The following is a 129,325-nucleotide window of genomic DNA, read 5'->3' as shown; positions in this document are numbered from 1 at the left end:
ATTTCTCCTTAGCAGCAGAAGGAAGGAGATGAGCAATGCCAAATGAATCTGAAGCTTGTGAAAAATGCACAGAGCACTATGAGAAGCAGATTCTCACACATTGCACTCCATAGACCTGCTGTAGCCAATAAGGAATGCCAATCACCAGATAAGCTCTTTCTTTCACTTCTGTCAGTTACTGCTATTGTGGGCTGTGGAAAGAGAGGAAGCAAACAACCAAATAATAAAACGTGCTTTGTCAGTGATGTTCCCTCTCATTGTTTTCGGCACTGAGCATATGTCAGGTCTGCTGAGCGCAAACTTGAATGTTGTGAAAATTCTGTGCAACTTCCAGCGCGCATTTACTGTGAGTACTGAGGCTGTACCCACTTTAAGTTTTCGTTTTAACAGTGGTCAAGTAGGTTACTGTGGCTAGTTGATCAGAATGTAGGTCTACCAGAGTGGCCTACCATCAAAAACAATGGAGAAAATGCATCCCATAACATTTTAACATGGAAATAGCTGTTCTATCATTCAGCCTGCTCAGTTTGGCCGGTTGGCCAGCTCTAGGAAAAGTTTTAGTGGTTTCAAACTTCTTCCATTTAAGAATGATGGAGGCCACTGTGTTCTTGCGGACCTTCAATACTGCAGACATTTTTTGGTACCCTTCCCCAGATCTGTGCCTCTACACAATTTGCAAACATTTCAAAAAACCTGTTTTCACTTTTTCATTATGGGGTATTGTGTGTAGATTGAAGGGAAAAAACGATTTAATCCATTTTAGAATAAGGCTGTAATGTAACAACATTTGGAAAAGTCAAGTGGTCTGAATACTTTCCGAATGCACTGTAGATACTTTGTAGTCAGCAATAGAGGAGTGATGGCTTCCCACAAGAGCACAAAATGTGTACATCTCTAGATATCTTTGAAAAGTGAATCAAGTAAAGAGCTTTTTTTGGTCTTTATTAAAGGAGCACTGTTGTATTTTTAGGCTTGAATAAGCTAAGTAGCCAATATGCAGAGGGTAGCACAATTTGTCTGATTCTCTGTAATAATGGTATGGGAATAATAATGCATTTTATTTTGTAAAGTGGTTTCTTGCATCAAACATCACAAAAACATTTTCAGTCACCTCCTTGTCTGAAGAACAGGTGGATTAACAGGTTCATGTCAAGCCCTGCATGTTTTTTTCAAACGTCTCATGGAATGTTGGCCTACATTGAACACCACACATTGGCTGTAGAAGGGCCTTGGTCAGGGAGGTGACAAGAACCCGATGGTCACGCTGACAGAACTCTAGAGTTCCTCTGTGGAGATGGGAGAAGCTTCTAGAAGGACAACCATCTCTGTAGCACTCCACCAATCAGGCCACACGTTTGCAGGAGGAATACAGTAGATTGGAACATTGCCGTCATAAATAAATAGCATTCGATGAGAAAACATAACACAAAAACACAACTGGGCTATTTTTATTTTATGATTTATTGAGGCCTTCAAAAATACATGAAACCAAATGTGCAACATACTATAGGATTTGTCACAAGCAACAATTTAGTAACAGAGGACTGTATGTACAGTAGTGAATGTAGCTACATCAAAGTGCAATTTGTTTGAATGTCTCCAAATTATATTTTACTGCAAATACACTATGACATCAGTGTTGTAGGCACATCAAATACTGTAGTCACGTCATATAATATAATCAACAATTCAATTACACCGACAAATGTTCTAGAGAAAAAACATACAGTATATCCTTACCCAAGTTATCACTGACCATAGACACCCCTCCAATCAACAAACACACAGTGAATGCAGTAGTACAAGTCTAACTGACTGGTGAAAACACTCATGCATTGTTGCAGTGAGACCAAGTGGTTAGTAACAACTTTCACATGATGGTGTCCTTGTTTAGACACCAAACCATTGTTTGCCCCACGCCTGTCATGGTCACCACAGAGAAGCCCACCTTCTCCAGCTTGTCCAGAACCACCCAGGGAGGCTCTTCCACATGGTACTCCCAACTGGAAATGCAATGATCTCGTTATTATTTGCCTGAGAACACATTGCATTAGTACCATATGCAAATCCATGGCAGCCAAAGGTTTTACATTTATAAACCAACACTGTGGAGTTTGGGTATTTGTTGTAAATTCATACAGAAATTCAGTAAATGGAGTAAGCATAGTTAGGGTCCATGAAGTAACACTAAGGAATTTGTATGCCCTTTGAAGGGTATGTTGTTAACACATGTTTTACACTACACATTTTCTGTAGATTCTGAGCTTCATTTAAAAAGCAGTAAATGATGCAAATTACTCACAAGTTGTTGCCCAATTTTTTGGTCTTTCTGGCTCCTAAGTAGTTTATTATGGATTTGTCTGAAAACTCATCACCAACCATTGTTGGACCCGTCTCCTAAAGCACAGTGATAATGCAAGGTAAACTTAATTTCCAATACCAATTACTGTATATCTTGCACAAATTGTAGAAATAAAGCAAAGTAAAAGATGTTTGCCACAACTCATCTTTACGTTATATTGACCTAATTGTGTGGCTCTAGTTAAATAAACCAACACATTGTTGAAGACATACATGTCTCTCTCAACATATGCAAAATCAAAGGTGAAAATAGAAAATTGGCTACTGACCAGGTGGAGTAGTGTGCTGATGAGAATATATGGCATCTTTACAAAAGCTTCACAGATGTTGGACGTTTTGCTGTCTCTCTGTGTGGCTAAATAATGTTCTATGGTTTGGGGATGCTTCAGGTGATGGAGCTGGGTGAGTTGTGTGTGTACTGACTAAAATCAGCAATTTCCTGCATTGAGAAGGCATCACCAACACAGATACTATCTTTAACATCCTCAAGGCTGTGCTACAGAAAAATGACAGACAGATTAAACAAACTCTGTCTGTAAACTTGTCATTCTGTGCAGACTGCAGAGCAATATTACTGGACATTGGAAAACATGTTTTTCTAGAACCCTTTTATTTCACGCAACAAATGAATCAATGGTTTAATTAGCTTCAGACCGCAACTATGGGAGACTGTTGGGACATGGGGCTGACTTGTTACCAAGTACAGGAATTCCTCCACAGAGTTGCACTCAGACAAGTTTTTTAAATTAACCTCCGACTTGCTATGCGTTCGTACTTTAAAAAAATGTAGTCTGTTTTTTTTCTTGATTGTTTTATTAAACAATTTTTGATTAGCAAACTAATAAAACAACAGAAGACAAACATATGTACATGGTAAGAGTTTAAGAATTTACATTTTTTAAGTATCAACGCATAGCGACTCGGAGGTTCATTTAAATGACTCTAGTCTGCGCCCAACTCCGTGGAGGAGTTGAGGTACTTGGCAAATATTAGTATCCTAAAATGTATGATAAATGCACAAAAAAAGAAGAACCTTGCCTATCCTAAGACTGATGTTTGGCAATAATAAATAAAATAACTGTGAAACATAATTTTTGGTTGCATAATCTATCATTTCCCCAATGGGTCCTTGCTATCTGGGATCCTTGGGACTTTTAGGAACCTGTATGGAAACGTTGTTTCCCGAGGGAATTATTATTATGCAACACATTTTAGGGAATCCTGCATTTGTGATTCTTCCCAGAGAGGAAAAGAGAGGCCCAACTCGGAGGAAAATCTGTCTCCCTCCAACAAGAAAGGAGTTGTTGTAAGGACGTCAGTCAATGAGAGTGTTGAATTTGGTGAACACATTTTTTTTGGCTTATTTGGTATAAACAGTACTGACTCCCAAAATGAGTACCAGCACCTATTTCAGTCCAAGTCAAGCACTGACAATATGTCAGTTTGATGGAAACATCTCTGGTGGGAAAATGTGCATATTGTTTAATACAGATTTTAAAATATTATTACGAAAATCTGTTGCAAATTGGATGGAAACCTAGCTAATGTCAGGAGTACACATGTTGCCAAACCTAGCCAATTTAGTGGGTAATCTTTTTGGAAGATAATTAAATGTCAGTGCAAATGTAAGACCTCCCAACTGAAATACCAAATTGATTCTGTATTGACCAAACATATTTTTAACCAATTGAGTTTAAGTGTTATGTCATCAAAATCCAACACTTCCAGACCTCCTTCAGATCTCTTATTTGAGTATAGAGTATAGACTTTTTCAATTTGAGAGACTTAATTTTACAGATGAAGACAAGAAAGATCTTGTTAATCTCTTTAAAGGTAGAGTGATTTACAAATAAAGACAATGAGGGGTACACAAGACAGAAAGTCCCTCTGCCTTGGACAGAAGCACTCTCCCAAGTATAGATAGATCACTTTGTATCCAATTATTAAATATGTTCTTGATTTTCTACATTTTAGGAGAGAAATGTCTGCCTGAGGGAATTTTAGATGTATTCCTAAATATTAAAAGCAGTTCTATGAGAGGAATATTTTCTATTTCTTAATCATCCGAGTCATAAAAACATAAGATTTCACATTTAGAAACATTCCGTTTGAATCCAGACGCAATAGAGAATGCAGTGCTGGCATTAAGGGCATGGTCTTTGTCTTAAAAAAAAAAAAACATTGTAGCATCGTCAGCCAGCTGGGAAATTTTGATTTCTCTGTCAAAAGTTGATAAGCCATGCACATTTGCATTATTCAGAATATCTAGAAAAATTTCCACTACCAAAATTTGATATTTTAGTATCACAGAACTATTTATCTCTGTAAAACATGCAAATGATTTTGATAACATTTTCACCAAAACCAAACATTTTCAGATACCGAAAGAGAAAATAATGTTAAATTCTGTCAAAGGCTTTACAAATGTCTAGAAATAAAATAACAGCATCTGAGTCAATTGCTTCTGAATAGTCCATAAGGTCCTAGACTAAAAGAATTTTGGAACTTATGTTGAATTTTTAATTGTATCTATTCCTTTCTTTAATCTTTTGGCATAAACCAGAGCAATCAATATTTAATAAAGTGATTAGTCTCCAATGGTCAATGAGAAAGGGGTCTTTATCAGGCTTTAGAATAAGTGAAATAAGGCCCTGCTTCATAGCGGAAACAACTTCACAATTTTCAATGCAATCTTGAAACATATTAGAAATAGGGTCTTCTAGTAACTCCAAAAACTACCTATAAAATTCAACTGACAGCCCATCAGGGCCAGGTAATTTCCCTTTTTTCTCCTCGACTCCTTGACACAAGTGATTCGCAAACTGAGTGGAAATTGTCGTGGAAATTCATCACCGTGTCGTGGAAATGACCACCAGGGACACTCATAGTCGATCTTAAAAGAATCATCCGTTATTATCAGCGCACTGGAGAGTTTCCAACCAACTCAATGCACCATAGTACACATGTCAATCAGGAGCTCTGCTGGGGCAGTCCCATCAGTTGTCTTATATACGGCTATACACAGACAAGTTATATTTGCATGATTTAGCATAATTCATTCATCATTACCATTTTGTTTCATTCGTGTGACCGACCAATACTGGTTCATAACATGTGACATACCAATACCTCACTAGGCTTCTTCTCCCTAAGCTGAGACCTTGAAATGGAGATATCTTTGGTTCTCAAAACAAAGGTCTGGGCGTACTGCCACATTGCAGCTACTGATAGTGAGGATTCATTTAGTCAGTCACTTGCATGAACACAGAAAACGGTTATTAGAAAAGCACATGAATAGAACACTGAAATTAGTTATTAGAAAAACACAAACATAAAAAATGTCCAGCTCATTCCCTCCTCTTATCACTTAATCTGTGATAATCATCAATACATTTTAATGTAAGCATTTAGATGTTAGCTTCTATATCAAAATACATCATTATAATAAATCATAATAAAGGTTATACTTCCATTAACGGGAGTGAAATCAACACATAAAACCAGACACTTCATAATTTCAAGCCCTTCATTCTGGGTTATCATCAACAGAGGCAATGTGTTCGGCGAGATCAGTCACATTAGAAGAGTGATCTGGGACAAAAGTACAACGTTCATCGCTAATGATTGCACAAGTGCCCCCTTGACTCTGGTTTGGAGAGACAATTTACAGTTCTTTTAGCATTGCCAATTTTCTCTGTCTTTAGAGATCTCCTGAATTTGGTCTAGGGCACATGCATATTGACTTTCACAGGGAATAGAGAGAACACATGTTATAACAGCTTCAAACTAACCTTAATAAGAATGAGATTGGGGCAAGGCTAGCCCAAGCTACAATCTAGTGGCTCTCCTCACAATTTAGGGGCATAGGTTTGTCTAGAAGCCTCGGTATTAAGACTATTGGTAGTAGTAATAATTTGTCAAACAATAAATAATTTGTCTGGATTTCCTGAATCAGGAATGCCTTAAACTGTTGTTTTGGTCTCTCCTCTCTCGAGGTTATGGCGAAGGTGACCACAGATGGTGTCTAGATGCATGGAAGGGATAAATTGACCAAGAACAGTGTGAACCTCAACACCCCCTCTAACCAGCTGAAGTAATGGCCACAATTGCATTCAGTATGGTCCTTCACCACTTCTACTGTGAGACCTGAGTCCAAGCCAGCAACCTGTACACAGCATCCAGTCGAAGCTATCAACTGCCTTTTCTCTTAGGAGTGCGACATGAGTCCACGTGGAGTGAGCATGGAGAGAGATCCTGTCCAAACTTCTCTCATGCTGCTGGTGTACTGGTAGGAAAATGGACAAAGACCTAATGGACTGTAAAGGACAGTGGCGGCTCAGGTGAGAGACATTATCAAGAGCCATCCACTTTGAACATGTGCCATTGGGAGGACGAACTGAAACACTATCTGAAGAAGAACATGAATAAACACCAGAAGGATGAGTGCCGGGAGGGAAGGGGGTGGTCAAGCGTGCCCGTCATTAATTTAGGCTTATCCAAAATGGTTTATTTGGGGTATCAGGTTGATTGTGGAGGTCTGCACATTGTGAAATGTATAGTAATTTAGATTAAGAATGCATTGAGATACCAATCTGTCATTACCACAAGTGATGAGAATAGTTAATACTATAAAAATAAGATGAATATACTGTATGTCAATATAAATGTGCATTGAAGGTCTTAAATTAAAGTGAGAACCAACGTGAAACACTAAGAACTGTCATTCTAAATTTGAGTTGGATAATGTATCTTCTTAAAGATCCTATTTTCATTGGAAACATTAAAATTGTTAACCAAAGATATTTTTGTGTGTTTAGATTTGGGTCATGGAAGTAGATGGGAATTCTTCAAATGTAAAGTCAGAGTTTTAGCAATTAAACGTGGCAAAGAGCTGAAGTACCTTGGAGAAAAAGATTTAATGAGCAATCTTGACAATCTTCTAAAGAAAGATAAATTATCTCAAGAAGAACCATCTGTACTTAAATCTTTACAACTAGACTTAGAACAGTTTTACACAAATCTGACAAAGGGTGCTTTTGTCAGATCAAGAACAAAATAGATTGAAGACGGGGAAAGAAACACCAGTTATTTCTTTGAACTTGAAAAGAGAAACTAGTTCAGACATGGAAATGCCCTCTTTCACATTTTGTCAGGTGGACTTTTGCTTGGGGTCTGTGAGGTAAAGGAGTTGAAAGGACCTTGTCCTGGTCCATCTCGTTCTTTCTCTTGCTTGAGCTCACGGCATCCTGTGTGTCCATCCTGCTCTGGCTCTTGTCGTTGCTAGCTAGCATGCCTGCTGTCTTCTGTGAGAGTTGGCTATGTCATCTTCTGTTGTCTTTATGTCGTACTCTGCACCATTCAACTTGACAAACTCTAAACTTGCCATATATAGCTAAAACCAGATATAGTTAGATTCTTGCTACATTGATAGCAAATATTGGACTTTTAACCACCTAACCCTCAAAGTTGCTTGGACAAGTCAGAAAATAGTCCCTCTCACAGCGATTCCATCTTGGCTCTAGTAGCGTAGCATCTCTCACCATTGAATACAGGCAGTTGACGTCAACAATTTGTCAATCAATCAATTGTATTTATAAAGCCGATGTCACAAAGTGCTATACAGAAACACAGCCTAAAACCCCAAACAGCAAGCAATGCAGATGTAGAAGCACGGTGGCTAGGAAAAACTCCCTAGAAAGGCAGGAACCTAGAAGAAACCTAGAGTAACCAGGCTCTGAGGGGTGGCCAGTCCTAGACAAAAAAGGATTACAATAATGAGATGTATCCACCAATCCAAAGAAAGGATAGACGGGAGGTAGACAGCCTGCTGTGCCACTTTGTGGACAACGACTCATTGTTAGGGCGGAGAGACATGTATCTTGTCAGTATATACATAATATTTGGTGTTCCACATGAGACTGGTGCCCTGAGAGTCTGTAGTTTCGAGAATGAGACCTCGCCAATAGGGCACAAGGCATTTCGTGAAAATGTAGGTCGGAAATATGGCGGAAACGGAAGCACTGTTTGAGTCTGGTGGCGCGTTGAGTAAAGTTAATGGAAATGAGTGGAATACTGTAGCATTGAAGAATGGAGCAAAACAGGCTAAAGTTGTTAATGAAGATAGGCCTCGGACGAATAATTCCTTGTTGGAGTACATGGATAAGGATGTGTTTTTGGGAGATCCATTTGCGGTCAAGGAGATGGTGGAGGACGCACTGGAAAAGGTGGATTCAATCAAAGTGAACCAGGAGTGGTATAGTGTTGATTTATTGTATGTCAGAAGAACAAAAGGAAAGTGCATTGTGGCTCTTGGAAATATCGGAGTATGAAGTAGAAAGCCTTGATTATTTGAACAGGGCACCGGTAAAAGGCATCTCTGGCGTCGCTGTGGAAATTGAGGCTGAAAATCTAAAAGCACCACGCACCAGGAGTAGTGGTAGCTCTCAAACTCTAGGTGGCCTTCTGCCTTCTCCCTACAGTTCTCATTAGCATCGACCACCTCACGTGTACTACAATCCCAACGCTGTGTTTTAATGTCTAGGAAATGGCAATAATCATTGCTTGCGATATGGCTCTTGAAACATATGGCCCTTATCTTTCATCAGCGAAAAATAGTCCTTCAAATTAAAAAGATACAGTAAGTGTAACAGATTTGCAGAGCAATACAGCTATGGGTGCCTCCATCTGATGAAACTACACTTCCGCTACTCTTCCCAAGTAACGCTTACACACAGGTGTTTGGAGCACGCTAGATAGCTAATTAGCACAGGTGGTTTCCTCGTCTTCAGTAATTTTTCCACAAACAAGTGCTGTGACATAGAGATATGGCCGTGTGGGAACACTATCCCTGTCAAGATGTGTATCAACGTAACTTTGTTTTTCAATGATTTCGCGCTGATATGAAAGATAAGGTCCTTGTGCTTCCAATACCCTATCGCAAGCGACACGTATTAATGTACAGATTGAGTGTCGGGGTACTCCCCCCTAAAGAAGACGCCTTCCTCTAATGACTCTTATGTGTAATATAATGGAACTCAGAGTCCTGATCAAAGGCTAGAGTAATGGATGGAAAACAAAATGCCTATGCATCTGGTGGACATCGGGCTTAAAATGTGGATGTCAGCCGCCGATAAACCCCACAGAAGAAGGGGCGGGGACGACACCCTGCTTTTTCTCTTTGTTCTAGTAGCATTTAGACCGAGTGATTGCCCTTAGGGACGATGACCCACTGTTCCTACCTGCTGGGGCGCTGGTGTTATGAGGTGAGCCGAACAACAAGCTTTTTATCCTTAGTCAGTGTCTTATCTTGGAACTTGGCTGCAAAACAACAAATAACAATACAACCAATCCTATGCTAACTAAAACGTGTACCTGTTTTTTTTTTCTGTCGGTTTCCACTATTGGCTAGCTGGAGAGGAAGGCCGCTTTGGCTGGCTGGAGAGGAAAGCGGCAGCGGCCTTCCTCTCTGGCCCGCCAATAGTGGAAACCAACAGAATAAAAAAAGAACAGGGACACGTTTTATGACAAATCACCAACATCTACTCTCCACGAGGCCCTTGAAAACTTCCTCAAGGTACTTTTTTAATTGCCCAACCCCAAATAGACCCTTAACCTCGATGCAGAATAAAAAAACATTGAAAGATTAGTTGTCAGTTTTATTCTACCTTATTACCTTGTTTGATTTCAGGCGGAAGAACTGAACCCGGGATTCACTTTTACCTTTCGTTTCATTCTTTAGGACAAGGATAGTGCTAAATTGGAGGTGGAGCTGGCAGCCTTGATTGACAAAGCGACTGACACCATCCAGGAAACAGTGGGTGCCGCTGGATTGCCATTGGCCAACTAGTTCACTCGTCACAGGCCACCCAATCAGCTGTGTGCTATAAACAGCAACCACGCTGGGTAGATATACAGTGGAGTCGGAAATTGACACCCTTGATAAAGATGAGCAAAAATGACAAAAAATAAATAATTAATATACTGATATTGAATGCAAAAAAAATATTTTATACCAATTTAATTGCTCAGCAAAATATATTGTTTAAGAATAGTTTCTCTCAAAAAGATAGGGGTCAAAATACCTCACCTTGTGAGGATAGTGGCACTGAGGCTTTTCTAAAATGTTTTATGAGATTGGAGAACACATTGGGAGAGATCTTAGACCAGGGCTCTCCAATCCTGTTCCTGGAGAGCTTCCGTCCATAGGTTTTCGCTGCAACCATAATCGAGTGCATCTGATTGTTATAATTAGCTGGTTGATAAGTTGAATCATGTTAATTACAACAGGAGTTGGAGCAAAAACCTACAGGACCATAGCTCTCCAGGAACATTGTTGGAGCGCCCAGTCTTTACATTTAATTATTATTATTTTTTTTTAAACTAGACAAGTCAGTTAAGAACAAATTCCTATTGACAATGACGGCTTACACCGGCCAAACCCGGACGACGCTGGGCCAATTGTGCACCACCCTATGGGACTCCCAATCACGGCCGGTTGTGATACAGCCTGGAATCGAACCAGGGTGTCTGTAGTGACGCCTCTAGCACAGAGATGCAGTGCCTTAGACTACTGCGCCACTCGGGAGCCCTCGGGTCTTAGACCATCCCGCCATACAGAATCTTTCCAGATCCTTGATATCCTTCGTCTGCGCTCATGGACTGCCCTCTTCAATTCAAACCACAGGTTTTAAATGGGATTCAAGTCTAAAGACTTAGATGGCCATTGCAAAATGTTGATTTCGTGGTCAATTAACCACTTTTTTTTATGGATTTTGATGTGTGCTTGGGGTTATTGTCCTGCTGGAAGATCCATTTGCGGTCAAGTTTCAGCCTCCTGGCAGAGGCACCCAGGTTTTTGGCTAAAATGTCCTGGTACTGGGTAAAGTTCAGTGGAAGCAAAATAGCCCCATAACAAAAGATCCACCACTATATTTTACAGTAGGTATTAGTTTCTTTTCTGCTTATGCACCCTTATTTTGATGCAAAACCCTCCACTGGTGTGTGTGGCCAAAGAGCTCTATTTTCATGTCATCCAACAAATGTAAACGCCTGGAGTCTGCTAAACGGAATTGGCCCTTAAATTGGAAACGGTACTTTGGTCAGAGGCCATGAAAATAGATCTCTCTGGCCATGCACACCAATGGTGGGTTTTGCGTCGAAATAAGGATGCATAAGCAGAATCATATTTTTTTTATCCTCGCAAGGTGAGGTATTAAATTTGACCCCTAACTTGAGAAATATAAATACTTGTTAAACAAAATGTTTTTCTCTGAGCAATTGTATTAGTACAAAATATACTGCTCAAAAAAATAAAGGGAACACTTAAACAACACATCCTAGATCTGAATGAAAGAAATAATCTTATTAAATACTTTTTCTTTACATAGTTGAATGTGCTGACAACAAAATCACACAAAAATAATCAATGGAAATCCAATTTATCAACCCATGGAGGTCTGGATTTGGAGTCACACTCAAAATTAAAGTGGAAAACCACACTACAGGCTGATCCAACTTTGATGTAATGGCCTTAAAACAAGTCAAAATGAGGCTCAGTAGTGTGTGTGGCCTCCACGTGCCTGTATGACCTCCCTACAACGCCTGGGCATGCTCCTGATGAGGTGGCGGATGGTCTCCTGAGGGATCTCCTCCCAGACCTGGACTAAAGCATCCGCCAACTCCTGGACAGTCTGTGGTGCAACGTGGCGTTGGAGGATGGAGCGAGACATGATGTCCCAGATGTGCTCAATTGGATTCAGGTCTGGGGAACGGGCGGGCCAGTCCATAGCATCAATGCCTTCCTCTTGCAGGAACTGCTGACACACTCCAGCCACATGAGGTCTAGCATTGTCTTGCATTAGGAGGAACCCAGGGCCAACCGCACCAGCATATGGTCTCACAAGGGGTCTGAGGGTCTCATCTCGGTACCTAATGACAGTCAGGCTACCTCTGGTGAGCACATGGAGGGCTGTGCGGCCCCCCAAAGAAATGCCACCCCACACCATGACTGACCCACCGCCAAACCGGTCATGCTGGAGGATGTTGCAGGCAGCAGAACGTTCTCCACGGCATCTCCAGACTCTGTCACGTCTATCACGTGTGCTCAGTGTGAACCTGCTTTCATCTGTGAAGAGCACAGGGCGCCAGTGGCGAATTTGCCAATCTTGGTGTTCTCTGGCAAATGCCAAAACGTCCTGCACGGTGTTGGGCTGTAAGCACAACCCCCACCTGTGGACGTCGGGCCCTCATACCACCCTCATGGAGTCTGTTTCTGACCGTTTGAGCAGACACATGCACATTTGTGGCCTGCTGGAGGTCATTTTGCAGGGCTCTGGCAATGCTTCTCATGCTCCACCTTGCACAAAGGCGGAGGTAGCGGTCCTGCTGCTGGGTTGTTGCCCTCCTACACGTCTCCTGATGTACTGGCCTGTCTCCTGGTAGCACCTCCATGCTCTGGACACTACGCTGACAGACACAGCAAACCTTCTTGCCACAGCTCGCATTGATGTGCCATCCTGGATGAGCTGCACTACCTGAGCCACTTGTGTGGGTTGTAGACGCCGTCTCATGCTACCACTAGAGTGAAAGCACCGCCAGCATTCAAAAGTGACCAAAACATCAGCCAGGAAGCATAGGAACTGAGAAGTGGTCTGTGGTCTCCACCTGCAGAACCACTCCTTTATTGGGGGTGTCTTGCTTATTGCCTATAATTTCCACCTGTCGTCTATTCCATTTGCACAACATCATGTGAAATGTATTGTCAGTGTTGCTTCCTAAGTGGACAGTTTGATTTCACAAAAGTGTGATTGACTTGGAGTTACATTGTGTTGTTTAAGTGTTCCCTTTATTTTTTTGAGCAGTGTATAATTTCCCCAATTTTTCTTGGCATAAAATATAGCTCAGTATTTTACTTACTTTATGCAGTCATTTTTGCTCCTCTTTATTAATGTGTCAATTTCAGAAGCCACTTCATATCACGTCGCTGTGACATGGTTCAATATAAGCTATTATATTGCAGTCCCATTACAGCTCAATTGGTGTCAATACCTCGGAGATGTCTTTTGGTTAGATCGAAATATTACTTTAACATTTCAATACACAGTCCTTTCAAATGGATGTCATGTCAATTTGTGCAATTATGTAAACTGAGTTAAAATAACTTCTATGTAGTCAGGAGATCTAATGATAAAACAATTTTAATACAATGTGTCTTATACAGAAACTATGGTTCTTGAATGTACAAACAAACAGGGAAAATGTAGTAGTTAAGGGTGTCAAACCTTGTTAGTTAGGGGGCATGTACTGATGTTATTCTATTAAGAGCAGATGTTTGACAAATAAAGAGAATTGATCTATTGATGTAGTTGAATGTCAAATCCAAAGATGGTTTAAATGGAGAAAAAAAAAGGTAGAAAAATCAGACAACCTCGAAAAACAAAATCAAACAAAAATCTTCTAAATATATGTCCACCTCTACCAGTGGAGTTAATACAATTAGAAACATTATTTTACAAGTCCACTGGGTTGGTGAAAGATTTCACATTTCTGTGAAGCTGAGCTCCCTCTCGTTCTCAAAGCCTCTATAGGCCCATATACTGTATAATACAAAAATGAGTATCCAGTGTAAGCCTAAGCATGGGCACATCACTGTGCTCCTTAGGGCAATAGGCAACATTCTCTATGCAAAGTACCCTCTCGTACTGTAGCAATGCATTCTTCCCTTAGTAATGGGACAGTCCAAAATCGTATCCACCCAACAGTTAGGGCCAGCATCTCCCTATTAGTCATTTTCTTAGCTCTTACCTCAGGGAAGTGTGTACACACAAACACACAAGAGCGGCCATTGTGCAAGTCTATGGTAGCGGGTGAGGGGCATAGCCACATGACATACAGCCATGCTCTCACTCCCTGGTATGGTGCCAGCTGAGCTCAGTCCTTGGCGTCACCCACCCCATCTGCGTTGATGGCAAACATGGCTTCAGACTCTGGGAGGCAGGGCGAGTCGTAGATTTTGCAGATCCTCGTTTCGCCGCGACCTTTCCTCAAGTACAGTCTGAAAACAAGGAGTGGTTTTAGCTTGATAGCTAGCTGTATTCTTCTAGAACCCAGTGGCTTAACAACTGGTATGCTACATTTGAAACCATTAGAATGTGAACAAGAGGGAGTACAAAAGAGCCAATGGAGCCACTCACCGCGTAGTGGAGGCATGTGCCATGATGTTGCCCCCGATAGGTTTTTTAGGGTCTGCTGAGAACATGGCGGCGCCGTCTACCTGGGCCACCACCTGATTGGTTATCACCACAGCAACGCCAAACTGTGACAAGGCGAGAGCCAAAAAATGTTTTTAGCATTATGACCATACCATGAAGAGAGTTGTGCACATGCATAAAATGGATGTACAGAGAAGGGTTCAGAACGTTGCTGATAAACATATTGTATTAGACCGACACCAGCGCAATAGGTAAGGAGTTCAGCGAACAGACAAAACCCCTGTAATTCTAGCCCTGGACTTACCTCGTCTGCTAGCCTTAGCAGCATTCTCAGGAAGCGTCCCAGGTGGCCTTGCCGTGCAGCGAGCTCTCCCCTCCCGGAGTAGTCGGTTCTGTAGAGGGCTGTGGCACTGTCCACTATCAGCAGGGCATACCTGAGAGAGAAGGGGCCATATGTTTAGAGACCTATAGCACTGCAGACTGGGTGACCATAGGGGTCCTTTACTAGGATTTCTTTGAGGGTACTGCCCTTATTCCAGATCACTAATTCATGCCATAAACAATAGCATTAACATGGAAGGAAAGCAAGTAATATGAGAAATGGAAAAACATCTGAAGGGTTGGAAACCTCAGGAAGAGGGAGGGAGATGGGCCTGACCTGGACTCTGCCATCATGGCTGAGGCTTGGTAAAGCAGCTGGGTCTGGTGATCTGTGTTAAAGGCCCTAGCGTAGGCTACATTGTCCAGAACGTCACTCCCAACAAGTCCATACCTAATAAAAGACAACAGTACCTTCTGGTGTGATACAGCTTTTTGAAGGAAGTACTGCATTTGCAATGGTAACTCTCTGAACAGACAGAAATTGATGCCCGTTATTCCTGTAGTGGAATAGTGTGGCTCCAAATTTCAATCTCTGTCAGTGTCATTTAACCCAGTAGTTACTCCATTGTTATTGTGTTGGTCCATGAGAGAACTCACCTCTCTGCTACAGCCAGTAATCTCTCTGGTCTGAAGGTCCCCTCTGTATCAATGTACATGGCTTTGCCCTCTCCACCACCCTGGTCAATGGGCAACTGTGTTGGGGAAAAGCACAATAGATCAAAAACGGAATGTCCTGAGTGCTATCGTCATATGCTGTGAGCAGATGTGATTGGTATGAGATAAGAGTATACACCCAAGTCTGCCTTTATTAGTATGAAAAAGAATGGCATCATGACAAGTACCTGGCAGGTGACTGCAAGGGTGTGGCACAGCTGTGTTTTTCCTGTCCGGAACTCTCCAAACATTTCTGTGATGGAGCCTGTCTCTATCCCACCTGAGAGAGAGAGAAAGCCTTTTTCATACACACAACGACAACAAATACAACTGGGCAACTCAAAAATCATGTCCCGAGTCATGACAACAGTTCTAAAATCTAGGTAACTGGCAAAGATCCCAGCCTCACCCTGTAGCAGCTTGTCCAGCTCTTTGGACCCGGTGGAGATCTGGATGATTTCAGCTCGGCGTTGGTGGAACTCTGTCGCTGTGGTGAAGCCCATGGGCACTAGTTTGGCAGCTTCAGCCTGGAGAAAATACCATAGAGGAAGAGGAACATCAGCCACAGTCATAATATCAGACCTAATGTTAACTGTGGGCAACCCAAAATGAGCAGAAAATAAAAACTCAGATTGGTAAATGAAGGTGACCTAACCAGAACTTTGTCTGCTTTGGCCTCACTGATCCCCTTGATGTTGAGCAGCTCCTTCTTGGGTGCATAGGCCACTGCCTCAATGGTGTGGAACCCTGCATCCTCCAGCTTCTTTATGTCACTGGCACTGATGCCACATTGCTGTGTAGGAAACATTGCAAATGTAGGCCGTCATTGTAAATAAGAATTTGTTCTTAACTGACTTAAATAAAAAGGTAAAAAAAATAATAAATACACCAACACCTACCTCAAGTCTGCTCAGTAGCTGTGGTCCAAAGCTCTCCTCCTCCTCTACCTCTGCCTCTACCCTGGCCTCGCTCCTGACAGCCATCTTGATTTATGGACAGGTGAGGTATGTCTTTCAAAGGGGAAAATATTTGACGGTGTAAGAGTTATAACTCTATAGCTAGTAAACAAGTATTTTTCACTGAGGACAAAACTGCGAGGCAGATAGTACTTTCCATTGTGTTAGTTACTGAGACACACTTGATCAAGACTGGGGTTTTTTTTCCATTGGAAATGAGAAAATATTTTAACTATCAACAGAAGTTACACAACCAGCAATTGCAACCAGCTACTGTACAGTAACGTTAGCTGTTCAAGTTGTTGATGTTGACCTTTCCAGCCTGTTCATGCATCTAGTAATCAAACAATTATTGACTTACTAAGTGAAATAGAAGATTTAGCTAACTAGTTCACCTACTAGTAAGTGTTGTATTTCTTGTTTATTGGACTTGCAGTCTTTGAATTTGACTGATATGAAAGGTAACGTTACCTAGCATTATTAGGCTAATTTGTTCAGCTGAGCTACTGAATTACATGATCTGGCATGTCTGTGAGTGACTTGGCTTACATCCAAATATTTAACTCAAAATAGTAGCTAGCTCATGTTAACTTTAAGTTATGGGATAGGATTTATCCAACGTTGTAATAACAGCGTCCACTCACCTCTAGTTTGTGTTGCTTGAACTAAAATCTCCCGCTCGCTAGTCAACGTACTTGTTTATCAGGCTACGTAATTACGCTAACCCTTCCCTCGAGTGCTGGGATTGGACAGCGTTGGGCTGCATCCCAATGAAAAACATGTACTTCCTCACTCCCGTTTCATTCCCTTGATCTGCATCTGAAAAATCAATATATGGAAGCAAGCTAAATGTAGTGATCAGTAAGCACTATATAACCTACGCTTTTGCTATTTATAAAAACGTTTGGCTGGTGTGCCATCACCCATCTGAGCAGTCGGCTGTGAATGTCCTCACTGGCTAGTACAATTATGCTGACTGTGATTTGGTTTCTGACCCCCACAGGATGTGCGGTAAGAACAATGCTGATGCTTCTCTTTTAAGGGTTATTTCCTTTTCCTCTTAGCACACACACACACTTTTGGTCATTTAACATGAATCTTGACTGGGAGTGAATCTTGGTGGAATAGGATTTGTGTACAACATAACAGTATCAGTAAAGCGTAATAATTATGCAATATAGACAGGATATATGAACATGAATGAATAAGCATAATATTACACTATTATAACACAGCTATAAACAGGGCTATAATCTTAGTAGCATAAACATTAACCTAAAGAGGAACCTCTTGTCAGAGAAAGAGAAGCCTATTACTGAGACTGACAAAGTAAAGACTTATGGCACCCTAACAAGACTACATGAATGGGGTGTGTGCATCGTAATGTAAGTTGGAGGGAGGGCTATTGGATTTGTTTTTACATGTGTAATAATGGGTAATTACCACAAATGATTTAGTAACTTTGATCAGTTTGCAACCATATGTTCTATTGTAACGTTATTACTATTATTTCATGTTGGATTTGCCAATACTGCTTGGCATATTGTTCATAGTATGTAGCCTTGTGCCCATTGCCATACGTGTCATTGTTTTATTGGTAAACATAGTTTTCATATGTGCATGATACTGTAGTGTCTCTCCGGCCTGGTGCGGGAGCCTGCTGTGCTGAGGTCTTATCTGATCTGCCCTAGAGCCACAAGGTCGCAAATTACTCTGCGCATGTGCGACCTCCAAGACCCGCCTGGGAGAAGCGCAACAACCGCTTTAATTAACAAAGGCTACTATGGAAAGCACTACAGTATCATGCACATATGCTAACTATTTTTACCAATAAAACAATGACACATATCGCAATGGGTACAAGGCTACATACTATGAACAATATGCCAAGCAGTATTGGCAACTCCAACATGAAATAATAGTAATAACGCTACAATAGAACATATGGTTGTAAACTGATCAAAGTTACTAAGCCATTTGTGGTAATTACCCATTATTACACATGTAAAAATAAATCCAATAACCCTCCCTCCAACTTACATTACACACCCCATTCATGTAGTCTTGTTACTGTTCACAACAGTCCTCACAAATGTGTCTTCTTTCTTTGGACAACGATAACACTGACATGTGTGGGTGGGTGCAGTGTCCAGATGTGCCTTTCCAAGCACTCTGATTGGTTGGGAAAGGCAGCTATGGATTAATTTTTTTATTTAACCTTTATTTAACTGGGCAAGTCAGTTAAGAACAAATTCTTATTTACAATGATGGCCTACCCCAGCTGAACCATCCACTAACCCAGACGACGCTGGGCCAATTGTGCGCCTCCCTATGGGACCCCTGATTACGGCCGGTTGTAATACAGCCTGGGATCGAACCCGGGTCTGTAGTGACGCCTCTACCACTGCGACGCAGTGCCTGAGACCGCTGCGCCACTCAGGATCCCTTAAAACTAAGATAACTAAGGTAACGGGACTGTGAGGGAAATTTAGGAAGAGAGGAGGGGAGCAGGACAGCCTTTTTTACACTATTACTACACATTACAAATCAGAGAAGATGAAGGGAAGGAGACAATGAGAGGAGGCCACTGTAGACTATTGAGATGCAGCCATATGAGCATACCAGTAATTTCACTGAGGGTGTTCGATTAATCCCACCCAGGCACGCCAGTATAGGCGTGTTTTCTATCGGCTGAAAGTTGAGTAATTATTAGGATTCTGTTTTCCCATGCAAAAGGGATTGATTTTGATAAAAATGCTTTATCTGCCTTCCCAATGAAAACTAGTTAGAACATTCTAACATTTATTTTATGGGAAAGATATGCATGTTTCTAGATGATGCACCATGCTGTCTTGTTGACAAAATGACTGAGCAGCGCAGATTACTGTTTGATTTGAGAAAGGCGTGCCTCCCTCCCTGCTTTTGCCCAATTACTTAACGGGTCTATGCCCAGTGGCGCACGGATCAGCATAATGAAATCCGCCCAATGTAAAAATCCTGTTGAGTTTCCATACTATGAAATGATATACAGTACCAGTCAAGAGTTTGGACACACCTACTCATTCAAGGGTTTTTTCTTTATTTTTACTATTTTCTACATTGTAGAATAAAAACAAAGACATCAAAACTTTGAAATAACACATAAGGAATCATGTAGTAACCAAAAGTGTTAACATTTCATAGTCTTCAAAGTAGCCATCCTTTGCCTTGATGACAGGAGTGATGTGTGCTGCATCAGATGACCTGGCCTCCACAATCACCCGACCTCAACCCAAATGAGATGGTTTGGGATGAGTTGGACCGTAGAGTGAAGGAAAAGCAGCCAACAAGTGCTCAGGATATGTGGGAAGTCCTTCAAGACTGTTGGAAAAGCATTCCAGGTAAAGCTGATTGAGAATGCCAAGAGTGGGCAAAGCTGTAAAAGGGTGGCTACTTTGAATAATCTGAACTATATTTTGATTTGTATAACACTTTTTTTGGGCTACTACATGATTCCATGTGTTATTTCATAGTTTTGATGTCTTCACTATTACTCTACAATGTAGAAAATAGTACAAATAAAGAAAAACCCTTGAGTAGGCGTCCAACCATTTACTGGTACTGTATATATTTTTATGATGGCCAGATATGATCTGAAACACCCATTTGTTCAGAGAGCGAACTGAAGAGCCAAGTTAACAATTTTATGTTAAACCAGTGTTTGTTATCATAGAGAAAACATGGGTAAAAGTTGTAGTAACATTTTAATAATGATTCAGACAATTAACAAAGACAAAATGTTATGGTACTATTCAAGCTTTTTTCAGTTATTGTAATTCTTGCCATAGTTTTGCTAGAGGAAATACATCAATAATGGTTTGAAATGGCCAACTATTACTATTGATCCCTTATGAAAAAAATTATACAAGTGATCAAAACTTATGGTAGAAAACATGTAAAATTAACACAAAAGACAATGTGGCATTGAACATTAATAAATTGAATTGACAAACATATACACATTTTCATTTTCTACATCAGGGCTGCCCAACCCTCTTCCTGGAGATCTACTGTCCTGTAGGTTTTCAGTCTAACCCTAATTTAACATATCTGATTCAGCTAGTTAAGGTCTTGTTGAGCAGCTACTTAGTAGAATCAGGTGTGTTAAATTAGGGTTGGACTGAAAACCAACAGAACAGTAGATCTCCAGGAAGAGGGTTGGGCAGCCCTGCACTACATTGAACAGCCATTGACTGGAACTGGTCTCAGCACAGCAGACTTTCATGGATCCTCTTGACAATCTTGGTCAAGTAGTTCTTGGCTGGTGTTACTGATGATACAATGTCTTCCACCTGGTCTTTCCTGTTTAGAAAAAAAGTATTATAGTGTTACAGTTGTTAAAGGTGCACTGTTGCAACAATGTACAAATAAGACTTGAAACAAAATGTGTATGTGCGTGAGAAGACAAACATCAAGTCTTACGTTGTGTTTCCAATGTGATTTTGGAAGTTTTGCACATGAAAGAGACCGAAGGGGTAGGCGGAGGTAACGGCTACTGTCATCTCAAACTTGCTAAATGACTTGAGACTGGAGAACAGGATTCGAACTCTGAAATAAAGAGGACAAAACAATAATGACTTTTGCATTCAGAAAGCTGTTATATGGAACTATATCTATAAAATCCCCTAGAAAGGACAGTCCCATTTAAGTCAACATTCTCTGATGTCTGATCTGTCCAGTTGTATTTCTATGGTGTGTGATCTTACTGTGTGTCCACACAGCTGATGTCCAGGATGTCCAGCCTCAGAGCGCCCCACTTCTTCATCAGGTGGATCTCTTCTCCCAGGAGGCGACAGCGGCTTACCACCAGACCCACATCATGCAGCAGCTGGAGAGCGAGAACCAGACAGATATTATACAGCCAAAACTGAACCTCTGTGGACATGCAATGTGATTCTGGGATACATTTAAAACACCAACCCCTTTTCTGGACTTCACGTCATGTGGATCGTCCTTTTAACCAAGCCTCACACTTACCTTGGGAATGTATTGACTGGTGGGGTACTTCTTGAACCAAGTGGTTTCACTGCCTATGTACTGGCATAGAAGATTGTGTACAAGCCGAGAGTAGCACTGTGACTTTTCATCTGTAAGAAAGAAAAGGTGAGTTGGCAAAGAAAGAGTCCTGTGTGTGGCGAGAACCAAGAAAATATTCTACATTAAAGTGTCAGAGCTTAATTTCTCCCACCATCCATTTGGCGTTGAAATGTGATGTCCATGATGTTACGCTCAGTCTGTTCACAGACCTCTCCTCCTATATAAGAGAGCAAAGCATTAGAAAAACAGACATTTGTCTTAAAGCAACCCTTTGAAAAAAAACTGCAGAGCAAAACTACTATAAAACATAGTAACACATTTAGTGCAAGGAAAGTTATACTATCAAGGAATATATAGCACTATATCTTACCGTCAGGTTTCTCAAACTGCACCTCCAACAGCAAGGACTCGTAAAGAAAGCTGTAGACTGTCTTCCTGTCATCTTTCTGCACAAACTTCCATTCATTCACTCTGAAACCAAAAGAGGCCAAAAATGTAATTCAAAGTTGAATGGAATAGTAGGTGTATATGCAGGGAGGAAAAATGTATCCCTGTCTGGAAAATGAGAAACTGACCTATCCAGCATGGCAATATGTTTCTCAAGTTCCAGAGTTTCCTTTCGGAGTCTGTCCACTTTGTCCACAGAGTTTATCTTCTGTAGTTCCAATTCACACATTTGCCTGTGGAGAAAAACAAATGGTTTCCATTTCTCGGCACATCCAGCGGAAGGGAGTAAAGTAATACAAATTAAAATCTCAATAGAGACCGTAGCTCTGGCGACGACAAAGAAAAATCAAATTTATTTACACTAAATTATGATTCAAGCAATGTAGACTTACCCTTCACTTTTAGCAATTGCTTTGTTGACCTTCTCCAACCCTGATAGAATGTACTCAACATTAACATGTCAAATACCATGCACACCATTGATTAATAATTCAAAATGTAATTCAAAAAAGAAACCCAAGATTGTGGCGTCATACGTTACCTTGCTGCCTTGCTTTCAAGGTTGGCTCACAGTCCTCTACTCCTGTGCCCTCCACAGCTGCAAGTTCTGTGGCAGACAGAAGAAAGAATAAGCATGACAAAACCTCAAATTCAAAATCAATTACCACCTCTAATACCAAAAATTATCTTAACAAGATGACAAGCATGCATTGTGAAAAATGATATTAGGTCCCTTGGTTCAAATTGAAGTACAGTAGAGAATATGAAAGGCTCAAAAGGAGATGAACACAAATCCAATATACCAGCTTCCAAGTCATGTAGACATTCATCAAGGTCTTTCAGACACTGATCGGTCTTCTCAATATTTCCTCTCAAGTTATGTTGTGCCTCCTGTGAAGATGTAATGGGACATCAATAAAACAGTTTATTAGCAGAGTTTTACACACACACACACACAAATGTGGAAAGCATAAGTATTTTTCAGTCAGGTTACTAGCAACATAGTGAAGGGATTTTTGTTCTCATCAGGGGTCTTACCCGAGTTGTGTGCACAAGGTCAGAGTACAAAACTGCTTTCATTTCATGAGATCGCACTTTGCTTCTCTTTCTGAAGAATGTCCTCCTCTCTTTCAACTTTGAACCAAAAAGCAGCAACTGGGGAAAATAAGCCACAACATCAAGAGGGGTGGTCCAAATGGATCATTTCTGTATCAAACTGACTAGTAATAGCAAGAGGGAAATCAATAAATAACCAAAGACAAAGTTAAACACCTCTTCATCTGAAAAGCCCTTCACCGCCTCCCAAAGTGTTCCATTAACACTTTGCAGAAGACTGTCTTGGTCTCTCAGACGTACTTTCAACCTGAAATCAGAAAGTACACCAAAGGGATGAACATACATGGCTTGTTACTTACTAAGCAGGTTACAGATTTGAGCATTGTTTTTTACGTCATCTTACGGTAAATAAAATGCAACAAAAAGCATCACAGTGACATGCATAATTAAACATACCCCTCCACCATTTCTGTGAGTATCTGGCAGTCTGTCTCATACACCCTCTGTTTGGGACGGTTGATATGCTTCTCGATTAACAAGTCCTCTGTTTTGCGATCGAGATCCGACACAATCTATAAGGAGATGAAAATCTGTATTTAGCACCTATATTTATTGTGAGGGTCAGCAAGTATTATCCTTAATAATAATTCCTCAAAAGTTATTAGTAATGACAATTCTAAAGACAAAGGTTTAAGATTTACTCTCGCAGGCAGAATACTCTGTCGAGGTTTATGGATGACAAAGTCGATGCTGAAGAGTTTCAGGAACTCAGCCACTGTAATGCTGCCATCTTGGAGTTTCTGAAATTAAATGTGAAAGAGCAGTGAAAACACAGTATAATCGGAAATGGTAACAGGAAAAGTCAATATAAAAGGGAGTTGTTGACATACCTTCCGTACATCAGATGTGTAGTCCCCGGTGTTGTCAAGCAGGGACTCGAATTGGCTTTGTCTGTAAGCTGCAAAATGGCATCAAGTTAGTATTGCCTATCTAACCTAGACAATGCACTTTAAAAGGGATCAAGACAGACAAGGCTATGACGAATGTTTGAATGAGACAGTCAAAATAAGCAGTAGTAAAAGCGCCTCAAAACTCACTTGACTCAAATGTGCCCTCACATCGGAGGTTGGAGTTGCTGCTGGAGCCATCAGCTGCAGCTCCTGTACAGTTACTGTCCCACTGAACTACCTGTGTGTGTGGGATCTGTCAAGATAAAATGTGAAAAAAAATGTATTAACTCGTATTGAATACATTTAACAAAATAAATGTGAACTGATTAAATGAAAAACAGTATTTACCATTTCTTTGTTTTCTGTTGATGGCTTATTCCTCTTTACCTCATCCATGGAGTCATCATGGCCCTCTTCTGGTAGGGGCCTCTTCTGACATTGGGTAACAGTTGGGACCGGCTCTTTAAAGACCTCATGCGCCACAACATCCTTGATCACCTTGCCTAAGAAAAGATTTCCCTTGTCGTCGACCCCCTGAGGAGACTTGGTTTCCATAGTTTCTGATAAGTCCTCTTCACTGCTAATGTCTGGAAGCACTTCATCATCAATGTTGTCCATCGAGGTGTTGCTCCTCAGTTCATGAGTGCCACCCAAGCTATTCTTCTTCAGAAGTTTCCCAAAATCTGTCACGCTATTGGACTGGTTTGATTCAGAGGGTTTGGCTATTTGTGGGAGTTTGGGCAGGAAACCACCAAATGACAGTCGTGATGCAAGGCATTTACTTTTCAAGTTAAAAGGAGCAGTCATATTAGGTTTGTCATTGTGAATAATATGGTCTTCCAAGTTGACACTTGCTGGTTTCTCAGTCATTAATCCCATGGATTTAGACCCATAGTCTACAGTTGAAAAGGATTCTGTCGCTACACTGTGTTGGTCAGAGGTCCTCATCAAGTGAGATAAAGGTGCAGTGCAGCTACCCATCACTTCTGTGGATTCATTTATCATGCGGCTCATATGATTAAGTTTCAACTGCAGATCTGCCAAACTCATTCGACTGGTCTTTTCCTTCTTCGAAGGTACATTAACATCTTCTATTGAGACTGAAGAGGCAATGGGAGAGCTTTCTGGTCTGTTAGGAATAAAGGAGCAGTCTTCATCTTTCAGATCAGGATCATTTCGGTCTGCCAATCCCTTTAGGTCAAAGTGTTCTGTAAGGTTAGTGGGGATTTCTCTAGGGTGACCCTCCGGTAGACACAAGGAAATTGCATTTGTGGTGGATGAAGGGCCCTTCACATTGGTAGGTGCATGTTGTTCAATTTGCGTTGTGACAGCCTTGGTCATCTCCATTTCATGATCCTCAGAAAACATTTCAGTTTCATCTCTGGCCCTTTTCTCCTCCAGGTTAGAGGGTACAGCTACAGGATTATTTCTGCAACGTGTCGCTTCTACTACTCGTTTCACTTCCATATCATTTGCCTGACTAATTGACACATTCCCTAATGGTGGATTTGTTTCAGGGGAAAACATGTTAATAACTTTGGATTCAATTGCAACAGTCTGGCTCCTTGTCAGTTCCATTTCATCAGAGTCAGAAAATGTAGGTGCCTTTTTACTGCAGAGGCTTTCAACACCTAACTGAAACGTAATCTCACCATGTGCACTCTGCTCTGCGGGAGGAACCATCTGCAGGGTCTTACTCACACTGGATAAACGTTGCCTTGCTCTGACAGGGTCACGGTTCCCCATCTTGATGTTTTCAGACTCAATTACAGCGGTCTGACTTCTCGTTATATCCATGTCATTTGAATCCGATGATCTACGTTGATCGGTTTTGTGACCCACGTCCACGAAATGATTGCCCTTTGCTCCAGTGAAGTTTGTCTTTGAGATTGTGGACATCCTAGCTAAGTTCTCACCCTCATGGGCAGAATGTGACACATTTGTTAATAACTCTGCAGTGAGAGCTTGAGTCACCTCCATACAATTGTCATCCTCCTCAATAAGAGTTTTATTTGATTCCAAAAAGCTGACAAATCTTCCTCTACCACCTTGGAGTGAAGGAGTTACACCACCAAAACCTCTGGTGTCAATAACCCCAGTTTGGCTCCTTGTGATTTCCATGTCATCTGTACTAAGATCTGCTCTAATCAGGCTCTTCTCAAACGTTTCCTTTTGGTGTTTTGATATGGGGAACAATCTGCCAGTGGTCTCATCTGTCATGTTCAGACCATTTCTGTGATCTATAGACACAGTGAGAGATTTGGTCATGTCCATAACACAGTCATCCTCTGATATATGACTGGGTCTGTTGGAAGCTGACATGAAGGATATACTTTTCCTTGTGTTTTGCATGCGATTGACCATATTGAGGCTTTTGGTGTCGATGGCAACAGTTTGACTTCTAGTCATCTCCATGTCATCAGGATCCGATATGGCTACAGAAAAATCTTTCACCTGATCCAGCGCCCTCTTCACACTGTTAGCATCATCTGAGAAATTGCCATATTGCATAGATGGTGGCACATAGGATTGACCCAGGTCAAACTTGGTTTTCGGTTTGCTAAGAGAAGGCTTCTCCATCACACAATATTTGGAATCAATTACAGCAGTTAGGCTTTTTGTGATTTCCATGTCATCAGGATCAGAAGATGCAGGCTCCCATACTTTATTACTTCTCTGTCCTGAAGTCATCTCCATTTTAGTACTCCGATCAGAGTGAAAGGACATCTCTGTTGTGGGGAACAAGCTCTGTAGTGGCTTATTAATTGCTATATGGCTGTTTGACACAATATTTCCAGTGAGGGCCTCAGTCAGATCCATACCATTACCATCTTCTGAAAAAAACACACCTCTGTGAGAGGATGGCATAAAAGACAAACTTTTCCTTGTATTCCCTAGTAAGGGAATTTCCGTTAAGCCTACACTTTTGGAATCAATGGCAACCGTTTGACATCTTGTCATCTCCATGTCATCCGAGTATGGATAGGAGGTGCTATGAAAGGTCTGTTGATTTTGCTGAACGGAGGGCATTCTGTTTTCTGGGGGAAACATCCAGGGTGATGATTCGCCTTTCTTGGTCGGAGCACACACATTCTCCTGGAGAGGTACATTGAGAGCTGCAGTTAACTCCATGGCATGGTCATCGCCTGAGAAGATCTGGGTTTTATTGGGATCTAATGTGAAGACCACACTTTTCCTTTCAATTTTCTGGGAGGGATTTGGCCCAAACATCCAAATGGCTTTGGAGTCAATGGCAACAGTTTGGCTCCTGGTCAACTCCATTTCATCTGGATCAGTAGAGACAGATACCTGGCTGAAAGTGCTTCCCCTAAGCCGTTGCTCTTCAGAGCTTACAGTTTGCACACACTGAAAAACTCCTTCGCCATCTATCAAAGTTGTATGGCTTTTTGTCAGATCCATATGATCTTGTTCAGTTTGCGTCGTAGATGTATTCATGAACTGAGGCCCTTGCCTTTGAGGGATAATTGAGCCCACTGTACAGTCTCCGCCCGTTGTCGACAAAGCTGGGACCTGATTCTCTTTATCAACTCCTGACCTGCGGGCATTTAGCGCAGCAAGGAAACGTCTGTTGTTCGTTTTTTCTGGAGGGGATGCAGCTCTGTGGAATGCCACAGTAGTTGAGGATTTGGGAGCTATTGGATTACACATGGGGCCACTTGACTTCGTTATACTGGCAAGGAAATGTTCAAACTCTGGATCTATACCTCTGGCTAAGTTGGAAGGGTTTTTAAACGGGGCACAATTCTCTGTTGAGTCCTGAAAACACCCAGTTTTACCTTTCTCCATTGAAAAAGTAAAATCCATGTTTCCACAGGTAGGTGTAGTCACATTGATTTCATTTGGCAGAACAATTGATGATTCTGAATCATTGGCGATGAGTATTGTGTGACTGTGAGTCATATCCATAAATGCTGTGTCCTCTCCTGTGAACATCATTGTTTTCTCCCCATAATCATCCTGGTTGAACATTACATTTTCCTATTAGGAGAAACAATGACTTTAGCGTCTCACGAATAGCTAAGTTCACAGCAACAACAATTAACACAGGTAAGAAGCGCACTGGCATGGTCAATGAAAAAATTGTCAATGTACCTTGGTTTTGGCAATAGTTAAAATACTATTTGTATTATATTTTATTGTTATGAATTTCTAAGTACCTATATAAACATGGGAAGAATGTAGCTACGCCAACTGAAAGTCTAATTTAAAGAGTCACATTTCTCAGTCATAGCTTACCTTATTTCTTTGTTGTGAAACATGGAGGGGAGCATTCAACAAGGTTTCCATGCCTACATTTACAAATCAAGGTGCATAACAGTTAAAGGCATCTTGGTGGTCACTGAGTGATTTATACAGTACCTATCTGAGAATGCAAAAAATCTACTTGATAACTAGATTTTAGGCATACCTGTGATTGGTTGAGCCCCATCAATGGAACCCGTATGAATGCTTATGTTTTCTGCAGCTGTTAAATCAAATAGCATTTTAGTTGTAAATACATTACATGAAAAAACATGGGCATTTTTTTAAAGGTTGGATAAAATGAAAGTAAAACAAACCCAACTGCCAGAGTTTATATTGTTATATAGTCACATTTTCACTGTTTAGCAATTGCAAAACCAGTCACGTAAAACAGTTCAGCCAATATGAAACAAACATTTGCATGAGTCTCCTCACTTAAATACACAGTAATGTGAAGCATCATATGCTGCTCTACATTGAGAAGAAAATGAGAAATGTCTCAAGCATACAGTAGGCTTACTTACTAGTTGTGAGGTTTTGTAGAGGACTCCGGACAGGGGAGCCATTCTTTACATCTCTGATAATCAAAAGGTAATAACATTGTTTATAAAAGTTTCTTATTTTCGTGGCATTGTAGTTTAAATTCCAAATGTGGCACAGCGAAAACGTTTTACTTTGAAAACAGTAGAACATCATTGGAAGTGGCGAAACTGACTCTTCGGGAGATCCTCTTCTCTACTGGCTTGACCACCTCCACCTTGTGAAGACAATAATGCATTTTGAGTCAAATGACATGTCAGAGACATTCACAATTTCCCCAACTGCTATTCATTTAGTCTTTACCCGACTCTCCTCTAGCTCTGGGCCAGTGAATTTGATAGATGTCCGTGGAACTTTCAGGATCTGATTAGATGTGGATAAAATATTAATTCAGAGACGTGCTGTTGAAATGGTTGACAAAACATCCTCAAACTAAGTAGTCGTATTAGGAACTGTTGTACTAACCGAAGAAATACGCCGTTTGGAGGATCCAACATGATCACTGCTGCAATTTAGAAAACAAACCCAAGCAGTTAACGTACCTAGTAATATTAACGCTATACTTGACATACACAGACACGTAACAATAATTACATTTGTCCTATTTCATACATGTTCAAATGTGTATTATTAAAACGTGTGAATTAGAATATAATTGTACATTTTGCATATCCCACTCCCCCTGAGACACCTTCGGAGAGTGAGGTCATGGCCAGCGATAATTTCATGGCTTAATAAAATTGGAAAGTTAGTGAACTACAATGGGGCTATCAACAAACACATCACTCACTCCGTCCTTGATGAAGCATCAGGCGGCTCCATCTTCGCCGACAGTTATGAAATAAATACATTGACATAAACACGTTAACTGGCTAGCTAGCAATCGTCGTTCACATTGATAACTGAGTGCTCGATGTGTGAAAGAAAAATACACAAATCTACTTAACTAGCCACGTTTGTTAATACAGCGAATGACAATTATTAAAATACTTAGCTAGCAAACTAGCTGGTTAGCTAGCTAACGTTAGCAAGAAGCGTTAACGTTAGATGTGTCACAAGTCAAGAGCTAACGTTAGCTAGTTAACTTAGCCATCTAGTTAAGTTGAACACATTCATGTTAAAACGTCGCAAACATAATACGTTGTTAATTTGCCACAAAAGTACTGTACCGTGTAGCTACTAGTTGTTCAAGTACAATTTTAAGATGCCAGCTATTAAGCATCAAATCTGTTGTTGGTTTTGAATTTAACCGCCCTCTCTTGAACATGCGCAGTCAGATAACCTTCTTCTTTACGCAGGCTGGGTTGTGTGGAAATGAGCGTTATACTGCCACCCCTGGACGTCAATAAATCTTCCGCCACTTTTACAGCGAAAGATGTAAATAAGTATAAACGTGTAAACACGTTGGACTCCACTTGTTATTTTAGCTCTACTTACTCCTAAACAACTCACATCGTCAGGGCCAGGACCTGTTTTTTATTCCGTTATTGCATTGATTATGTTCCCAGTTTATGTGTAAAAGAAACACAAAGGCAACAATAAAATGTTGATAATTGATAAAGGGTATTCTGTTCATTTGTTTCATCCAAAAAATCTAGTTGGAAGGGATCAAATCTGAACAACTGACAGGCAGAACCCAGGTGGTGAGGGTAGGCAACTACACCTATGCCATGCTAACTCTCAACACCGCTGAAGAAATTCGGCATGGGACCTCGGATCCTCAAGAAGTTCTACAGCTGCACAGTCGAGAGCATCTTGACCGGCTGCATCACCGCCTGGTACGAAAACGATGAGACAGTCTATAGGGAGGACAACAGAGACCTGGCAGTGTGGCGCCAGAACAACAACCTCTTCCTCAATGTCAATAAGACAATGGAGCTGATCGTGGACTACAGGGAACGGAGGCCAAGCACCCTCACATTCACATTGATGGGGCTGTGTAGTAGAGTTAAAATGGTTATTCCAGCAAACTTCAAATTATTAGAATAGTACACAACGCAGAACAGAACAATCAGGTTGAGGGTCAGTGGCCAAAAGCCCGCGAACAGGAATGTTCCAAGTTCAGACAGAAGGGGGGAGTCAGATCGCCAGGAACTTTACTTTTGGTTTCTAATTTTAATTGTTGCGCTACTGGTGATGCCTGTTGATGTTAGGTAGGCAGCTACAGTAGCTGAATGATGTTAACATCTTCAGGTTTTGTTTCATTAAATGTATTTTATTTTATCTGGGTGCTTACGTCACCTACTGACACCCTGGTACTACCCATAGATCCCGCTCTCCTCAGTCTGAGAAAACACTGAGAGAGAAAGGTACGGGTTGCAGATTACTCCTTTGTAGAAGTCCGTAACGTGAAATAAATAAACGTCCCAAGGTTAATGCTGTAGATATTGTTATAAGGGGATGTGAGACTATCGAAACACGTAACTTTCAGAGTTTTATTGTTGTTATTAATATAGTTACAGAGTGCTAAAAGTGTTGCTAGCTAGTATGACTTTCTTTCTGTGATGCAGACGGCTAGCTGAGCTGCCGACTAGTGATGGTGTTGCATTATGGGGGATGTAGTTTTGCCCTCTAAGGCGATTTTATGTTGTAACTTGTTTGTGTTGCAGTGGTTTTGTACATGAGTTGTTGTATTTTGCTACTATCAACACTGAAAGCACCTAGCAATGTATTGGGGATGTGAGACAGGATATGTGTTTTACCTTTCTTCATGCTCCTGTGTAGAACAACTTGTCAGGTGGTGCATTGGAGACTGATGTGTTCCTGTCCTGTCTTTTCATAATACTATTGCAGGTATGGTTCTATTGTCTAAGAATTAAGATTATACATTCTTTGTATTAAGGACTGGTTATTATTTTATACTATACATTATGGCTTTATGTATGAGTGTGATTGTGAGAGTCTGAGAAAACACTGAGAGAGAAAGAACAACTTGTCAGGTGGTGCATTGGAGACTGATGTGTTCCTGTCCTGTCTTTTCATAATACTATTGCAGATCGACATAAAAGCCTAAAAGACAGCCGTGGTGTTGCTCTTCATTTCTTGGTTCTCCTGTGGTGCATAAGAAACCCGCTACAGATGTAGTGGAGCGGTTCAAGAGCTTCAAGTTCCTCTGTGTCCACATCCCTAAGAATCTATCATGGTCCAAACACACCAACATAGTCTTCAAGAGGGCACGACAATGGCTCTTCCCCCTCAGAAAGCTGAAAAGATTTGGCATGGGCCCTCAGATCCTCAAAAAGTTCTACAGCTGCACTATCGAGAGCATCTTGAATGGCTGCCTCACCGCTTGGTATGGCAACCGCACCGGCCTCAACTGGAAGGCTCTACAGAGTGGTGGTGCGGGCGGCCCAATACATCCCTGGGGGCGAGCTCCCTGCCCCTCCAGTCACCCGAGCCACAGACTGTTCACTCTGTTACCTTTTGGCAAGCTGTATCAGAGCATCGGGTCTCGAACCAACAGGCTCCGAGACAGCTTCTACCACCAGGCCATCAGAATGCTATACAGCTAACTCTAGCTGTCTCCCTGCACAGACCTGCACCTCAGAGATTATTTGCACTAACTACCCACACATCCAACCCCTACACACACATTTACACACACACACAAACCCATAAACTCACACACACAAGCACCACTCAGAACTCTCTCACACACAGTAAACAGTGCTGTTATATTATATGTAATTTACTCTACTCCATGATCAAGCTACTACCCACTCTATATTTGTAAATACCGTGTAAATACAGTCCACTATTACCACTCCTACTACCTCTTCTATTACTTGTTATTTTTGACTTGACTCTTGTATTGTTAATATTGATATTGATTAATGAACTGCACGGCTAGCACATACTCATTTTTCTGCATCTTATATGTGTCGAATACAATTTGATTTGATTTTAAAGGGGGATACTTTTTTATCTGAGAAGCAAGATTATTTTACTGTAAAATGCGCTCTCTGTCGGGAATATTGTGGTAAGGTAAAAAAAAATAACTGGTGTTGAAACCAAGTGGTACGGAAGTGACGTTCCCACAATTTTCAAATCTTTGGGCTCTTTCAAAAAGTGAGTTTCTCTGGTTTTGTCATTGAGTACAATACACGGTAAGGAAGGGTTGTTTTATTGCTAATTGGATAAGTCGGAATAATTAACCATTAAGTATTGTTTTATTCTGTGGGTGTGGAGGTGTAAATGAGAGTTATCTACCTTACTACTTCTCCTTGATGCTGATGATAGTTAACGTTAGCGGACTAAACTCCACTCCATGGTGAAGGAAGCTTGTCGTTAGCTTGCTAGCTAGCTGTAGCCAAAATACTCTAAGAATTGAGCCACTAACGTTAGCAAGCGTATTAACTAGTTATGTAGCAGCTAGATAACATAGACCTAATGTTAGGACTATCAATATCTAACGTTACTGAACAAAAATAAACGCAACATGTAAAGTGTTGGTTTCATGAGCTGACAAAAGATCCCCAAAATGCACAAAAGCTTATTTCTCTCAAATTTGGTGCACAGATGTTGATGAGCGTTTCTCCTTTGCGAAGATAATCCATCCACCTGACAGGTGTGGCATATCAAGAAGCTGATTTAACAGCTTGATCGTGGTGCAGCGGTCTAAAGCACTGTATTAAAGTGTTGTGCCGTCACTACAGCCCTGGGGTTGGCCGTGACCTGGAGTCCCATAGGGTGGCGCACACAGGGGAGGGTTTGACCGGGTGGGCTTTACTTGGCTCGTTGCACTCTAGCGACTCCTTGTGGTGGACTTCAGTCGTCAGTTTAACCCACATTGGTGCAGCTGGTTTCCGGGTTAAGCGAGCAGATGTTAAGAAGCATGGCTTCGAGGGTCATGTTTCGGAGGATGTATGACTCGAATGTTAATTTCTCTACCATAAACTGCCTCCAACATCGTTTCAGACGTTTTCAGTACGTCCAACCGGCCTCACAACCACAGACCACGTGTATGGCATTGTGTGGGCGAGCAGTTTCCCATGGAGGTGGTGGGGTTATGGTATGGGCAGGCATAAGTTACAGAGAACAAAAACAATTGCATTTTATCGATAGCAATTTGAATGTACAGAGAGACCGTGACGTGATCCTGAGGCCCATTGACGTGCCATTCATCCTCCGCCATCACCTCATGGTTCAGCATGATAATGCATGGCCCCATGTCTCAAGTATCATACTCACCAGACATGTCACCCGTTGAGCATGTTCGGGATGCTCTGGATTTACGCGTATAACAGCATGTTCCAGTTCCCGCCAATATCCAGCAACTTCACACAGCCATTGAGGAGGAGTGGGACAACATTCCACAGGCCACAACCAACAGCCTGATCAACTCTATGTGAAGGAGATGTGTCGCGCTGCAGGAGGCAAATGGTGGTCACACCAGATACTGACTGGTTTAAGGTCTGTGGCCAACAGATGCATATGTGTATTCCCATGTGAAATCCATAGATTAGGGCCTAATGAATTTATTTCAATTGACTGATTTCCTTATATGAACTGTAACCCAGTAAAATCTTTGAAATTGTTCCATGTTGTGTGTTATATTTTTGATCAGTATATTTATCACTAGAAGTTGCTTTTTATTAAAAAAAAATACTGTAACACAGTAACGTTATGATGTCATCGAAAATTACTCGATGCGGACAGAGTAAGTTGAAGTTATTAGTTTCCTACACTTCAGTTCCTGCATTCGCACCTCAGTTTAAGCCCCTTTTTCAAATAGCAGTGTTTTCGGTGCTTGTCTTGTCATTCGGCAAAAATGTAACTAGCAAGAATCTAGATTGTCTTAATTTGACATTTCTTCTATTTCAGGTGTGTGACCTGATGGCAGTGCTGCAGAAATGAAGACAGCGGCCAATAAATACGAATTCAAAGCGACATCCATGCCGTCAGACTTCAGTTTAGTTCCAAAAACAGCTATTTCTAAGCCTCACAAAGAGAACGTACCAAGGTAACTTTCATTTAACAAAGGAGAGATAACTAAGGCTATCTAAGTGTATGGGCATTTTAACACCCACTAGCTTTCTTCTTTTTTTGCAGAAATAATTTTGTAGCCCAAATGCATAAAGGGTAAGATTTCCCTTTCACATTTTTTAAAGTTGGGGGAAATACATTTGCTAATAAAAAATGCTCATAGCATTCTGTCTTTTGATAGAGCTTCCACCAGACATGGACAGCAGCAGTCAGAACTGAAGGGTCAGAATCAACTTTTAGTTGAAGCCAATGAGGAACTGCAGAAAATTTGTTCAGAAACTCAGGTAAGTTCGTTAAAGGGATGATTCACTACTTTCCAAACGTACATGTGAGCATAACTGCACTAGGTTTTCTCTATGGGCTGTTGAATGGAATGTCTCGAGAAGAGTGCAATGTTATCTCTTCTGTTCAGGGCTATCTTGTGCACTCATTGTCTCGCTCTCTTCATTTCATTTTGCAGCTAAAAGTTGCCCAGCTGGAGCAACAATACAGTGACCTCCAAGGAACCAATGCCGACATCAAGAAACGTCTGAAGGACTGCCATGTGCTACTAGTCGCTGGAAATATTGATCCAGGTAATCATTACATCCTGACTAGACCGGCCACATTACGTTTGTAGCCAGCCATTAAAATAGAACTGGGTTCTATTTGAGACAGTTTACGACATGCAAGACGTTTAGCTAGCTTGCTGTTGCTAGATAATAGTCCTGGGAGATAAACATTGGGTTGTTTATTTACCTGAAATGCATATGGTCCTTTTTTGTTGTTGTAGAATTTGGACCCATACAAAATCGTGTGTTATCTATTCCGACAATTAATCCAAAGATTAAAGGGGACACCTAATTTGTTTTTATGACTTTATTTCTTAGTTTTGGGAGAGAGAATTGGACAATCTGCACCGCAAAATGAGGATCAACAGCGAGTGGTGGTGGTAAGGACTTTCACTTGTTTTTTCATCAATATTGTTGAACAGTCTGTTATTACTTAGGGGGCTTTCACACCAAATTTGTTTGGTACAGTTTTTCCCACTCTGGTGCGTTTACCCCCTTAGTTCAGTTCGTTTGGACTGTTGTGAACTCTATCCACACTCTGGAGCGCACTAAACAACGCACCGGGGTTCGCTAACAAAGGGTGCTCCGATTCAATAACAGTCTGTTATTACTTAGGGGGCTTTCACACCAAATTTGTTTGGTACAGTTTTTCCCACTCTGGTGCGTTTACCCCCTTAGTTCAGTTCGTTTGGACTGTTGTGAACTCTATCCACACTCTGGAGCGCACTAAACAACGCACCGGGGTTCGCTAACAAAGGGTGCTCCGATTCAATTCGTACAGTGGGGCTGTTCGCTGCAGGTGAGAACGCAGTTCTGATCAAACACAGGAAAAGAACCAGTCGTGCAGTATTGTTGGTTGTTTGACTGTGAGCTTTTGATGAAATGCTTGCTGCATCATAACTTGATATCTCTGAAACATAATTTTTAGTAGCAGCGCAGTTGAGTGCATCCGATGCAGGTTAGGGGAGACGGGGGGCTGTACCGGGGATATAGGCTACTGCATATATCCTATTCACATTGCAGTTAGAGCGGCTATTGCGTTTTTTTCCCCCCATATGATAACAAAAAATGAAAGATTGGGACACACAAGTGAGCTTCATAATAATCATAGATGGATTTAAGGTGAGCATTTTTGTCCAATAAACAAATGACTTGCATGGACACATGGTGTTGTTTAGGATTTTTAGTTTGACATTTGGCATTGTGAAACCAACCAGACGAAATGGGAAAATAAATACAATGTATCAAATAATCGAACTCTGATTCGAACTATAGCACAAATCTGTGTGTGAAAATGCCCTTAGACTCAAATGTTAGAGGACCTTGTTTGCAGGAATCTGTCTTTGTAATTGTATGTAGTGATTTATTGTTATTGATGTAGACCTCATTTTTTTTTATCTCTCCTATGATGCAGAATGTGTCCCGGGATCTGTTACGTGAACTGTGGACATTTGGTGACATGGCAACAGAACAAAGTGCACAACTAACAGTAAGTTCATTATCTTTGACATAAGCATAATTAATCCTGTGTGTATTCCCGGGCAAGTGCCTTTGAGAGCTTAATGTCAACCCCTGGTAAGTCTGTTCAAGCTAGAGCTTGTTTGAAATTGTCATTGTTTGTTAATTTCCAGGAAGTTCAAAAGTCCATGAAGGATCTCATGGAGGCTCGGGAGCATCTCGTGCAGGAGAGGGATCATTTCTCCTTGGAAGTTGAAGAAACGGAGAAGGCTCTTGAGGAGGCAGAGCAACTTTTATTGGAGTAGATACTGTATGTGTGTATAAGTGTGTGCTTGCTTTTAATGTAAATGTAATTATAAAACATTTTGTATATTTCACCTAACTCACTTTAAGTTGTTAATACTTGCAAAAATATTTGTTTTCACTCAGTCTTATTTGATTTGTCTGGAAGACTGCAAATTTAAAAGCGGTTGGACTGCCAGTGTTATTTTAGCCTGGGTACCAGGGTCGTCACTAGTTACCACAGCCACAAAGTCATAAACCCCCACATACAGTATTAATACAATTTCTCTTAAAATCTGATTTTAAACCTAATCACACTGCTAACGTTATGTCTACCACTATCTTAACGAAAAATGTTTTATTTTACTTTTTTTTAAATTAATTTTGACTGGCTGTGGTAACTAGTGGAAACCTGGTACCAGTCTCTTTAGCTAATCCATTCTTCCCTGTATTTCCCTGTATTGATGATGATCTGTAGGTTACATGTGTGCACTGCAGAGGCCCATTGGAGGTTTGACAACGATAGAACGTTGAGAGAGAAATGAACCTGTGCCTTGATTTTCATAAAACGACATGTGACCACTTGGTTACAGTGACACCATTCTGCCGAGGACACCCAAACCAGTGGCCACCGTAAAGCCCAAGGCCCTCACCGTCTCTGGAAGTTGCTGTAGCCCAGCTTGGGAATCTTTAGCCTATATTGACTATTGGTTGGGACGCATGGCCAGTTAGGGTAGGCTATGTTAGGGTAGGCTATGTCAGGGTGATTTAATTGGAAATGTGAATTGGGACAAGTTGGAAGAAATAATGCATTTAGGTTATAGTTTGAGATGCATGAATACACCACACCAAAAGCTTGATTTTTATGGCCGTTTTTAAAATGAATTTTCTGCAATTCTACGTAGTAATGACTTATGTTCACAACTTGGGCAATTGATTTGATTAAATCTATGCAAATAAATTATATGAATTGATAGTTCAACCCTCTGTTTTCTTTTATTCTGTGACGGGTATATTGCAACCATGTGTTCAAGCTAATCAAATCTGTTTATTTAGCGCTGTCCTTTTTGATCAACTAAGGGCGCTCCACTCATTTAAAATAACTCTTCAAGATCTGTTGCCTATTACTAATAGTCCTACTCATCACTTATTACGAATAGATTATCACTTCTCACTATGGTGCTCGTTTAGTAAAGTTAGATCAAAGCTGAATCAATGTCTTGCAAGATCACATAATGATTAGTTAGTATTTTATATAACAGAATAGCATAGCAGGCCTAAAACCCCAAAACATCAAATTTTCAATGAAATGTTAGGATGGTTAGCTGAAGCTAATTAATAAAATAATATATCATGCGCCAAAACTCAGAGCCACAATGCAGGATATATTGTATGCTTTGATTGAAACAAAATACAAGAAAGGCAAACAGTTATCATCTGCTCTAACTCACGAAACAGTAGTTCAAGAAGATGGAAATGCTTAGGCTATTCCGGTGAAACGTATTGAAATCAATCAAATGATAAGCATGCAGATGCAGTTTAACCTGTAAAACGGGAATAATTATCATTCACGATTGACAGTGATCATGGCCTATTTTGAAATTAGGAATGCCTTATTTGGTGTTTGAGGGTATTGAAAATATAACATTTTCTTGAGACAATATGTGTGAACAAAGGCAAACGATACAATTGGAGGATGTGTTTTATGCATATTTTATAATAGGGCTCTCCAACCCTGTTCCTGGAGAGCTATCAGGATGGTACAGGATATACATTTTCATGTTTCCCCTAATCTAGCGCAGCTGATTCTAATAATTAGCTGGTTTATAAAATGAATTGGGTTAGTTACAACGGATTGGAGTGAAAACCTACAGGATGGTCTTTCGGTACAAATTTTGATTGAGGAAATAATGTCATTATTTACATTTTCTGCGCTCCCTCATCTAAAAAATGTGCACCACACCACTGCAAGTAAGATCTGTGTTAGGTCTGTAACCGGTGGCTGGCTTCATCCATCTGGGCAGAAGCCAAAATGCAACCGCACCACACTTAAAAAGTAGGGGTTCAACAACGGTTCTTCTAAGATCCTCATAGTTCTTTGAAGAACCTTAAGATTCTTGGCCCTGAGAACTGCCCCCAAAAGGTTCTTCCAAGAACCCCAAAGTAGGTGGGGTTCATCAAGGAGCCTCCTTAGTTGGTGGGGGTTCTTGCAGGAACCTAACTGCCCAACTGAAACGTTTGGATTTGAAAGGACAGCAGGTGCAGGCACTTCGCTCCACAGGTAATATTACACTTCATTACATTACAACGGTTTGATTTGTTTGATCTGAGCAATTTTTCTTAGCTAGCTACATAGCCGTCTTTGTATCAAAGATAATTGTGTAGTTTAAAGTAATTATCGAGGTTAGCCATCTTCGTCCTCCTAACGTAGTCAACACTGCTAGCTAGCTAGTCAACACTGCTAGCTAGCCAACCAGCCAACTTCTACCGACTAGCAGCACTGTAGAAACTATTACATTACAACGGAACGACTTGATTAGTGTAGTGTTAGTGTTAGTTAGCCAGCTACATAGTTGTCTTTGCATCTAAGATAATTGTGTAGTTTAGAGTAATTATCGAGGTTAGTTAGCCAGCCACGACGCCAGACTTAGTCAACACACCTAGTCATCATTAACCCACTGCTAGCTAGCCAACCGTTACCGACTAGCAGCGCTGTAGATACTAATACTTTACAACGGAACGATTTGACTAGTGCAGTGTTAGCTAGCTAGCTACATAGTTGTCTTTGTCATAGCTTGATAATTGTGTAGTTTAGTAATTATCGAGGTTAGCTAGCCAGCTATTTCCGTCCCCCGCGACGCCATTTTTCCAAACCCAGCCAACTATTACCGACGAGCAGCATTGTAGAAACTAAATACATTACAAAGGAACGTCTTGATTAGTGTTATGTTAGCTAGCTACAAAGTTGCTTTTGTATCATGACAAGGTGTAGTACTGAAACTATTGAGGTTACCTAGCCAGCTACACGTTCAAAGTCAACGCAGCCACTGCTAGCTAGCCTACCCCACCAGCCAGCAGTACTGTATCATTTTCGTCATTTTAGTCAATAAGATTTTTGCAACGTAAGCTTAACTTTCTGAACATTCGAGACGTGTAGTCCACTTGTCATTCCAATCTCCTTTGCATTAGCGTAGCCTCTTCTGTAGCTTGTCAACTATGTCTGTCTATCCCTGTTCTCTCCCCTCTGCACAGGCCATACAAACGCTCCACACCGCGTGGCCGCTGCCACTCTAACCTGGTGGTCCCAGCGCGCACGACCCACGTGGAGTTCCAGGTCTCCGGCAGCCTCTGGAACTGCCGGTCTGTGGCCAACAAGACTGAGTTCATCTCAGCCTATGCTACCCTCCAGTCCCTAGACTTCCTGGCGCTGACGGAAACATGGATTACCACAGATAACACTGCTACTCCTACTGCTCGCTCCTCGTCTGCCCACGTGTTCTCGCATACCCCTAGAGCATCGAGCCAGCGGGGTGGTGGCACTGGAATCCTCATCTCTCCCAAGTGGACATTCTCTCTTTCTCCCCTGACCCATCTGTCTATCTCCTCATTTGAATTCCATGCTGTCACAGTTACCAGCCCTTTCAAGCTTAACATCCTTATCATTTATCGCCCTCCAGGTTCCCTTGGAGAGTTCATCAATGAGCTTGACGCCTTGATAAGTTCCTTTCCTGAGGATGGCTCACCTCTCACAGTTCTGGGTGACTTTAACCTCCCCACGTCTACCTTTGACTCATTCCTCTCTGCCTCCTTCTTTCCACTCCTCTCCTCTTTTGACCTCACCCTCTCACCTTCCCCCCCCTACTCACAAGGCAGGCAATACGCTTGACCTCATCTTTACTAGATGCTGTTCTTCCACTAATCTCATTGCAACTCCCCTCCAAATCTCCAACCACTACCTTGTATCCTTTTCCCTCTTGCTCTCATCCAACACTTCTCACTCTGCCCCTACTCGGATGGTATTGCGCCGTCCCAACCTTCGCTCTCTCTCTCCCGCTACTCTCTCCTCTTCCATCCTATCATCTCTTCCCTCTGCTCAAACCTTCTCCAGCCTATCTCCTGATTCTGCCTCCTCAACCCTCCTCTCCTCCCTTTCTGCATCCTTTGATTTTCTCTGTCCCCTATCCTCCAGGCCGGCTCGGTCCTCCCCTCCTGCTCCGTGGCTCGACGACTCACTACGAGCTCACAGAACAGGGCTCCGGGCAGCCGAGTGGAAATGGAGGAAAACTCACCTCCCTGCGGACCTGGCATCCTTTCACTCCCTCCTCTCTACATTTTCCTCTTCTGTCTCTGCTGCTAAAGCCACTTTCTACCACTCTAAATTCCAAGCATCTGCCTCTAACCCTAGGAAGCTCTTTGCTACCTTCTCCTCCCTCCTGAATCCCCCCCCCCCCCTCCTCCCTCTCTGCGGATGACTTCGTCAACCATTTTGAAAAGAAGATTGACGACATCCGATCCTCGTTTGCTAAGTCAAACGACACCGCTGGTCCTGCTCACACTGCCCTACCCTGTGCTTTGACCTCTTTCTCCCCTCTCTCTCCAGATGAAATCTCGCGTCTGGTGACGGCTGGCCGCCCAACAACCTGCCCGCTTGACCCTATCCCCTCCTCTCTTCTCCAGACCATTTCCGGAGACCTTCTCCCCTACCTCACCTCGCTCATCAACTCATCCTTGACCGCTGGCTACGTCCCTTCCGTCTTCAAGAGAGCGAGAGTTGCACCCCTTCTGAAAAAACCTAGACTCGATCCCTCCGATGTCAACAACTACAGACCAGTATCCCTTTCTTTTCTCTCCAAAACTCTTGAACGTGCCGTCCTTGGCCAGCTCTCTTGCTATCTCTCTCAGAATGACCTTCTTGATCCTAATCAGTCAGGTTTCAAGACTGGGCATTCAACTGAGACTGCTCTTCTCTGTGTCACGGAGGCTCTCCGCACTGCTAAAGCTAGCTCTCTCTCCTCTGCTCTCATCCTTCTAGACCTATCTGCTGCCTTTGATACTGTGAACCATCAGATCCTCCTCTCCACCCTCTCCGAGCTGGGCATCTCCAGCGCGGCCCACGCTTGGATTGCGTCCTACCTGACAGGTCGCTCCTACCAGGTGGCGTGGCGAGAATCTGTCTCCGCACCACGTGCTCTCACCACTGGTGTCCCCCAGGGCTCTGTTCTAGGCCCTCTCCTATTCTCGCTATACACCAAGTCACTTGGCTCTGTCATATCCTCACATGGTCTCTCCTATCATTGCTATGCAGACGACACACAATTAATCTTCTCCTTTCCCCCTTCTGACAACCAGGTGGCGAATCGCATCTCTGCATGTCTGGCAGACATATCAGTGTGGATGACGGATCACCACCTCAAGCTGAACCTCGGCAAGACGGAGCTGCTCTTCCTCCCGGGGAAGGACTGCCCGTTCCATGATCTCGCCATCACGGTTGACAACTCCCTTGTGTCCTCCTCCCAGAGTGCTAAGAGCCTCGGCGTGACCCTGGACAACACCCTGTCGTTCTCCACTAACATCAAGGCGGTGACCCGATCCTGTAGGTTCATGCTCTACAACATTCGCAGAGTACGACCCTGCCTCACACAGGAAGCGGCGCAGGTCCTAATCCAGGCACTTGTCATCTCCCGCCTGGATTACTGCAACTCGCTGTTGGCTGGGCTCCCTGCCTGTGCCATTAAACCCCTACAACTCATCCAGAACGCCGCAGCCCGTCTGGTGTTCAACCTTCCCAAGTTATCTCACGTCACCCCGCTCCTCCGCTCTCTCCACTGGCTTCCAGTTGAAGCTCGCATCCGCTACAAGACCATGGTGCTTGCCTACGGAGCTGTGAGGGGAACGGCACCTCCGTACCTTCAGGCTCTGATCAGGCCCTACACCCAAACAAGGGCACTGCGTTCATCCACCTCTGGCCTGCTCGCCTCCCTACCTCTGAGGAAGCACAGTTCCCGCTCAGCTCAGCCCAGTCAAAACTGTTCGCTGCTCTGGCACCCCAATGGTGGAACAAGCTCCCTGACGACGCCAGGACAGCGGAGTCAATCACCACCTTCCGGAGACACCTGAAACCCCACCTCTTTAAGGAATACCTGGGATAGGATAAAGTAATCCTTCTACTACCCCCCCCCCCCCCCTTAAAATATTTAGATGCACTATTGTAAAGTGGTTGTTCCACTGGATTTTATAAGGTGAATGCACCAATTTGTAAGTCGCTCTGGATAAGAGCGTCTGCTAAATGACTTAAATGTAAATGTAACTGAACAATGTTAAGCTCTCCTCAATTTAAGGTAAGGTTTGTCCCTTGTTTGATCTAAATTAATATTATTTCATGATGCCATCGTTTTTTTTTTATTTGCAAATCTTTCTGACCGAAATTTGACAATTCCATGGATATCAATCAATAGAGGCAAGATGTATGCTATAATAATATGTTGAAGGCTAGCTGTATTGGGTGCAGATGACTGAACGGCTCACTTTTGTCTCTGTCTGCAAGTATAAAGACAAGGCATACAAAGGTATGTTATGCAGGTAAGATTTACCATCCTCCCTTAACTCTCCCATGAATATTCCATAGGCCTCTACATTATGGACAAGGTATGTGTATGAACCATTATCAAAAGTTTTCATTCACATTTACCACAAAAACCAAGGTATGAATACGGTTGTGTGCATGTTTTGTTAATCGTCTATATAATTACTGTTTTTGGGATTCACAGACGTCACCCTCCCGACACCTCTGAATAAGACAGGAAAACTGCTTGGTCACCATCCACTGCAAAATAATTCTGGCTATGGATACAGAGAACATCAACACATTATCAACAGGACAGAGGATATACCCATTGGACTCGGGGCTCTGCTGGGAGTTTACCTCATATTTGGATTTTTTTTATTCTGCTTTGCCACTAAAATCATAAACACTGGCAACAAAACTGTTATTATTACTACTAATTATAATAAAAATAATAGGGGGTAGTTCAAAAATGTACCCTTTGAGGATCCATTAAAAGGGGTTCTGTGAAGAACCATTTAAAGGGTTCTTTGCTAAACTTATAGGGGTTTAAATTTGTTTCAAATTGAAGAACCCCTAAAGGATACTCCAGGAACATTTTTATTTTTAGAGTGTAAGGTTTGTCCCTTGTATGATCTATATTGTTTTATGATCCCATCTATCGTGCGTGTGCAAATCTTTCTAAAACAGAAAATTGACAATTGAATGGCTCTCAATCCACAAAAGTTAGAAAATGTAGGCTATAAGAATATGTTGAAGGCTAGCTATACTGGGTGCAGATGACTGAACTACTCATGTTTGTCTGTCCGCAGTTATACAGAGGAGTAGGCATACAAAGGTATGTCTATTGGTATGTTATGCAGATCACATTTAGCATCCTTCTCCCTTACCTCTTCAGTGAATATCCCATAGACCTCCACATTATGGACACGGTATGTGTATGAAAAGTATTTTTTCCATTCACATTTACCACAAAAACCAAGGTATGAATACTGTTGTGTGCATGTTTGGTTAATAATCTGTATAATTACATTTTTTGGGATTCAGACTCTCCTCCCCACTTTCCCTACACCTGAAAATGACAGGAAATATGTTCGATAACCATACACTGCAAAATCATTCTGGCAATGGATACGGAGAACATCAACGCCAGAGGATATACCAATTGGACTTGGGGCTTTGCTGTGAGTTTATCTCATATTTAGATGTTTCTTTGCCACATCATAATAATCACTGACAACTAAAATATTGTTAAGCTTATTTATTCATAATAATAGGTGAGGGGGGAGTTGAAAAATGTATCCCATAAGGTTCTTCAAAAGGTTCTTCAAGGTTCCATTAAAATGGGGTATTTGAAGAACTTGTAGGGGTTCCCCCAGTGTTTAAATTTGAAGATCCCCCTAAAGGATACTCAAGGAACCTTTTCTTTTTAGAGTGTACATTATGGACAAGGTATGTGTGAACCATTATCAAAACAGTTTTTTTTTCATTCATATTCACCACAAAAAAACAAGGTTTGAATACTGTCGTGCATGTTTTGATCATTACCTGTATAATTACTCTTTTAGGGATTCAGACTTCACCCTCCCTACATATCTGAATAGAACAGGAAACCTGTTCTATCACCATGCATTGTAAAATCATTCTGGCTATGGGTAAGGAGAACATCAATACCCCAGAGGATATAATCATTGGACTTGGGGCTCTGCTGGGAGTTTACATCATATTTTAATTCTACTTTGACACTAAAAGCATAAACACTGGCAACTAAAATAATGTTATTGTTATGCATATTATTAATAATATGTATTTATCTACAAGGTTATTTGAGTATCCATTAAAAAGGGTTCTTTGAAGATCTTATAGGGGTTCCCTCAGTTTCAATCCCCTTGGTATAGTCTACACTGTAATAAATGAAACTGGAATGGATTATTTTACTGCACCAGCATTGCAATGCGTGCATGATTTATGCAATAAACATATGTATTGCGGCAATGTTAAACATTTTGGGGCTTTGAAAGTTTCTTCAAGTGCAGTCACAAAAACCCTTATGATGAAACTGGCTCTCATGAGGACCGCCACAGGAAAGGAAGACGCAAAGTTACCTCTGCTGCAGAGGATAAATTCATGAGAGTTAACCACACCTCAGATTGCAGCCCAAATAAATTCTTCACAGACACATCTCAACATCAACTGTTCAGAGGAGACCGCATGAATCAAATTGCTGCAAAGAAACCCCTACTAAAGGACAAGAGACTTGCTTGGGCCAAGAAACACACGCAATGGACATTACACCGGTGTAAATCTGTCCTTTGATCTGATGAGTCTAAATTTGAGATTTTTGGTTCCAACCTCCGTGTCTTTGTGAGTAGGTGAACGGATGATCTCCGCATGTGTGGTTCCCACCATGAAGCATGGAGGAGGATGTGTGGGGGTGCTTTGCTCATGACACTGATTTATTTCAAATTCAAGGCACACTTAACCAGCATAGCTACCACAGCATTCTGCAGTGATACACCATCTCATCTGGTTTGCGCTTAGTGGGACTATCATTTGTTTTTCAACAGGACAATGACCACAAAACACACCTTCAGGCTGTGTAACACGGAACCCAAACCGGCTGTGCGCGTGCGCCATCATGCGCTATCGTGCATAAATGTATTTTGTCCCGCTACACCAAATGCGATCACGACACGCAGGTTAAAATATCAAAACAAACTCTGAACCAATGACATTAATTTGGGGACAGGTCAAAAAGTATTAAACATGTATGGCAATTTAGCTAGTTCGCTTGAACTTGCTAGCTAATTTGTCCTGGGATATAAACATGAATTGTTATTTTAGCTGAAATGCACAAGGTCCTCTACTCCGACAATTAATCCACACATAAAACGGCCAACCGAATCATTTCTAGTCATCTCTCCTCCTTCCAGGCTTTTTCATCTTTGAACTTATATGGTGATCGGCATCTAAACTTTCATAGTATTACCACGACGACTGGCAAAACAGTTCGTCTTTCAATCACCCACGTGGGTATAACCAATGAGGAGATGGCACGTGGGTACCTGCTTCTATAAACCAATGAGGAGATGGGAGAGGCAGGACTTTCAGCGCGATCTGCGTCAGAAATAGAAAGGAGTTCTATTTTAGCACTTGGCATCGCAGACGCTCGTTGGCGCGCGAGCAGTGTGGGTGCAATAATTGAATAACATTTTGCGACGCTCGCGACGTGTCCGGTCTGGTCAGCATGTAAGGGCTATTTGACCAAGGAGAGTGATGGAGTGCATCAGATGACCTGGCCTCCACAATCATCCGACATCAACCCAATTGAGATGGTTTGGGATGATTTGGACCGCAGAATGAAGGAAAAGCAGCCAACAAGTGCTCAGAATATGTGGGAACTCCTTCAAGACAGTTGGAAAAGCATTCCAGGTGAGGCTGGTTGAAAGAATGCCAAGAGTGTTCAAAGCTATCATCAAGGCGTAGGTTGGCTACTTTGAACAATCTCAAAAACAAATCAAAATATATTTTATATAACTTTTTTGGTTCCTACATGATTCCATATGTGTTATTTATTCTACAATGTAGAAAATAGTAAAAATAAAGAAAAGGCCTTGAATGAGTAGGTGTGTCTAAACTTTTGACTGGTACTATATAGAGTTTTTGATTTTTCAGGGGGTGCTGCAGCACCCTTATTTTCCATGGCTATGCCTAGCTTAGTTTCTAAATGATCTAAGTGAATACATACTGCATTTCCAAACACGTCTTAGTTTTAATTTTACGTCTCAAAATACAACAACTTGCCTAGTTAAAGGCTAAATGTTCGTTTTTTTTACTTTGCTATTAATTCTATTTGAGGGTCCACATGTCATGGAAAATACAAACTTTATTTCTAGCAATGAGCAATGGCGGATTTGTGCCTACAAAAAGACGCCATTGCTATTTAACTCTATTGAATGTTGAGATTGCCGAAAGGCCAGTCTCTGGCAATGACAAGGAGTGGAATGTTAGCTGAAGAGACATGGTACTCGTAGAGGTACTAGTGTTTTTTTTTTTTAGCTTTTAGAAACAATTCAATTTGATACATATTCATACATTTTCATTAATTCTTATATGTGTGTGTGTATATATATATATATATATATATATATATATATATATATATATATATATATATATATATATGAAATATTTCAGGTTCTCGTTAATTCAGGTCAGTTGCTATTATAGTTAAAAAAAAAAAAAAAAAGGATATCTAAGTCGACACTTTTGGACAACTCTTATTTTGAAAGTCATTAGGAAGAAACGCTGCCTACCGGAAGTTAGAGGCGCATCGTTTACACATAGTGCTTGGTGCTAGTTTTTCCACACACTGCTATTTGATTGACTAACTACACTCAGGCAAGCACCCATCTTTGTCGGGATGAACTAAAGTAAGAAACCATACATGCTTTTACTCTTTTGTTATAAATAATCCCTGTGTTATGACTGCTAGCAAAATATACTGCAACAACTAATTACATTCATTGCCCCTCCTAGTCTTGCTAGCTTAGCTTGCCATTGCTAGCTATGTGTACATGTAACCTTTGCTAGCTTGCGTTAGTTACCTACTGTGAAAAAAATCATCAATGTGTTCGCATGGGATGCTAGATTATATTGACAAGACAGTCAAGTGACCGCTCTAACAATGAAAATACATGGCATCAAAAGGGAGGCGAGATCAGGTAGGACCATTCTAGCCAATTAGAGGGCAGAAAGCGCCATAGAGATAGATAGGACTCATCTATGTATCTGTGCCATCGTAGTGTCTGTGACAGCATGGGAAGCGTCAGAGGCCATCCCCATTTTAAAGTTGTCAATTTTCTTCTTCGTTGGCTGATTGCTTCCAATTCAAGGCAATCAAATTGTGTTGGTCACATAAACGTGTTTAGCAGATGTTATTGTGGGTGTAGCGAAATGCTTGTGTTTCTAGCTCCGACAGTGCAGTAATATCTAACAAGTAATATCTAACAATTTAACAACATACCCAACACACAAGTCTACATAAAGGAATGGAATTAAGGATATATACATATATGGACGAGCAATGTCAGAGCGGCATAGACTAAGATATAGTATATACATATGAGATGAGTAATTCAAAATATGTCAACATTAGTGACTAGTGATTTTGAAGTCTATCTATATAGGGCAGCAGCCTCTAATGTGCTAGGGATGGCTATTTAACAGTCTGATGGCCTTGAGATAGTAGATGTTTTTCATGCTCTCAGTCCCAGCTTTGATGTGGTCCCAGCTTTGACGCACCTGTATTGTCCTCGCCTTCCGGATGATAGCGGGGTGAACAGGCAGTGGCTTGGGTGGTTGTTGTCCTTGATGATCTTTTTGGCCTTCCTGTGGCATCGGTTGCTGTAGGTGTCCTGGGCGGGCAGGTAGTTTGCCCCCGGTGATGCGTTGTGCAGACCGCACCACCCTCTGGAGAGCCCTGCGGTTGCGGGCGGTGCAGTTGCTGTACCAGGTGGTGATACAGCCCGACAGGATGCTCTCAATTGTGCATCTGTAAAAGTTTGTAAGGGTTTTAGGTGCCAAGCCAAATTACTTCAGCCTCCTGAGGTTGAAGAGGCGCTGTTGCGCCTTCTTCACCTCACCGTCTGTATGGGTGGACCATTTCAGTTTGTCAGTGATGTGTATGCTGATGAACTTGATGCTTTCCACCTTCTCCACTGCGGTCCCATCGATGTGGATAGGGGTGCTCCCTCTGCTGTTTCCTGAAGTCCACGATCATCTGTTTTGTTGATGTTGCGTGAGAGGTTATTTTCCTGGCACCACACTGTCAGAGCCCTCACCTCCTCCCTGTAGGCTGTCTCGTCATTGTTGGTAATCAAGCCTACTACCGTTGTCGTCTGCAAACTTGATTGAGTTGGAGACGTGCTTGGCCATGCAGTCATGGGTGAACAGGGAGAACAGGAGGGGGCTGAGCGTGCACCCTTGTAGAGCCTCAGTGTTGAGGATCAGTGAAGTGGAGGTGTTGTTTCCTAACTTCACCACCTGGGGGCGGTCCGCCAGGAAGTCCAGGACCCAGTTGCACAGCGTGAGCTATAGTCAATGAACAGCATTATTACATAGGTATTCCTCTTGTCCAGGTGGGATAGAGCGGTGTGCAGTGTGATGGCGATTACATCGTATGTGGCTCTATTGGGGAGGTAAGCAAACTGAAGTGGGTCTAGGGTGACAGGTAAGGTCCCCACCCAGTTGACTACTTTAAAATGGTGGAAGCCCTTAATGGCAATGTCCATGCTAAAACGGGTTATATCCATGATGACTCTGACAAGACACAACTCCAATATAAAGTCGTTTTTTCAAAGTTGCCGAAATACCACGTGTGTCCACTTATATCAATGCATTCATGACAACCTAACTATTATGGAACTTCTATTCCATTAGCAATTATATTTTGGTTGACCAAATTTGACAAAAAATGATCGCTCATTGATACCACAAAAAGCTAACTAGCCAATTTGTCATGGGTTAGATTGATATAGCCTATTGCATTAGACACTGTCTCCACAAGTGGCTAGAATGTAGACTTGGCAAAGGTGGATATGATGCCAAGAATTCCACTGCCATTTTTGTACAATTATGTGCTGGATGTTGTCAGGAATACATGGTATGGAAATACCATAAAACACAGTTAAAGCTAGAATCCTTAGGCTAATTGAAACAATAACAAGTTGACACCCCCACCTCTGTTTCGGTAAAAAGCTGAGGGATCAGCCTCAATTTAACCACGCTCAAATTCATAGACAGAGCTATGGATGCAAGGACTGACCATCCATTATATCAATATTATAGTTGCAACCATGTTTTGAGGTTGTACAGTGTTTGTTTATATTTACTTTCGTTTCCAAACACTGGAGTAAAATAAGCTTATTTTTGGGGTTCTGATGGGGTACAACAGTTGAACTAAGCTCTTGAGGCATTTACAAGTTATACTGAACAAAAATATAAACGCAACATGCAACAATTTCAATGATTTTACTGAGTTACAGGTCATATAAGGAAATCAGTGAAATTAAATGCATCCATTATGCCCTACTCTATGGATTTCACATGACTGGGAATACAGATATGCATCTGTTGGTCACAGATACCTTAAATAAGGTAGGACTGTGGATCAGAAAACCAGTCAGTATCTGTGTGACCACCATTTGCCTCATGCAGCTTGACACAGCTCCTTCGCATAGAGTTGATCAGGCTGTTGATTGTGGCCTGTGGAATGTTGTCCCACTCCTCTTCAATAGCTGTGCAAAGTTGCTGGATATTGGCGGGAACTGGAACACACGTCAATCCAGAGCATCCTACAAATGGTCAATGGGTATTTGGTATTATATTAGGATCCCCATTAGCTGTTGCAAAAGCAGCAGCTACTCTTCCTGGTGTCCACTCAAAACATGATACAGAACATCATTAGACAAGAACAGCTCAAGCACAGAACTACATACATTTTTAAAAAGTCACATGTAGCCTAGATATCAATGCATACACACAAACTATCTAGGTCAAATAGGGGAGAGGCGTTGTGCCATGAGGTGTTACTTTATCTGTTTTTTTTAAACCAGGTTTGCTGTTTATTTGAGCAATATGAGATGGAAGGAAGTTCCATGCAATAAGGGCTCTATATAATACTGTACGCTTTCTTGAATTTGTTCTGGATTTGGGGACTATGAAAAGCCCCTGGTGGCGTGTCTGGTGGGATAAGTGTGTGTGTGTGTCACAGCTGTGTGTAAGTTGACTATGCAAACAATTTGGGACTTTCAACACAATGTGAGTAGGCAGGCCATGGAAGAACTGGGACATTTTCAGCTTCCAGGAATTGTCTTCAGATCCTTGTGATATGGGGCTGTGCATTATCATGCTGAAACACGAGGTGATGGCGGCAGATGAATGGCATGACAATGGGCCTCAGGATCTCGTCGTGGTGTCTCTGTGCATTAAAATTGCCATCGATAAAATGCAATTGTGTTCGTTGTCTGTAGCTTATGCCTGCTCATACCATAACCCAACGGCCACCATGGGGCACTCAGTTCACAATGTTGACATCAGCAAACCTCTTGCCCACACGACGCCATACACGTTGTGAGGCCGGTTGGACGTACTGCTAAATTCTCCAAAAAGACTTGGGTGGCGGCTTATGGTAGAGAAATGAACATAAAATTCCTCAGCAACAGCTGTTGTGGACATTCCTGCAGTCAGCATACCAATTGCACACTCCCATCAACACTTGAGACATCTGTGCACATTTTAGAGTGGCCTTTTATTGTCCCCAGCACAAGGTCCACCTCTGTAATGATCAAGCTGTTTAATCAGTGTCTTGATATGCCACACCTGTCAGGTGGATGGATTATCTTGGCAAAGGAGAAATGTTCACTAACAGGGATGTAAACAAATTTGTGCACAAAATGTGAGAGATAAGCTTTTTGTGCATCTAAACAATTCAGCTCATGAAACGTGGGACCAACACTTTTTTTGATTGTTGCATTTATATTTTTGTTCAGTGTAAATATATATATTTTTTAAATCAATTGGTAGGCCTATATATCATTATTTTATAAATCCAAAAATGGATGTAGCAACTAAGGATTCTACCTTTTAACCAATGTAGGCTTTATAGCCTATGTCAATGATTTTTAGTTGGGTTTTTCTAAGATGAGACGTGACAGTTTTAGAACAAAGTTTGTTTATTCTGAACGGTCTGGTTTTGCAACGTCTCGTGTCGGCTGTTTTATCTGAAATGTTTTAAATGTGGTTTGTAATTGGTCTTTGATCTTGCGTTGTCATAAAGCAGTGACATCACTTTCGCTCCAGCCATTTATTTGAACACCTGCATGTAGGGTGTGAAATGGTGAGGGAGTTCCAATTTCAAAATGAATTCACCCACGAGCTCGGCTTCAAGTCGTTATTCTTGTTCTTTGTTGGTTTCCTCATAAATAGAGCTCGCCGGCTTGTAGTCCTAAAAAACGGAAATGAGTTACCTCTGGTTTGTTCGGCATTTCGTATGGGGGGAAATGAATGGGGAAAGAATAGGGTTTTGGGATAAATGCTGAAAAACAGGCTTAGGAGATCTAATACGTTTTGCTCTCTGAGATAATCAGTTAGTTAATATGTATGAATTCTGAAGCCTTTGTGCTTGTTTTGATTACATAAATTCACAAAAGTTATGTTAGCTGATGAAGATTATAGAACAAAACGTATAAGATCTCCTAAGCCTGTGTTTACCACATACCTTATTTTCTGCGTTTATCCAAAACCCCCATTCATTTCCCCATAGGCTTTGGCCAATGAGCCATGACGGAGTTAGTGCCTACACAAATACTCCATTACTATTGCTCTCTATTGCCACCACTACCTAAAAGTGCCCCTTGCTTCCGACTCTTTGCAAGGAAAACTCTTGGAAGGAGCACTAATTTAAATAGACTCCTTTGACGCACACACCCAATGCCTCCAAAAGTACCTTTTTTGGGCTCGTGCTATGAGACGTAAAGAAGGAAGGGTGAAACTCTTGATTTAATGTAATGCCGCCTCATCCAGCTTTATTACAAACAGAACATAAATCACAAAAGAATGGGTCTGGCTGTGAGGGTCAGCTCAGTTCTGGTATATCTATTAGTTCTAGGGGGCTATACTAGTGTAAACACAGCTTGGCTATGCTAATTGTAGGGCACTTGTAGTTGGGTGCCCCACACTGTAGTTTGTTGGTGGAAGTGTTTCTTAAGCATTAACTCAATGATCCATTTCTAATGCCTACTTAACATTATGAACATGGAAATAACCAGCACCTCCCTAGCTGAGTGTTTGCTGTTCTAATTGGGTAATTAGGCCTAGTGCTTGAGAGACTGAGTCAGAGAAGAGAGACTTGTAGGGCATAGTAATATCACATCTTTTTGCCAGCTCTTTCACAAATGTAACAATCTCCAGGTACAAGATATACTTCAATAACATTGAAACTGGGTTTTTATCTAAATCTTTGTTAGACCTATAGAATTCTGATTCATACACATTAGTCTGGCCTAACTTTGTAAAATAATGCTTCCACAACAGAGAGAACCAGAAAGCCGGCTTTTATATTGTGTGAGTGGTTAGCCTACACGAAACCAGGGAGAAGGAAGATGCAGTTTTTTTTTGATGCAGACATTGAGACATGAGCCTTGCTCTGTGGCCCCTGTCCCCCTAGGGCCTAGGGCAGTGGGATGGTTCTAGTACAGCCAGGTGGCTTCTCCTTGCTCTCCACATCACTAAAGGAGAATCCCTGAATCTGAGGCACAGGGAGCCCCTGTAGGTCTGTTTGCCCAAGCACAGATGCCTCACAATTTACTACGGGAGTAAATTCTACAGATGGGGGGTCTTCCTCCTGGGGTTACACACTATCCAGTTCCCAACACGGCTGCTGGATGAGGGGCTGCTGGATGAGGGGCTGCTGGATGAGGGGCTGCTGGATGACCACATTTTTCACCCCCTCTAGATAAAGTTGTTGGGATGAGAATGGCCAGCCCATTACATGACAGACCAGCAGTTGAGAAAACAGAATTTGGTAGGCTTAATTTCCCTTGTGGCAGAACGTCACCTCCTGCTCTGAACGTAAGTCTGAATGCTGGGTTTTTGGCTATGCCTGCTATTGTCTCCACTTCGGTCTCTGAAAGAACTGGAAAGGCAATAGCCAGCATCAGTTGAGAAACAAAACATGAGTGGATTCTGCATGCCATTAAATGATGATGTGATTTTGTGTTTCTCAAATGGTCAACATTGAATTCTTAAACCCCTACTGTTTAATAAACGGCTGTGATACAGTTCAATGCTTTACATAACATGTTGTCTTTGCAGTTGAACTTATATCATCTTAAGAGGAATGCTGATCCCTTTTCTTCTAGAGATGTTTCCCTTATCCACTCATGTCACTAACCTATGTATTGTAGTGTTTCTGTTATATATGTTTGAGGTTAAAGAACGCAGAGAATCTCATAATATTCCACTGATTAGAACTCTATTTTGCAAATGTTGTGTTTTTATCAGTGATTCCAGAGACCAGTGGAATGAGATCATATGAGATCATATGCTGTCAGAACTGAAGGCCAGAACACAGAGATTACATTCTGCCATGGTCTGAGAACCTTTAATACGTCTAAAACACTCCCCCTTGCATGTTTCACATGAATACAAACAGGCCAGTCAGACGCCCTAAATTAGGCTCAGTCTTCACAACAGTTTCTATTGTTTAGTCTAATGGAGTATGTTTGTATTTTACTCCTTAAAAAAATAGTTTGTTCAAAATGATAAACTTAGAGTAGATCAGTCTCAGGTGAGGAAATCCACACAGAATTGAGGCGTTTTCCACTATGCCCACAAGGGGGCAGTCATGCTGACTCAACAACAGAGAGTTTGTCTAAGCTGTGGTAGAAGGAGAACCCCCAGTATGATTTCATATTTCTTGGGGGGGGGCAATAATTTGCCCAGCTTGTAAATATTTTTGGCAATGGCATCATCAATCAATAAATGTTTACTTTTCCTCATGAACACCAAGTTAACTGAACCAACAAAATAAAAATGTGGGTATAAAAACGGGATCAGGCCTGAGGTCTTTTGTGGACTGCTGTGTGGACTCAAACAATAATCTGAAAAAGGCATAAACTCAGAGATATACTCCTGACTGGTCGTAGGGACTGTTAACGTGAGAGGAGGGGAGCACATCCTGGCTGGTGGATAGGGAGGGGTGGTTGAAGTTTCCTAGATGCAGGAGGTAGGCCTAGTCTTCAGGGAACCGTGACCTATTTACTGCCCTTGGGCTTAAAATTCTGCTTTGTGTCCAGGTGCTCAGAAGAAAAATGTGACCCAAAATAATGAAGTATCTGTAAGGATAGTTATTTATTTTTTTAGATGATTGAAGATGGCTTGTGTCTTATTGTGGAATGCCACTGTAATGTCAACCATATTAAAATGCCTGTAGCCTAATCAATGAATACATGTTGAAATTAAGAGAGGGAGAGTAAATCACTAGAGCCACTTCTTTTGAAGATTTGTAAGACCAAAAGTTTTGTTTTGTATCTGCTTATCTATTTAATTGGTCAATAAAGAGGTTTCATTAACTAAAATATCCTGGTGAAACGCTAATAGTTAAACGGAGCGGTCAGGGCTTTGGAATGGCTCGTCCTCACAACAGACAACTGCTCCCTTTTGTGGACTGCTGTGTGGACTATGGCCTTGATTGTAAATTCCTCGAGTCTAGTATGCCTGGCCAACTCCAGCACAGAACACAGATAGACTGTTACTGTTTCTCTCTCTGGAGTGTCTGTCCGTATAGGAGGAGCATCTCGGAAGGGTATCTTTCCAAACCCTCTTCCACCCCTGCCACCGTTGAACAACTGGACCGGACATCTGGCTCTAACAGCTGTTTATGGCCTCATTTCAGACGTACTGCTGAATATGCACCAGTCCTGTGGTGGTGATCTGGAGCTATCAGCACTCTCAGGACGCGCCATAGAGCTTTCTTACGGTCATTTGAAATGTCATTTTCAGAAGCCCAATTCCCCTTCATGTTCATTTGTAGAATTGGAGAGATCTTTGGGGTTATTTTTGCAAATAGTCAATGTCTCCAGTTTTTGAGGCTATTCCTAGTTGATCTAGTTTGGCTCAAGACATCTCAAGACATCTTCCATCTGACATGGGTGAAACTGACTGGTTGGTGCCACTAAAGGCTTGACTGCACACTTTCCATCTACAGCTCATATCAGTGAGTGACTCTCATCTAGATGAGAAGGAGAGAGACGGGCGGATCTAGACCCTGCTCCCACTTGAGTCAAACACATTGCCACTTCTCATCTCCCTGTAGCGATTTCATACTAAAACGTGGCATGGATAAACCACGTGAAGTTGTATCTCTTATGTGGAGTTTAGTCTTTTTTTGTGTAGGAGAACTGATGGGGAATCACTACGGAAATATCCCTTTGTTATTGGAAACGCTGAGATTGAGTAAGATTGCATGACTTCAACTGTCAGATTGAAAGGACTGAGACTGGAGTAATTAGACTGTATCCAGGCCTTAGATCATTTATGGGAGGATGAGTCGAATCCACCTGAAGTTCCCTGCAAGTTCATGACCCTTCAACTTCAAGCCAGTGGCTCTGGAGGCAAAGCCTACTTAGTGACCTCAGCAAAGTAGCCATTGACTATATGACAAATGAGTCCTTCAGCATTGGGAAGATAAGGTAAACGGAATAAGTTTGATTCATTTCACCATTGTCTTTGTAGAGGCTCTTGGCCTGTGATTTTGAAGGTAGTGGAACTGGAACAATTTCCAAGATCATTTTTAATAACTGACAGTTTTATATTCAACTGCCACTCTTTTATATCTGTTTTCCTCTCCTTTTCCAAATGAGGAAGAACTCAAGTCCCTTCAACTACTTTCACATCCACTTGTCTTTAACCTTCGGTTACAGCTGAATGGATCCCTCCATCAATTCTAGCCTGAAGTTTACGATGTTAATTTCTAGACGCCATCCTAGGTACTGGGATAGAGCACCATCACCTCACTATATCACGGTCCTCTATTATAAACCTGTCCTTGCTTGATGGTCTCTGTATAAAACTTCCCTCAGCGTTCACCTGGCACAATGGCATGTGGGTCGTCAGCAGGCAGGCGGAGGGAATGGATCCTGGCCTCTACCAGGCAGTATATCACGTCAGCTCTCTATCACAGGGCTTTACGGAGCCCATAATTGAAACCAGGCTCCCGATAGGGCTGCTTCTCTGAATCTCTGCTTAGATGGAAGAAATCGATAGTGCATGGTGCTCCTCAAAAGTCATATGTGAAATATTAGACTTAACCATTACACTCTGCTCTCAGCTATTTGACCAGGGCCCATAGGATAAAGCAGAGAGAACAACGCATGGCTCTGTCTTTCGCATTGCCCGGTACTGCCATCTCAGTCTGCGGCGCAGCTGTCACTGTTTGTATATTTGATATACTGGGGATGCTGAAAAGAAACAGGTGTTGTATATTAGTTCCACTGTTTTATTTCCCCAAAAATGTGGACTGGAGTCAATAGAGTTGTCAGAGCACGTTATTGTAATATATGGCTATCTGACTTTTAAATTGACCATTGCTACAAACCATCACCCTCCCCCTTTCCCCCAGGAAGAAAAGGGGGGGGGATAATGCAGTTCAGGTGGACTGACCTCAAAGAGAGATGAGAAAGATGGAAATCTCTTTGAAACTTCCCCCCTCTTTCAATAAGTTTCATTGGTTACCTGCAGGACACACTGTATTCTTTCAAAGTTCTTGCAGGGAAATTGGATGGGGAGTTAGTTGGCCAGTATGGAAAGAGCTCTACATGTATTTGTCATACTGTACTTGTTGTAACCTGTTGAGAGGACCATAGACCTATAATCAAACTCTGATCTCAGCTCAGCTTCGTCTGAGCTAAATGTGCCAAATATTCATTCTTCATTACCTGTAAATATTCCATGAACATGAGTGACGTTAAGGAGGATCCAGCCCCGCCAACACTAACCCGAGGACACATTTCCAAAAGCTTGTCTTGCTTTGGCCCGCATGAATGCTATTTGGCTGCGAGGCCTGGGGTTGTGAGGGGTGACTGCATCAGTGTTTATCTTACCGACCCGATCCCCAAAGACAGGGCCTTATTCTCCCGCAGAGAAAAATCTCATTAGGGTTTGTTGCACAAAACACAGAATGCTGATCCCTCGCAGGCTTTTTCTCTGGGACACATGTTTCTAACTGCTGTCTGACCCGGGCTCTTGAGCTTGTCCAATCCCATTTGGCTCATGTGCCTCCGAGCCAGGGCTCAGTTACCCCGCACCAATCTCAAAAGGCTGTGTTTTTATTTCTCTCACCTTTGACCTCGTCAATAGAGACAGATCCATTTGGTACTGTATAGGGCTGGGGGTGTTTGATGGATGAACACCTCGTTGTGTAGGTGTCTTGGCCTCCATGTTATTGTGATAAAGAATGCTGTGTGAGTAAAGAACACAGTCACAGCTTGTCTTTGTCAGTGGGGTATCATCAGTGTAAGCCTGTCCGGGCCCATGAAGCATCCGATCCTCGACTGCCCATTCCTGGCAGCTATGTCTCTTTTGCTGTCTAAAGGCTGTAAATTTAGTCAATGACGTCAGGGCACTGGGCTGATGCCTTGCATCAAAGACTCACTTTAAATTCATGTCTCGCCTTCCGCCTGAGATGACTCTGACAATCAATAAAGCTGGACTGAGGATATAGCAGTTGCCCCCGCTTGACTCCAATCTCAACCATTAATTGAAGTCTGTGCTTTTCGGGCTGAGGATATGTCTTGATAGAGAGGTGACATTGACCATAAAAGGAGGGGAAGAAGTGCGTGCGCGCGCGCGCACACACACACACACACACACACACACACACACACACACACACACACACACTGCAGCAGACTGAGAAAGGTACTCTGTGAGAGCCCATTAGTGCTTAACAGTGAAAGGCCAGGTTCCCATAGGAATCAGTGGAAGGAAGCTATGTTGAGTAATGGTGTGCACATGGAATATGTAACTCACTAAAGAGGCACTTTCAGCACCTTGCATGTGATTTCCAAGAGACTTCAGGAGGCTGGGGTTTTACCTCTTTTTATAAACTTAAAATGTGTTTAGAAGTGATTCTGTTTTGCCTGTTTCCATTGTAGTTTTCTGAGGAGATTAGGCTATTTCCTGGGGTTTCACACCATTTGTAGACAGAGAATAGAAATCAATAATCGTGAGGTTGACCAGTCCGTCTCCAGTTGAAAAAGCCGCCCTGAGGCTGAGCCCTCCATCCTCCTCCCCTTGCAGGCAGGATGTTTGGAACAGGTGTTTGGTGACAGGGTCAAGGATGCGTTTTCTGAATAGTGTCTCTGGTTTGTCTGCCAAAGCAGTTAGGCCTATGTGGGTATATGGAGGTCCCTAGAGAGCTTGCTGGCCCAAGCCGTTAAAGCATGGAGACATATGGTGCCCCCTGATCGCCGCCAGAGTCTGTTCTCACTCCCTGTGTGCTGGGCTCAAACTTCAGCTTAGCATGCACTCTTTCAAAATAGCAATTAGCTTTAGTATAGATTATCATGAGATGGGCTAAGTATGGCAAAACTAATAATGAAGTGACATAGCGCTCCCCTTTTTAAAACAGGATTTTGTTAAGATCATCTGGTATGCCCGAAATAGCGACACTCTCAATGAATATTCAACCGTTTTTGGTTTTACGATGAGTTTTTTTTTCTTCTGAAAATGTCAGTTCCCAGCAGTCTTCTTCTATGAAAGCGTTATGCTTTCTCAATCTCTCTGCAGTAGGCATGCCTTATTTGACTGAACCCTTTTCAGTCATTCGTTGCTTCTTCTTGGCATCCATTCCGTAGTAGTAGTAGTAGTAGTAGTAGTAGTAATTCCATGGAGACCCATTAGAATATGCCTAGTGATGGAATTCAGAGGCTGTGTGGATGGAAACATGGTCTGAATGATCATGTCAGTGACCCACCCACTATAGAGAAGCTCCTTCTCCTATCGTGGCCTGATGGGACCCTAACCTGCTTGCCCTCTCCATTGCTGACTCATAGCCTGAAACTCCGCTTCCATAGCCGTCATTTATCACGTCCGAGCTGAAGCCTTTAAGAAAATTGCAGTACTTTAGTCCTCTACGTTTCCTACTGAAAGGCGTCCAAGAGTCTGAACCCCTTAATTCAATAAGAGATAAATTGAAAAAATGTGCAAATGTAAGCTGTATTCGCTGGCCAGAACCTAGGAGTGGATTTCATACCCCCTCGTTCTCTGTGCTGTAAATCTTCCCAGAGTTCCATCTGCTTGGCTCCGAACAGTTAAGAAACTGTTCATTAGACTGACACAAACCAGAGAGAACCATGAGGGCGGGAAGTGGCGCTACGTACGCAAGAGTCTTGGATCGGGCCCAAGTGTCTGGCCCCTGAGGGCCTGCTGATTGGGTCACCATGCAGAAGGTGGGACTGGGATGGAAAGGCTTCGGGGTCAGCTTAATCCATTTCTTTTGTTTCAGTCAACAGAGGCCTTTGTGAAGTCTGAGCCCATCCATAAATTGGGCTGAAAGGCACAGCGGCTGCCAACAAACGATTTAACATGCGTTCCGTCCCCTCAAAGGAATAGTGGTTTTGATAGCGGTAGCCAATGTTTTCGCTGAAATGAAGTATTTGATTTAATTGTGGTTTAAAATGGTGCGTTTCATTTCACTACTGTGAGCTGGCTGTTTGCTTTTTTTGTCATCTTGCACTAGTCTGATGGACGACCAGAAATGTTTCTATGTCAACCAATAGAAGAAAAATATTTTGGGTTGTTTAGTGATTGATTTAAAGTACATTCAGCAGACAGGTTCTGATAAGACCTCTTCACACACACAGCGAAGGCGACATTTGGCTTGTATTTCCTTGGTTGTTTTACGGGCTAATGGGTAGCCCGTAAGGGTAACAGTAAGAACTTGAAAGGTCTTCTTTCTTTTTTAGTACTGCGTTCAAATCCAAGTAGCAGATAATGGACCCTAATAGATATCTATGTAGCTGTGCTGTATATTAACTAATATACACAGATCAAAAATATCAACTCAACATGTAAAGTGTTGGTCCCATGTTTCATGAGCTGAAATAAAAGATCCCATAAATGTTCCATATGCAAAAAAAGCTTATTTCTCTCAAATGCTGTGCACAAATGTATTTACATCCCTGTTAGTGAACATTGATACTTTGCCAAGATAGTCCATTCACCTGACAGTTGTGGCATATCAAGAAGCTGATTAAACAGCATGATCATTACACAGGTGCACCTTGTGCTGGGGACAATAAAAGGCCACCCTAAAATATGCAGCTTTGTCACACAACACAATGCCACAGATGTCTCAAGTTTTGAGGGAGCATGCAATTGGCATGCTGACTGCAGGAATGTCCACCAGAGAATTTAATGTTATTTTCTCTACCATAAGCCATCTCCAACTTTGTTTTAGAGAATTTGGCAGTACGTCTAATCTGCCTCACAACCGCAGGCGTCGAGTGGGTGAGCTGATGTCAACTTTTGCTGATGTCAACGTTGTGATCAGTGCCCCATGGTATGGGCAGGCATAAGCTACGGACAACCAACACAATTGTAATTTGAAAGCACAGAGATACCGTGACGACATCCTGAGCCCCGTTGTCGTGCCATTCATCTGTCGCCATCACCTCATGTTCCAGCATTATAATTCACAGCCCCATGTCACAAGGATCTGTGCACAATTCCTGGAAGCTACAAATGACCCAGTTCTTCCATGGCCTGCATACACACCAGCAATGTCACCCATTGAGCATGTTTGGGATGCTCTGTATTTATTTGTACGACAGCATGTTTGTTAGCGCCAGTATCCAGTAACTTTGCACAGCCATTGAAGAGGAGTGGGACAACATTCCACAGGCCACAATCAACAGCCTGATCAACTCTACGTCAAGGAGATGTGTTACGCTGCATGAGGAAAATGGTTTTCTGATCCACCCCCCCTACCTTTTTTTTAAGGTATCTGTGACCAACAGATGCATATCTGTATTCCCAGTCATGTGAAATCCATAGATTAGGGCCTAATTGATTTATTTAAATTGACTGATTTGCTTATATGAACTGTAACTCAGTAAAATCTTTGAAATTGTTGCGTGTTGCATCCACTTTGAGAAGCAACTTCTACCTAAAGCCCTCCTTCCACTGTTGATAGCCGTGGAAGTTCTCAGGGATGAAATGGGCCCTGTGGCTTGACAAGTAGACGCCCAATTCGCCCCCCTCATTCTCACAAATGTATCCTACTTTTTACGAAGTTTGTCATTCATCGTGTGACGCTGACAGTGGAGCGTTGTGGGATTTTGGAGAACCTCAAACCCAGCTTTTAGAACAACATGCTAATATTATAACAATGTATTTAAGAGTTTTGCTCTGAGTTACTATAACATGCGTTTCTGGCATTGAGAAATATAGTAAGTGCTACACTCCCGTTTTAAACTGATGCTCATTTTGTTATGGATTCCTACTGAAATGGCAGCTCAGCCTCGCTCAGTAAAGTGGCTGACTTGACGTTGCCCAGGGCCGGCTGTAGGGTAGTTTTCTTGGTTAAAGAGGGGCTCTGTTTAAGCCACAGTCAAGGCCTTGTGTCAGAGTGTTTACTAATGGGATTCTCTGTAGCACTGGCAGCTCTTCAATCCCCATTTATATGGTCTGTCTGGGCCCTGATTGTGGAGTGTAAAGTATTGAAGGAGCTGCTAGCTTTCTCCCAGACCTGAGCTCCAGAGTCTCCTGTGTTTTTTTATTTTTATTTAAAAAAATAATAATAATTGTACCCTCCTGGCCAGGTCATTACCATAAAAGAGAATGTGTTCTCAATTGGGCACCCTGTTAAATGAAGGCAATATTCCTCCTACTCCTCCTCTTCTTCCTCCAGATATCAGAATTTGAATCGTACAATAAGGTGAAATTGTTGTTTTAATGGTAACCTGATGGAACGATGCCTTTTGGCCTTGACTTTAGCTTGACTTTATTTTCCCCCTTACTCTCCTCAGTCCACCCTGGTCTACGTAAGTGATAACAGTGAAGAAAGGCACATTTCCTCATAGTTTCCCAACATTTCGTCCAATATGTCATTTTATTTGGCTTTTTTTTTTATTTGGTTCATGACCTCTTTTTGTCAGAGACGAGTACAGTCTTTTTTTCTCCCTCTTTCAAAAACAAAAGCTTTTCGAGGAGCTCTTATGGCCAGCCAGCTTTTTACTGACATACATACATACATACATACATACATACATACATACATACATACATACATACATACATACATACATACACTTGGCAAGGAGGTGGTAGTCTTACTTCACCCTTACACTGATGCTGTTCTTGATCGTCCCTGGCTGTCAGAGCAGAGCGGACGTGAGCCCTCTCACGGAAACACCCCAGGAGTCAAGGGCACCTCTTGAAGTTTCCGGCTAGAGGGAGTGGCGGGATTAATGCTGACTGACTTCCCTGTTGGTGCCCTTGACGCAGGCTCCTCCAGGTTATCACCCCACCTTTGGCACTGCATGTGTTCTCATTAGACTGTGGAACCTTGTAGCCATCTGCAGCAGTTCTTACAGCAGGCCAGGCCACTGATTGTGGAGTGTAAAGTATTGAAGGAGCTGCTAGCTTTCTCCCAGACCTGAGCTCCAGAGTCTCCTGTGTTTTTCTGGACATGGCATGCTACCAGGCAGCCCCCTCATCCGTTAGAATGGGAGACTGGTCTTTGTCAGTTGTCTACTTGCACCCAAGCTTGCCCCTGAGTCATGTCATCCCTCCTGTACTGTAAACACAGGGATTTGATGGACCCCTGGAGACGGTGAACCCACTGGTTGCCATTCGATGGGAAATCACATTCTTATTTATGGCTGTTGTGATATTTTCATTGATCATACTGTTGAAGACAATGATGGAATATATGTGCAAATCATTTTATTTCAAGTTTATTTTAGAGCACACTTCTAAAAGTAATATTTTCCTATTGTACTCTATAATTCTTTGTTTGACAAACTTCTCACAGGTCACACATCCATCGCTGGTTAATCTGTTCAAAACCCCTCTGGTTCATTTAATCTGTTATTTTTCACTTGGAAACATGAACTTCCTGTTATCTTTTTCAAAAAAAGCTAAGAATATTCTAAAACATCTCTCCCCATTTTCATTATGGTGGCTTCAAACATTTTTGTAAAAAAAAATGCATGCATGCTTTCAATTTCGTCCCTCCCGGCCGCCTCTTTCCATCCCTCTCTTCGTCCAGAAACACAACCAGCTTTGTTTTTGTAACGATCAGTTAAATTACACTTCCAAAGCTCAAGGTCAGAGCGACTTCCCCTTTTTTGTTTTGATTTAAGTGGCACTTAGCCGTGCTACTGTAGCTAATCAAAAGGATTTATGGGGTGCATCACTTTGGCCTGGAATGAGGGGTGTTTGTTGACACCCTCCTCCAGGTGTTTTGGACGTTTTTTACTCACGATTGTTGTAGCTGATGGAATGGAAGGCAGGTGGGGAGACCTTCCACTTGTTTGGTAGAAAGCACAACCCTCTCCTTCCGCTTATCCGGAATATCTGTGTAAGCTTTCATAATTACATTGATCTTGAGAGGGTTTTACGACCTGCTGACGCAGTCTATCACATTTCAACATGGCACTTGTTAACAGCCCTGGTGTTTTGCATATTCCAAGTTCACGTCTAACCACGTGTGTTTCTCGGGTTTCCTGTTAATTGGGATTTTTCACATGACCCTGAAGGAGAGGAAGAGGAGCGGACAGACAGGCAGACGAGGGGTGCGTTTTTGGGCCTCAGAGCGTTGCCAAATGGTTCCTCTCCTTGATTGAGTCAGAGAGACTGTCAGGCCAGAGGCGTGGACTACGAGAACCAGATGTTGACTTCCCCTCTACGTCTCCATAACCCTAAAAACAGATTACAGTATATTCCTGGTATTAGAGGCCTCAATAAAACGCTGTTTCGCAGCATTGTGCATTGTGCATGTTGCTTTTGTGTATTATTTTCGCTTTAAATGCAGGAAGTCATTATTCGGCCATCATATCCGAGGAAATGTATCGCTCCCCCGAGTTTCCACCCGATCACATCTTTTGGACTGGTTTGGGTGAACACAACAGAGGCTTGCTGGGTTAATGAGCCTGCCTTCCCTGCCAGCCAATGGCACTGCCATCTTTATACCCAGACCTCTGCCAGCCTAATTGTTTACCTTAGAAATAGCTTCGGACAAAACCCTCCAAGCGCCCTAAATCTATCTTGGGCACTTATTTGGAATTTATGTGTGATTACTTGCCATTAAGTGCCTTGGGAGGGAGGATTCATAATAGAGTGGGCGACGGGGGTAGGACGTCTTAGGCCAACTTACGATGGACGACCACAGTAAATGAAAGTGAGCAGTGAAGGATGGGACAGATTGAGAACATTTGGTCAAACTGCCTCTGGCTGAGCGTCTTAGCCCCCTAAGTCTCTCGGAGCGGCAGGTCATTGTTGTGTTTAAATATGCTGACCTCTAATGAGAAGGCAGGTTAGAGGACGACCTGGAAGTGCTTTGTCTGCATCTCCTGGGAACACAAACACCAACAGTATGCACAGGAACAGCTGCAGGGTTGCTCCTTGTCAGCGGACGCGTACTGACACTTATTTGTCATTTCGCTGCAAAAAAATATATGGAGGCGTTTTTGGAGGGGCTTGCAGTGTGAGAAAATGCAGATAAGGGAATGTGTTGTAGGTGGATAACTGGGAATCAGTCACTCAAATGTTTGATATTAAACTTGAATCTAACAGGATGGCTCCTCGTCAAGGCTAACCTTTCTTCAGAATTCCTGTGAAAAATGATGTCATCTGATAATGATATAGTAGTCATTCCCAATATTTGTTTGTCTCTCACCATTCATGTCTATCTTTACAGATAATCCATATTTTGCTAATAGCTATTCCACCCACAATGGAATGAAGGTGATGTGTGTGTGTGTGCGTGGTTTTCCTTCTTACTAGCTCTGAGGAAATATGTACTTAGTATGACTCGCTGTGATAAGTGGTAGTCCTACGTAGGTATCTTAAAATTAATGCACTAACTGTAAGTCACTCTGGATAAGAGTGACTGCTAAATTACTAAAATCTAAAATGTTGTTTTGGGTTTTGGTCTTAAGGTATTTCAGTAGTTCACAGATTCAATATTGAGGCTTGATGTTATGGTTTAGGGCTGATTTTGGTCCAAAAGGCATCCCATACGGTCCTTTTTCAGCCAGACATTATTTGATTTGTTTAGAAAGGATTACCTCGGTCTATTTTGGCTTTGGTGTTGCCTTTTTTTGCTTTTTTTCTGTTCGTTCTGCGCTTTCATCACTGCAGATTTCCCATGTTGACATCCCCATGTCATCCGATCCCTACGTATTTCTTCCTGTCCTAAAACCCAGTCCCATATGGTGTACAGTGTGACTTTCAGAAGCAATTTACATATCTAGCATGAAATCGAACAGTTGAAATAAGACACAGCGGAGAGATGCTTCTTGGCGCCGCTCCAGGAAGGGCAGCGGTTGCTAATCTGCTTCCTGGGCTTTGCGTTTTCTCCCTGTCCTTAGCTGTTAAGCACTTTAGGAAAATGCATCTTAAGTGCTCTTTTCATGTTTTTTGTTGTTGTACTTATTGAGTTTAACTTGCATGTAAATTCGCAGCATGGCATACTCAGTGAAAAGATCAGCGAATGGCAAGGAGGAAGCAAAGTGCTAGAGTAATTCTTGACGTAGTTCGGGGACTGCAGATGTAAATTAGCTGTAAACTAAATCTGGTGCAGTGCATCACTTCTCACTTATGAGACTTATGTTTTGCTGTACATTGTCACTGTTCCAAATAAACTTAATAAATACATGTAATTGTATAGGAGACATTCTCTCAAGGCTGCCTGCCTGGTTTTTGCTCAGTTTAGTTGAACCTATAGATGGTGCTTTTGAAGTTTTCTTTCAACTTGAAAGGAACATCGTTTTAACTTTTGATCCAGTACAATTGGGAGAGACATCCATGTTGAATAGAATAAGACAGTAAGCCAGCAGGAATCCAAATGGCTATGACTAATTTCTCAGATGTAAAACAAAATGGTAGAATGCTTTTTAAAAGCAAAAATGGAATAACCATTTCCTCAAAAGTAGTCCACCTCTTCCACAAAGGCTTTCGTGAGTTTATATAGGCCTACCTTTACTCAGTGGTGGAAGAGACCAAATACTGAAGCTTCTTCAAACTAAAAACAAAGGGTTCTTTATCTTTGAAATCTATTCAGACCATTGGAAACTCCAATGTAAAGCAACGCTTATGATTCAGAAGGGAACAGTTTTCTCATGTCATTGCTTGTTTTGAAGTCCTGCTGAAGAGTGCCCCCCCCCCCCTTCTCTCTCCTTCAGCAAACTGGTCATTTGTTATTTTTCTATCTTCTTTCCTCTTAGGATTTTGTTGCCAAGGCAATGGTTGAGAAATGCGGCCCTGGGATGTGTGTGTGAATGCGTCGGAGGAATGCCTGTGTTAAACATGGCCAGAGGATCCTATCAGACCCTGAGGCACGGGAATAAAAGAGACACACTGGTGTCTGAGGATGCTCTTCACTCAAAGGAAATGACCCTGCGATACACAGGCACTGCCTGAATTCCTGCCCTTGTGTTGTCATCGCAAAAGTAAATACTTTGGGCCATGGTTTTGTTGCTAAATCAACAGGCTTTCTTGCTCAGCTTAAAGGGATAATCCACCCCCAGAAATAAATATCATGAAACTGTCAATTTGATAAAAGCTTGTTCTATCAGTGGGTAAAATACACATTTTCCCAGGATTTAACTTCGAAGTGGTCCATCTGTGAAATCAGGAAATTGTGTAGGACACGTCATAGCTACATGGTTCTCCTCGCTGGAGATCGGGGATTACACACTCTTATTTCAAAATGCTTTAAAAACAATTGCCTGCACCCCATATCGCCAAATTAGCCAATAGATAGTATGGGCATACTTGTATATAACACATCTATCCATTTACTGTGCATTCAGAAAGTATTCAGACCCCTTGACCTTTTCCACATTTTGTTACGTTACAGCCTTATTCTAAAATTGATTAAATAAAAAAAATCCTCATAAATCTATACACAAAACCTGATTTCGCTTTGTTATTATGGGGTATTTACAAAATACCTTATTTACATAAGTATTCAGACCCTTATTAGACTCGAAATTGAGATCAGGTGCATCCTGTTTCCAATGATTATTCTTGGTGTTTCCACAACTTGATTCGAGTCCACTTGTGGTAATTTCAATTGATTGGACATGATTTGTAAAGGCACACACCTGTTTATATAAAGTCCCACAGTTGACAGTGCATGTCAGAGCAAAAACCAAGCCATGTGGTCAAAAGACTTAGAGCTCCGAGACCTGAAAATAGCTGTGCAGTAGCGCTCCCCATGCAACCTGACAGAGCTTGAGAGGAGGATTTGCAGAGAAGAATGGGAGAAACTCCCCAGATACAGGTGTGCCAAGCTTGTAGCGTCATACCCAAGAAGACTCGAGGCTGTAATTGCTGCCAACGGTGCTTCAACAAAGTACGGCTAAAGTGTCTGAATACCTACAGTTGAAGTCGGAAGTTTACATACATACACTTAGGTTGGAGTCATTAAAACTCGTTTTTCAACCACTCCACAAATTTCTTGTTAACAAACTATAGTTTTGGCAAGTCTGTTAGGACATCTACTTTGTGCATGACACAAGTCATTTTTCCAACAATTATTTACAAACAGATTATTTCATTTATAATTCACTGTATCACAATTCCAGTGGGTCAGAAGTTTACATGCACTATCTTGACCGTGCCTTTAAACAGCTTGTAAAATTCCCTAAAATGATGTCATGGCTTTAGAAGCTTCTGATAGGCTAATTGACATAATTTGAGTCAATTGGAGGTGTACCTGTGGATGTATTTCAAGGCCTACCTTCAAACTCAGTGCCTCTTTGCTTGACATCATGAGAAAATCAGAAGAAATCAGCCAAGACCTCAGATAGAAAATTGTAGACCTCCACAAGTCTGGTTCATCCTTGGGAGCAATTTCCAAATGCCTGAAGGTACCACGTTCATCTGTACAAATGATAGTGCGCAAGTATAAACACCATGGGACCACGCAGCCATCATACCGCTCAGGAAGGAGACGCGTTCTGTCTCCTAGAGATGAACGTACTTTGGTGCGAAAAACGCAGAACAACAGCAAAGGACCTTGTGAAGATGCTGGAGGAAACGGGTACAAAAGTATCTATATCCACAGTAAAACAAGTCCTATATCGACATAACCTGAAAGGCCGCTCAGCAAAGAAGAAGCCACTGCTCCAAAACCGTCATAAAAAAGCCAGACTACGGTTTGCAACTGCACATGGGGACAAAGATCGTACTTATTGGAGAAATGTCCTCTGGTCTGATGAAACAAAAATAGAATTGTTTGGCCATAATGACCATCGTTATGTTTGGATGAAAAGGGGGGAGGCTTGCAAGCCGAAGAACACCATCCCAACCGTGAAGCACGGGGGTGGCAGCATCATGTTGTGGGAGTGCTTTGCTGCAGGAGGGACTGGTGCACTTCATAAAATAGATGGCATCATGAGGGAGGAAAATTATGTGGATATATTGAAGCAACATCTCAAGACATCAGTCAGGAAGTTAAGCTTGGTTGCCAATGGGTCTTCCAAATGGACAATGACCCCAAGCATACTTCCAAAGTTGTGTCAAAATGGCTTAAGGACAACAAAGTCAAGGTATTGGAGTGGCCATCACAAAGCCCTGACCTCAGTCCCGTAGAAAATGTGTGGGCAGAACTGAAAAAGCGTGTGTGAGCAAGGAGGCCTACAAACCTGACTCAGTTACATCAGATCTGTCAGGAGGAATGGGCCAAAATTCACCCAACTTATTGTGGGAAGCTTGTGGAAGGCTACCAGAAACGTTTGACCCAAGTTAAGCTATTTTAAGGCAATGCTAGCAAATGCTAATTGAGTGTATGTTAACTTCTGACCCACTGGGAATGTGATGAAAGAAATAAAAGCTGAAATAAATCATTCTCTCTACTATTATTCTGACATTTCTCTTTCTTAAAATAAAGTGGTGATCCTAACTGCCCTAAGACGGAATTTTTACTAGGATTAAATGTCAGGAATTGAGAGAAACTGAGTTTAAATGTATTTGGCTAAGGTGTATGGAAACTTACGAATTCAACTGAATGTAAATGTGATCTTTCTGTTTTACATTTTTAATACATTTGAAAAAAAATCTAAAAACCTGTTTTTGCTTTGTCATTATGGGGTACTGTGTGTAGATTGATGAGGAAAAAACTATTTAAACAATTTTAGAATAAGGCTGTAACGTAACAAAATGTGGAAAAAGTCAATGGGTCCGGATACTTTCCTAATACTGACCAAAACTTGAGACTTCTGTGGCATTGTGTTGTGTGAAACAACTGTACATTTTAGGGTGGCCTTCTGTCTCCAGCACATGGTGCACCTGTTTAATGATCATGGTGTTTAATCAGCTTCTTGATATGCTACACCTGTCAGGTGGATGGATTGTCTTGGCAAAGGAGAAATGCTCACGAATAGGGATGTAAACAAATTTGTGCACAAAATTGGAGAGATAAGCTTTTTGTGGCTTTTGAATTTTTTGGTTCGTTATATATCGTCATGAAAGTTTTATATTTTTCTTAGATGTGCTCTTCTAAACAGTGTAACAAATTATTCAACTCAGTTTCTCCTTCAAGTACCATCTCGCAATGCTCCCTGTGTGTCTGTGGGAAACATGGGAAAGGGCTGTCGTTGCTATAGCAATGTACTCTGTTCTCGCTCTGGGCATAGCCGAACTGCAAATTGAACTCAGAGAGTTAGACTCCTAAATTGATAGTGTAGTTTGTTTAGGCGATTTTACAGCTAGCTACTTCATATGCTGATATTGACTTTGGTATTATTGTGTGTAGCTACGTTTGCTGTATAGCTAGCTCGCTACTTAGCCAGCCCAGATTGAGAGCATTGCATTGTGGGTTTTGTAGTCGACTTGAGCTGCAACAGATTTCCAAAACAATTTTCACATTTCTACCAACCTTGTTATTAACAACAAAATGAAACCTTTGTTCACAAAAAATATTGTTTTCGCATATTAGTGTTATTTAACACTGTTTAACACTGTTAATCATAGAAATTAGTGGTTTGGAGGTGGATTATCCCTTTAGGAGGATGATTTCCTCGAACTGAGCTCAAGTGTGAAGAACACTAGTTGTCTTAATGTCCATTTTTCATTATTTAAATCATCTTCAGAGAATAATATCCATCAAACTCAAATGCATCTCAGAAGAAATTTCGTATACAGGAGATTTCATGGTTTTGAACTTGCCTGATAAATTAGAGTGACTCCTTTGGAAATTAGTGGTGACTGTGACTCAAGCCAAGCCTCATTGGAGTAATTGGCTAACACCATGCTGGGAATCTGCCGTCCAGTGGCAAGGCAGGGGGAGATTAAAATCATTTCTGAGCAGGATGTATGTCAATTAATTGGGCCTGTGTTTAGGACTTCATCTAAATTAGTATGGAAGGGTTTTCCCCTCAAAGATCTTACAGACACATTTTTGTACAACAACAGAGACCAACTCTAATCCAGAGGGAAATGTATTGTTTATTAGTGTCGCCGCAAGAACCAACTGTTGCTATTCTACTGGAATTGTAAAGAAAATGCACGTTTTCTTACTATCCTTAAAACAGTGACAATCTTAGTTGTTCGGCAGACTAGTGTGTTTGTTAGTACCTTGGCTTGTCTTTTTGTGATGTAAAGCTAGATTTATTTCCTTGTCAAATGCTAATGATCTTCCTTACCCCTCCTCCTAATACAGACCATATGGTTTGTGTGTTGTAAATGGTAACATGCATGGAACATGCAGGCTACATAGCAGGGCTGGGAGTTGCCGAGAGCCTCACGATATGATAGTATCACAATACTTAGGTGCCGATACGATATATATTGCGATACTCGCGATTCTATATGTATTGTGATTCAATACTGTGATTATATTGCAATTTGACATTCCAAACATATTGCTCACCTGTCTGCTGCAGAGGGACAAGAGAGCCATGAGAAAAAGGTTTTGATCAGTCTTGGAAGTAAAAGTGCTGAAAATGAAAACATGTTGGCTCATTATTTATAAAGAAGATGGAGAACGAGCTATGAAGGAAAAATACAGGAATATTGGTGCAGATACAGCCAACTAGCACAAAAATGTAACTGCGATATTGTCAAAACGATATGACATATCAAAAATAATGTATAGACCCCCCCCTACTAGAATATGTAAGTGGTCTCTATAAAAAAGTCATGTTGAACAACTCAATTGGATTATGGAATTCAAGCTTGCGTCATGTTGTGGTGAATGGAGACCTAGGCCTATGTCAGAGAGAAGTTCAGGAGCTTTGATTGATTAACCAGTTCTACAATTTGGACTGAAGCTTGCTGGGTGAATTAACGATCTGAAGATCTTGAAGACTACAAACCCATTTCTGTCCATTACGGTAATATCCCTGTGACCTAAAGCTGTTATACCAATTTACCAAAAAACTCTCATCCGTCCACATTTTTCTCCATCACTGGCTGCTTTTCTCTTCATCTTCATGTGGCTATCTCCGCACACCTTGGTAATTGGTGATGTGGACCATATGTTGGCTTTCAATAGCAGTCTGTTCAGTCGGTGGCACCAGGACTTCTCCTTCCCGGTCACATAGTAGTTGTTGTCTTGGTCAAGGGAGGAATATCTCCCTGTCTTCTTCTCCCCCCTTCCTACCACCAAACCCCTCTTGGTGGAGCGTTGTGCTGTTGGGAAGCTGGTCATTGGGCCTGGCTTTTTTGAAAAAGGCTCCACAGCCCTGCTTGCTGACGGTGTCTAATTTTCACAGTGACCTTCTGTGACCTTATTAATGGGGCAAGAGCAGCAGGGCTGCTGTGACCCTTCCTCTCGGGGGTCAAGGTGGTTGAGCAGGGAGCAGCCATTAGCTTGAGAGCCTCCCGAGGAGAGGCTCTTTTGAAACTCACAGGAAACATGTCACTTTCTCCTTTACCCTTCTCCCCCAATTAAAGTGATTTTCCTAACTTTTTGTTTTCCAGGCCTGCGAGTTGGGAGATGTTTTGAATCAGTATTTGTAGATATTTTCTGTGTGGAGTTCTCCTTTTCTTTTGAGGAGGAGAGATTTTTGGGGCCTATTAAAAACTGATGAAGCTGTTTACTAGCACCATTTTTCGGAGTAGCCTAATTGTCGTTGTAGGTTTTATTTTGTTTTTGTTGGAAAGGTAGCCTATTTGAGACTGAAGTTCAAGCATGTTTACTGGTTGTTCTTCTTTATAAAGTCTGCTGCATACACTGGCTCAGGGCTGGCTGTGCTTGGGGAGTCATAAAACATGCCGTGTCATCAAGTTCAAAAGGTACATTATATCACCATAGAGAGCCAGCAACTCTTCAGCATGATGAGATTGCCAGAGTGAAACTTCCATCAAGGTTTGCTTCAAGACCCTCACTTTTTCCAAAGGGAAAAAAAAATGTTTTTTTGTTATTAAGTTAGTTTTTTTGTCTCTCTTACAGCTTACCCCATTGTGAATCCCTTTCCAATCTGAACGCATGAACAGCATCACTACGTTGGACAATATTACTCCCCTGGTAAGTATTTTACCTAGTTTTCTCTTTCTTCTTATACAAGAAGCATAACAATTTACTTTGCAACACCACACAGATTTGACTCATAAACAAGATATAGGCCTAATTCCTCACAACCAAGTACATATCCAGTACTTTTTTCTTGATATTTAATTTATATATATAATTTTTTTTTACTAATAGTTACCAGTACTTTGTCTTCAAAGAGCTGTTGGACTATAATGATTGCAACTTTCATGTAATCAAACTCTGAGTATATTTTTCACAGTGAATACACTCTGTTTTCTATCATACCCTCTCCCCCTTTCCCATTCCTCTCTGTTTGGCGGGCCCACACAGGCTCTCAGTATAAGTCAAACACAGTTTTTTTTTTTCTTCTGCTCTTGCTACAACTGGGTCAGTGAGAAGCACAAGGTGAATCTGTTTACCTACAGCTCACGCCCTACTGAACCTGACTTTGACACACACACACACACACACACACACACACACACACACACACACAGAGCCATGTCAAAAAGATGACAACTGTTACATTTTGCAAGGTGTTCCTAAAGTCAAGTTGAAGACCAGACCGACCACTTTCCTTCTCTTTGACTGTCGCTTTGTTGCATAAAAATCAATCCGATAAATGAACAGGTGTATGTTTTTGTGCTTGTGCGTGGGTGCCAGTGTGTGCGTTGAGGTCCAATATCTGACTGTGCATGTATGAAATGTGGAGAGGAACAGAATGGAGCAGCTGGGTCTGCTTTGTTGGCTTGTTTTGTAATGTCAGAGTCTGGTGTTGATTCAGAGCAAAGCTGCATGCTTTACACCTTTCCTGCACAGCTGCAATGATTCTGCTCTTAATAAGGTCCACATAAGACAAAACTGGAGGGGACTGGGTGGGGGGTAAGGAGTAGGTGGGGGTTGCGGTGCAGCTCGCCGAGTCAAAATATGACTGCCGCCTGCGAGGGAATCTAGCAGCTGTGTTGACCGTCTCGTCTGACTGTGAAGAGAGGCACTGATTATAAAGTGCAACATTCTGGCAAGCCAGCAGTCTCGGCGAGGAACGGCTTTGATCATTTAGCATTGTAAACTGCTCCATCATCTAAGGCCTCAGGTAATACACTGGTTTATTACCTTAATGAAGGGGTTGAAATGTTTATCTACAGTACTAAGCCCTCAAGCACTTTTGTGGCCAGTGATGAAGAATCCTTTTGGCAACGACCTGAGGGATGAGCAGTTTGTTAGTGCTCATTTGTGTCAGCTTTGGAGGAAAAAGTTGTATTAGGCTACTTAAAGTGTATCTGTCGATTTTGATACACGTTCCTCAATGCACTTGTAGATGAATGTATTGAGAAAGCTCCTCTCTGCTTTGACACATTGAAATCCACAAAGAATACAGGTGTAGGATTTTAATTTGATCAGTTTCTCACAGCAGGAAAATAATCCTGCAGCAACAGGAAATGTGAATTATTGTGTGGATTATAATTAATGGCCATTTTTGTAGGAGTTGATACATTTTTAGTTTGGGGAAATCAAATCTGACATTTTAAATTACAAACTTTAGAAGCCCTTTAAAACCTTGAATACGCCTCCCGAGTGGCGCAGCGGTCTAAGGCACTGCATCACAGTGCTTGAGGAGTCACTACAGCAATGGGTTCGATCCCAGACTGTGTCACAGCCGTCCGTGACCGGGAGACCCATGAGGCGGCGCACAGTTGGCTGAGCGTCGCCCGGGTTAGGGGATGGTTTGACCTGTCGGGATTTCCTTGTCCCATCGCGCTCTAGCGACTCCTTGTGGCGGGCCGGGCGCCTGAAAGCTGACATTGTTTCCTCTGACACATTGGTGTGTCTGGGTTAAGTGAGCAGTGTGTCAAGAAGCAGTGCGGCTCGGCAGGGTCGTGTTTCGGGGGACACATGGCTCTCGACCTTCGCCTCTCCCAAGTCCGTAAGGGAGTTGCAGCGATGGGACAAGACATGGGATGGGACATTTCCTGCAACAACAGGGTGATCAAATGAATATTCTACATTTATACCCGCCTCATTAATGATTCAACCCTAGCAGGAGATTATTTTACCTAATGCTCAGTCACTACTGATTAATAGCGCCATTCTGAGCAGCAAACCATCTGGGTTTGACACCCCAACTGACTCGGCCATAGGCAGGTATAGTTTGTGACATTTTAATAGCCAGGAGATTATATTCAATTGCAATAGAAACATGTACATGTCCTTATGCAAATGATTGTATTTGTATTCAGTAACGGAGGCCCTAACTCTGAAACTCCTGGTTGGTCACTGATTGGAGTTTTCATTTCCTTTATTGATTATCAATGGCAAATTAGAGGAGTTGGGTTCCTTGCTGCCAGAAAGGTTTCACCAAAGGCCTGATGTAGGCTATTCATAACTAGAGGCAATACTCTGCCCTGTAGATAATTTTGGCTGTTGTTTTGGCTCATCTTTGGTCTATTGTGGTGGCAGTTCCGCTGGTGGTCCCATGTAAACAGCTCTCAAAGGGGTTCCCCTCTCCTAGTCTCTCTCCCAGAGAGCCTGTGCCTCTGGTTTAAATGGGGTAATTGATAGTAGAGGATGCCTGATCCTGGTGTCTGGTGCCAGGAAGGACCAGCTCTGTGTCTCTGACCCCTCCTGTACAAAGGGACCCTCTCCTCATCCCTTCTCTCAGAAAGCTGGGAAGAGTAAATATTTAGCAGGCCGCACAACAATGGCTCGCTCAGGGAGAGAATGAGACTTTCATCAGAACTCATGGCTAAAGGGACATTTGGCAGAGGGGGAACTAGTTGGCTAGTTTGCTAAATCTGGAGGAGGGGTTTTTAGGGGCAAAGGAATCTCTCATGCTGAAGTCTCATTTCTAGGGCGGGTTTTTCAGATCAACCACTAAGGATACTTTTTATCTAAATATACACTACCCTTCAAAGATTTGGGGTCACTTAGAAATTAGAGTGTCTAGAGTTGCAAAGAAAAAGCCATATCTGAAGAAAAGATGAAGATGAGCAAAAGAACACAGACACTGGACAGAGGAACTCTGCCTAGAAGGCCAGCATCCCGGAGTCGCCTCTTCACTGTTGACGTTGAGACTGGTATTTTGCGGGTACTATTTAATAAAGCTGCCAGTTGAGGACTTGTGAGGCATCTGTTTCTCAAACTAGACACACTAATGTACTTGTCCTCTTGCTCAGTTGTGCACCGGGGCCTCCCACTCTTTCTATTCTGGTTAGAGCCAGTTTGCGCTGTTCTGTGAAGGGAGTAGTACACAGCAATGTGCGAGATCCTCACTTTCTTGGCAATTTCTCGCATGGAATAGCCTTCATTTTTCAGAACAAGAATAGACTGACGAGTTTCAGAAGAAAGTTCTTTGTTTCTGGCCATTTGCAGCCTGTAATCGAACCCACAAATGCTGATGCTCCAGATACTCAACTAGTCTAAAGAAGGCCAGTTTGATTTCTTCTTTAATCAGAACAACAGTTTTCAGCTGTGCTAACATAAATGCAAAAGGGTTTTCTAATGATCAATTAGCCTTTTAAAATGATGAACTTGGATTAGCTAACACACCGTGCCATTGGAACACAGGAGTGATGGTTGCTGATAATGGGCCTCTGTACGCCTATGTACATATTCCATTAAAAATCAGCCGTTTCCAGCTACAATAGTCATTTACAACATTAACCATGTCTACACTGTATTTCTGATCAATTTGATGTTATTTTAATGGACAAATAAGGTGCTTTTCTTTAAAAAACAAGGACATTTCTTAGTGACGCTGAACTTTTGAACGGTAGTGTATATTTAAGATCCTTCACACTGTTGAAGTGATCAGACATCCTTTCTGTCAGCGCGCTCTCTCCTCTGTTTGGAAAACTACTTCAACTCCATTATGGCACACATTTTCTTCCGTTCTTTTACCCCCCCTCTTTGACACTCTAACACTGACGTGTGTGTGTGTGTGTGTGTGTGTGTGTGTGTGTGTGTGTGTGTTTTGTCTTTTTTACAAGCCAAGTTACCAGCCTTCCTTTAGACACGCTCTGAATTTCCTTTCTCATTACCCCCTCCCCCGCACTCCCTCTTCTATCCTACATTAGATTAGTTGCTTGTAAACCTTTGTACAGTACTACATCTCACTTAATGCCCACACAATGAAAAAGGGGGTTCTGCAGTCTAAAGGCCTCTGCCGGGTTCCATTGGAAAGGCCTTAAAGCAGGTTTTGTCTCCCGTGCGCCACCATTGTGACTGACATTAACAGCCTAGAGGAGGAGGCCGGCGTAGGGCTCACTGTGCGAAGGCTGTTCCCTGGCCAGGGAGAGAAGCATGGGATCAACACTGTGATTTACTGTAACTCGTAAATCCTCGTCATTTACTGCCATAATTACTCCTCCAAAGGTGTGAAGTGCTTCAACAAAACATAGTGTTCTGGGATGAATGGGCCTGGCCCCCCACTCCCGGATTCATTCTGGCTGGCACGATTACGGCTGCCACGGCAGAGAGAGCCCAGTCCAGGGTCACTGAGCCTCTCAACACTGGGAAAGCTCACTTCTGACACAGAGTGGGGGGGAAGCTCACTTCTCCCACTGACACAGAGTGGGGGGGGAGCAAGAGGGACATTTTGCCACGATGTAGATGGTATTAGAAAAAACCTCCAGCAACCGTCTTTTCCAATGATATAACTTTAATGTTAAGTTGTTAATTATGTATTCGCATCATGGAATAGAGTGCAAAGACCTGTCATCACTGGCGATAATCTTCCAACACTCCAAACAAACAATAAGTCGTGGTTAGAATGAATAAGAGTGAGTAGGAATCAACACTTCAATGGGAAATGAATGAAACAAACAAACAGGATCAATATGGAAAACAGCAGGCTGGCAATCTGTCTCTGTTGGCTTTCTATTGGTTGTGTTTTAATTGGTCAAGTTAAAGCGGTGTTGGTCGTGCTGCAGACTAATGGGCTGAGTATGTAGCTGAGTGAGTACTAAAGGGTTGCAGGTCCACGGCTGTGCCAGGCAGCCAGTGGTTTATGAACCACTCTCCTTCACTTGTTCCTTAACATTCTCTGTGTGTTTGCGTGTGTGTTCGGTTATGGATGTGTAGTTGTGAGTGAGTGTGTGTATATACATATGACACAGGCCTGTGAAAGGAAAAAAGAGCCCCCTCGTTGTAATGCCTTTAAGGGAGGCCTGTTGACCCAAAGCATGATGTAATTCAATAAGCCTGTCACTAATAATTTCCCACTTTTTTTAATGGGCTGGAGATTGATCCAGGTTCTGTAGCAAGGCCCCATTTTCTCTGGGCGGGGTGTTTTTCCTGCTCCATCCATTTTACTGCCATATTTCACTGTTTATAAATATTTATGCACATATACAGCTGTCTAATAAAGACTAGGAACTGGACGGCTTTCCAGTTTTCATTTTTAAGATCTTATATTTTGCTGGTGGAAATGCCAAAAAGCTGTACCCACCCTTTTAATAATAATAATAACAACAGCTTGTTTTCTCACGTAAAAGAAAAATGACAAACAGACCTTCACCCCTATAAGTATGCATATGCATGCTCTCTTACATATACAAACATACCCTCATACACTACATGACCATAGGTGTGTGGACACCTGCTCGTTGAACATCTCATTCCAAAATCATGGGCATTAATATGGAGTTGGTCCCCCCCTTCGCTGCTATAACAGCCTCCACTCTTCTGGGAAGGCTTTCCATTAGATGTTGGAACATTGCTGCGGGGACTTGCTTCCTTTCAGCCACGAGCAATAGTGAGGTCAGGTACTGATGTTGGGCGATTAGGCCTGGCTCGCAGTCAGCGTTCAAGTTCATCCCAAAGGTGTTCGATGTAGTTGAGGTCGGGGCTCTGTGCTGGCCAGTCAAGTTCTTCCACACTGAACTCAACAAACCATTTATGTTTGGACCTTACTTTGTGCACGGGGGCATTGTCATGCTGAAACAGTAAAGGGCATTCCCCAAACTATTGCCACAAAGTTGGAAACACAGAATCATCTAAAATGTCATTGAATGCTGTCGCGTTAAGATTTCCCTTCACTGGAACTAATTGGCCTCGCCCGAATCATGAAAAACAGCCCCAGAGCATTATTCCTCCTCCACCAAACTATGATGGTGCCACGTTGAAAGTCACTGAGCTCTTCGGTAAGGCCATTCTACTGCCAATGTTTGTCTATGGAACATGGCTGTGTGCTGGATTTTTATACACCTGTCAGCAATGGGTGTGGCTGAAATAGCCAAATCCATTCATTTGAAGGGGTGTACGCTATACACTAGAAGTATATAAAAGTATGTCCATGTTTGCTTCGTACCCTGATGCTGTGAAGTAGATGGATGGGTCGGGGCGTTCTACACAACACAGGGAGTTTGTGAGGAGATACCTGTAGCTCTCAGGCTCTCTTTCTTCTGGGCTCCTAGTACTGTATCAGTTTCCGTTTGATGTACTATTTGTTTTGAGTCCCGGGGCACCAATGTTTCAGATGCTGTGTTAAGTGGATGGGCTGTCAGAAAAAGTTCCCACAGTCATTCTTTGTGAGTGACCTTTTATTTTTTTACTGAATTTTTGACAGATAGGGACTTAGAGATGAGCCTCCTCCCCTCTTTCCAAACACACCCAGCACCCTCCACCTACAGCATCAGGGCCACATGTACGTGTGACAGTCATGAGTACACACGTGAGTATTTATAGTCTACATTTGTTAAAGCTCACATTTATCATGTGGCCTGCTGGTGTCAGTGACTGCTGCGTTCCCATGTCTCTCTGCTGCTACTCTTGCCCCCCCTCCACACACACACTTTGGTTTGCATTCATGAATTCACCCCTCACCACAGAAATCATCCTGATTGAGAGAGAACTCTGAAGCTGTTCATTATGGTCCGCGAGAACATTTGAGAAAATGGTCTATATTCTATAATCATTTCTTGATGGGCCTAACTTGTATACAGTCATTCTGTTGTTGGATTCTTCAGCTTGTTAGGGGAAGAATTTTAAAAGTTTGTTCCATCAAACTTGCGACACTAGGCCATTAGCATATGGCAGCGATCATCAGAAGCCATAAAGAGGGAAGCGGTGTGCCTTCAGGGCTGGACTGCTTTTTATTTGGAACCACTTAAGATATTCACCTGTGTAAAATTGTTTATCTTGGAAAGAATGGTAAATAAATCCACTTGGGCCTATAGCCAATCATAAAGTGCGCAGAGTGCCCGTAAAAGCGTAATTAGACCAGTCTCAGACCAACTTTTGACATTGGTTGCCATTCTTTACAAAACCCTCTTAACAACGTATAGCTGGTTAGCTGCCAAGAGCAGAAAAATTCTAAAGGCTGAAGGCCATTACTCACTCACTCCGGGAAAGGTTAATGCACTGTTCTGTTCTGGCCTTAAGGTGTATATTAGTATTATTACTTAGCCGTGAACAGATCCAATAACTGGGCCTGCACTTTACGTGTAAAAAAAAATAAAAACAAGGGAATGAGGGGGGGAAAAGAGACGTGAAATGCTCTTTGTGTTCAAATGTCAACACATTTTTGTATTTTTATTTTCTGGAGGAGCAGCTGCGGAGGCCTAAGCCCCGTCTCACTGCTGTACTCCCCTCCGTAGGGAGCATGACAGAGTCCAAATGCCAGCCGCTCCACTCCACTCTGCCCCATCCCTCCTAGAACCAGTCCCATTAGTGGGGCTAATACACCCCCACCTTCCCCACTTCGTCCCGGCCCCAGAAAGCCCACTTGTCCTTGGGCCGCTGAGTGAGATGACACAGGATGAAGTCACTCCATTTGTGTTGGCACAGAGACCAGACCGATGCCGGGCTGCCAAGAGTTCTTGGACACGTCTCGCTCTGGTGAGAGGGAGAGGAACCATAAGGTAGATTTCGTGTCGCAGTACGGTGGGCCCACGTCCAGCATTACTTTTGCACAACCTGTGTTGAAAACCCCACTGAAATAAGACAATATTGTAAATTGAGGTGGTGATGTTATAGAATGCATGACGCTGAAAGTTGGGAGAGTTTCTGTTCATGTCTTCACTCCTAGCGTTGACATGCTGACATGAGTCAAAGCCACTTTTTGTATGTTATTGTTTTTGGATGTGTGTACCTTATTATCCATAATTCCAGTCATTTTGCGCTCTGACAGTATTTTGACAGTGGTGTGTGATCTCACAGTGAGATTTTTCCTCTCTGTATCCGGTGCTGTGTGATTTACCTGCTGTGGAATCAGAGGGTCCCAGAGACATTTTGCATCCTCGTCCCAAAAAGGTAGCTAGCGGAGGCCAGAGTTTGACAGACATCCTCCCACCCCCTATCCTTCCCCTCAGAGGCCGGAGAGGAGCTGCCCTGTCCTGTGTTTGTAGAGCAGGGGCTAGGGGGAAGTTTGACTCTGGAAAGCTTTGCCTGTGTTTGGGCAATTCCTCAAAGGCTTAGCCGACCTGATGAACAAATGCTACATTTGGGCTCCTCAAAGAGTCTCTTTCCATTACCCTCCCCGGCAAACCCCAGCCTCCTCCTCCTCCCCGGTCGGCTGGACTGCCCTGTCTGTCTCAGCCCTTCGTTAGCATCTCAGCAAGCCCAAGATCAAACAACATGGACGGACTCCTTCCTTCCACTGTCACTCTGCTCTATCATTTGTAGAGCGACACAGTGACAGTTTTCTAGTGCTCTGAGCGACCTAAACGTAACATGTAAAGTGTTGGTCCCATGTTTCATGAGCTGAAATAAAATATGCCTGAAATTTTCCATACACACAAAAAGTTTATTTCCCTCAGTTTTGTGCACAAATTTGTTTACATCCCTGTTAGTGAGCATTTCTCATTTGTCAAGATAATCCATCCACCTGACAGGTGTGGCATATAAAAAATCTGATTAAACAACATGGTCCTTACACAGGTGCACCTTGTGCTGGGGACAATCAAAGGCCACACTAAAATGTGCAGTTTTGAGGGAGTGTGCAGGAATGTCCACCAGAGCTGTTGCCAGAGAATTTTATTTTAATATCTCTACCATAAGCCTCCTCCAACATCATTTTAGAGAATTTGGCAGTACGTCCAACCAGCCTCACAACCGCAGACCATGTGTATGTAGTCATGTGGAAGAACGGTTTTCTGATGTCAACATTGTGAACAGAGTGCCCCATGGTGGCGGTGGGGTTATGGTATGGGCAGGCATAAGCTATGGACAACCAACACAATTGCATTTTATCGATAGCAATTTGAATGCACAAAAATACTGTGATGAGAACCTGAGGCACATTGAGGCCCATTTTTTGTTTTTAAAGATACAGTGCCATCGGAAAGTATTCAGACCCCTTGACTTTTTCCACATTTTGTGACGTTACAGCCTTATTCTAAAATGTATTAAATCGTTTTTTCCCTCATCAATTTGCACACAATACCCCATAATGGCAAAGTGAACCCAGTTTATTTTTACATTTTTGCACATTTAGAAAAAATAAAAACTGAAATATCACATTTACACAAGTATTCAGACCCTTTACTCAGTACTTTGTTGAAGAACCTTTGGCAGCAATTACAGCATTGAGTCTTCTTGGGTATGACGCTACAAGCTTGGCACACCTATATTTGGGGAGTTTCTCCCATTCTTCTCTGCAGATCCTCTCAAGCTCGGTCAGATTAGAAGGGGAGTGTTGCTGCACAGCCATTTTCAGGTCTCTCCAGAGATGTTCGATCGGGTTCAAGTCAATCATTCAATCAATCAAATGTATTTATAAAGCTCTTCTTACATCATGGGATGGACAAATCCACTCTGGCTGTCACTGTGATTGGCTGCAACAACACAGGCCCCAGAAAACAGGCAGGCCAACGGATGGACAGATCCTGTAATTGAGCTTATTCTCCCCCAGAATGAGGATTGGCTGCAAAAGAATCTCCTACAGATTTCAGTCAATCAATCAATCAAATGTATTTATTAAGCCCTTTCTACATCAGCCGATGTCACAAAGTGCTATACAGAAACCCAACCTAAAACCCCAAACAGCAAGCAATGCAGATGTAGAAGCACAGTGGCTAGGAAAAACTCCCCAGAAAGGCAGGAACCTATGAAGAAACCTAGAGAGGAACCAGGCTCTGAGGGGTGGCCAGTCCTCTGGCTGTGCCGGGTGGAGATTATAACAGTACATGGCCAAGATGTTCATAGATGACCAGTAGGGTCAAATAATAATAATCACTGTGGTTGTAGAGGGTGTAACAGGTCAGCACCTCAGTAGTAAATGTCAGTTGGCTTTTCATAGCAGATCATTTAGAGTTAGACAGCAGGTGCGGTAGAGAGTCGAAAACCGCAGGTCCGGGACAAGGTAGCACGTCCTGTGAACAGGTCAGGGTTCCATAGCCGCAGGCAGAACAGTTGAAACTGGAGCAGCAGCATGACTAGGTGGACTGGGGACAGCAAGGAGTCATCAGGCCAGGTAGTGTTGAGGCATGGTCCAAGGGCTCAGGTCCTCCGAGAAAGATAGAGGGAGCATACTTAAATTCACACAGGACACTGGATAAGACACGAGAAATACTACAGATATAACAGACTGACACTAGCCCCACGACACAAACTATTGCAGCATAAATACTGGAGGCTGAGACAGGAGGGGTTGGGAGACACTGTGGCCCCATCCGACAATACCCCCGGACCAGGTAGGATATAACCCCACCCACTTTGCCAAAGCACAGCCCCCACTGGAGGGATATCTTCAAACCACCAACTTACTACCCTGAGACAAGGCTGAGCATAGCCTACGAAGATCTCCCCCACTGCATGAACCCGAGGGTGTCACCAACCCAGACAGGAAGACCACGTCAGTAACTCAGCCCAGGGTTAGAGGCAGAGAATCCCAGTGGAGAGAGGGGAACCGGCCAGGCAGAGACAGCAAGGGTGGTTCGTTGCTCCAGTGCCTTTCTGTTCACCTTCACACCCCTGGGCCAGACTACACTCAATCATAGGACCTACTGAAGAGATGAGTCTCCAATAAAGACTTAATGGTCGAGACCGAGTCTGTATCTCTCACATGGATAGATAAACCATTCCATAAAAAATGTATCTCTATAGGAGAAACCCCTGCCTCCAGCTGTTTGCTTCGACATTCCTTGGACAATAAGGAGGCCTGCGTCTTGTGACCCTGTTAAGGCTAGGGCGTGTAGGTATGTATGGCAGGACCAAATCTGAAAGATGGGTAGGAGCAAGCCCATGTAATGCTTTGTAGGTTAGCAGTAAAACCTTGAAATCAGTCCTAGCCTTAACAGGAAGCCAGTGTAGAGAGGCTAGCACTGGAGTAATATGATCACATTTTTTGGTTCTAGTCAAGATTCTAGCAGCCGTGTTTAGCACTAATTGAAGTTTATTTATTGCTTTTTCTGGGTAGCCGGAAAGTAGAGCATTGCAGTAGTCTAATCTAGAAGTGACAAAAGCATGGATACATTTTTCAGCATAATTTTTAGACAAAGTTTCAGATTTTTGCAATGTTACGTAGATGGAAAATAGCTGTCCTTGAAACAGTCTTGATATGTTCGTCAAAAGAGAGATCAGGGTCCAGAGTAACGCAGAGGTCCTTAAAACCTGTTGGGGCTACAGGTTAGCAATGAACCCCGAGCCGGGATTGCTAACAAGGCTGGAAATTCAAAACATCAAAAATCTAATAATTTCAATTTCTCAAACAATCAACTATTTTACACAATTTAAATGATAAACATCTCCTTAATCTAACCACATTGTTCGATTTTCAAAGAGGCTTTACGGCAAAAGCATAAAGTTAGATTATGTTAGGACAGTACATAGCCACAAAAGTACAAACATCCATTTTCAATTCAAGGTCAGGCGTCACCAAAAGCAGAAACCAGCTTGAATTATGCACTAACTTTTGTCAATCTCCATCAGATGACACTCCTAGGACATTATGTTATACAATACATGCATTTTTTGTTCCATCAAGTTCATATTTATATCCAAAAACAGCATTTTACAGTAGCGTGAAATTCAGATTTTTTCTTCTCTGAAATGCTTCCGGTGAACATAACAAAATTACTATTCGAAAACATTGGTAAATTATAATATTGTCATTCAAAGAATAATATATTATCATCTCGTAATTGCTACCGAATGGCCAGATCTCAAAATAACTTTACTGGGAAATCACATTTTGCAATAAACGGGGTGCTATGCTAAGAACAACAGGCTATGCTATACAGTTAGCATCATCTAAAATCGATAATAACATTGTAAATATCCCCTTACCTTTGATTATCTCCATCAGAAGGGAGGCATCCCAGGTCCGGAAGGCATCCCAGGTCCGGAACAAATGTGGTTTCTTTTGACAAAGTTCATAATTTATGTCCAAATAACACCAAGTACTTAGCGTTCATTATGCTCCCACAAAACGTGGTGGGGGGCTGGTAAAATCACGCCAAAAAGCTAAAAAAAACCTAGTAAATAATCTATTTATGTTCGTTCAAACATGTCAAATGTTGTTTAGCATTAATCTTTTGGTCCATTTTTAACGTTAAACATCAGTAATATTTTCACACAACCTATCCTATGTCTAGATAAAAAATGATGACAAACTCACGTTTCTCAGATTTATGCTCAGGCGCAAAAAAATGAAGTGATGACATGTCAACTTCCTTGGATTCTAATTTGCTCTCTGTTTATCATAGACGCTTCAAACAACTTTATAAAGATCGTTGACATCTAGTGGAAGCCGTAGGTGTTGCGAAATGAATCCTTTCTCACTATGGTATCTATAAAACAATGACACTAAATAGTACAGTCACAAAATTCACATTTTTTTTAAATCTATTTTTCACAGGTTTTTGCCTGCAATATGAGTTTTGTTATACTTACAGACACCATTCAAACTGTTTTAGAAAATTCAGAGTGTTTTCTATCCGAATGTGTTAATAATATGCATATCCTAGCTTCTGAGTTGGTGTAGGAGGCAGTTAAAAATGGGCACATCTTTTTTTCAAAATGTCTCAATACTGCCCCCGAGCCCCAACAGGTTTTAACAGTTTTATTTGACTGTACAACCATCAAGATTAATTGTCAGATTCAACAGAAGATCCCTTTGTTTATTGGGACCTAGAACTAGCATCTCTGTTTTGTACGATTTTAAAAGTAAAAAATCTGCCGCCATTCACTTCCTTATGTCTGAAACACAGGCTTCCAGGGAGGGCAATTTTGGGGCTTCACCATGTTTCATCGAAATATACAGCTGTGTATTGTCCGCATATCAGTGAAAGTTAAGATTCTTTTCCCGAATGACATCACCAAGAAGTAAAATATATAGTGAAAACAATAGTGGTCCTAAAGATGGTCAAAGATAAAAGTAAAAAATAAAGTCAAAATAAAACATAATAAAAAGAATGTTTGAATGACACTGAAGGGCAGTGTTTTTACAGTTAATGCTGGTTTGCCTGAGGCTGATGCCATACAGGGGTTTGTACACATGCATATACACACACTCTCATTCAAATAAATGCACATATACATGTAATAATGCCAGACATGCACGCAAACATATACAGTTGGCATTGCTGTTATGATTTTAGTTGTCCTTGATGTCCTTTTTATTTATTAGTGTGTAAATAAAAGTAAAACATTTTTTTGTTTTTGCATTATTTAAACCAAATTGAACGTTTCATTATTTATTTGAGGCTAAATAGATTTTATTGATGTATTATATTAAGTTAAAATAAGTGTTAATTCAGTATTGTTGTAATTGTCATCATTACAAATAAATAAATCGTCCGATTTAATCGGCATCGGCCGCTTTTGGTCCTCCAATAATCGGTATCGGCGTTGAAAAATCATAATCGGTCGACCTTTATTTGATATATTAGAGGTCCACCGATTAATTAGGGCCGATTTTGAGGTTTTCATAACAATCGGAAATCGGTATTTTTGGATGCCGATTTGGCCGAATTCTTTTTTTTCTCTTTTTTTTCTTATTTATATATATATATTACCTTTATTTAACTAGGAAAGTCAGTTAAGAACACATTCTTATTTTCAATGACGGCCTAGGAACAGTGCGTTTAACTGCCTTGTTTAGGGGCAGAACGACAGATTTTTACCTTGTCAGCTCAGGGATTCAATCTTGCAACCTTACGGTTAACTAGTCCGACGCTCTAACCACCTGCTTTACATTGCACTCCACGAGGTTACGCGATTGCTGTAAGAAGCCAAGGTAAGATGCTAGCTAGCATTAAACTTATCTTATAAAACACAATCAATCATAATCACTAGTTAACTACACATGGTTGATGATATTACTAGTTTATCTAGCCTGTCCTGTGTTGCATATAGTCGCTTAGGTACACATTGCTCCAACCATAAACATTAATGCCTTTCTTAAAGTCAATACACAAGTATATATTTTTAAACCTGCATATTTAGTTAATATTGCCTGCTAACATGATTTTTTTTTTAACTAGGGAAAATGTGTCACTTCTCTTGCAGAGTCAGGGTATATGCAGCAGTTTGGGCCGCCTGGCTCGTTGCGAACTGTGAAGACTATTTCTTCCTAACAAAGACAGCCGACTTCGCCAAACGGGGGATGATTTAACAAAAGCGCATTTGCGAAAAAAGCACAATCGTTGCACGACTGTACCTAACCATAAACATCAATGCCTTTCTTAAAATCAATACACAGAAGTATATATTTTTAAACCTCCATATTTAGCTAAAAGAAATCCAGGTTAGCAGCCAATATTAACCAGATGAAATTGTGTCATTTTGCGTTCATTGCACGCAGTCAGGGTATATGCAACAGTTTGGGCCGCCTGGCTCGTTGCGAACTAATTTGCCAGAATTTTACGTAATTATGACATAACATTGAAGGTTGTGCGATGTAACAGGAATAACGTTTTGTTTCGAGATGATAGTTTCTGGATTCGACCATATTAATGACCTGAGGCTCGTATTTCTGTGTGTTATTATGTTATAATTAAGTCTATTTTTTTGATAGAGCAGTCTGACTGAGCGATGGTAGGCAGCAGCAGGCTCGTAAGCATTCATTCAAAATAGCACTTTCATGCGTTTTGCCAGCAGCCCTTCGCAATACATTGCGCTGTTTATGACTTCAAGCCTATCAACTCCCAAGATGAGGCTGGTGTAACCGATGTGAAATGGCTAGCTAGTTAGCCGGGTGCGCGTTAATAGCATTTCAAACGTCACTCGCTCTGAGACTTGGAGTAGTTGTTTCCCCTTGCTCTGCATGGGTAACGCTGCTTCGAGGGTGGCTTTTGTCGATGTGTTCCTGGTTCAAGCCCAGGTAGGAGCGAGGAGAGGGACGGAAGCTATACTGTTACACTGGCAATACTAAAGTGCCTATAAGAACATCCAATAGTCAAAGGTATATGAAATACAAATCGTATAGAGAAATAGTCCTATAATTCCTATAATAACTACAACCCAAAAACATCTTACCTGGGAATATTGAAGACTCATGTTAAAAGTAACCACCAGCTTTCATATGTTCTCATGTTCTGAGCAAGGAACTTAAACGATAGCTTTTTTACATGTCACATATTGCACTTTTACTTTCTTCTCCAACACTTTGTTTTTGCATTATTTAAACCACATTGAACATGTTTCATTATTTATTTGAGGCTAAATAGATTTTATTGATGTATTATATTAAGTTAAAATAAGTGTTAATTCAGTATTGTTGTAATTGTCATTATTACAAATAAACAAACCAAAAAAAATTTGTCTGATTTAATTGGTATCGGCCTTTTTGCTCCTCCAATAATCGGTATCGGCGTTGAAAAATCATAATCGGTCGATTATATATATTTATTTATATATGGGGGTGCGGAATGGAATTAATTGTATTTTTATTCTTACATTTACATCATTTACATTTTAGTCATTTAGCTGATCCAGAGCGACTTACCGTAGTGAATGCATACATTTCATCCATTTTAAAAAAATTATTATTATTATTATTTTTTGTACTGGCCCCACGTGGGAATCGAACCCACAACCCTGGCATTGCACACACCATGCTCTACCAACTGTGCCACAGGAAACCTGTGGGGGGACTGTGGGACTGTGGGAGGGGTCTCGAATGGTTGAGGGACAGCTATTGGGGAACTGTGGGGGAATTTTGGAGGGTTTGGGTTCACGTTTTTTGGCCTGGTGGGAGATCTGTCAATGTGCCCTTGAGCAGGGCATTGACCCTGGATGCTTCTAGGTGTTGCTCTGAATGGGAGTCTGTTGGATGACTTTTATGGTGTAGTTGTTGAGCCGCTTTCCTGCAAGTATATTGTATGTTTCGGATATTCAATAAAAAAAATAAAAATAGTGGTCCTAAAACGGAACCTTAAGGAACACCGAAATTTACAGTTGATTTGTCAGAGGACAAACCATCCACAGAGACAAACTGATGTCTTTCCGACAGATCTAAACCAGGCCAGAATTTGTCCGTGTAGACCAATTTGGGTTTCCAATCTCTCCAAAAAATGTGGTGATCGATGGTATCAAAAGCAGCACTAAGGTCTTGGAGCACGAGGACAAATGCGGAGCCTTGGTCTGACACCATTAAAAGGTAATTTACCACCTTTGAGTGCAGTCTCAGTGCTATGATGGGGTCTAAAACCAGAATGAAGCATTTCGTATACATTGTTTGTCTTCAGGAAGGCAGTAATTTGCTGTGCAACAGATTTAGGGAGATTCGATATAGGCTGATTTAGTTTTTTGTATTTCCTGGGTCAAGGTTTGGCTTTTTCAAGAGAGGCTTTATTACTGCCACTTTTAGTGAGTTTGGTACACATCCGGTGGATAGGGAGCCGTTTATTATGTTCAACATAGGCGGGCCAAGCACAGGAAGCCGCTCTTTCAGTAGTTTAGTTGGAATAGGGTCCAGTATGCAGCTTGAAGGTTTAGAGGCCGTAACTGTTTTCATCAATGTGTAAAGAGATATAGAATTAAAAAACTTGAGTGTCTCCCTTGATCCTAGGTCCTGGCAGTGTTGTGCAGACTCAGGACAACTGAGCTTTGGAGAAATAGCCAGATTTAAAGAGGAGTCTGTAATTTTCTTTCTAAGGATCATGATCTTTTCATCAAAGAAGTTCATGAATTTATCACTGCTGAACTGAAAGCCATCCTCTTAGGGAATGCTGCTTTTTAGTTCGCTTTGCGAGAGTATCAAAAATACATTTTGGATTGTTCTTATTCTCCTCAATTAAGTTGGAAAAATAGGATGATCGGACAGCAGTGAGGGCTTTTTGATACTGCACGGTACTGTCTTTCCAAGCTAGTCAGAAGACTTGCAGTTTGGTGTAGCGCCATTTCGGTTCCAATTTTCTGGAAGCTTGCTTCAGGGCTCGGGTATTTTCGGTATACCAGGGAGATGATAGTTTCTTAAGACAAATGTTTTGTTTTTAGGGGTGCGACTGCATCTAGGGTATTGCGCAAGGTTAAAATATGTTCCCCAGTTAGGTGGTTAACCGGTTTTTGTACACTGACGTTCTTGGGTAGGTGGAGGGAGTCTGGAAGGGCATCTAGGAATCTTTGGGTTGTCTGAGAATTTATAGCACGGCTTTTGATGGTCCTTGGTTGGGGTCTGAGTAGATTATTTGTTGCGATTGCAAACGTAATAAAATGGTGGTCCGATAGTCCAGGATTATGAGGAAAAACATTCACCTCTCTTGGGTAGGGGGCAGTATTTTGACGTCCGGATGAAAAGCGTGCCCAAAGTAAACTGCCTGTTACTCAGGCCCAGAAGCTAGGATATGCGTATAATTGGTAGATTTGGATAGAAAACACTCTAAAGTTTCTATAACTGTTAAAATTATCTGTGAGTATAACAGAACTGATATCAAATCAAATGTATTTGTCACATACACATGGTTAGCAGGTGTTAATGCAAGTGTAGCGAAATGCTTGTGCTTCTAGTTCCGACCATGCAGTAATATCTAACAAGTAATCTACCAATTCCACAACAACTACCTTGTACACACAAGTGTAAAGGAATGAATACGAATATGTACATAAAAATATATAAATGAGTGATGGCCGAACGGCATAGGCAAGATGTAATAGATGGTATGGAGTACAGTATAGATGAGTAATGTAATGTAGGTTATGAAAACATTATATAAAGTGGCATTGTTTAAAGTGGCTAGTGATACATCTAATTACATCAAGATGGCATGGCGTACAGTCTATACATATGAGATGAATAATGTAGGTTATGTAAACATTATCTAATATAAAGTGTCAAGTGATAAATTGATTACATCAATTTCCCATTATTAAAGTGGCTTGAGTTGAGTCAGTATGTTGGCAGCAGCCACTCAATGTTAGTGATGGCTGTAACAGTCTGATGGCCTTGAGATAGAAGCTGTTTTTCAGTCTCTCGGTTCCAGCTATGATGCACCTGTACTGACCTCGCCTTCTGGATGTTAGCGGGGTGAACAGGCAGTGGCTCGGGTGGTTGCTGTCCTTGATGATCTTTTTGGCCTTCCTGTGACATCGGGTGGTGTAGGTGTCCTGGAGGGCAGGTAGTTTGCACCCGGTGATGCGTTGTGCAGACCTCACTACCCTCTGGAGAGCCTTCCGGTTATGGGCGGAGCAGCTGCCGTACCAGGCGGAGAACGCACCCTTGTGGGGACCCAGTGTTGAGGATCAGCAGCGTGGAGATGTTGTTACCTACCCTCACCACCTGGGGGCGGCCTGTTAGGAAGTCCAGGACCCAGTTGCACAGGGCGGGGTCGAGACCCAGGGTCTCAAGCTTAATGACGAGTTTGGAGGGTACTATGGTGTTAAATGCTGAGCTGTAATCGATGAACAGCATTCTTACATAGGTATTCCTCTTGTCCAGATGGGATAGGGCAGTGTGATGGCGATTGCGTCGTCTGTGGACCTATTGGGTTGGTAAGCAAATTGGTGTGAGTCTAGGGTGTCAGGTAGGGTGGAGGTGATATGGTCCTTGACTAGTCTCTCAAAGCACTTCATGATGACGGAAGTATGGCAGGCGAAACCCCGAGGACAAACCATCCCCCCCCCAAAAAAAATTGGCCTACCACTATTTTCAATGGCTATCACTTTTATTATAAGCTCCCAGATTACAGTTCCTAGGGCTTCCACTAGATGTCAACTTTCTTTAGAAAGAGTTTCAGGCTGTTTTTTTGGAAAATGAGCCAGAAATTGCAGTTTTTCTAGGTGGCTCCCATTTTGGCTGTAGTGTTTCCAAGCGCGTGGAAGAGAGCGTGTTCTTTGGTATTTTTCTCCGGTAAAGACAATAACGATTCTCCGTCTTAAATTTTATTGTTTATTTATGTATTAGGGTACCTAAGGTTTGATTATAAACGTTGTTTGACTTGTTTGGAAAAGTTTATTAGTAACGTTTGGGATTCATTTTGTATGCATTTTGATGGAGGGAAACTGGGTGGATCATTGACTGAAGCGCACCAGCTAAACTGAGTTTTTATGGATATAAAGAAGGACATTATCGAACAAAAGGACCATTTGTGATGTAACTGGGACCTTTTTGAGTGCCAACAGAAGAAGATCATCAAAGGTAAGGCATTTTTTATATCGCTATTTCTGACTTTCGTGTCGCACCTGCCTCGTTGAAATATGTTTTTCATGTGTTTGTATGCGGGGCGCTGTCCTCAAATAATCGCATGGTTTGCTTTCGCCGTAAAGCCTTTTTGAAATCTGACACAGCGGCTGGATTAACAAGAAGTTAAGCTTTATTTGTATGTATTACACTTGTGCTTTTATGAAAGTTAAATAGTTATAATACTGTAGTTTGAATTTCGCGCTCTGCAATTTCACCGGATGTTGGCCAGGTGGGACGCTACCATCCCACCTGCCCATATTAAGATCCACAATATTTATTCCACGGGACTAAGCTAGGTCCAGAGTATGACTGTGGCAGTGAGTAGGTCCGGAGACATGTTGGACAAAACCCACTGAGTCGATGATGGCTCTGAAAGCCTTTTGGAGTGGGTCTGTGGATTTTTCCATGTGAATATTAAAGTCACCAAAAATGTGAATATTGTCTGCCATGACTCCAAGGTCCGATAGAAATTCCAGGAACTCAGTGAGGAATGCTGTATATGGTCCAGGAGGCCTGTAAACAGTAGCTATAAAAAGTGATTGTCTCTGGCTGAGCCACTCAAGGACATTCAGGAACTTGTCCTGAAGCCACTTTTACATTGTCTTGGCTGTGTGCTTAGAGTCATTGTCCTGTTGAAAGGGGAACCTTCGCCCCAGTCTGAGGTCGTGAGCGCTCTGGAGCAGGTTTTCATAATTTTGTACTTTGCTCAGTTCATCTTTCCCTCGATCTTGACTAGTCTCTCAGTCCCTGCAACTGCAAAACATCCCCACCATAGGATGCTGACACCACCATGCTACACCATAGGGATGGTGCCAGATTTCCTCCAGGCGTGACGCTTGGCATTCAGGCCAAAGAATTCAATCTTGGTTTCATCAGACGAGATAATCTTGTTTCTCATGGTCTGAGAGTTTTTAGGTGCCTTTTGGGCAACAACAAGCGGCCTGGCATGTGCCTTTTACTGCGGAGTGGCTTCCGTCTGGCCACTCTACCATAAAAAGGCCTGATTGGTAGAGTGCTGCAGAGATGGTTGTCCTTCTGGAAGGTTCTCCCATCTCCACAGAGGAACTCTAGAGCTATGTCAGAGTGACTATCGGGTTCTTGTTTTGGTACCCTTCCCCAGATCTGTGCCTCGACACAATCCTGTCTCGGAACTCTACGGACAATTCCTTCAACCTCACAGCTTGCTTTTTGCTCTGACATGCACTGTCAACTGTGTGGGACCTTATATAGACAGGTGTGTGCCTTTCCAAATCCATGTCCAGTCAATTGAATTTACCACAGGTGCACTCCAATCAAGTTGTAGAAACATCTCAAGGATGATCAATGCAAACAAGATGCACCTGAGCTCAATTTCGAGTCTCATAGCAAAGGGTCTGAATACTTATGTAAATGAGGTATTTCTGTTTTTAATACATTTGCTAAAATGTAAAAAAATAACTCTTCGCTTTGTCATTATGGGGTATATTGTGTGTGGATTGCTGAGGATTTTTTATTTATTTAATCAATTTTAGAATAAGGCTGTATTGTAACAATGTGGAAAAAGTCAAGGGGTCTGAATACTTTCTGAAGGCACTGTATGTGACCAACAGATGCATATCTGTATTCCCAGTCATGTGAGATCCATAGATTAGGGCCTAATGAATTTGTTTCAATTGACTGATTTTGCTCATAAGAACTGTAACTCAGTTATTTATATATACATATACTGCTCAAAAAAATAAAGGGAACACTTAAACAACACATCCTAGATCTGAATGAAATAAATAATCTTATTAAATACTTTTTTCTTTACATAGTTGAATGTGCTGACAACAAAATCACACAAAAATAATCAATGGAAATCCAATTTATCAACCCATGGAGATCTGGATTTGGAGTCACACTCAAAATTAAAGTGGAAAACCACACTACAGGCTGATCCAACTTTGATGTAATGTCCTTAAAACAAGTCAAAATGAGGCTCAGTAGTGTGTGTGGCCTCCACCTGCCTGTATGACCTCCCTACAACGCCTGGGCATGCTCCTGATGAGGTGGCGGATGGTCTCCTGAGGGATCTCCTCCCAGACCTGGACTAAAGCATCCGCCAACTCCTGGACAGTCTGTGGTGCAATGTGGCATTGGTGGATGGAGCGAGACATGATGTCCCAGATGTGCTCAATTGGATTCAGGTCTGGGGAACGGGCGGGCCTGTCCATAGCATCAATGCCTTCCTCTTGCAGGAACTGCTGACACACTCCAGCCACATGAGGTCTAGCATTGTCTTGCATTAGGAGGAACCCAGGGCCAACCGCACCAGCATATGGTCTCACAAGGGGTCTGAGGATCTCATCTAGGTACCTAATGGCAGTCAGGCTACCTCTGGCAAGCACATGGAGGGCTGTGCGGCCCCCCAAAGAAATGCCACCCCACACCATGACTGACCCACCGCCAAACCGGTCATGCTGGAGGATGTTGCAGGCAGCAGAACGTTCTCCACGGCGTCTCCAGACTCTGTCACGTCTGTCACTTGCTCAGTGTGAACCTGCTTTCATCTGTGAAGAGCACAGGGCGCCAGTGGCGAATTTGCCAATCTTGGTGTTCTCTGGCAAATGCCAAATGTCCTGCACGGTGTTGGGCTGTAAGCACAACCCCCACCTGTGGACGTCGGGCCCTCATACCACCCTCATGGAGTCTGTTTCTGACCGTTTGAGCAGACACATGCACATTTGTGGCCTGCTGGAGGTCATTTTGCAGGGCTCTGGCAGCGCTTCTCCTGCTCCTCCTTGCACAAAGGCAGAGGTAGCGGTCCTGCTGCTGGGTTGTTGCCCTCCTACGGCCTCCTCCACATCTCCTGATGTACTGGCCTGTCTCCTGGTAGCGCCTCCATACTCTGGACACTACGCTGACAGACACAGCAAACCTTCTTGACACAGCTCGCATTGATGTGCCATCCTGGATGAGCTGCACTACCTGAGCCACTTCTGTGGGTTGTAGACTCCGTCTCATGATACCACTAGAGTGAAAGCACCGCCAGCATTCAAAAGTGACCAAAACATCAGCCAGGAAGCATAGGAACTGAGAAGTGGTCTGTGGTCCCCACCTGCAGAACCACTCCTTTATTGGGGGTGTCTTGCTAATTGCCTATAATTTCCACCTGTTGTCTATTCCATTTGCACAACAGCATGTGAAATGTATTGTCAATCAGTGTTGCTTCCTAAGTGGACAGTTTGATTTCACAGAAGTGTGATTGACTTGGAGTTACATTGTGTTGTTTAAGTGTTCCCTTTATTTTTTGGAGCAGTGTATTTCCACGCTATGAGGTTGAAATCATACTGTGACATTTTGAAAATGATGATAAAGCCCTTTTAGTGTAAGAGCTGTTTGAAAAGACTGCCTGAAATTTCAGCCTGTTTTGGTGGGATGGAGTTTTGGCCTGCCTGGTGGTGACATCACCCGGCAGTAAATTAGTTAATAGACCAATAAGAAAGAGTTCCAAACCTCTGCCAATAACAGCTAGTTTTCAGTTTTCCCCTCTCCACTCAGACCACTCCCAGACAGTCCTAGCAAAATCCTTGTTTAAGAAAGGGCTCTTTGCTCAGAAGATGTATATATTTCTTTTTATAATTTTAACTGAAAACAATCACAGTAAGGTACTTGATTATTACCCAGAAATGATTCAATGTTGAGATAAATATAGCGTCATTTTTCCTTTTTAAGAATGTGTCATGACCAGAAGAGGAAGTATACCGAGGTGGCTCCTCTAGCACTTGAGGAGAAGAGGTGGAAAGGGGACTGAGGTGGAGAGAGAGAGAGAAAGCAGAGGGTGCACTGCCGCTGTATGCGAATGGAGGACAAAGGCCCAGTCACACTGCTCCAAAGCCCTGACACCATGTGAAATCCTTTGTAAAAACAACTGTATTAGAGGGCAGAGCCTGCTTTTGTGCCAAAGGGCTTTATGAGGGTGGTTGTGGGGTGGGAGGTTACGTCCCAGTCCAAAGCTGGAGCAAGGCTGAAGAACAACCCACTGTTCTAAGAATCATTTCCCCTTGTCATCCCAAACATACAAGTTGTTTTGTCGGTTTGTGTTCTGGGATTGTCAAGTGTTTGGCCTAGTAATTCCTTGTGACCTAAAATAAGTTTGTTCTTGATCATCACAATAATAGGCCTATTCCATCCTGAGAGGACTTGAAAGGACGAACCATTTATCAGCAAATAACAGAAATGTAATTTCATTGGCTCTGCCGTCAGTCTGTCAAAGTGAGCAGTCTATCAAGGAGCAGGACACTAATCCGGACACTTATAAAAAATCCCGCTATGCCCTCAGACAAACCGTCAAACAGGCAAAGCATCAACAACACTTCTGCCACGCTGATCCTCAACACTGGGCCCCCTCAGGGGTGCGTGCTTAGTGCCCTCTTGTACTCCCTGTTCACCCACGACTGCGTGGCCAAGCACGACTCCAACACTATCATTAAGTTTACTGACAACACAACAGTGGTAGGACTGATTGCTGACAACGATGAGACCGCCTATAGGGTGGAGGTCAGAGACCTGGCAGTGTGGTGCCAGGACAACAACCTCTCCCTCACTGTGAGCAAGACAAAGGAGCTGATCGTGGATGGCCCAGTACATCACTGGACCTATATACTAGGCGGTGTCAGAGGAAGGCCCAAAAAATTGTCAGACTCCAGTCACCCAAGTCATAGACTGTTGTCTCTGCTACCGCACGGCAAGCGGTACCGGAGCGCTAAGTCTAGGAACAAAAGGCTCCTTAACAGCTTCTACCCTCAAGCCATAAGACTGTCGAACAATGAATCAAATGGCCACCTGGACTATTTACATTTACCCCACCCCTCCTTTGTTTTTATGCTGCTGCTACTCACTGTTTATTATCTATGCATAGTCACTTTACAAATGACCTTTAACCTGTACCCCCACACATTAACTCGCTACCAGTACCCCCTGTATATAGCCTCGTTATTGTTATGTAATTTACTTGTGTTACTTTTTGATTACATTTTTTACTTTAGTTTATTTTGTAAATATTGTCTTAACTCTGTTTCTTGAAGTGCATTGTTAGTTAAGGGTTTGTAAGCATTTTCACGGTAAGGTCTACACTTGCTGTATTCGGTGTGTGTGACAAATAAAAATGCGATTTGATTTGAGTATAGAACAGGTGCTTGTGATCTCATTTACACCTCCAAGCTGTCCATCAACACCTATGAGAGGAATGCAGATTAGCACTACGGCCATCCAGCTACATCACTCCACTATCTCTTTTATTTCAAGCCAAGATTTTTCAAGCTTATTTTCATGTTTTTCTTCTCTTCCGGGAAGGAGGCAGGTCATATGGCTACTGCATGTGGCTGGATGTAGTTTAACTTTCTCCAGCTACTCCAGCAATTCCTTGCGCTTCCCGTGAATCTCCAACTAGACAAAGAGGATTATTCAGCACATTGACTATTCTTCTGTCTTTGGTCATGGGGAGACGGGAGAGATGAGGCCTCAGTTAGTGCAGATACAGTTTAGTGTACTGTAATAATCTTAGATTTAGGCCTAATTATTCTCTTCGGGTCTTGCCTGTCTCTGGCAGTAAGTCTTGGCTGTCCCTGCGGACTTGGGGAGAGTTAATCGGGCGGGAGATGTCCGTCCTTACTCTTGAGGTGTCAGAGGGGATTGGGTTTCCCTGGGTTTTCCGAAACCCAGACACACAGAAGCCACAGAGCAATGTGAGCAATGCTGCAAGATACTGCCCCCCCATTACCACATGCAGGGGTTGCACAATGGGGTTGTAACATTACCTGACGGTTCCTGCCTGATTTCAGCTTTCATGATTGCCTATTAGGTCACCGTAAATGTGCTTCCAAATCAAAAGCGAGTTGGATCATGTTTAATTTATAGCAGGAAGGCTTCGTGCAGTGCCTGTTTTTTTTCTCTTAGCTGTTTGATGTTTTATGTCCTTGGAATGTGCAAGAGGGAGCGGCTTTGGCTCTACCTTGGGCATTTGTGCTGCATTTTGTTTAAGCATGCAGGCTTAAATGTATTTTGCATCTGTGTAAACCCGAATGTGCATCTTTTGTGTGGGATCATTCAGTTGTCTACAGTATTTTTTTTGTCACCCAAGTACTTTCAACATTATTTTGATCCTTGCATTTAGGACGTACAAGCTCCAATTGATCATGCTATTTCAAAACTTTATCATATTTCCATTGGCGCTCCAAATCTTAACAGGGAACAACTGTCTTACTCCAAGTCAATTCCTGTAAGAGTTTAGAAACAACTCTCTCTCCCTTCCTACTTCCCTTCATTTTCTCCTTTTTTACATTTTTTTGTTGTTGGCTGACCCTGTCAGTTTGATGAGCTGTGGGTGATCATTGCTGGGACCAGTATGCTTTGATTACAGCTCCTTCCAGTTACTGTGCCCTTTGATGTGGTTTCCCCGTCCAGGGCTGCAGCGGCCCGCCAGCCAGCCAGGCTCTTGTTATTTCAAAGGGGGAATCCTCGCTCGACTCAGATGGCCTGGGCTGACCAGGCACATGACCACCACAGGCATGGCTGGATACTGATACGCCAGGCTTTAGTGTGATAATCCTACCCACTCATGAGGTTTAATGGGGCTATAGGCACTGCCCTTTAACCGTAAAGCTGTTTATTCACACAGAGCTAACTAGCCTGTAATATAGCCTGTACTCAACTGTATATTAATAGGTGATAATCATGTTTGGTCACACGCACAAGCTTTCTTGTTGAATGGGACCTTCTTCGTTCTGAGTTGTTATTTTTATAAATCCCTTGTTATTTTCTATTTGTAGCCTACGTAATGTAGTGTAGGCCTACTGGATGTCTGCTTTGCAAGTAGGCCTACATTAGGCTATATTGTTATTGTTGGCTCGTGTTCATTTAAACAGGGAAAGTGTTTGTCTAAAGATTTGCGTTGGATGTGGAGAAGTGCTGCTAGGGTAACATTACGATAGCTTATTGAAGCTACAGAATTGTAAATATATACTGTATAACACACCACAATGTATACAGCAGTTTACGATTCAATGAAAGTTGACTTGTGTTAAACACAACTGTTCTAAACATAGAAAACCTAGGATACTTTCCATGTAGCCAGCACCCTACTGCAGTGCACTGCATATTATGGTGTGCTACATGAACTGTGTCCTGATGCTAGCAGACAGCTGAAATTAAAGCCAGGTATGACCTCTCTCTTCCCATGATTCCACGTGATGAAGAACCACTGAGCAGAATGCTCCGAGCACAAAAAGTTATTTTCCAGGAGTCTGGAAGATGAGCTCTTCCATGTTTCATCTTGTGGAAAGATTGTGATATTGCATGGTATAATGGAGATATGACAGAAAAGATTGTGATATTGCATGGTATAATGGAGATATGACAGAAAAGATTGTGATATTGCATGGTATAATGGAGATATGACAGAAAAGATTGTGATATTGCATGGTATAATGGAGATATGACAGAAAAGATTGTGATATTGCATGGTATAATGGAGATATGACAGAAAAGATTGTGATATTGCATGGTATAATGGAGATATGACAGAAAAGATTGTGATATTGCATGGTATAATGGAGATATGACAGAAAAGATTGTGATATTGCATGGTATAATGGAGATATGACAGAAAAGATTGTGATATTGCATGGTATAATGGAGATATGACAGAAAAGATTGTGATATTGCATGGTATAATGGAGATATGACAGAAAAGATTGTGATATTGCATGGTATAATGGAGATATGACAGGGGGCCAACATGTTGGTGAAACAGTCCAAAGGATATGGTCATCATTTTGCTGTGTGGTCCAACTGTTGCTTGTGTTCGGTTATTATCAGTGTGAGTTTTCAATCAAACCACAGTTATTTCAATGGTAATGGAGAGGTCTATGAGGTAAAGGGGAGTATATTTTAGCGGATGATTAAGTTATACAGAACACCGCCAAAGGACTGAACACTTCTAGTGTACACTCTTTCATTTGATGTATGACGCCATGGATGGGGTCATAAAGAAGTGATTATTTCACGACGTAAGTAGTCTGTTGACAGCTGATTTTATTGGTCAGTTTAATTTGTAAACTTGATGTTGGGTCATTTTTCTCGCACACATCCTCTGACTGGGAATTTGTGTAAAATGCATCTAGATGACTAGATTCAATATGATCCGCGGTAGATCCGCGTTAATAGCAATGTCCGATTGAGCCTACATATGCAGCATTTACCGTGAACATAACGTTGCCCTTAAAAGGTGCATAGCGGACAAAGCACGATTGGATTGAATCTGGGACTTAGAAACCTCTCGATAATAGTCAGTGATTGACTGAATAACATTTTCATCCTAAAACAAGCTCCTAATATATTTTTTCTTCCTTTTCCTGTCGTGACAATGAAATAAGTCAGAGACTCATAACACTGAAATGTTAGTTTGTTGTGCTGTTTACTAGTGGTGTTGAACCTCCGTTCCTCCAGCTGGCGTGTGCTGCAGAGGCACTGATTGGGTTAAAAGTCTCAGAGCATCATAAACATCCTATCAGTGGGCTAGTGCGCAGTCCCAGCCCTCCGCCTACCCGAGACAGGGTGCATGTGTTTGTCATTCTGGCTGTCCGCTTCCCCGTTAGTTTCTAACTTCTTTCGCTGCGACTTGTTGCTCTTTTTTTGGAGTGTTTTTTGTTGTTGTTGAGCAAGTGGTGGATACTGTAAACCGAAGCCATTTTCGGTGAATATTTTAAACTTCGACGAGCACGAACGGAACACAAACATCTAGAGCTCCAACACTTCGATAAGGTATCAAACCTGTGAAACGGTGTACTTTTTTTATGTATCCGTTAAATGTCGACTATGCATTGATTCTCTGAAAATACGGATGTTTTTATACCGCATAATCTAAATGGTTTAAATATATATATATGTGTCTGTTGTTCCTACTGTGTATGGTACTAAAGAGGGGTTTTATACTAATATACAGATAGCGGATTCCGTCTCCGCTGCTGCAAAGTATCGGAACGACATAATGAAAAGGGCAAGTGATGTTACGCCTAATGGGATGTCCCGGTCTTTTTCTGAACACCGGTGTAGCTTCCTCTCAGAATATTTGTTTTACACGCGTTTTCCTCTCATTGTGTAGCCTACATAACTTAAGTTGATGAACATTATATTTGGTAGGCTAATATGATCATATAGGCCTATCGACAAAACGGATAAGCTTCTTTTCTGACAGCAGCTTCGTGTAAAAAATAAATAAATTAAAAAAAAAAAAAAATGGTAGTCAGCTTACTTTTGAAGATTTAACCAAAACTCCGTTTGACAAATTATTTTATATGGTTTCATATGTCATAATGGTGCAACATATTTACATTTTATTTTTTAATTCCTTATCTGTGGAGCAATGCATTATGTATAATAAACGATGGTTATTAATGTATACAATAGAAACAACACTTTTCTATCTTCATTTGAGCTTCACATTGATTGTTTGCGGCATGATGTTATGATTACTACAGCAGACTAGTTTATTTACCTATTTTAACTTAAGACACTGTACTAGCCTTGAGCAAGCCAACTTCATATAGGTATGTAAAACCCAGCTGTGGAAATGGGCCAAAGGGTCAGCCTTGTCAAAAGCTTCTCCACACTAGAATACGAATGCCAAAGTCCTCATACATAGTCCTCTCAGGCATGTGCTTGTAGTTTCCAAGATGTTATTAGGCTGAAGTTATTAACTGTCTTGACTGAGTCCTCATAATTGCTGTCTATTAGCTTTAATTGAAGGGATGAGGTTCTTTGCCTCCTGCTGCATACCTGGTAGTTGCACAGGTCTCACCCCATAATCATGAACTCAACTTGAAAGCAGAAAAACGCATCCCGTTATTCTCAACCTTTCCAGTTTCCACAGACCTCATGTCGGTCAAACAGCGTGACTGTCACTTCTTAAAACAACTCGTTTTGGTTTTGAGTGCATTGTTCAGATCAGTGTTTGCAGATACACACTGAAAAAAGGAGCTATAAATAGCTCATTGTTTATTAATTCAAAAAAAGTTAAGGGGCGTGTTGTCAGCGTTCGTTTTTAGGGCAGCCGTCCCACACTGATCGATCCGTTATTTCCTAAGGGCACAGACCTCTGTTTGTGTCAGACTGCAGACTGGCCTAGATGTCTCACCTGGATGGCAACCCTCAGTATTGGAGCCCACACAGCCTCCTGCTGAATTCCTGTGGCAGTGGAGCAATGTTGAAAGCAGATGTGTACTGGTAGAGGGATGCATTATTACGTTGTGCAACTGATTATTTAGCCAAGAATAATCACAATTCCATTGACAAAGGTCCAGGCTACGTACGTAAGTCTCTCTTTCATACTTTTTAATTGTTTCATTGCCAGCTTTTATTTTTATTTTTAATCATTATTTGTAACTTGTCATGTATGGTAGACTGAAAACGTAACCCTAGTTTCCGCTGCACTGCCTGCTATTCGGAGCTCTTCAGACAGAGGTTGAAGTTCTTTTCTCCCCCCATTCCCACAGCTCTGACCCGACCTGGCTGTCAGTCTCATGTTACTCTCTCACTCATTTTCAGGCGTCGCAGAACACAATCATTCACATTCACTGCATCGCATGGCTGTTTCCCTGCATGGACATGAAGTTTAGCCTAGTAGGCTATATGATTTATCCTAATGGGTGACGGTTGAACACAAACACGTTTAGTTTGCCATCAAAATATTTGATATAGCCTACGACTGTGTACTGTGTTTGCATGCTGTCACATAGAGACAAGCCGAACTTTGAGAAATGGGTCTGTAGTGAGTTTTTTTGGAGGGAAAGTTATTTGCAAGTAAGCTGTGTCATGAGTCAAGTTTGTTTTGACAGATATGTGAAGGTTTTTAAAAGCAAAATGTCTACAAGGTCGGTAAAATAAGGGAGCCTTAAAAGTCCAATGCAGCTGTTTTTATCTCCATATCAAACCATTTCTGGGGAACAATTAAGTACCTTACTGTGATTTGTTTTCAATTAAAATGATCAAAACGAAACAAAAATAGCTTCTTAGTAATGAGACATTTCTTAAGTAAGAATTTTGGTAGGACTGTTTGGGAGTGGTCTTAGTGGGGAGGGGAAAACTGAAAACTAGCTGTTATTGGCAGAGAGGTTTGGAACTCTGTTATTGGTCTATTAGCTAATTGACCACCTAGTGATGTCACCAGACAGGCCAAAGCTCCATCCCACCAAAACAGGCTGAAATTTCAGGCAGTATTTTTAAACCGCTCTTACACTAAAAGGTCAATATCCTCATTTTCACAATTTCACAGTATTATTCCAACCTCATAGTGTGGAAATGTATTTAAAACACAGGAAAATCAAATGTTTGACTGCCGTGGGCCTTTTTAAAATGTTGCATAGTTTATCAAATAGGAAAATCAAGGGGAATAGAAGCTACGTTCAGTAGATTTATTTTAAAGGCTATATGTTATCAGTTATGATCTGGTAGTAATAGTTTATTGCTATGTTCAGGGGGATTTCTGCACTGTAGTACATTTCCATCTACTAGTGCACCTCCATGTCTCTCTGTCCTAGGCATGATGCGGATGAAGTAGAAAGTATTGTGTGGGAACTAGTGAGAAGTTGTCTTTCCTCACAACCTCAGCCATTAGTCTTAAAGGGAGATGAGGTTCGTCCAGGACTCCCCTTCACATTAGATTGAGTTCGATTTAATCATCTGGGTTTACGTCAAGCCTGTTTCAGCGGGGGTTGGAGTTGGGCAACGTTCCAACTTCACAACCCACCACTACCGTGCATTACCTGTGAAAGGCAATTCACTGCTTTTGAAGTATGTCAAGCGAATCATGATTAAACCGCAGACATTTTTCCCCCTCTTACTCTAAAATGTCCCAACTGAAGGTATTTTACATTACACATAGCCTGAACATATTCTGTCATAGGGGCTGAAACTCTAGCATCATAAAGACTTGGAGACCTCTGTTTAATCTCATTCTTTTGGAACCGTTTTATACATTTCACAATGTAGAGAGAGTGCAGGCTTCTCTGCACACAGGCTGCCAATTCATACCCTATCATATTCATACTTTATAAATCACACTTCAGACAAAAATGGCAATGAAGAAGAGAAATATGGTTAAAGTGACGAATTTGCTGTTTAGCTTTGAGTAAATCAATGAAGATTGATCCCTTGACTTTCGTCTTGCTTGCACCTGTTCCCAACCTCTTCCTCGTCTGGAAAGAGCAAGTTAATCATCTGTTTTGCTAACCGTTCGTTGCATTCTGTTCAGATCTGAGTTTTGAGCGTGAACCCTTGTCCGTTTTACTCTCTCATTCTCTCCCCTTTGCCCACACAGTTCCCTGGGCTCAGGCGTCCACACGCTCTCCTCTTGCTGCTCCGCTCCGCTCAGCTCATCAGCTCCATGTGAATAGAGTCAATGTTCAACTGAATGTCAACATGGCTGGCTACAGTAAAGAGTTAACTATGCGCCTGTCTGCTTTTCCTCCCATTTTTTCTGCAGAGGAGTGGCAAACCTCGCGCTAGGCCGGCAGGAAGAGGACCATGGCCCTGAGCGACGCCAACGGTGACCTCCTGGTCCTCAGCAATGCCAGCCTGCCACCCAGCATTACCACGACGGCCAGTGGCACCGGCAGCCCAGCTTCCCGTGCCAGCCTCAGCAACACGGAAGGAGGGGACGTCAGCGTTGTTTCCACACCTAGAACACAGCAGAGGCATAGGCACCAACCAAGGCCAACGCCTCCGCACAAGGAGCCCCAGCAGAGATCCAGAGTGAGTCAGGACGGAGGCGCCGTCAAGCAGAACGGCTCCCTTAGGGCCCCTTCCTCCTCCACCTCCTCTTCACACCTCACAGACTCTCAAAGGTTGGCCAAGCTCCTGCCCTCCGCACTTTCCACCACCTCCTCCCCCTCGCCTCCTCAGCCTCCTCCGCTGTCTCCACCTCCCCCGTGCTGCCACCGCTGCCCATTCCATCCCCCCTTGTGCTGCCACGGCAACCAGCAGGAGTGCCACATCTTCCAGACCCATGCTCCCGCCCTGCAACTGCACCCGGGCTCCTGCTCCTGCTGCCTGCAGGCCTCCCCTCCATCCCTCTGTTTACACCACCGCTGGCAGGAGCACCTCCAGAACCAGCCCAATGTGGCCGGCCTCAGGTACGTGTGTGATGACTGTGTGTTTGTGTGCCTGTTCGTGCTTCGCTCTGCCATGGGGTGGCCTCAGGCATATCTCTATTACCCTGCCTCTCCAACAGAAGCCCTTTCATTGCATTTCCCTGCCGAATGGGTGGTGACTGAATGCTTACTAACATGTCACAGTTAGTGTTGCAAAGAGAGGTTATGTTAGTGAAAACTTTAGAAGTTTACCAGTAAACTACCAGACTTTGGTGGCAGTTGTGAATAAACACAATAATTGCAGAGTGAATTGAAAATGCCATTGTTGATTAGATGCTTTTTTCATTAATTAGGCTTTTTTTCCCTCTTGAACCAGATGGACACTGAAAAATATGGACACGGATATAAAAAATGAATACATTATACAGTACCAGTCAAAAGTTTGGACACACCTACTCATTCAAGGGTTTTTCTTTCTTTTTACTATTTTCTACATTGTAGAGTAATAGTGAAGACATCAAAATTGTGTTACACATATGGAATCATGTTGTAACCATAAAAGTGTTAACAAATCAAAATATATTTAGCCACCCTTTGCCTTGATGACAGCTTTGCACACTCTTGGCATTCTCTCAACCAGCTTCATGAGGTAGTCACATGGAATGCATTTCAATTTAAAGGTGTGCCTTGTTAATTTGTGAAATTTCTTTCCTTAATACGTTTTAGCCAATCAGTTGTTGTGACAAGGTAGGGGTGGTATACAGAAGATAGCCCTATTTGGTAAAATACCAAGTCCATATTATGGCAAGAACAGCTCAAATAAGCAAAGAGAAATTACAGTCCATCATTACTTTAAGACATGATGGTCAGTCAATCTGCAAAATTTCAAGGACTTTGAAAGTGCTGTTGCAGAAACCATGAAGTGTTATGATGAAACTGGCTTTCATGAGGACCACCACAGGAAAGCAAAACACAGAGTTACTTCTGCTGCAGAGGATAAGTTCATGAGAGTTACCAGCCTCAGAAATTGCAGCCCAAATAAATACTTCAGAATTCAAGTAACAGACACATCTCAACATCAACTGTTCGGAGGAGACTGCGTGATTCAGGCCTTCATGGTCAAATTGCTGCAAAGAAATCACTACTAGAGGACACCAACAAGAAGAAGAGACTTGCCTGGGCCAAGAAACATGAGCAATGGACATTTAACCGGTGTAAATCTGTCCTTTGGTCTGAGTTCAAATTTGAGATTTTTGGATCCAACCGCTGTGTCTTTGTGAAACGCAGAGTAGGTGAATGGATGATCTCCACATGTGTGGTTCCCACCGTGAAGCACGGAGGAGGAGGTGTGGGGGTGCTTTGTTGGTGACATTGTCTGTGTTTTATTTAGAATTTAAGGCACACTTTACCAGCATGGCTACCACAGCATCCTGCAGCGATACAACATCCCATCTGGTCTGCTCTTAGTGGGACTATCATTTGTTTTTCAACAGGACAATGACCCAACACACCTTCAGGCTGTGTAAGGGCTATTTGAGAGGAGAGTGATGGAGTGCTGCATCAGATGGCCTCCACAATCACCTGACTTTAACCCATTTGAGATGGTTTGGGATGAGTTGGACCGCAGAGTGAAGGAAAAGCAGCCAACAAGTGCTCAGGATATGTGGGAACTCATTCAAGACTGTTGGAAAAGCATTCTTCATGAAGCTGGTTGAGAGAATGCCAAGAGTGTTCAAAGCTGTCATCAAGGCAAAGGGTGGCTACTTTGAAGAATCTCAAATATAAAATATTTTTTGATTTGTTGAACACTTTGTTTGTTTGTTTACTACATGATTCCATGATGTGTTATTTCATAGTTTTGATGCCTTCACTATTATTCTACAATGTAGAAATAAAGAAAAACCCTTGAATGAGTAGGTGTCCAAACTTTTGACTGGTGGTGTGGTGTGTGTGTGTGTGTGTGTATATTATATATTAATACGCTGCATGTATCTCCTGTTGAGACACATGCAGCGTATTAATCCACCCATTATAAAATTACTGTTATTTTTATATATATATGAGAGAAATTATTCAGTTATAATTTACCACAGATTACCTGTAAATTACAGAAGATTACGGTAGCATACCAGCCTAGTCAGTGTTTAGCGATGATGTTATGGGTGATATGCAGTACCATATGTACATTACTGTTTAAGAATATGCACATGCAACTGAAGCCTTGACTTTTTCCCCAGTTATGCTTCAGAGGAATGTGTTCTGAGTCAACTGTATGTAGGGCAGGTTTTAAATTCTGATAGTAAAATATCTGAAACATTGTCAACATTTACTATGATTACATTAAATTGTAATTTTTTTTCTTTACACCATGTCAGTCATTCAACTGCTTGCATGCCACAGCATTGGATCCTGTATTGAGAAATCAATACATAGTTTTAAATGCCTTCCTTTCTCTTCTCACACACATCTAAATTCAGCTGTATAATCCCTCTGCCTGCCTGTTGTCCCAATCCTGAATGTTCTGCTATGTGGAGGTCCAGGTTGTTGTCCTCAGGAGATAACCTGTAGGCCCAGGGGTCAGCTAAGCCAGCAGATGCAGGGAGGAGGAGGGGTCAGCCAGCCAGGCACCCAGGGAGCACAATACCAGCCCCAATGAAAGAGAGCTTTGAGAGCCCCAGGGGCTACAGGGCTGCTGTCCCTCCCCAGGCCCCAGCCCGTCCAGTCAATCCACAGGGAATGTCCCCCTGGCCTCTCCCAAGCCTCCCCTCGCTCATCGGCTCTGAGGCTTTTCTAGGAGAGGTGCTGATGGTTTGATGGTCTGTCTGTCCTATTTCCCAGACAAACACAATACAGACAGTACCAACACACAGCTCAGCCAGACTAGATCATCTCTGCAAGTATGTCTAGCCGGGGACCGGCGTCTCCTCCCTGCTCCATCCATCTCCCTATTGTAATGGTGGACCAGAGCATCGGAGAAAGACCCTCAAGTACATTTATTGAACATGCACTAAGAATAAACAATAGTTTTGACTCTTGTGGGAGTTGTATATGTTTGTTCTTGGCGGTGTACGACTCGTTGTTAGAGGCTTCGGTAGAGTTTGTCCTGGGACATGTGAGTTGAAAGTTTGAATTAAAAAAACAAACACGTGACTTGCACATTCCCTGTGTTCAGACTGGGATGGTGGATTTGAACACATTTTTTTGGCAAACTTTTCTTTAAGAGGGACATATTTAGCATCTCGTTTTTCACCCCTCCTCCAAACCACAGACTGAACCATTATGAGACTGGAACCATTTAATGCTTTTCCTAATCATTTACACAGTTCTATATTTAACTCCACAGCAAACAAAATAAAATAGAAATATTGAAGATGTCATTATTTACTCAGCTCAGCTCCTCATGGTAGCAAGTACTTTCGGGGAGGTTGATTTGTGTAAGACTATATTTGTGCTTACTTTTCGCATGGAAATGTCCTGCCAAATTGATTTAGATCCCTGTAAGTCCATTAGAGAGATGCTCTCTGGGTGGCTGGGAGAGCTTCGGTTTATGTACTCGTATTGGGTGGGTACAAACTCCATCCACGCACATTATGCAGTTGGGTGGGAAAATGTGGCAAAGGATAGCATTTCAGCCATTTGGATGCATTCACTGGCATCTGTGGCTTTTGTAAAAAAAATATATATATATATATAATCCATGTCTGAATGAAGAGCAGATGTTCCTCAGCCATGTGCCTCTAATGTTGAACGGCTCTGTATTTAGTAAACAGGTCCCTCTTGTTCTGTGATGGCAGGTTTGAATTAAAGGCCAATGTTGAGTTGCTCTCAAATCCGATCCCCTTTACAGTGGTATTGTGCCTCCAATGTCTCCAGAGAGATTGGAGATTGGAAGATAAGAGAGAAGGATAAGCCTGGCTGTCTGGTTACAGTCTCCCAGTCCCTGGCTGGCCCCAGACGTTCAGGGCTTTGGGCATCTCCTTTTCCCCCGTGTTGGAGCACGGTGCGCCACAGAATCCCTCTTCGCATGGAGGGAGAGGCTTTTTAATGCCTTGGTAATTTGAGGGTACGCAGTCAGACAAGATCGTGTCAAATATCAGTTTGATCTCAAAGGCTGTAATCCGCGAGATTAGGCAGAGGATTACGTGTATGATCACAGCACTTGGTCGTTACGCCCAGCTATGGAGGCCCCCTCCTCCCGATAAGGTTGCACTGGAGTTTCTTCTCTAGGGCTTTTCAGGCCTTTGTGTGTTTGTCCAATAACTATACAATCAAGAACTATAGAACTCCTGTTGAGAGACATGCGGCGTATTAATCCACCCGTTGTAAAATTACTGTCTCTCTCGATCTCTCTGTTTTACTCTGAGAAGTGAATGGATTTATCCTTGGATGAAAGGATGGAAATCCACTATGAAGGAAAAGGTCAGCTCAGCAGAACAGTTGAGCAGAGGAAGGCTCTATATGGTGGTCTGGGAAATGCATTAAGATTGTCAGTGTCTGGTAAGATGGTGACTGTTTTTTCTATGATTTGAGGATCAGGGGGAAGTGATCAGTCAGAGCAGTAGATAAGTCTGTGACCTTGAGAAGTCACCTGTTTGGCTGCCGTTTGACTACAGTTAGCCTCATCTCAATAGGTTTTCAGGCTCTGGGTTCTTCCAAGCCTGTAAATTGTTTTGATAGAGAATGCTCTCAAGGCACCTTTTCAGCTCCAGCTGCACTCCCAGATAGAGAGTGGCATCTACCTGTGCTGCCGAGACTGGCCTGACCTTTCATGGCTGAACAACCCCCAAAGAGCCCGCTCACACTGAACTATCCAGGGTCACGTCATGATTATAACCTCTCTCCACTCACCCGGGGAGGGCTTTTGTCCATGCGTTGCTTCCTGTTACATTCCTGTTATTTTAGCGGCCACAAGTTTGGATTGGTTTCATGCCTTCTCGGATAGCAGGCATTCCTTCCCTTTTCTATAGAAAGGTCTATTTTTGTTAACTCACGCCTGTTTGATTTCGTACTCAAGTACAGTTTTTGACTGGAGGTAGGGGGTTTCCCTGGTGCATAGGAACACGTATAAAACATGACACTTCATCCGGCCTGAACGTTTCATTATATTGGATAAATTTAAGAATTCCTGTTATATTGGATGAATTTAAGAATTCCTGTCAGTTGAATATGATATGAATTCATAGCCTGTCGTTTCTGAGAACCCCCAAAGGTTTCCTTTTAAAAATATATATATTTTTGATTATGACTCGTATCTTTTCCCCAGTGAGAGATCTCTCTTGGAAACATTAACTAATATACCAAACTGTCTGACAGCTGCAAGCCCCGACCGGTCAGGCGGCCTGAAAATGATCTTTGTGCTATGGATTTCAGGGTGCCAGTTTGACAAGGCTTTGCGCATTATCAGGAATAACAACTGTTTGCGATGCCTGCTGCGGTCTGAGGAGCCTGGAGTCCTCAATGTGAACCCTTGTGAAGTAGCAGCAGGGCTTTTCACTCTAGCATTTTATCCATTTGGCCCATTAACCACTATACAGAGACATCCATCACGCCCAGCCTCAACACTGACTGCTAAAGATGCACCCTGGTGTCTGTGGGGAGATCAGGGGAAGTTAGAGACGAGCACCGCCTGCCCCAGAAGGACACAAAACACGAGGGAAGGCAGGGATGGAGGGAGGGAGCGGCCTGGTTCTATTTTATCTCCACCCTGTAATTCCACAGAACTACTCGGTTAGCTTCCCGAGCGTTCTGTTGGCTTCATAGAACAGGTCTGCGTCTATGTGGAGTGAGTTAAGCACAGGCAGTAGCCTAGTACACCACCACAGCACGCACTCCAGCCCATTCCTGATCAAGGGAGGGGGGTGTGTGTGTGAATGATTTAGCCTGCTACATGAGTACAGGGAGAAGCTCCACTGAGAGACAGGTCAACACTACTCTGTTTCTGCCCCCAGGGCTCAGGGTTGCGATGTTGTAGATAATGTTTTTACCCCATGCATACCTTTACACAGGACCAACAGAATTGGGCCAAAAAGCTTTTTTCTTCCCCCCCAGGGACAATTTATCACCTACTTTGACACTCCGAGACACTTCTGCCTGTTGTAAAACTTGAGCAATTGGACCCTCCGGGCCTGTTACTTCAGCAGTTCATTTGCTGTTGAAGGTGGCAATCTGGGTCTCTTAAAAGCTTGTAAGCCGCATTTGTTGATGTTAGACGTTTTCACCTGAAGAAACCCAACTTAATGATCCAAGTTACATGTTGTTAAGTCATGAACATTTCAGGAAGTTCTAAAGACCAGAGGGTAAGTTCACTCCCTTTTTCAAATGTCAGTATTATAATGTAAGAGGAGGGATAGAGCGGGGTCACTGTGGCCTTCGTGTGGTGTTTTTCCTTATTCCTCCCTGAAGGATGAGTGATGGGAAGAAGTTCACCGAGGACAAACGCTTGTAGTGTGTCCCATGTGTGAACCTTCCCCTACTCCAGCTGCTCTCGTCCACGGGTGAGGGAGTTGGGGGGTGAGAGGGAATCAGAGGGTGAGGCAGCTGACCCCCGTACCTGCGCGGGTGGATAATAAGAGGGGTGAGCTCCCAGTGGCCCTGCTCCAGACCTCGCTTTATACTGTATGGCCCCTGAGCATGAGGCAAAGCAAAGCCCATAAAGGTACCCACCCAAGATCAAAGAGCCATACTATCCTATAAACCAGGATCAAAGCTGGATCTGAACAGCACTCTGTCATAACTTCAAATTAGGTTGATCTCTTTTTTTCTTCTGGTGGAGGGAACAGTTGTTGAGGCTTCAGGTGGATAAAAGGCTGGCTGGTATTATCTCCACACTCTGAGGCTCTAGGCCTGCACTACAGGTTCTCCCACGGCTGACTCGGCTCCCTGGGGAAATGGGCATAATGGAAGATTTGATAACATTTGTGTAATGCTTTATAAATACTTACTAGCATGTAACATGAGCCCTTGTGGATGCCCTTATAACAACCTGTCCAAGTGGTATATAAGGTCAAGGAATAATCTCTCACTCGTTTGTACAGAATGGAATGGTTTATTTTGTTTATAATGGACCTTCATCTAGATGGGTCCAGTAGGTACACTTTGCTCCAGTGCTACAATCAGTGCTACTCCCCTCTCATGTGTTCTTATAGTAGTTCAAAACCTGTCTTGAGAATACACTGTTGTATTTTTCATCCTGGATTGAATGAATATTCACACATTTCCATGAAAATGCATGCAGCTCGGTGTCCTGACGTCACTCTGATGTACTGTAGATGTGAGGGTTCCTATGAATCACTTTGCTGTGTCTCTTTTTTTTCTTCTTCTCCTGCCTCTGTGCACTTGGTGAACTTAGCTAACAGTTGGAATTTTCCAGCTCGGCCGGCCCCCTCCTCACACTCACTCTCTCAGCCCAGAGAGGACAGGTCGGACTCCATCACTGACGCTCAGCCTCACAGTCCCAACAGCCCTTGGCCGTGGTCTGCAGCTCACCAGACGGCTGTGTCACCAGACACCTCTAAGATGTCACAGCGCCGTCTAGCCAAACCCTCTTTGTCAAGAGCTGCGGTTAGAGCTGGAGAGCCTTCAGACACTGTGGCCTTAGATGGCCCGGAGAGAGCAGAGAACATGTAAAGAGGACGTCTGGGGAGAAGGAGATGAAAAGGGTGACAAATGGATCTCTTTACACAAAAAATACTCTGATTATCTCTGAGATCAGTCCCAGGGCACCGAACGGTAGCATGCTGGATCAAAGGGACCCAGGCAGGAGCTAGAGGCACTGCTGTGCTTGAAACTGGATATTGTGGGTAAACAGAGGAATATGTGGTGCTTGGGCTTTTTACATGAGCTTACCTTTCTGTCTAGACATGTATGCACCTTATCACATAAGTCTTAATGGAGGGTGTACCTTGACATTGGGCCAAATGATGAGTGCGAGGTTTAGTCTCAAAATGGCCACAACAACAGGCAGGGCAACTCTAGCCTGGTTACCATTCTGTTGAACTGTTTAGCCAGCATGACAATTGCAATAGAGTTGGCTAAAGCAGTAACAGTGTGTCAACTAAGGGTGGGCAGCTCATGTCAAGCATGCTAAAACGTCCAGATCTCTTTACCAGGCAGCTTCCAGGACTTAAGTTGTTGGACGTCTTCATAAAGACACTGGGAGAGGAGATGACTGGTCAGCACAGCTGCTTGCCGTTGGTTCCGCTCCTTGACTTCGTGCAGTAGAGGAGTCCCGGTCATGCAAGCAGCAAATAGGAACACAGTCTCCCATCTTGCAGAAGCCCAGTCCTCCAGGTCTGACGGCGGATGTTGGACCTAATGGGTTGGGGCTGGCAGCTGAAAGCCATTGGTTCCGCTGCTAGAGGTCTTGTGGAGCCTCCTGTTCTGAACGTGTTCAGCAACAGTGACTTAGACCTGTTGTTCTGCCGTAGGAATAGGCCAACATACAACACATCGTACTTATTGGAGAAATGTCCTCTGGTCTGATGAAACAAAAATAGAATTGTTTGGCCATAATGACCATCGTTATGTTTGGATGAAAAGGGGGGAGGCTTGCAAGCCGAAGAACACCATCCCAACCGTGAAGCACGGGGGTGGCAGCATCATGTTGTGGGGGTGCTTTGCTGCAGGAGGGACTGGTGCACTTCACAAAATAGATGGCATCATGAGGGAGGAGAAATATGTGGGTATATTGAAGCAACATCTCAAGACATCAGTCAGGAAGTTAAAGCTTGGTTGCAAATGGCTCTTCCAAATGGACATTGACCCCAAGCATACTTCCAAAGTTGTGGCTTAAGGGCAACAAAGTCAAGGTATTGGAGTGGCCATCACAAAGCCCTGACCTTAATCCCATAGAAAATATGTGGGCAAAACTGAAAAAGCGTGTGAGAGAAAGGAGGCCTATTAACCTGACTCAGTTACACCAGCTCTGTCAGGAGGAATGGGCCAAAATTCACCCAACTTATTGTGGGAGGCTTGTGGAAGGCTACCCGCAACGTTTGACCCAAGTTAAACAATTTAAGAGCAATGCTACCAAATGCTAATTGAGTGCATGTAAACTTCTGACCCACTGGGAATGTGATGAAAGAAATAAAAGCTGAAATAAATCATTCTCTCTACTATTATTCTGACATTTCACATTCTTAAAATAAAGTGGTGATCCTAACTGACCTAAGACGGAATTTTTACTAGGATTAAATGTCAGGAATTGTGAAAAACTGAGTTTAAATGTATTTGGCTAAGGTTTATGGAAACTTACGACTTCAACTGAATGTAAATGTGATCTTTCTGTTTGAAATTTTTAATACATTTGAAAAAAAATCTAAAAACCTGTTTTTGCTTTGTCATTATGGGGTACTGTGTGTAGATTGATGAGGAAAAAACTATTTAAACAATTTTAGAATAAGGCTGTAACGTAACAAAATGTGGAAAAAGTCAATGGGTCCGGATACTTTCCCAATACTGACCAAAACTTGAGACTTCTGTGGCATTGTGTTGTGTGAAACAACTGTACATTTTAGGGTGGCCTTTTGTCTCCAGCACATGGTGCACCTGTTTAATGATCATGGTGTTTAATCAGCTTCTTGATATGCTACACCTGTCAGGTGGATGGATTGTCTTGGCAAAGGAGAAATGCTCACGAATAGGGATGTAAACAAATTGGTGCACAAAATTGGAGAGATAAGCTTTTTGTGGCTTTTGAATTTTTACTAGGATTAAATGTCAGGAACTGAGTTTAAATGTATTTGGCTAAGGTGTATGTTAACTTCCGACTTCAACTGCGCGCCGCACGCACACACGCACACAAACCTGCTCCATGCTGCAGCTCCTCCTCCAGGGATATTAGAAAATATTTGCCTGCACTTAGGCTCAGCCCAGGCTTTCAACAACATTAACTTTCATCATGATTCAACCAGTTGCGTTCCATTTTGCATTATAGCCCAACTGTCGTTATTTTATTTTTTTTATACAATTTTGGTTGGCCAATAGGGGGTGAAATGGCATCATATAGGTACATACATAATCACGATAGGAAAAAGGTTGACATCGCCCAACCCTAGTATTGCTAAAACCGGTTAAAATGTTCATCATGGACCTAGCCTATTTAGCAAACATCTGAACACCATAAGTGATTAGGCCTACGTTAAATAATTCATGACACGTAGACAGTCATTATTGGCATAGTGACTCGTGTATTGCGTAATTCGCCCTTCTCGGACTAGTTGACAAAGATGTCTGCTGGTTAGCGCAGTGGGTTGGTGATGGCATGTGCAATACCCTCACATTCCTTGGATTGTGGTTCTGAAGCCCCTGGACTCAGGGGGTTAAGCTGGTTGCTATAAAGAGAGAGAGGCCACAGGATAATAAAGACATCTCTTGGACAGCTTGTAACTATTGGCTACAGTGTTGAAATCCGGCCTGTTTGCCTGGAATTTGCACACGCACATATTTCAATCCCAAGAATGTGGAGATGGCAGGTGTGGCCTCCAGACCCAATTCACTGGCGGATGTAGCTGTCCATGTCCCTTCTGCACTCACACATACACACTGCGCTTAGACTTATTATACAGCAATAACCTCTTATTCAGATTCACATTTTCTCATACACGCTTGCATCCAGAGGCCTTGTTATCTCCAAATAAACCTTATCAGAGACCTGAGTTGTGTAACTAGCTTGTAAGTACAATGTTACAGCATTATTTCTTACAAGCTTGTATGTACCTATAATCTATTTACGGTATACAGTGGAAGTTGATGAGCCCTGACTTAAAGGGATGCTTCTGGATTTTGGAAATGAGGCCCTTTATCTACTTCCCCAGAGTCAGGTGAACTCGTCAATACCATTTTTATGTCTGCGCCCAGTATGAAGGATGTTGGCGGGAGTTTCGCGAGCCAATGCTAACTAGCGTTAGCGCAATGAGATACTATAGACTTCCAGTCACTGCGCTTATGCTAGGATGCAATTGTGCTAGTGCTAGTAAACAACTTCCTTCAAACTGCACGCAGAGACATAAAAATGGTATCCACGAGTTCATCTGACTGTCTCCCTTTAAGTGCATGCTTGTGGCTACTCCCTGATGAGATATATATATAATTTACTCAACATTTCACTACAAAATGTAATGCATCATGCTGATATTTGGATTTCACCCTCAAGCCAATCTTACAATTCCATCGCTTGAACGAGCCTCTAATTTGTGTGCAGTGTTCCAGTGAGTTTTAATCACAGGAGCGAATAATTGAGAGTTGACAGTAATTGCTCTTGCCCTAACTTGAAAGCTTCATGCAGCCCCCGATTTCCAGAAATATCTGCCGTGTCTGTTAGCAGTTTTCCCCCCTCAGCTCTGTGAACCCTGACCCCTCTCTCCTCCCTTCACTCCACCACACGTCAACATGGCCTCAGCTTAACCCAGGCACTGCTCCACAGTTACTTTATTTATTAACCCAGTGATCCATAAACATTCCCCTTTCTGATAAATAGAATAACATTTAGGAAGGGTAACTGTTGTAAGTTTGTGGAAGAAATGTGGGGAGTTTGTGTGAAGGGGGACTGGGATCAGAGGAGTGGGAAAAACCAGACTCGTGGTTTGTCATCCTGCTGGATTTAGAGACTGTGATCATCAGTCAACGGATTTCTCCTCCCCACCCCACTGCCGCCTCCTTAAAAAAAAAAAAAAAAACATTTTTAGTCTGCATTTCTTCACATTGCTGCTCTCAGTGACAGATTGGATGACAGAGAATTGAGACGCAAAGCTTGTCTTTTGAATGCCAACTTCAATTCCTAATCTAGGCCTATACTTTTTTGAAAGAGGAAAAAACCCATTTGAAAGTTTGTTTTGTGAAAGCCATAGTATCTGAGGATTCGGATATCTGTCGTGAATCCACAGTATAGTCCTCTGTTTAATACATCTTATTTGTCTGAAATGCAATCATGATCCAAAACAGATCTCGCAGATAAATAGGCAGCAGTGCTCTTTTTGATGGCTCCTCGACTAAAGATGTTTTATGAATCCAGTCCAACTCTTTCCAATAACTCTACTTCATTCTGGACCATAATATCTCTGTCCCGAATTCCGCCGTTCAAGGCCCCTACATGGAAACTAATGGACAGCGCAGAAAAACAATAAATTAAGTTAGCATTGTTTGCCATGGAAAAGTCTAACTTAAGGGGCATATGTTTTTCATTAGGCATTGTTGGTTAGTATCAGGCTGTCACATTTTAAAAGGTGAATCACTGGTTATTTTTCTTGAATGCAAAAGTATAACAAGGAGACTCACTCCATTTCTATGTGGTAGTGTTAATGGGACTCACCTTGTCTAGAATATGCTAATTGTTCTAAGCCAGTGGCATACAACATCTGGTTGTCGTATTAACATGTCCAGCTAACTTTAAAGGGGATTTACTGCCTCCCCAGAAGTTGTTAGTGGTGAAAAATTCCCGCCAATAGCTTTTGTTCATCTCTGCCTCACCGTGCCATGGCAACCACTAATTATAGCATTCCATGGATTCCCTTTTAAAGGGAAGGAGGAAAAATACAGCCATCTCTTGGCCATATTGCTCCAATCACGCTGAAATATCCTGTGTGCGTGCGCTGTGATTGGCTGAGGCAGAGGATCGTCTGAGTCCACTTCCTGTTTGGGATACTGATTTCCTTGTTTTCGTTTCTTGTGTGTAATCTTACCTAGTCCCTGATGTGGGCTGTGAGGTCTGTGCCAAATTGTGACTGGTAGTGCAATACTCATGCAGGTTGCAGTGAATAGAATGTGGGTAAACATCAAGGTTGCAGTAGAAATCATGATGTCCTTCCTTGGACATGAAGTTAGGACAGTCTGTCCATTTCTACAGATTTCTTTGTCACAGCTGTGATCACGTGAGTCTGTCCCCGTCTCCTCTCTGTCATTTGCTGTCAGTATGAGCATTGAGTATATATGGCATGTGAAGACATCTCCAACCCACCCCTTTCACCTCTACTCCCCCCCCTGCCCTCACCCTTCTGGCCTTGCTCTTATCTGTACCGGGCCTGTGTGATCCGGTGGCAGTATCTGATTCCCTCTGACTCATGCTTGCACTCGGCAGCCCGGAGGCTTCCCACTGCTCTGGGAAGGTGCTGATGGAAAGTCCAGACAAATCCAGAGCAGCTGAAAGCTTCATATGGCAACGGGGAAGCCTAGTGCAGATCCCCGCTGTCTGTGTTTATGGCACAGGAGACATCACCACTAATGGGACTCTAGTCCTCTAAATCTTTTAGCTAAGCTTTACAGATTCTTCATGCTCTGCGTGGGGTTTTTGTAGATTACAAACACAAAGCCGACCTAAAGAAAGAGATTGATTTGTGTTGTCTAAAACAATTAGCGTAATTGATTCTTCATTCACTTGCACATCTGTGCATGTTTTTTTAATTTTTTTTATATATTAGCTAAAGAACAATTGATTGGTATTTTTAAAATGAAAAAAGTTACACTCGAATGGGGCCTCTTTTTGGTTATGTTAGTTTGAATACTGCGAGTTGTTCCCCATAAGGTGTGTGCTGCGTTGCTGCTAAAAAACATTTCATTAAAAAACGTTTCCCCCTGCACGGATGCCGAGGCAAATCTGGTTTTGATTGGCTGTTGCTTTGACTCCTAAATGTAAATCTGATTTACCTCCCTTTGTTTTGCAGCCCTGCAAGGCCTTTTCGGTTCCCCAAAAGGTAAGACCTGCCAAAAAGTATTTTTTATTTTTTTATTAAGAAAGCTTTTCTCTCTCCTTGAGTCCATCAAAACCCAGCCGAGCTGTCATTCCTGTGTAGTGATTCATCAGTGTTATCGATGTGAAAAGGTCTCTCTGTACCTGGAACCTGCTACCAGTCACCCATGCTCCTTTACAAAAGATGCCTTTAAGTAGTTTCTCTCAAGTCAGAACACTGAATATACTTGAATAACTACAAAATATTCAATAATGGCATTTTAATGAGCACCTTCTACTCTTTTGGATGTTCTACTAGTGTATCCATGTACCCTTCTCTTTTCTGCTTGCTTATCAGTACATATAATATTCGTATAGTTATAAAGCCATCAGCCTTGTGTTTAATCAATACCTGTCCTTCATCTCCAGCTATGCAGAGCTGATTGCTGATTGGCCAGTGGTGGTCCTGGGGGTGTGTACAGTCCTCATCGTGGTGTGTGCCCTGGTGGGTATCCTGGTGCCAGACCTGCCAGACTTCTCAGACCCTTTACTGGTGAGTAGGCTGAGCCGACGGAAGGCACAACACTTTCTCCATAGAAAATCTTGGTCCTTATTTGACCAAGATGGACAACATATTGTTTCGCACACACTAAAATCACTATATTGAGTGGATGTGAAAAGTCCAAGATGTCAAAGGTGAATTTTCTGGTAAACTAAAAAGATGTCCTCTATTTCTTCAGGGATTTGAGCCACGAGGCACAGCCATAGGCCAGCGACTAGTCACATGGAACAACATGGTGAAAAACACAGGGTACAAAGCAACCCTGGCTAACTACCCATTCAAGTATGCGGACGAGCAGGCGAAAAGGTAACAAGTATAACCACACTGATCCTGTCCATTTGATGTCATCCTCCTAACCCTTTAGTGAAGCAGGATAGATCAGGTTTAGGCCTCAGGCCAGGAGATGGAGTGATGAATGCTGCTGAGAGACAGACAAGCAGACACACTAAATCTCAATCCCATCCTGCAAAAGGATCGGTGTGGAGGTTGTTTTATCCCAGGCCCATCTTCCATTACTTATCCCGATCACTGGGGGCCTGGTGAATAATCAAGGGCAGGTGTGTGTTTGCGCATGCAAGTATGTGTGTGTGGACTTGGGGGGCCTCCAGGGCCAGACCTGTCAGCAGGAATCTCTGCATCATTCTGCCTCAGCCCCTCAGTCTGCTCTGACAAACTCCTGATTAAAGGGCCTTCCTGTCTGTCTCTGTCAGAGGATGTCACTCCCTGAAAATCCCTCTCTGACCTGGCTATTATTATGATATTTAAAATAATGATAACAATATGATTGTATCATAAATCAGTAGAGTGATCACTATCACTGGCTTTGTCATCACTAATGGGTTGGCCTAAAACCGTTTCCTTCATTTGTTTAAGAATGACCCTATTTTTAACTCTTTCATTTTGTTCAAGTGAAAATCTAATAAGTATCTGTATGCTTTAAGTGGATTACATCTCATTCTTTCATGTAGATCTTCAGAATTAAAGGAACCTTTTATTGAAATGTCAACAGTGTAATCACACTTCAACTTTTTTATTCCAGTCACCAAGAGGACAGGTGGGCTGAAGATCACTTTGACAGAGATAAAAGACAAGCTGACTGGGACTTCAGTAAAGACAGTTTCTTCTGTGATGTCCCAGGTACAAACTCCTCACGCTTCTTCTGTTTGTCTATTACGTGTTTGACTGACTGAATGTTTGACTGTGATGAAATGCTAACCAGATGCTCTTTACTCTATGTGCAGGTGACAGATACTCTAGATTAGTATTCACATCTGCTGAGGGGAAGAACCTGTGGAACATACAAGCAATTAAATCTATGTGCAATTTGGACAATACGCGGGTAAGTGGAACAGCACTGTTGAAGATGTGCCTCAGCATTTTCTCATTTCAAATGGTGCAATAAGCCCCATCATATTAGTCATGTTCTGGCTGGAGTCTATGCTGTCTCAGGCTGGAACTATCCTGACTTCCTGATATATTGGCCTTGTCTCCTATTCTGATCTCCTTGGGTCAATAGTTATGTTCTAGTCGTACTCTGTTCTTATCTCCTGTTGTGTTGTCCCCAGGTGCGCTCCCACCCTCAGTACTGGAGCCTGTGCCAGCGCACCACTGACGCCTCCTGCTGCCCCAGCTGGACCCTGGGAAACTACGTTGCCATCCTCACCAACAAGTCCTCCTGCCAGAAGATCACAGAGCGCGACGTGTCACACACCCTCAAGATCCTGCGCTCCTGCGCCAAGTACTACCACAACGGAACCCTGGGCCCCGACTGCTGGGACATGACCACGCGCCGGAAGGACCAGTCTAAGTGCACCAACGTCCCCCGCAAATGCACCAAGTACAACGCCATCTACCAGATCCTCCATTTCCTGGTGGACAAAGACTTCCTGAGCCCAAAGAACACAGACTACCTTATCCCCACCCTTAAACACAGCATGTTGTTCTCCCCAACAGAGAAAGGGGAGACCATGATGAACATTTACCTGGACAACTTTGAGAACTGGAACTCCTCAGACGGCATCACCACCATCACGGGGATAGAGTTCGGTATCAAACACAATCTGTTCCAGGACTACCTACTGACGGATACCGTGTATCCAGCCATAGCCATAGTAATTGTGCTGGTTGTCATGTGTGTGTACACCCGCTCTGTGTTTATCACCCTGATGACCATGATTGCCATCATCAGCTCCCTGATCGTGTCCTACTTTCTGTACCGCATGGTGTTCGACTTTGAGTTCTTCCCCTTCATGAACCTCACGGCCCTCATCATCCTGGTGGGCATTGGGGCGGACGACGCCTTCGTCCTCTGTGACGTGTGGAACTACACCAAGTTCGACAAGCCCAACGCTGAGCTGTCGGAGACGGTGAGCATCACTCTGCAGCACGCCGCCCTTTCCATGTTCGTCACCAGCTTTACCACGGCCGCCGCCTTCTACGCCAACTACGTTAGCAACATCACCGCCATCCGCTGTTTCGGCGTCTACGCCGGCACGGCCATCTTGGTTAACTACATATTGATGGTGACCTGGCTGCCAGCCGTGGTGGTGCTCCATGAGCGTTACCTGCCCAACATCTTCACCTGCTCTAAACCTCCCCACCAGCAGACATGGCTTTGCACCCGCACCCTCTGGGCCAATCTGTGCCAGAAGGCAAACAAGTGCCTGTTCACCATCTCTGAGGCCTCCAGGATCTTCTTTGAGAAGGTACTGCCGTGCATCGTGATCAAACTGCGTTACCTCTGGCTTTTCTGTTTCCTGGCCTTCACCGTGGGTGGGGCATATGTGGTGTGTGTCAACCCCAAGATGAAGCTGCCCTCTCTGGAGCTGTCTGAGTTCAAAGTGTTCCGCTCCTCCCACCCGTTTGAGCGTTACGACGCTGAGTACAAGAAACTGTTCATGTTCGAGAGGGTCCACCATGGGGAGGACCTGCACATGCCCATCACCATCATCTGGGGGGTCTCCCCCGTGGACAACGGGGACCCCCTCAACCCCAAGAACAAAGGCAAGCTGATGCTGGACAACACTTTCAACATTGCCAGCCCGGCCTCCCAGCTGTGGATCCTCAACTTCTGCCAGAAGCTGAGGAACCAGAGCTTCGTGTTCCAGTCGGAGGAGCAGGATTTCACCAGCTGCTTCATCGAGACCTTCAAGCAGTGGATGGAGAACCGGGACTGTGAAGAGGCCTCTGTCTACCCCTGCTGCAGCCAGTCTACCTTCCCCTACAAGCAGGATGTCTTTGAGCTGTGTATCAAGAGAGCCATCATGGAGCTGGACCGCAGCACCAGCTTCCACCTGGACAGTAAGACCCCCGGACCTCGCTTCGACATCAACGACACCATCCGGGCCATCGTCCTGGAGTTCAAGAGCACCTACCTGTTCACGCTGGCCTACGAGAAGATGCACCAGTTCTACCACGAGGTGGACACCTGGATTCAGGAGGAGCTGAAGAATGCCCCAGACGGGCTGAAATATGGCTGGTTCGTCAGCAACCTGGAGTTCTATGACCTGCAGGACAGCCTATCAGACGGAACGCTCATCGCCATGGCGTTGTCCGTGGTGGTGGCCTTCGTGGTCATGCTCCTCACCACCTGGAACATCATCATCAGCCTCTACGCCATCCTCTCCATCGCCGGGACCATCTTCGTCACAGTGGGCTCGCTGGTGCTCCTGGGCTGGGAGCTCAACGTGCTGGAGTCGGTCACCATCTCGGTGGCAGTGGGTCTGTCGGTGGACTTCGCCGTGCACTACGGAGTCGCCTATCGCCTTGCCCCCGAGCCTGACCGCGAGGGGAAGGTAGTCTTCTCCCTTGGCCGTATGGGTTCTGCTATCGCCATGGCGGCGCTCACCACTTTTGTTGCCGGGGCGATGATGATGCCGTCCACGGTGCTGGCCTACACCCAGCTGGGCACCTTCATGATGCTCATCATGTGCATCAGTTGGGCCTTCGCCACCTTCTTCTTCCAGTGCATGTGCCGTTGCCTGGGCCCCCAGGGCACCTGTGGACAGATCCCCCTGCCCAAGAGGTTTCAGTGCCAGGCTTTCAAAGAGGGTACCACCAACGTCCCCTCACCCCAGGGCAAGCATGGCACCAAGTACCAACTGGACAGTCGAGGAGGAGAGGTGGAGCATGAGCATTACGAGCTGGAACCGTTAGCCTCGAACCAAAAGAACGAGGAGAAACCTGCAGAGGAACAGGAGACGTGCACCCAGCTCTATAATGGAATAGCCCCCCACTCTGCCCCCTGCACACACATCCCCTTTAAGAGCAAGGCAGAGCCTGGCAGAGGTCCCTGCTCTGAAAATGGACTGGGCATACTGGCGACTGACCCCACACCCAGATGCCAGTACTCCCATAACACAACCTGCACATGTGGAGATCCACCTCACCCACAGCAGTCTATGGGTATGCAGTGGACCCCCCACCCATGTACTCAAACCACCCAGGACTCCCCATTCCCCCTCACAGGCAGCCATGCCAACAAAGGCCAGACCCTCCTTTCCACTCTGGATGCAGTCTACAAACCAATAGGTTGCCGTATGCACTATGTCCACTGTCCCCCAGCCCACTTCCACCACTGCACCCCGGGCAGGGTGCCCAGACAGGGCCCTCACAACTGCCACCTCAGAAACTACTGTGTTCACACTGTCCCCCTCACAGGTGGCCTCCCCAGGGACCAACGCTCTGCCCCAGACCCAGCTGGGCTGGAGGAAGTGCACCGGACTGGAGCATCCTCTGTCCCTAGTGGCAGCCCCACCATCCCAGCCCAGACTCAAAGGCCTCCTGTCTCCGCTCTGGGCTGCACGTTAGCCCACACACACACAGGGTGCTGCATAGCCAATCATGAAACACAGAGGGCGGAAGAGAAAACGGTAAACGCTCCAAGGGATCAGAGCATGGATAATTATGTGTCCACCACAATGCAAAAGGACGCTTGTCATAAGATGCCTGGCAACAAGAAGCTTGAAACCAGTACTACTCCCGTCACATGGGAAGAAAGTGTCAAAACGTGCAAACAGAACCCCAAAAAAGAGAGGGCATCCTCAGCCTCTCCCAAGAAACTCTACTGTTTTAACAGGACTTTAAAAGTAAAGTGCAATTCTGTCGAGTTTAACGTGCCAAAAGCTGAAGCCAATGTGCCTGCTCTTGCAATAAATTCAAAACCCGCATCTGAAAGTTTATGTTGACAGCAAAGAGACTATATCTAAAGAGTAAACTTTTGTCCTATCAAGCTATCATGAGCAGTGTCCCTGTGCAATTAAAGTGTTTGGGATATTTCACTGACCAAGTGCCTTATGTCGTTCATGTAAAAGTATGTCCCTATATATTCTGTGATTACTGTTTCTACTGTGCAGATTTTGGTTTGATCGGTCAGATGTACTGTATTATTTGAGTACACTGTAATTTTATGAAGCTCTAACCTGTTTAAGGAATGGTGAACCATTGACTTTATTCCATAAGAACCACAGGCCTTAGTAGTCTGTTTCACGTTGCCACATGCCTTTTGGTCCAATATGAAAGATGTACTGTATGATTATAAAGTCATTTTAACAAGATTGTCTGTCTCTTTCCACTCCGCTCCTACAGTATGAAATGAAAAGTATCTCAAGGGTTTGTTCAAAGGGCACGGTTTGAAATAACACCTGTTTCATTGTCTCACTGCTGCTGGAGTCTTCAGAAGATTGGCTCAGTCTGGCCTGAGGCCACGGTGCTGGGCTGGGCTCTTTGCTCTCCTACACCACACAGACGTTTGATTTCTAATCTTCACTCCCCAAGAGCCTGCATCACATTCCAAGCAGGTCAGAATCCTACACAGTAGAACATCAGCAGGTCAGAATCCTACACAGTAGAACATCAGCAGGTCAGAATCCTACACAGTAGGACATCAGCAGGTCAGAATCATACACAGCAGGTCAGAATCATACACAGTAGGCCATCAGCAGGTCAGAATCATACACAGTAGGCCATCAGCAGGTCAGAATCATACACAGTAGGACATGAGCAGGTCAGAATCATACACAGTAGGACATGAGCAGGTCAGAATCATACACAGTAGGTCAGAATCATACACAGTAGGTCAGAATCATACACAGCAGGACATCAGCAGGTCAGAATCATACACAGTAGGTCAGAATCATACACAGCAGGACATCAGCAGGTCAGAATCATACACAGTAGGTCAGAATCATACACAGCAGGACATCAGCAGGTCAGAATCATACACAGTAGGACATCAGCAGGTCTCAGACATTTTAGCAGATGCTCTTATCTAGAGAGACTTACAGGGGCAATTAGGGTTAAGTGCCTTGCTCACGGGCACATTTCTTTTACCTAGTTGGCTCGGGAATTTGAACTAGTGACCTTTCGGTTAGTGACCCAACGCTCTTAACCACTAGACCATCTACACATGTAACTGAGCAATTTTCTAACAGACAACAATGATGTAAAAGGCATGAATTGTAAAGAGAAACTCTAAAACCCAGGAATAGTATAACTCATGGGTCCTATTATTTCATTTTGTAACATATCAATTACATTCTGTTTACTCCCTTAACTCCATCCAGGAAAAAGTATCCTATAAATTGACCAATTCCATTCATTCGCAAATCCAAACTTCCATTCAAAGTCCTATGTTTTATTTGCTGTTCTGGCTCCTGCCATCTATCCCACCTAACAGGTTTCCCTGGTGGTCCAAGATCTTGGCCAAACCTTCTGCTGCAAAGCAAACATATACATTAGACCGCCAGGCTCTGCAGGCAGTATGACTCAGCACAGCAGACAGAGTTATAATTACACTTTCAGTCGTGAATTAATGTCAGATATGCAGCTCTGAACTAGGCTACCAGACACCTGTAATTATCTGTGAGAGAGAGGCCAAGGTGGCACTGTAGCCCATCTCCCTTAGTCTCCGACACCATCACCCACTCAAAACCACAGATCAGTTTTAACATTGATCAGGGGTACAATAAAACTATATGATTTGGTGTGAGTGAGTAGAAATTCCTCAAGCAGCTGCCAAGTCCTCTTTCTAATTGTTCCACTCCTTTTCTATCTCACACTTTATTGGGCAAGGGTCAGACAGGAACCAGGCACAGACATTTCTTAGCTGTCAATCACACATCTAGTTCCAGCCAGTACAAATCCCCATCCCTGTTCAGCCTTGACAATCACTGAGGGGTGCAGATGGGACCTCTGTCACTCATAGGGGCAACTGTTTGAACCTCTCACTGGCTGGAAACTTACCAAAATGACATGTCTCCTGTGTAAACTTGCCCTTGTTTACCTAGCCCCAATGTTTCTGCAGTCCTGACCTGAGAAATTCCACAGAAAAAACTATGCACCTTTGACTGGGGAAGATGGCTATCCACATCTTTCTTTTGTGTGAACTCTCACCACAGGGAGAACTACACACAAAGACACATGGCACAAATTGACAGACTTATCTCAGATGGTTAACGAAAGCATTCTGCCAATCTGATCTTCACCTGAGAAAATTGTACTCGGGAGACTGCTCCTCATATCTAAGAAGGTCTTCAATCTACTCTATCATAAAGGGCTAGCCTCTAGGGAGTGTACTGTGAATTAGGCAGAGAATGATGAGTGGTAGCCCATATTGCCATGAGTTGAGTTAATTTAACTTAGTATTTCATTGTGCACAGCACATTAAAATGAGTCTGAGGCACAGCCGTATCCTGAAGTTCACCTTACATAGCTACCATAGATTGGGGTGGCAGGTAGCCTAGTGGTTAGAGCAGTGGGCCAATAACCGAACGGTTGCTGGATCAAGGTAAAAATATTTTCTGTCCCTGAACAAGGCAGTTAACTCACTGTTTCACAGGAGGCTGTCATTGTAAATATGAATTTGTTCTTAACTGACTTGCCTAGTTAAATAAAGATATATATTATACTGCTCAAAAAAATGAAGGGAACACTTAAACAACACATCCTAGATCTGAATGAAAGAAATAATGTTATGAAATACTTTTTTCTTTACATAGTTGAATGTGCTGACAACAAAATCACACAAAAATAATCAATGGAAATCCAATTTATCAACCCATGGAGGTCTGGATTTGGAGTCACACTCAAAATTAAATTGGAAAACCACACTACAGGCTGATCGAACTTTGATGTAATGTCCTTAAAACAAGTCAAAATGAGGCTCAGTAGTGTGTGTGGCCTCCACGTGCCTGTATGACCGCCCTACAACGCCTGGGCATGCTCCTGATGAGGTGGCGGATGGTCTCCTGAGGGATCTCCTCCCAGACCTGGATTAAAGCATCCGCCAACTCCTGGACAGTCTGTGGTGCAACGTGGCGTTGGTGGATGGAGCGAGACATGATGTCCTAGATGTGCTCAATTGGATTCAGGTCTGGGGAACAGGCGGGCCAGTCCATAGCGTCAATGCCTTCCTCTTGCAGGAACTGCTGAC

General features: G+C 42.8%; 4 protein-coding genes and 1 long non-coding RNA gene across 12 annotated transcripts; 3 read left to right on the top strand and 2 right to left on the bottom strand.

Moving 5' to 3' along the window:
- Window positions 1-13,538: 13,538 nt before the first annotated feature.
- rad51 (RAD51 recombinase) lies at window positions 13,539-17,239 on the bottom strand. Its single transcript, NM_001140555.1, is given in 10 exon segments — window positions 13,539-14,413; window positions 14,553-14,674; window positions 14,875-15,004; window positions 15,229-15,342; window positions 15,549-15,643; window positions 15,794-15,885; window positions 16,015-16,132; window positions 16,261-16,398; window positions 16,505-16,615; window positions 17,206-17,239. Coding segments are annotated over 9 exon segments (1,017 nt in total). The 5' UTR covers window positions 16,589-16,615; window positions 17,206-17,239; the 3' UTR covers window positions 13,539-14,289.
- Window positions 17,240-17,366: 127 nt separating this feature from the next.
- On the top strand, window positions 17,367-24,440 carry LOC123727279 (uncharacterized). Its single transcript, XR_006759186.1, has 2 exons — window positions 17,367-17,572; window positions 21,322-24,440. It is a non-coding gene; the product is annotated as an uncharacterized lncRNA (long non-coding RNA).
- Window positions 20,286-30,194, bottom strand: knl1 (kinetochore scaffold 1). Its single transcript, XM_014144617.2, has 25 exons — window positions 30,063-30,194; window positions 29,684-29,715; window positions 29,359-29,398; window positions 29,197-29,256; window positions 29,028-29,110; window positions 28,878-28,930; window positions 28,520-28,576; window positions 28,348-28,400; window positions 24,439-28,089; window positions 24,238-24,343; window positions 24,031-24,098; window positions 23,842-23,940; window positions 23,597-23,712; window positions 23,357-23,447; window positions 23,123-23,239; window positions 22,888-22,975; window positions 22,626-22,691; window positions 22,477-22,516; window positions 22,213-22,317; window positions 22,008-22,108; window positions 21,789-21,854; window positions 21,578-21,687; window positions 21,307-21,428; window positions 21,023-21,148; window positions 20,286-20,902 (listed from the first exon to the last, which is right to left on the bottom strand). Exons 2-25 carry the CDS (start codon window positions 29,713-29,715, stop codon window positions 20,806-20,808), a joined length of 5,547 nt encoding a protein of 1,848 aa, XP_014000092.2. The 5' UTR covers window positions 30,063-30,194; the 3' UTR covers window positions 20,286-20,805.
- Window positions 30,195-31,836: 1,642 nt separating this feature from the next.
- On the top strand, window positions 31,837-38,151 carry LOC106571470 (uncharacterized). 6 transcript variants are annotated; one of them, XM_014144615.2, is made up of 9 exons: window positions 31,842-32,999; window positions 34,717-34,855; window positions 34,945-34,974; window positions 35,060-35,162; window positions 35,339-35,453; window positions 35,748-35,809; window positions 36,844-36,918; window positions 37,061-37,197; window positions 37,648-38,151. In XM_014144615.2, the coding sequence occupies exons 2-8, from the start codon at window positions 34,746-34,748 to the stop codon at window positions 37,190-37,192; spliced, it is 627 nt and encodes a 208-aa protein (XP_014000090.1). In that variant the 5' UTR covers window positions 31,842-32,999; window positions 34,717-34,745; the 3' UTR covers window positions 37,193-37,197; window positions 37,648-38,151. The 6 variants fall into 6 exon arrangements, with proteins under 6 accessions (XP_045551721.1, XP_014000091.1, XP_014000090.1 ...); XM_045695765.1 differs by having other exon boundaries at window positions 31,837-32,961; window positions 34,926-34,974; window positions 37,061-38,151; XM_014144616.2 differs by having other exon boundaries at window positions 31,837-32,999; window positions 34,926-34,974; window positions 37,061-38,151.
- A 9,885-nt stretch (window positions 38,152-48,036) lies between these two features.
- LOC106571468 (protein dispatched homolog 1) lies at window positions 48,037-126,449 on the top strand. 3 transcript variants are annotated; one of them, XM_014144607.2, is made up of 9 exons: window positions 48,037-48,164; window positions 73,922-73,996; window positions 106,066-106,714; window positions 120,328-120,357; window positions 120,762-120,885; window positions 121,073-121,200; window positions 121,934-122,031; window positions 122,136-122,233; window positions 122,460-126,449. In XM_014144607.2, the coding sequence occupies exons 3-9, from the start codon at window positions 106,107-106,109 to the stop codon at window positions 126,078-126,080; spliced, it is 4,707 nt and encodes a 1,568-aa protein (XP_014000082.2). In that variant the 5' UTR covers window positions 48,037-48,164; window positions 73,922-73,996; window positions 106,066-106,106; the 3' UTR covers window positions 126,081-126,449. The 3 variants fall into 3 exon arrangements, with proteins under 3 accessions (XP_014000082.2, XP_014000083.2, XP_014000084.2); XM_014144608.2 differs by lacking the exons at window positions 48,037-48,164; window positions 73,922-73,996 and adding an exon at window positions 102,096-102,347; XM_014144609.2 differs by lacking the exons at window positions 48,037-48,164; window positions 73,922-73,996 and adding an exon at window positions 102,890-103,894.
- The last annotated feature ends 2,876 nt before the right edge of the window (window positions 126,450-129,325 follow it).

This window comes from Salmo salar, chromosome ssa15 (genome assembly GCF_905237065.1).
Source record: "Salmo salar chromosome ssa15, Ssal_v3.1, whole genome shotgun sequence".
Taxonomy (NCBI): Eukaryota; Metazoa; Chordata; class Actinopteri; order Salmoniformes; family Salmonidae; genus Salmo; species Salmo salar.
The sequence above is the reverse complement of the archived record's forward strand: the minus strand, read 5'-3'. Positions and strand labels throughout refer to the sequence as shown.

Bases quoted from the DNA above. Each gene is read 5' to 3' on its own strand.
- knl1 (XM_014144617.2), bottom strand. From the start codon at position 29,715: ATGGAGCCGCCTGATGCTTCATCAAGGACGGA. The intron at 28,401-28,519 runs GTATGCCTAAAA...TTGTAAATGTAG, and splicing joins TGGGGCTCAACCAATCACAG to GCATGGAAACCTTGTTGAAT. The intron at 22,976-23,122 runs GTAAGACCCCTG...ACATCTTCACAG, and splicing joins ACCTTGTGCACACAACTCGG to GAGGCACAACATAACTTGAG.
- LOC106571470 (XM_014144615.2), top strand. From the start codon at position 34,746: ATGAAGACAGCGGCCAATAAATACGAATTCAAAGCGACATCCATGCCG. The intron at 35,163-35,338 runs GTAAGTTCGTTA...TTCATTTTGCAG, and splicing joins AAATTTGTTCAGAAACTCAG to CTAAAAGTTGCCCAGCTGGA. The intron at 35,810-36,843 runs GTAAGGACTTTC...CCTATGATGCAG, and splicing joins ATCAACAGCGAGTGGTGGTG to AATGTGTCCCGGGATCTGTT.
- LOC106571468 (XM_014144607.2), top strand. From the start codon at position 106,107: ATGGCCCTGAGCGACGCCAACGGTGACCTCCTGGTCCTCAGCAATGCC. The intron at 120,358-120,761 runs GTAAGACCTGCC...CTTCATCTCCAG, and splicing joins CCTTTTCGGTTCCCCAAAAG to CTATGCAGAGCTGATTGCTG. The intron at 120,886-121,072 runs GTGAGTAGGCTG...CTATTTCTTCAG, and splicing joins ACTTCTCAGACCCTTTACTG to GGATTTGAGCCACGAGGCAC.